Source organism: Balaenoptera borealis, assembly GCF_965194805.1.
Source record: "Balaenoptera borealis genome assembly, chromosome: 12".
Taxonomy (NCBI): domain Eukaryota; kingdom Metazoa; phylum Chordata; class Mammalia; order Artiodactyla; family Balaenopteridae; genus Balaenoptera; species Balaenoptera borealis.
The window spans coordinates 102,628,703-102,772,881 of NC_138869.1; the positions used below are offsets into that span (position 1 = coordinate 102,628,703).

Genomic DNA, 144,179 nt, shown 5'->3' on the forward strand with positions numbered 1-144,179 from the left:
GAATAGGGCTAATATCAAAGGCTAGACATCTCAAAGGAAATGGTGCCAACTATGAATTTACCATAAATTGATTTGGCTGATGATTTTATATTTTAATTTTTGTCTTCTAATGTTCAAACTTTCCCCTCAGTCCAGCTGTTATCAGTGATTAAATATGACTAAAAAATAAATGTAAAATATTGTTATCTATTTGTCACCACTTTTGTTAAACACTACCCTTCCTCACTTTTTGATGCTTAATGACTTTTAGGAAAATACAGCACTTACCACTTTGAACACAAGAGAAATATTAATACAGGAAAACAGTGCTAAATTGAAAACTACTTGACCATACCACAGGTTGAACAGGAGGTAGACTGAGAAAAAACTGTCCCTTTCTGATGCTGCCTTCATTTTCTCATGAATGATGCACCTGTAGGTTTCTGACAACGTACCTTCTAGGAAGACACCAAAACGTAGAGTCACCATTGTGTCTCGGTTGCCTCTGGTGGCTTTTGCCATATTTGTAACCAACATGTCTGAGCTTCTGTGCTGTAAATGCACAGGAAAGGCAAACATACGAACTTTTGCCGGCACCTTGCAACTGCCCTCCTGTGAGCAGAGTTGAAAGTCATGGTCAAGATGTATAGGGAAATTACACTAGATTTATTTACAGAAAGCATTTATGTTGAACTAGCAGTTTCCTAGTGTGTCAGCAATTTTCTATTGCATTTATTTGTTACTACAGTACTTGGCAAGAGTGCAATCCTATTAAACCTGTACAATACATTACCCAAAATTGTAATCATTTTCTATTTTATAAAATAAAAAGAACCGTGAAATTTATACAACTGTGGAATCCTAATAGATTTTCAAGACACAAATGTATAGTCTTGGGCAAGCTAGTTCCAAATGCACTCTTCAGTTCTTTTCTTATCTCACTTCCAATGTTTTCTCTTTAGTTGATATGAACAATAACCTACCTATGAGACCTGACTTCGTGAATCAAAACGAAAAAAAAGAAAGCCCTGAAAGCAAGCACTTTTTTCTTCTCCAGAACATTGGCTCAGCTTGTGTTTTCCATAAACCAACAGCCTGAAAGCTTATTATTTTAAAATAATAAGCTATTGGTATTTTCAGTGTTATGTTTTACGAAATATTCTTATCTTAAAATGAGATTAAGGTTTACATTAAATCATTCCTTGATATTAAATTGTGACTAGTCCCACCAGCCAACTGCTGACTGTTCTTGCCCTGCAACTCTGGCTCTGCTCCACTGAAGAAAGTCCACACCCAGCAGTGAGCCTGGTGTGCAATCAGTGTTGCCACCTCAAAACATACGTGGTGTACCCAGGGCAGCAGGCTCCTGTGTGCCAGCAGAGCTACAACACTCCATGCTATGTCCCAATAATTTGGCATAGCTTACAGAGGACAGGACTGCCGGTTGATTCCCTGTACAAGACAAAGGGCGAACCCTATGTAAACTGTTGGATTTAGTTACTAACCAAGTATCAGTACTGACTCACAAATTGTACCAATGTACGAGAAATGTACCAATGCAAGATACTCCTAATAGGGGAAACTGGAGGTGGGGTGAAGGGGTATATGAGGGCTCTCTGTACTTTCAGCTCATTCTTTTCCTGTAAACCTAAAACTGCTCAAAAAATAAATTTTATTATTTTAATTGCAAAACTAATAATTTCAGGGACAAGAAGCCGTAGACCCATTTTCTCCTCTTCCTCCCCACAAAGCACAACTATAAACCCTGGAAAGGGCACAAGTAACAGACAAAGGAGAATTCTGAAAGGTGAGCTGGTTTGGGACCCCAGAGGTGGAGGGACAACACAACAGTAGGGCATGTCTGTCCTCCCACCCAACAGAGAAAGGCCACCCAGATATGCCATTTTCCTTCTCCAAACCTAGCAACAGAAGGCATTCCAGCTAGACTCATTTCTCCTCTAGATAAAATGCAATTCCCTCTGACAATGTCAGAGAAACCCTATGTCACCACCAGCCAGGAGGACTGATTGGAAGCCCTGGCAGAAATAAGTGGTCAGGAGAGGTACTCCCTTCTCTGTCAAGCTTCAGACTCCTTTTCTCCACTAAGAGATGCCATACTAAGTGGAGCGGGCAGAGATGGCAGAAAAGACCCAGCTACAGCAGGCAGCCTCGTCCAGGAAGCCTCCTTGTCTCTGGGGGCTCAAGCTCTCCTCCTCTGTGGAGGGACACCAGAGCAGCCAGGAGGCACCTATAGGGTAACGCACATACCCCTTTCCTACAGAGAAATGCCCAGCTGCCCAGGGGAAAATCCTTCTCACACAACTTCAGCAGAGATCAGGAGGAGCCCCAACAGGCCCACATAAACCAAAAAGGTCAAACAGCACCACAGAAGCTTGGAAGGGTGAACTGCCACCGGAACCACAGCCTACGGAAGTAGGGCAAGATCCATGTAGAGAACCTAAACAGGGTGACTGCCTGCTGAGATAAAATATTTGAGTAGCGCCCAGAGTCTCCAAAACCATAAGAAAAAAACAAAAGAAAACAAAAACCGAGCTGTCCTACAGAGAAGCAAGAAAATTACAAGTTGAATGAGATAAGCCAATCAACTGATATCAAGCCTGATCAATCAGATGTTGGAACTGTCTGACAAGCACTTTAGAGCAGCTGGAATAAAAAATGCTTCAACAATCAGTTACAAATTGTCTCGAAATGAATGAAAAAATAGAATGACTCAGCAAAGAAATAGAAATTACAAAAAATTTGGAAACTATAGGACTAAAAAATACAAAAAAGTAGAAATAAAAGAAGACTTACTAGATGGTCTCAGCAGTAAAATGGACATGACGAGGATGGAATCAGTGAATTTGAGTACATATTAATGGAATTCACCCAATTTAAACAATAGAGATAAAACAGACTGGAAAAAAAACCAACAACAACAACAAAAAAACAAGAACAGAGCCTCAGGAACCCGTGGGACAACAATGAAAGATCCAACATTTGTATCAGCAGTCCCGGAAGAAGAGAAGAAAAAGGAGGGCTGAAAGAGTATTTGAAGAAATAATGACTGAAAACATTCCAAATTTGGCAAAAGTCACGACGTTCAGATCCAAGAAACTGAGCAAACTATAAACAGATTAAACTAAAAGAAATCTACACAAAGACACACTGTAATTTAAGTTTTGAAGACTAAAGATGAAGAAAAAATATCTTGAAAGCAGCCAGAGAAAAACGATTCATTACCTCTGGGTAATCTATCAAATTTCTCATCTGCAACCATAGAGGCCAGAAGGAAGGGGTACAGTATTTTTCAAGTGTTGAACAAAAATAACTGTCAACTATGAAACTATGGAGAAACTCTTGTTCAAGAATAAAGAGGAAATGAAACAAAAGCAAAAGAAATTTGTCTCTAACAAACTTACCCTTAAAAACTGGCTAAAGTAAGTTCTTCAAATAGAAAAGAAATGATAAGGGGAGGCTTTTGAAGCATTGGGAGGGAAGAAGGATTGAAGATGGAAACAAAAATGTTAACACTACCTGGTCTTTAAAACACTGATATATAGAAAAGGGGCGCATAAATGTAACCAAATAGAAGTGAGGTTTTCACACTTTACTCAGGGTAGTAAAATGCTGATACCAGTAGACTTTTATAAGTCATACCTGTGTACAGGTGGTCCCCGACTTATGGGTCAACTTAACGATTTTTTGACTTTACAATGGTGTGAAAGCAATACTCATTCAGCAGAAATAGTACTGTAAAATTTGTGCGCACACACACACACATTCACACACCACATACACACAACTCTTAGTAATAAGAAGTGAGTTCAGCAAGGTTGTAAGATACAGAATCCACACACAAAGATCAAGTGCATTTCTATAACTAACAATGAACACAGAGACCAAATTTTTTTTTAAATTGCAAGACCATTTAAAATTGCCCCAAAGGAAAAAAAAGTATGTAGGTATAACTCTAACAAAACATGTACAATACATACGTGATGAAAATTACAAAATGCTGATGAACTAAATCGAAGGAGACCAAAATAAATGGAGTCACTTATTGTGTTCATGGATTGGAAAACTCAACAGAGTGAAGATGCCAATTCTCCCCAAATTTATTTTTGCATCTGAGGCAATTCCAACCTAAATCCAAGAAGGCTTTTGGCAGAATAGGCAAGCCTATTCTAAAATTTATCTGGAAAGGCACAGGCCCTAAGAATAGCTAAAACAATATTGACACATAAGAATAAGAAACTGGATATCCATAGTGCAAAATAAATACACAAAAAAACCCTCGACTTAAACTTCACACATTATACAAAAATTATCTCTAAATGGATCATAGAGATTAATGTAAAGTGTAAAATTATAAGACTTTTGGAAAAATTGAAGAAAATATTAGGGAGCTACGTGTAGGCAGAGTTCTTAAATGTGACATCAAAAGTGTAATTCATAAAACAAAAATTAGTAAATTAGACCTCAGCAAAAATTTTAAAAATTGCTCTGTGAAGACCCATGTGAAAAGGATGAAAAAACAAGCTCTCAGCTGGGAGAAAATATTTGTAAAACACATATGCAACTAAAAGGTGGCAGAATATTTTACCCCCAAATATGCTACTTTAGCATAAGGATTATTTGGGGCTAAAAGTACTTATAAAAGAACAGATATAAGAAAGACATTCTAATCTCCCCCTTTCTTCCTAAAAACAGGATATAAAACTTCCACGTGAAAGATGCCCTCCCTGTACGAGAAAGAAAGTACTAATATTCTCATCAACAAGGACAAGAAGTTGAGACTAAGAGAATTCTACACAAACAGACCTTGTTAAAATAACTCTTATCATCCCTTAGCCTCCCTACATAATTCAATTAGTTTTCCACAATTGCCTGTCTTTGTTCAACCTAAAAAACTTGTAGGTTGCAACATTTCTTTGGGTCTTCATTTCCTTACAACGACTCCTGTGTCACATAAAACTTATGTAAATGTGTATGTCTTTCTTCGGTTTAATCTGTCTTACGTCATTTTAATTCTCAGGCCTGGCCAAAAAACCCTAAGAGGGTAAATGTAAAATTCTGCCTCCCCTACATAACAAAGGACTAGTATCTAGAATATATGAAGAACTCTCAAACTCAACAGTTTAAAAAAATCCAATTAGAAAATGTACAAAAGACATGAAGAGACATTTCACCAAAGAGGATATGCATATGGCAAATAATCACGTGAAAAGATGTTCAACGTAATTAGCCATTTGTGAAATACAAATCAAAACATAGTAATATACAACTATGATACCTATCAGAATGGCTAAAATAAAAAAAATACTGACAATATGAAATGCTGGTGAAGATGCAGAGAAACTGGTTCACTCACGCATTGTTGGTGGGAATGTAAAATGGGAAAGTTTGACATTTTCTTAAAAACTAAACATGTGATTACCACATGACTCAGCAATTGCATTCCTGAGCATGTATCCCTGAGAAATGAAAATTTATGTTCACAAAAAAACCTGTACACAAATGTTCATAGCCGCTTTATTTTTAGTAGTCAAATACTAGAAGCAACCCAAACGCTTTTCAAGAAATATATGGTTTTGTTTTACTCTTTCTGACTTACTTCACTCTGTATGACAGATTCTAGGTACGGAATTTAAAAAAGCAGTACTGAAGAACCTAGGGGCAGGGCAGGAATAAAGACGCAGATGTAGAGAATGGACTTGAGGGCACGGGGCGGGGGTGAGGGGGGAGGAAGGGGAAGCTGGGATGAAGTGTGAGAGTAGCACTGACATATATACACTACCAAATGTAAAATGGATGGCTAATGGGAAGCTGCTGCATAGCACAGGGAGATCAGCTCGGTGCTCTGTGATGACCTAGAGGGATGGGATAGGGAGGGTGGGAGGGAGGCTCTAGAGGGATGGGATAGGGAGGGTGGGAGGGAGGCTCTAGAGGGATGGGATAGGGAGGGTGGGAGGGAGGCTCTAGAGGGATGGGATAGGGAGGGTGGGAGGGAGACTCCAAAGGGAGGGGATATGGGGATATATGTATACATATAGCTGATTCACTTTGTTGTAGAGCAGAAACTAACACAACATTGTAAAGCAATTATACTCCAATAAAGATGTGGAAAAAAAAAAAAAAGAAATATATGGTTAAACAAACTATGTAACATACCTTCTATGGATTACTACTAGGAACTAACTATTGATAGATGTAAAAGTTTGGATGAATCTCCAGACAGTCATGCAAAGAGAAAAATGCCAGTCCTAAAAGCTTAATACTGAATGAGTTCATTTATTTAACTTTTTTTTAATAACAAAGTTTTAAGATGATGACATATTAGTGGTTATCAGGAGTTATGGACTGGGGTAAAGGGGATCATGTGCAGGATGTTGTAATAAAAAAAAAAAAAAAGAGAGATCTTTGTGGCATTGGAATCGCTCAGTATCTTGACCATTGTGTAAATACATGAACCTACAGGAACAACCCAGCTGCCCATTAGCAATAGAACAGTTACACTGAACTATGCATAGACAAGGGAATGTTCTATGGCAATTTGAATTGGATGAATTACTGAGAAAGCAACAGAATGGATGAATCCCACTAAAAATACCGAGCAAAAAATCCAGTCAGACATAATGCCTGATTCCATTTGCACAGAGCTCAAATATGGGCAAAAATACTATAGGTATTAGAAGTCAGGATAGTGATTACCTTTGGAATGGAAGGACTAGTACTGACTAAGATGCATTGAAGAAGGTGTTCTGGGAGCTAGAAATGTTCTATTTCTTGATCTAGGTGTTGGATTAAATGGGGGTGTCCATCTGGTGAAAATTCCCTGAGATGTACAACTATGATTTGTAGTTTTCCTATAGATGGTAATCATTTGATAACGTCTATGTATATTAAATCATCACCTTTGTACACTTTAAAAAATATTTTTTAAAAAAATTAAACAAAAAGAAAACTTCTGACTGTGCTGAGGAGGGGCCATAACAAGAGTCTCAACAATCATTCCATTTCTTAGCCGTCCCTCTCAGGGAGTGACATTATAATGCACAGTTCTTATCTTGAACCCCCTCCTCAAAAACCCTCACCATTCCTCATTAACTGAAGAATACCATTTAGACTCAACAAGATGGCATGTAAGGCTTTTTGTTATTGGATCCCACTCTTTTTTGACCCTCCACTCCCCTCACCCCACACTCTGCATTCACTCATTTTTCACTAAAATTTGTTGAGGGCTTCACTGGTGCAGGGCGCTGTGCTAGGTGATAGGAATACATTTTGCAGCAATATAAACATCTCTTCCTATCTTTCAGGGTTTACTGCCCAGTAGGGAGGACATAGTGTGAAATAGTTAATTATATTTAATAAGGCTTAGTGCTATGATAGAGGGAAAATAGGATCTTGTGGGGACATAAAAAAGAAACATCTAAACTTATCAAAAGAAGGCTGAAAAGACTTCTCATCGGAATTAAGGTTGTCTCTGATAAAAGCACTAACAGATGCTCACAGGGCACGATGCTATATGTGTGTGCGAGAGAGAAAACGAGAGAGGGACAGAGAGAGAGAGAGAGGGGGACAGAGATCTTAAGTAGTCACTGATGTATTTATTATGAGGGATTTGTCTTAGATGGTCACATTGAGTAGAACTAAAATAAATAGGCGGAAGCCATAGAAGTAAAGATTTAATATTTTTAAATAAATTTATTTATGAAGAATTAGAGCTTTCTGAAATCAGGCTATTGGTTGAATTGTTAATTACAGTAGCTTTTGAAACCAAATGACATAAAATGAAATATTATTCCTCTTACCTGGGGCATCTAAAACAATTAAACGTATAGAAGTAGGCAATAGAATGATGGTTACCAGGGGATGGAGGGAGAAGGACATGGGAGTTGTTCAATGGGTATAAAGTTGCAGTTGTACAAGGCAAGTAAGTTCTAGAGATCTGCTGTACAACATAGTGTCTGTAGTCAACAATAAAGTATTGTGTACTTAAAAATTTGTTTAGGAGAGATTTCATGTTTGTTTAGGAGAGATTTCATGTTAAATGGTCTTTATACACACACACACACACACACAAACCCAAAGGGATACACACACACACAAACCCAAAGGGACACAAGTAAACTTTTGGAGGTGATGAATAAGTTTATCACCTGCCTTGTGGTAATAGTAATATGAGTATATACACTCATGTACTCATCCTACTGCACACTACAATGATTATACGAAGTTTTCATATACCAATTATATCTCAATAAAGCTGGAAAAATAACATTATTCCTTTTATTTCAAAAACAAACAAACAAAAGAACATTTCATCTTAAGAAGGGGGAATTGGACTAGATCCCTTCTGGCACCATGATTGTACGATAATCATATACTCTGTTTACTACTTATTGGTCCTCAATGATTCATGAAGATGGCACTGCTTCTAAAGGCCACATTTGGGTTATGCTTTCTCAGTGGATAGCACCCACGAGAACACAGAGGAAGATTAAGACACTGCTTATATATCCTACGAAAATTACAAAGCAGTGGCTTATCTTTCACAAAAGTCCCTACCACATACTAAATCATAATTAAAAGTTAACTTACATATTTTTTTCCTCTAAATATCTACTTTTTCCCCCTTCACTTTGCAGCTGTCAGTATTTACTATCTGACAAACAACAACAAGACCATGCTTTCTTAAGGTGTTCTGAGTGGTTAGGGCTAGGAAATAAGGGAACATCATGAAGCCATTCTGTTTTGTTGTCTGTCTGATAGTCTAGCCAAGTTTCTAAACCAGGGCAGCTATGCTTTGATTGTGCCTGTAAATTGCTTTAATGGAACCTTCTATTAACTGGAGCAGATAATTTATTTGTACGTGAGTATTTAAATATTTGGATTCTTGCCAATGAATGAGTACATATGAAGCTGGGCCTTGCATTTTGAGTGATCATGAGACTCTTTAGATTTCTTATCTTTCATTGTAACTATCATCCAAGTCTGATAATTTTCTTCCTCTTTTCCTTTATGCAACCACCTCCTCTCAGCGCACACTTCTGAGCCTGAAACTTCTTTGGACCTGGCTGGGAGATGCACGGCATATGTGGTTATGGGACTGGACTTGTTACCCCACAGAAGATCCCACAGAACCCAAGGGTCAAGGGCAGCAATTAATCACCAGCTCACATGCTCAGTGCTGTTCCATAACCAAAATAAATTAGAAAGAGGAAAACAAAGAAAAAAAGGCATATATGTTGGGGGACCGAGTCTGGGGTCTCCATTCTGTCAAGGACTCTGACTGGGTCCTACTAGAGCACAAGCAAAACAAAATAAAATTGTTGGACCTGAAATGACCAAATTCAAGACAAAACTGGGTTTGGAGTATAGTCACAGTTGATTAATTACTTCTTCACTTCCCATGGCCAATATACCATTAGCTTTGGAGAAGGAACTCTGGAAGCACCAAAACCTTTGTTTAAACATTTTATTAAACCTATTTCCAGGTCTTTTCTTTTTATTAAGGAAATTTTCCAATTATCTGATAATGTATTTCCATATCTAGATTTAAAAAAGAAAAATCCTGTCTTTGGAATTTCTATCCAGCGGATTTGTGTTTCCTCTTAAAATTCTGAGTACTAAAATAAATAAATAAATAAATAAATAATAAGACAACAAAAAAAAACAATACATAACTTAAATTGTAAAATCCCATTACATCTTCATTAAACTGTGCTGTGTGGCCAAGTTTATATTATTGTCACACATGGAACATATATATCTATCAAAGCAAAATACAGTCTTCTTTTGATGTAAAAAGTGAAGCATGGTTAACTTTTTATGAGATAGTGACACAAAGCATTATTTTATCTTTATGATCTGCATCTAAAATGTTTAACTTAGCCTGGCTCATACATTAAAAAGAAAAAAAAATGGAAGGAAGGCAAGAGGGAGATAGGAAGGGAAAGAGGGAAGGAGGTGAGAGAGAGGACAGATGGAAGGAAAGGTAGGAGAAGGGAAGAGTAAAGATAGGAGTAAAAAGGAAAGAAAGGTTGGAACATCTATTTGAAGCATTATAGAAGAACCTGTAAATCAGTGTTAACGCTGACTATCTTTGGTGTTATGCTATTAAGGACACACAAGGCAATATCAAGATGTTAGGTCTGGACTCACAAAGATCTACTATAAACTTACCTTAATTGGAAACATTAGCAACAGGTGTTTTTCCCACTAAATATCTATCCTGCAGCATTAGAACTACCAGCCTAAATATTTAAATATTTTTCTCCTGTGGTTGACTGTTTACATGCCAAATAATAATTAGCACTAGCCAGATTGACCTTATTTGGGCATATTTGGTTATTTGGTTGTATTCTTTAATTAACTGTTATGCAAAGCAAGGTGCGTGAACATCTGTTTCCCCTCATATATATTTTTAAACACTTCGTCTGGAATGTTAAAGCTCATACGGAAGAAATAACATATTAGTATTGAAGGTATTTGCAAACATATATGCTATGAATCATGTGTTAACATGATAATTATTTCCACACACGCATAGCTACAACCCACAACAAGAGTTATTAAAATAATTTAAGGGAAACTTACCATAAAACTTAGAACTCATATTTTGAGCAAGCTTTTTTTTTTTGGCTAGCTGGTAAATATATCATAAGAAATCATTAAATTTGTAGTTTTCTTTGCATGTTTATTCATGCTAATAGCTTCTTTATATCTTAAGAATCTCTCTCTAAACTCTCCATATACAATTGTGACTTTAAAATGTTTATAATTAGGGCAAAAATGCAATAAGGTAAAATGCCACCAAGTTATTAACTAGCCAAAATTAAAAATATTTGCCCCAGATTCTGAAAGTTAAAAATTTCAGGTAATGAAAGACTATGAGGAAAAGGAAATCCTAGAGAGGGATCTCTTTTATCGAAATGCAGAAGGCCTGGAACTTATCCCTCCATCTCACATAACTTTTCCACTCACCTTCCCCTTATGTTACTAGAAAAACAAGGAAAGGCCTTTGGGTCACCAATAAGATCAGTTTTTAAAAAAGAAAATTAGAGCATGCTAACCAGTAACACATGAAGGTGCACAGCACAAGCATCCTCTGTGGGAATTTGAGCCAAGGACCCTCTGGGTCCAAAATATCAGTTTTACCAAAATACATATTGTCTTTCTAAAGATATAAGCAATAGGACTCCATTAAGATTTGTAATATCCAATAAACAAATCAGGAGCAGGTTTCTAGATACGAAATTATTTAATAATGCAAAGGAAACTGGACACAGCCATTTTAAAGTTACAATAAATACCATGTTTAAAGTTCTCATTGTTACTGAGAGTTTTGCATGAAGGTGTGTTTTGCTTTGTGTTTCAATTTCTCCTCTTCACTGTGACCAGGACAGAGTCATGAAAAAAGAAAGGCCGAGAGAAAACTCACTATTCTTTCCTTTGATAATAATGACAGTTAATCTGGTCACATTTTAACCTTAAGGGAGACATAAATTTGACCTAAATGGGGGAATCATATTCTTTTTTTTCAAATACATTTATTTATACCATTTTAAAAGTGAACAGTGCAGTCAAGTACCTAACATAACTGAGTTTTAGAACATTAGTTTTCCTCCCAAGTCCCAAACTAGTCTTGGGAAAGTCTCTGTATCAAAGTTTCCTCACATCAATGTTTTCTTCCTATCTTTTGTATTTATCAGAAAATACCCACTTATTTTTTCTTAATTCTTTGGGACAAAAAAGTCACATAAACCAAAAGAAAGAGAGAGATACCGTCAGGAAATCTAAAGAGTGCCCTGAGAAACATAGAGTACAAGAGGAATGTTATACTATAATATTTTTGACATCACAAGAAGTCTAGAAGTGATTAGCCAGTTGCTCAGAGATGCTTGAAAGGTTTCCAAAGTCTCAGGCCATTTTTAGCTTCCTCATCATCTGCACCTTGTGGCTACAGTCCTCATGCTCACAATATAGCTGCTCCACCTCCACACATCACAGCCGTGATGTGAAGAAAGGAAGAAGAAATGGTAATGGTGAAAAGGGGTGTGTGTGTGTGTGTGTGTGTGTGTGTGTGTGTGTGAGAGAGAGAGAGAGAGAGAGGGAGGGAAATTCTGTCTCTTTTTAAGAAAAAAATAATAGTTTTCCAGAAACTCTACCCAGCTGAACTCTACTCATTCCATTTACATCTTATTGCCTAGAGCTGAGTCACATGATTACCACAAGCTGCAAGCATAAAGTAAGTATTTCTAACAGAATAAAGTCAAGGTTCTGTAGATAATGGAGGAAGGAAGAGTGGACATGGAGAGGCAAACGTCAGTGTCTACCCCCAGGGATGAGACTGCATCCTATTGATTTCTGCATTTCCACCTAAGTCTTTGGGAAAGATAGGTAAGAGGAAGGAAAAGTTGGATGAATGAGGGAATGAATGAATCAATGAATTCGATGTCCTTGAGGACAGGGGATATTATTACTGTTTATAATCGTCCCATTACCTAGCAAAGTTCCTGGATCAACATAGGCTCTGAGCACTTATTTTAAGTACTGAACTTCAGGAAAGTGAGTGCTCTTCTAAACCCAGCACACACATGTCCGGTCTTGTAGCCATCTGCATTTAAAGTTCAAGGTCAAGGCTGATGCTTGAAGACAAAGAGACTAACAAGGAAGGAGAGTCTGAGTTTCTGAAAAAATGTTCGCATATTAAATACACATACGCACACAATTAAATGTAGGAAAATTTACTTGTAAATGTAGGAAAATTTACATAGTTTGGGGTGACACTGAAGGGATAGATTTTTGAAATTTTAAATCTCTACCTTTTTAAGCTAAATCTAGCAATAATATAAAAGATATTAATCTTAGTTTATTATTTATTTTAAACTCTAATTTCTTTCTAAGTCACAGTGTGTTTTCAGTAATATCTCTTACTAACTTCCTATCCCTTCCTTCTTTTTCTTTTACTGTATACTGGCTCAAAAAAAAATCTGAAACCTGTATTTTTTCATATTTCAATGATTATTTTTGTAAATGCCTTTAGATGAACAATAAGAAATCTTAGTATTATTTCTAAAAGCATAGAGTAAAACCCATAGCATATGAACAAATATTGATTCCTGATGTTATAAAATTCAGCATCTTGTTGTCTTCTGAAAATCTACTATGATCATAGGAATTATGTATCAATAAAATTATTACCTTACATTTTCCCCAGCCTCTATGGTGACTGCTTTGAAAAAGTATCACATAGCATAATACATACTCGTTAATATGAGGGATATTGACATGTGGCATAGTTACACTTTTTCATATTTTAAACTTAATACAATCTTAAAGTGAATTTAAATATCTTGAATATATATTTTATTTTAATCATCTACATTGCTGAATTCAAGTGATGATAACATAAACACATTAAGGTCTTAGGAAAGCTATACTTAGGAAATGATCTGTTTTGTTCCTCAAAAATTCATTTATTCTGACTTTTAGCAAGCTACAGAAACCTAGCATCAAATCAAAGACTCATCATCAGTGACCTAGAAACTGTGTCTAGTGAGTTCAGATGGTTGTTATATAATCATTGACTAGATCATTATGGAATGTTTTGTCTTTTTCTCCCTACTCCCAAAACATATTAACCTCATCCGTGATATCCAGGCATTAACATGCATGCTGATAGTATAACATTTAACATAAAGAAGAAACTTAAAGACCACTTTTTTCCTAGCTCTCCCATTCTTCAGATGAAAATCTGAACTTCAAAAGGTTAAAATTCAAAAGGTTCTTTATCAAAGGACATTTTAGTTGGTTGGGGAAGTTTGACCCAAAACTTCCAACATCCTGAGCTTCTCTCTATATTCTACCGCCCCATTAACCACAACAATGTCTCAGGTCTCAGAAGCTGGGAGTTAAGAGAACCACTGGAGTCATCTGTGTCAGACGTTCTCAACCAAAAGTAGGCAAACAGCAATTCTCAAAACCAAGTATGAGCCTCTTCATCCCCAAGGGTGGGGTTTGTGGTCTCCAGACCCCAGGGGCACGTGGCCTATACATGTCAGCTACACATGTCAGGCGGTTCCTTTGTTAACTGTATACACTGAACAAGTATCATAATTTTCCATGTGTGTCACAGCAGGAAAATCATTGGGAAGCATTAATCTATTTCAACATACCTCTCAAGACAGAATCCCCTTTATCTTACCTCCAAATGGTGACCATTCATTCCTCCTGGCTGTATATATTCAATAGGACAATGGCCTGAATGATGCAGGGTTAATTGCAGACGTGTTATCCAGGTCCCTGACTTTGGCCAGGATCCCTCCACATTTTCTCCGTGAGCTGCAGACTGTGGTGTACTAAGTGCAAATGCTTATGGGGGTCTCTTTAACAGACCCTATTTGAATTTATCTGAGAGACAACCCTAGACCCATCCCCAGCTCCTTTAGGTAAACCTCAGCGTGGAATTAAAAAAGCAGCATCACTCAGCACAGCGGAAAGTAACACTTTAAATAATTAGGGAAATCCACTTGTTGTCCATGTAGTCAGCATCTGCTAGTCAGAACTATTGTGCAGTGACCCCTGGCTAACGTGATCTGGAAAAAAGGGCACAAACATTACCAAAGACTGGAAAAATAACTCAAGGGGCAAGCTCCCCTGATGGTGGCTCATTTCGATTATAAAAGTCAGTATTAGCATTTAAAGTACAAATATGCTTAAGCTACTTTTATAAATTTTAAAATTAAGTCCTGTGCTCATGACTATGGGGAGAGGATACCCCATGTGTGCTCATGCACACATCAGCTAGCTTGTGATGCAAAATAAGGCACCACAGAAATCCCAGTGGTGTACGACAGTAAGCATTCCAGGTGATTGGCTAGACAACTCTACTGATCCTGGCTGTGCCCGTCGCAGGTCCAGGACATGGCTCGCCTGTAGCTCCCCTGGGAGAGCTGGGGGCACTGGGGCAACCTGGCCTGCCCTCAGGTCTCTCTAGCCAGGGCATGTGTTCATGGCAATGGCAGAGACTCAAAAGAGACCAAGCCCAGTTGTGCAAACACTTCTCAGTCCTTTGTGTGTATCGTGTTTGCCAAGAGTCTTGGGGCTAAAGCAATCTCGTGGCTGAGGGCAATGTTAGAATAGATTTTCATTTCAAACTGATATTTGGAAAGGTAGAGATTTAAGAAGGGCTGAAAAATTGAAGCCAATTTTTCAATTTACTGAAAAATGTAGCTTTAAATTACATTGTAAATCAAAATTTCACAGAAAAAAACTATTTCTAATGTTCCTTCTGTAAGAACACAATGAAATGACAAACCTCAAACACCAGGGTAATATACATTTGCTTTACTTGTGAAAACACTATACTTCCCTTTGGCCGTGAGAATCATATAATCACTTTTAGTACCCTGTGCCTTAGCTGCCAAGAAATGCAAAGTTTTAAAATAAATGTTTAATAAGCTCTTTTTTTTTTACAGATGTCTGTTTTTTGTATACTTCTTTCCTTATTTTAATGTGACTTAGAGCTTGTATTTTTAATCATATGATCTTATCTCTTATTTTACGTGTGTTAATTTAAGCCATTTAATAAAGTAGGCAGATTATATTTTGTAAATAAAGAATGCACTGCAGCATGATATTGTGACTTGTAAGGCCATGTCCTGAGTTTCTTACTGACATCTGACTCCTAGTGGAATAACTAGAATGGAGGGTCTCTATAGGAATTCAATTGATATAACAGAGCTATAATCAAATACCGTTGTACTTCCATAATTCACTTCCCTTTTGATCCAAATGTCAACCACCCAGACATGCTTTTCTGGAATCAAGAATTTACATTTGCATTTTTAATTTTCATCTGGTTGAGGGGAAATCAGTTATACTTCTCACAAAGGGTCTGCGAAACTCTTCTGTAATATTGAGCTACATTATAGGAGAAAATGTAGACATGCTAAGGCCAAGTGATTTACCCTGTCATTCAACTAATCAATAGCAGGGTAAGGAGGAGACCACAGTCACAGCACTCGTTTGGCAAGTGAGGCCTTATTAAACAGTGTGGACTTATGTATATCTGACACTCAGCCCAGAGTATCGAAATTGGACCACTGTATCACACAGGTGGGAATGTGTGTACAAGGTCTATTAAAAATGATATATTCCTAATGTACTGCAATTACTGAAACACCTGTGGCATAGAACACACTCTGTTCTTGAGGGAAAATGTGTAGCTCATTCAAATAGTTTGCTTCATATTTCATTGCCTTTACCTGCGGTTACATGATCTAGTGATTCCATGTTAGGGTAAGTTCCAAGAACCATTTCTTAATTAGAATGACTCTGGGGTGTGACTGTGTTGATTTGTGGGCTGTATTTTTCTTTCTTAGAATTTTTGCTCATGTCAGTAGCCTGTTATGAAAAAAATGTGTTTCAACTGCATATTTGACAGCTCTGGGAAAGCCATCTGCCTAAGTTATCAGTGGGTGGAAAATACTCCCACACTGAAATAGAATTCAACATCCACTTAGGATTTGGAAATTTCCCACTTAAGTCCTTGGGTTCCATAACATGCTGCAGCCACATGCTGCCCAACAGGTGGAAATCGGTTTGACAGAGGGATTGCAGTTCTCTTTCCATGACACACTCAGCCTCCGGGAAGCATATGCTTATATGTATATGTTTATACAGTTAGATAAGTTCAATCCCTGATTGTTTGTGAGGGATAAAAGGGTAAGTGGGAAAAATATAAATAAAAAGTGTGATGACATAACAAAGGTGAGAAGAAATAATTCTTACAAGTCAATCCTCTGGTCAAAGAAGGGAAGAAAAGCATTGTAGCTATATTTTTTCATAGGTTTAATGGTAGTTTTCAGATTTTCAGGATTCTGTTGTCTCGCTTAAATTTCCTATATAAATGGTATATTTATAATGCATCTAACTACATGCAATAATAAGAGATGAGAGCATATGGTTTGTGAACAAAGTTGGAACTTTTTTTTTTTTAGCAGGTGATAGAATCCCATTGATACTGGGTTTTTACTATATCCATCACAGTACCATGCAAAGAGATAGGAGCAGAGTTAGTGCATAAAAAACACTAAAAAGCATAAATTATTAGGCTGGAAGAATGTTTCAAGATAATATAGAATAGTAAATGCCCACCCCTAGCTCCCAACCCCACAACAGATAACAAACCTTTGAACATCAATAAACCTACCCCAGGCAAGAAATGATGTGCACTAAGCCCAGACTACCTAGAACAGATAAATTTTGAATATAGGTTTCCTGATTTCAGAGTCCACTTCTTTTCTACCATTTCATCTCATTCCATTTTTTTTTAATAAATGGTTTAGACAAATGTACTTCTATACTTAAATTGAGTATTATGTGTATTTGTTCCCTCTCTTCTTCCTCTCTTAAAAATATTCTGAAGATCCTAAAATATTTTAGAGCCAGAATTATGATTAAAGAATAATATAAAATCTGTGTTCCTAATAACCATGTATGAAATTCAATACTAAACATATAGAGATGAAATTTCCTTTGCCGCCCTTCCAGTTTGACCGGCAGTGGATATCTTTTTCCTTTTTGTGAATGTCGATCATTCTCATACTTCACTTTATACTTTTACTACATGTGTAAACTTCTTTAAAATTCCTAAATCTATGCAGCATTCTTTGTAAATTAAACTTCTTAAAATTATATCATACCATGTGTGACCTACTGACATTTTCTTTTTAGCTTTGAGACTTGTCTATACTTATATATTTAGCATTAGTTGGTTACTTTTACTGCTATATGTTATCCTATCATATAAACATAGTTCACTTCAGTATCTATTCCCCTGCCGATGGATAGTTGTGTTGTATATGTAATGACTTAATGAGATCTTTTGAGTTTCTAGGCTTTGTTTTTGTTTTGTTTTGCCATGTGTGCATACATATATATATACACATATATATAAATACTGCTTAGCTAGTTCACCAGCATCTGAAGCTATATATTCTTTTGCTATTACATTCAATTTAGAGCTGTGTAACATCAACACTAAGGTTCAACATCATAAGAAAACAGATGAGCAGTAGTTCTGTCCATGATCTAAGTGAAAGGTCATGGTAGGGGAGAGGAAGGTAGCAGTGAATAGAGGAAACTGTGGACCAACCTGCCTGAATTCAAATCCTGACTACCACTTACTACCTGCTTGACACTAGGCAATTTACCTCATCTCTGGATACCTCAGTTTACCTCATCTGAAAAATGGCCATAATAATAGTGGCGACCTCCTAAGGTTGTTATAATGATTTAATCAGTTAATGCTTATAAAGAGATTATAACAGTGCCTGCCACGTAACAAGAACTTGGTCAATAATAGGTATAATTATTAGCTGTTACAGAGAATAACATCAGAGCCAAATATTGCTGCAAGAGTTTTCTGGTGATGCCAGGATCCTAACAGAAAAATAAGCAAGATGAGAGAGTAAGGAAATGGTTCAGGCATATTTTTTACAACACACTGTAATCTGGCATCCTCTTACCATCATTAAACTTTAAATTTTTAAAAAGTAGGGCTCCTTATTTACTTTATATCACCAGTTCTTAACATATCAACTGGCACACCACTGGTAATATAGTGTGTGTGTGTGTGTGTGTGTGTGTGTGTGTGTGAGAGACAGAGAGAGAGAAAGAGGGAGAGAGTGAGAAGGAAAAGAGATTCAGACATAAGTAGCACAGCGGGTGAAGAATAATCACTGCTGAGCCCTGTAGATTACAGTGAGAACACATTCAGCTGTCTCTGCCAGCAGACTTACTGGCTAGAATCTGTTCCTTATGACCTCATTCTGTTTGGTGGCCTGCTTATTTCTTGTTTGATCAAAAAATGGCCTCTATTAATGGCCTATGTGCTATTGATTGTCTTTCAGCATAAAAACTATTGAAAGAGAATTATCCTGTTCCACATTAATTTACAGAGAATACCTTGGAGTACATTTAATGCAAGCAATTGCTTTAAAAGAATTCAAAAACATTATAAAATTAATTCTTTTTATATGTAGTATTAGTCATTATTTAAACACTCAAACTTTAAAAATTTGTGTGATGCTTTCTAAATCTAAGAAATGAAAATCTGAGTATTCTAACTAATCACATTTCAAGGTAGATTATGTGTATTAGATTCAACACTACCAATGTACATAAAAAAATAAATCAGTAGCTTTGCACAATTATATTATACACTGTAACTGCATTGAATATAAAAAAAATAACAAAATTGCTTTAGGAGTCAGAGTTGGATATTTAATGGGCAGTTCATGAATTTTGAAAGTTCTTTCGTACATTGAATGTTGCTCTCCAAAGGATAGAAATTAATACAATTAATAACTAGGGAAATTTGAATAATAGGGAAATTATATCCACACATTTTCTTGTTATATATTTTAAATGAAATAACACTTTCTCTAATTTTAATAAAACCTTCAACCACTAAGCTCAAAGAAGTACTCTATGCCATAACCGACTACTTCCACCCCCGCAAGCAAGAGTGTTACAGTTCTTCAGCCAAAGTTAACATTGCAAAAGAACTCCATTTCCTGTGATTTAATAATTTTCTTCATATAGCAAAAGAAAAAAATACAATAAAACAAAAACTTATAATCACAGGTGGTTTCCCAGTCTTCAATTTTCTTGGAATAAATAACATTTACTGGTTTTTAATGCTATGAGGGCACAACAGAATTTAGCACATTTATTATTATAAAGTCAACAAAATATACATTTGAAAAGCAAATTTAATGCACTCTTTTGCCTTTGCAGAAAAGCAATTATGACTGTTTATTCTTTATTCACAAAAAGGCTGCTTCAAGACTTCAAAGTGTTATTTTTTTAAGCTGTTGGAAATTGTTTTCCATTTTCACCTGTATTATGAAAGTTTTGAATAAATCTGTTTTCAGCATCTTTACTGAGTGTGTTTCATCTTGAACGTCGTCTGCCAAGTTCACATGGAAATGCTAAGGTACAAAAGAAACCTAGTAATTCTGCATACTTTCATTCAAACTATTCCAGATTGAAAGTGATGTATAAAACCTTTAAAAGTGTAGCACAATATTCCCAAAAAAGCAATGAATACTAATGCTCTCCTGATTAATTCTAGTTCCATTCAAACACCTTTTCAAAGCAAAAATAATATTAAAAATAAAAGTTTTAAATGTAAAGATAAAGATAGCTTTGTTACACAGTGTATTAGTTAGGAATGATTTTTAGCTGCTCTAATGAAAATCCCACAGTGGCTTAAACCAATAGAAAAGTATCCCTTTTCCATGTGACAGTCTAAATATAAGTAACCTGAGACTGACATGGTGGTTTCATTGTGTTTCAGACTCAGGCTCTTTCTATTCTTCAGTCTGCCACCCTCAATGCATGTTTCATTTCCTTGTCTAAGATGGCTGCTCCAGACTCCATCCCTGCGTCGCGTCATCCGAAGGTGAGAAAGGCAGGGCGTGCATGTGGTAACTGCATTCCATAGACTAGAGCTTCACCATATGGTTATTTCTTGGTGCTGCTGCTTCTCCGGCACATGTAGTCTTTATGCCGAGCGTCCAAGTGCCCAACAAAACACAGGGCTTCATTACTGAGGGATGAACGTGAAAGTGGACATTTGGGGACAATTAGCTATCTCTGCCATAACATATTTAAAAATTATGAACCCAGAATATCTATTTTATCTAGCCTATGGAAAAATAAATAAATTCGTAGTATTTTTATAGAAACAATTTCTACTGAACTTGAATGACAATTTTAGACTTAATGTCTGTATTCTCAGTATCTAAGCATTAGGCTTTTGACCTTCTCAAATATATATTCCATTCTCCAAGAACACTTTTCCACACTAACCTTGTTTTGAATACATTGTTTTTTCTTCTAGTTTTACTTTCTTTCTATATGAGTGGAACATTAAGTACCCAATAATATAACAGCATAGATGGTAAAATTAGATGTTAATAATATCATACTGCTCTAGTTACACCCTACAATTCACTCTTATTTAAACACCACACTTGGTACATGACACAAGACTAGATCCATGCATTAAGCAATGTATGCAGAATTTTTACTTCAGAGGGATATAGAAAACTCAGAGAAAACCAAAAATAATATAAAAAGGATGAAAAGGTTGGGAAATTGCCCCTTTAATGAAAGGTAAAAGAATTGGAAAGGTTTAGCAGTAAAGAGAGAAATGAAAAAGATGGTTTAATAACATTATTTACATCTATGAGGTGTCTTTTTTTTTTAATGAAAACCAAGTGACATTGGCTCTTGGTTTCAAGTAAGAAAAGAATAGAAAGGAGTAAAATAAACTGAAACATGCATAGACCAATGAATACCAAATTTTTCCTAGAGGTCATATAATTCAGTTAGGAGAACACAGACTTTAACACCAGAAAGACATGTAAAGGAATATGCAAACCCAAAAGACTTCAAAATCTTTCGGTTGGGTAAAATGGATACCCAGAGGAAGGTTTTATAGCAGATATACTGGTGCCTCATTGGACCTCTATGTTGGAAACAATTGCCAGGAAATCCTAGAGATGCTTTTGAAGTAGAAACACACTTCAAAGTTTAGAATCCTTTAGATTGTCTTATTAAAGGAAGAGAAATAGACTGAGAAAGGGAACTTTATTTTTTTATGAAAACTCTGATCAGTTTTTTTATGAGATGTCTTTATAACATGGTGATAAATCAAGATGAAAATATTTTCTGGGGCTGAAGCTTTGAACATTTCTTGGATATGGCTAGAACATGGCAGATAACTTACTGCAAAGAAGTGACTACATCCATACTTTTGTCCTTACCCTAACTCATTTGTTGTTCATTTCTCAGTTTACACATGTCTTAATATACTTCTGGCCTAACTATTAAGCAGAAATCACAAAGGCTACAGTTTTGCAGTCAGGCTTTGTTGGCTCCACTAACTTGCAGTGATACCTCAGGCTCCTTTAACCTTTCCATGTCTTAGTTTCCTCAGCTGTAAGTGGAGGTAAGAAAGCTAACCTACACAGACAGGTGTCAGATGGATCAAAGAAATCACTATTTTAAGGGCACATTTTAATGCTATGATTAATCTTTTGATTCCTATTGGTCATGGCAACCTGTGAAATATACCCACACTCTCCTTATACACCACTATTCAAAACACTAATTAGTTTACCAACACCTAAGATTTTGAAATGTTGAAAGATTGTGTGTAAATTAAGAGCCAAGCCCCCTCTGCAGTTCTGCAACTCTTCTATAAATTAATTTTGTGATTTACCATATTCTCATGTTTTCAGTAAAGATCAAGTGTATAAGATGATAAAAGTAGAATGCAAGACACTAATTTGTTCCTAATGATATACTTAATAAAATTCTTGAACTTGCAACTTACTGTGCATCCAAAAAAACCAACATGCATTCACACCCTCTCATAAATCAGTGGTTGAAACTGCAGGGGTGAGGATGTTAAAGGCTCATGTTTGGATGTAAGGGTTAACCTGCAGTGAGTATTTGGGGAACCAAACCCCAATAAAGATACTTAGTTTCAGCCCTTCAATGTGGTGAATTTCTAAAATGAGCAAATTTCTAACTTAATCCACACAACTATGTCCCTTCTCCCAGTCTTCTATCTTTTGTCTTCCACCCCAACACAATACATATTATTTTCAGTAAGAAGTTAGATGGTTCATCATTATATTAAGCAAGATGCCTAGCAGTTATTATATCCAAAGAAACATAAGCATGCTTAACATTTAATACTTACTCAATATATTTTCAAGGTGTTTTCAAGTCACTAATCTCACAAGTTTAAAGATTTCTGAGAGGCAGTAATGCTTTAAATGTTTATTTGTATGATGTTAGTAATAAAGTTGTTAAAGGCAGTTGTATTTCTACTTTCAGCCACGTACAGCCATTTCCTCTTTTTTAATCTTTTCATTTATCTTTGGTAGATAATTCAAGTACACGTTAGACTAAAATTTTCTTCAAGAAATTTATATCAAAATGTATTTTAAATGAGTACAATCTTGCTTGGAAAATGTAGAATTACCATGTCAACTTCAAGGTTAATAAACTTTAAGTACAATCTTAAGCTAAACTTTATTCCTCCAGGGTCACCTGAATATTACGTATGACAATCTTTCATGTAAATAAACTGAATAGAAATCTTGGAACTGAAGCATCATACAAAATTTTAAGTGACTGCATCAAAACTGAAAGAGCTATTTTGCCAAAAAAACAATTATTCTCCTCATTTATGCATTTCTTTGAAAATACTGATATTATAATTGATATTATTAAATACTAAATATTGAAGGTATTTTCTGTTTTTTGTAGTAATGTGTAGAAGTATTCCCAAGTGTATTCACATCAAATTTCTACTAAAACAAGTGCTTGTTAAAGCAGGAATTGTTGAAACCAAATGTATAGTCAAAACATATTTTGACCAAAATGTTCTCAAACAAAAATGAACATATTTAAATAACATACATGTTTATAGGAAAACATTATTATTTAGAACATACTTGTCAATGTAGAGGTAAGTCTAGTGCTCATATCTAACATGTGTTTTTCCATAAAGCATTTTAAGGACATGTCATCATCATCCAGTAAAAAAAAAACTAAGGGACATTGAAATGTCAGAGTCCTGAAGCAGAAATCCCCTTCACCATCTCCCTTTTTCCATGGCTTCCTGACTGGAGGAATCACAATTTGGTCAAAGAGTACTGCTGTCATTTTTAGAATCATAGTCTTAGAGCTGTAACCTACCTTAAGGAATGTCAGGTGTAAGTTTATCATTTTATGTAATTTTTTTTCAGGTTCATTGAGATATAATTGACATACAACTCTGTATATATTTATGGTGTACCGCACAATGACTTCATATACTTATATTGTGAAATGAATACCACAATAAGTTTAGCTAACATTCATCTCCTGATATAGTTACCAAAAAAACCCAAAAAACAAAAAACCATTTTTTTTTTCCTTGTGACGAGAACTTTTAGGATCTACCCTCTTAGCAACTTTTAACTATACCATACAGCAGTGTATACTGAGCTCATTGTTTTAGACGTAATGAAAGGAGATCGCAGGGAGATGAATTCAGAAGTAGATATGATCCAGCTACGTACACTTCTCACTCCAGTTTATTCTATTACCCCTTTATAGTTTGGTTATGCTCTCTTCATTTCCAAGATCAACTTTTTAAGTTTTCCTGGTCTAGGTTCAAAGTTCTGTTGTCAATGTCTAGAATATAGTGGAAGAATTTTTTTTCCTTAACTATTCCCATGAGTGATATATTTTCATGATGGTGACATCACTTACACCATATGATGCAGTACCAACCCTAAACTGCCGTAACAATGAAAATTCAAATAAATACATAGGAAATTCCAGTAAAACATCTCTCTTACTATACTTGTCATTATAACACAATAAAAGTTATAGAGTGATGTCAGGAAAGTTACAGGCACATCCTGACTTATACTTAGTGAACAACTTTATTCTAACATATAACTTCGTTTGCTTTTAATATAAAAAAATGTGTCTCAAACTGTACTATCTCATTTTTCACAAATGTGATATAATTCAGTGTGCTACTGATGCTAGGAGATTTCCCATAAATTGGTTGATTCATTAATCAATATATAATCCATTCACAGTAAAAGAGAAACTATACTAAACTGTACTTCACGAATGCTACTCTGAAATTTAAATACAAAATTAATTGTAGTTAGTTTAATGTTCATTGTTTGTTAGCATATATTTTAGTATCAATGCATAGGTCTCTGCTAACTGATGCATGGGGGTAGAGATCATTGTTTACTAGTGCAATACCAGCTCTGTCATTTCCTAGTCGTGTGTCATTGGATAAGTTTTTAACCTCTTTGAGACTGGATTTTAATAGCTGGCTTTTAGAAGCATCATAGATGATGTATGTAAAATGTAACATATGTAATTAATAAGCTTGCACCTGATGTTTCATAATGTTCCATAAATAGGCATTAAAAAAATCAACATCATTAGTTTTAGTAATAACATAACCACACGAACAATACCCATTATCTGATGGGATCATTAACAATTAGAAAATATATAGGTAAAATGTAAAAAACGTGTAGAACATAAAAAAAAACTTCTGCACTCATAAATTTACATAATTAAAAGATTATTCAGACAAGAGGCTGAAATATTTCACAGTTCTCTACAAGTCAACTAATGATTTGTTTAGTTGAAGATATCTGTTTCCTGTTGTGTAAACCATTAGACCCAACAACTGAAATGAAAAACTAGAGAAACTGGATTTGTCCTCCAAGATGACCCATTTGTACTTTACTATAATATATATTGTACTTAAAAATATATTGACTCTTCATAACAACAAGAGCATGGCCTTATTAGTCTAGAGTCCACTTTTTCTAATTTATGATCATTTTTAAAATACATATCTGAATTCATTTTAGATCACAATGGCATTTATAACTTATGATATATAAAACTCATAAACTGTTTTTTCCTTTATAAGCTTTTAGGGTCCTCAGTTACTTTCAAGCATTAGTGTTCTCTCATTCAGATATTCTTAAGAGATATAGGGTCGCTGTCTGCCTATGTTGGACTACTTCCATAGACACTTTAGCAAGCTCTGGGTCCTCTTTTCTGAAAACCAAACAAAGAAAATAAATTAAACTGGTTATACAGCCAGTTCAAGAAGAAAATCAGAGGTTCACTCATTTACCCATTCATCTATCTGTGTTTTGACTCGTTCGCTGAAGATCAATAATGCATCTATCAACCCTCAAGGAGCTGGCATGAGAAATTGTTCTTTTCCTGTTCTTTAGGAAACCATCAGGGTACACCTCCTACCACCACCCAGCCTGAGTAAAGGAGGTTGTAAGGAAGCAGGGTTTTTAAATCCATAATTAAAATAACATACTTTTTATATAGAACCCTATCATATACTTCATGTTAGCAAGCATTGCTAAAAAAAAATTTGTATGAAAAGCATTCTAAAATTGATGTTCAAATTTAGCATTATTTCATTGAGGATCTCTCTATTCAAAGTTATATTTTTAAAAAGATCCAAGTTTCCTGTCACAGACCATGAAAATTATCATAGTCCTGAATTTGTGAAGTTCAAGGATCCTGAGAGACCAATAGAAGCTGACAATCTATAAATGTGAGTCTCACAATTTTCTCCCTTTGTATTTAGATGTTTTGCCCAAGATATTTCCACTAAGCACAGGGACCTGGAGTTGTCTAAAGCTAAAGTAAGAGACAGAGCCTGGAAGTCTCAAGGACTCTCTTTCCTTTCCAGTTTCATCATTTGCTGTAAGGTCTTAGGCAAGTCATTTAACTTCTCAGAACTTCTACTGTCTCTTTTTAAAAAGTAGACAATAATTACATCATTGGTTATTGGGATAATTAATTGATAATGTATGGGAAAGGGCTGGTCACTATTAAACTGTCAGTAATTATTCCATAGGTCACTATCGAAAACTTACTGGAAAAATGTTGCACTTCCTTTCCAACTTCTTTCACACTGTGTTCCCCTCCCTATTAGAAAAACAAATATTACTGAACATTTTGTTACTTAAGATTTCCAGCCACAGAGTTGTCACCAAAACAATGTGAAGAAGGTATTTTAACAATTGCTTCTTCATCTTTAAATAATATGTGACTGATCTTTCTGGACATAAATGGTCATGGTGGGAGTGGGGCCTACCTTCCTGAAGTTCATTAGGAGCAGATGAAGCTGATGCAGCCAGCTGCCCCAGAGTAGTTGTCATTCATGGATCCATGTCATAACTGAGATGACATTAGGCGATCTCTAGAAGCTGACAGGTCATGAAGGCAAATTAACTCCATATTGTGAGTGGGTGTAAACCTCGACAGTCTTTGACAATAGCTGGAGGAAGAGCTCCAGATGGTTACCTCCTAAGGCTATGGAGAGCTCATCGTAACAGAACCAAGTTGGAAGGGGGCTGTTAGGCAGATCAAGGCAAGTGAGAAGAAGAGTAATCTAATCTGAACTTTCCACAATTTGACCCATATCAGATGTCCTAGGAGCACTGATTGACAGGAAGGGAAATAGGGCATCATGACAAATATTGACACATGAAGTCAGAACAATGTATCCTTAAGGCTTGAGTCAAAGTAATGGCCTGCTCTTCTCCAGAGCTTACTAGACATGGTTTTCTAATGATTAGCATAGATGATTAGGCCTGGCATATGTAAGAGAAATGGTGACACTCTAATGCACCAATCATGTTTAAGAACTTGTTATCCTGTTGTTTTCATAGAAAGACCATTGTGAAGGGTTCAGTCAGGAAGGGTGACAGAGATACTCAGGAACATAGAGAAGCAAACCAATCATTCCTCCCTGGGTGCTGCTCCAGGGCAGAGTTCTTGAACTTCCATTTGTCACATGTATATTCTTGAATTAGAGCCTGTAAACTCTGCAAAGACAGGGGTTTTGTATCCTTCATCTTGAAGCCCTACCTATCTTTCTCACGTTCAATTCTTCACCCAGGACCTGTCACATTAGTAGGAGCTCAACATATGTAGTGACTTAAATTTAAATTAAGCCGCAACAGTTCTTGTTTTGAGGGGTAATACAAAGGCATACTACTACTACTAACTACCGATAATAGGTCACCAATTGACCTGCTGCTCCTGACACAGTCAGGAATCTGCCAGCCACCTGATGAATATGGAAATTTCATTAAAGCTCGCAGCTCAAGGACCATGCTGCTCTGTTGTGATTTGTGCCAATAAAATGGATACCTCCTACTCTTTCTCCCTCTTGCTCTCTTCTGATTTCACATCTTACAAAACCTATGTCACATTAGCGACATTATTTGAAGTGAATCTAAGACCTAAGGTTTTAGCCTTTCAGCTTTTTCAGGATAGAAAAACACACTAGCCGTCATCAGAGTAGCTGTGGAGCAAACCAATCCACAGCATCTGACAGTGTCCTTATCTCCACCTGGAACAGGATTAATTTCTGTTTGTTTTTTATTATTTGCCTCCCACAGGTAGGCTGTAAGCTCCAAGACAGAAAAGATTGTTTTGGTTTTGTTCACTTTTGGATCTCTATACCTGGAAAAGAGTCTGGCACTTTTTGTCCACTCCTTAAATATTTATAAATGTAGAATGAATGGATCATTTAAATAACGGATATGCAGCCACACTTGAGAAGGATGAAGTTTAAGTTGTGTTTTTAGAACATAGCTCTGGGCCAGAAGGTTGGAGAACACTGATGAAATAAATAGAGGAAGACACCAAAAAAATGGAACAATATCCTATGTTCATGTACTGGAAGAATTAATATTGTTAAAATGTCCAAAACGTACTATTCAAAGCAATGTATAGATTTATTGCAATCCCTATCACAGTTCCAATGACATTTTTCACAGAAGTAGAAAAAACAATCCTAAAATTTGTATGAATCACAGAAGACCCCAAGTAGCCAAAGCAATTTTGAGAAAGAAGAACAAGGCTGGAGGAATCACATGTCCTGATTTTAAACAATATTACAAAGCTAGAGTAATCAAAACAGTATGGTATTGACATAAAAACAGACACATAGATCAATGGAACAGAATAGAGACCCCAGAAATAAACCCATGAATATATGGTCAATTAATTTATAATAAAGATGCCAAGAATATACATTGAGGAAAGGATAGTCTCTTCAATGAATGCAAGGGTATTTTTTAAAGAGTTAATGGAACAAATTGCAGTTTTTATTGTTTCACCTGGACTTAATGTTCATCATCTTAATCTCCTACCACCCCTTCTAGAATTTCTACACTTTCCACCAGTGTTTAGACTCATCTGGGTAACTTGATTGATATGGAAACCCACATCTTCATTCCTGAATAGTCTAAGATCATTGCATCTTGCCTTTGTTGGACTATGGTTGCTGCAACTGTTCACTTACCATTATTACCAGGAACAGAAACACCAAAAAACACCCCTGTGAATCCTGTGGGTTACAGTCAGCCTTTCCTGTCCTCAGAGTGTAGTAGCAACATGAGCTTGTTATGGTTATTAGAATGAATTATCCCAGCTTTCAAGCAATTCTTTTTCTTGTCCAAAGGTGGTGACCAGGTGGTAATCATAGCTACAAGTTCAGTGGAAAACTTACTGGGTTTCCTGGTGGAAGCATTTCCCCTTTGTGGAACCAGGAGGTAGAGGTCAAGAATGTGAAGACAGGATGTTCACATTCCATAAATAAATAAATCACTGGGAGTAGTGTTGGGAGATTGGAAGTAAATGCGTGGAAAAATACACAGCAAGTAAATACCAATAAGGCTGGAGTGACTATGTTAGTATAAGATGATGGACTTCAAGATAAAATGTATTACAAGAGATGAGGAGAAACATTTCAAAATGATTAAAGTATCAATTTATCAGGATTTTTTATAAGCATAAATAAGCATGTGCAAAATTTGACAGAATCAAAGAAATAAATGTATAATTCTACAATTACAGCTACAGATTTTAATTCCCCTCATAGCAACTGATAGAGCAAATAGGCAAAATATTAAAAATCAGAAGACATAGAACATAAGATATGAACACTATTAATTACCTTCATCCAATTGATGTTTACAGAATACTACAGACTACAACTGCAGAATACACACTATTTTCAAATACGTTTAGTATACTCTCAATACACTTAACATGACTGGGATCTTACAGAGTATGTTCTCTGACCCCAAAAGAATTGAATTAAAAATGTGTAACAGTAAGACATTTAGGAAGATCTCAACTATTTGGAAATTAAATAAATAATATATATCTGTCAAATCTATGGATCAAAGAAGAAATCACAAGGAAAATGAGAAAATATTTCAAACTGAATGAAAATGTAACATAATGAAATTTGGGGAATGCTGCTAAAACAGGGCTCTGTGTGTAATCTCCTCTAGAAATCCTCTGCTACGCTGCTTGATATTTCCTAAGTCATCGATGGGTAGGACACTAACAATTCTGGTACAAAATCTGGAGTTTATATTCTTGCCCATCTTGCGGGGAAAGTAGCTATTTTATCCAGTGCTGAAAATACTGGTTTTAAATTTCTTCTTTCTCTCCTAAGAATTATTGGCAATTTGAATACATAAGGAGCTCAAGATATAATTTCCATGTAATTTGAAGCTATTTAGAGGCAGCTTCTATGATCTATTTTTACTTACAACACTGCTGACACCAAACGTGTAGGACTTTTTTCACACTCACAACCAATTCTCTAACTCTACGGTCACCAGCTGGGAGTCTAATGATTCACTTCAATTCTGACACTAACTACCTGGGGTTAGCACAGAACCCATAGGTTCAGGGCTCAGTCCCACAAAGACTGTCCCCACCCCCATTTCAGATGCCAATCACAAGGCCTCCTGTACTTCTGATTGACAGGCTACAAATTGAGGGTGCCCAGGATCCTGTCCTCGGGTTCAATAATTTGCTAAGATGCAGGAAAGCACTTTACTTACTACTACTGGATTGTTGTAAAGGATACAACTCAGAAAATTCAAATGAAAGAGATGTGTGGGGTCAGTTATTTTCATGGCTGGGCACGTGGAGCTTCCACGCCCTCTCTGGGCACACTACTCTCCCAGCACCTCTGTGCGTTCACCAATTTGGAAACTCTCTGAACTTTGTCTTTAGGGGCTTTTATGTAAGTTCCATTACTAAGGGATGGTTGATTAAAATATCGGTTATAGGTGATTAACTCAGTCTCAGACCCTGGAGTTCTGGGATGGGGCTAAAGTTCTAAACCTCTAAGCACTTGGTTGATTCCTCTGGCAACCAGACCCCGTCCTGAAGCTATCTAGAGGTCCACGAAGAGTCACCCTTATCACCCAGGAAATTCCAAGGGTTTTAGAAGCTCTTGTGCCAGGAACCACAGAGTAAGATCATATACATATTTCTTATTACATCTTCAAATTATCACAACTTCCAATTAGGAAGCCAATCAAGTCACATTCAGCTGTAGGGTCCTTTCCAGTTAAATCAAAGAGGGTTATTTTATGAATCATCTCTTGGTCTCACTGATTGGCTTAAGCTGCTTGGAATGAAAATGTGTTAAATTGTTAGAAAAATTAATTTGTTACTATATTCTAAAGTACATAATTTCTTATTTCAATCAATTATCAAATTCCTACTATGTGTACAGAATTGTTATGTGCTCTACACAGTTTTATATAGCTCAACCAAGTTTGGCGTTATTTCTCTGAGGAAAAAGTCTTCACTTGAAAATTTATGTATTTCATTCAGAATGTAGTTGACAAGGAATGCAGATAGAATTTCACGTAAGAATCTCTCTTTTAATATGCAACATAAACTAGTGGCTTCTTATTTCTTATTCTTTTTATGGCTTGTTTGACCTGTCCTGAAAGACTAAGTACAGTCCACATTTAGAAATTTTCTTAGATAAAAAAAGTTTCCAATAGAGCAACTAATGAAATGCTCAATGGGATAAGGGCTGCATTATGGCTCCATCATTGTGCGGATAATGTGTGCCACTAGCGTAAGTACTGTATTAGTCAAATGCCTAGAAACCTGTTCACCTCCACTCCTGACTTGAAAATTACAGAATTATGCTCCCTCTAGGTTCATTTGTACACAATTAAACAAAATGCACATGATTTTCCAAGTGCAATAATTTGTGTTTCACTAATTTTTTGAGTAGCGAAGTTGACTTGAATAAAAGGCTGCTGAGATGTTATAGGTCTCCACTGAGTTTCATTTGTATATATTTTAGAGATAGGTTTGTTTAAATTCAGTCAGGCAGGCAAAAGGGCATACGATTAAATGGCCTGTTTTAAACCAAAGACAACATTCGCATGTGCGTAGAGCCATAAGTGGGAGAGAAGGCTGGAAACATTTGGATTTATACTTTTCGCCATTGTATTCTGAGTAAAGAATTCTTTTTCAAAGATGAGGAAAATTTCCCCTCACTTTAACGGAAATTACAATGTTTCCCATGTAAATAGAAATCCTCATTTTATGTCGATATCGTACGGTAAATTAACAACCATAGTATCATTCATGTGCACAATCCATTTACCTTTTCAGCAAATGGATCATTTGTTCATCTCAAAGGAATTTCTGAGAGCAGAAAAAGCAGAATATGTGTGTAGAAGAAAATAACAATTTGTACCAGAGTATCAGGAGTTCAGCTTATAACTTTACAAAAGCTTATTGATAAATACAACTTCACCCAACTTGTTATGCTTGCTATTAAGTACTAGATATTTTCTATTTCAGTGGGAATCCATTAACTGTCTGGTGTTCCGTGGATGGTGTTGTACACAATAGGGACATTTGCTAATTCCTTCATAGATAGAGACTGAATTTAAAATAGACTAAAGTAAAAATTCCTGTGTCTTTTGTTTGATGTTAGAGCAGAGTTGGGAGGAAAAGGGCATGTACATTACATAAGCATACATGCACAAGCAATATGATGCACTAGCCAGAATGTTTAGCTGTGGCTCTTCAGTGACAGACAGTGCCCTTTAAACACATAGTGGGAAACAGGCTTCTGCATCAATCCAGGGCATCTTAGGTAGTTCAGCAAGTGAGGGAATGAGAGGGAGCCAAAGAAAATAGAATCTAGAGGACAGCAGTCTTGGTTCCAATCATCTAGAGACACATTATATCTGTCATCGGTCGAACAAAGACTTCTGAAACATAAACCTGAGGAATTCTAGAGAAAATCAGCTTCTACCTAGAAAGAAGGTGAAGCCTGATGCTGTCTTTACACTCTCTCAATAAGTATCCTGTCATAGATATCCTTCTTCTCAGTCTTCTGAGGGTTTTTAATTACCTCCAATGTGTGACACACTCAGCATAGTTTGAAGTGTGTTCTCCTTGGGATCAACATGCCTGAAGACTGAAAGGAGACTTTCTGTTTTCAGCTGGCTTTGTAGGCTGCAGGCTTAGCTATAAACTAGATGATTAAACTTGGTTACAGTGTAACACTTTACACTGATGCACCAGGGGCTACTTTTGAGTAAGAGTGGGTTTGACTTGTAGTTGTCATTTCTTTAAAAATAGGTGGTGCAGCCACTATGGACAACAGTATGGAGGTTCCTTAAAAAAGTAAAACTAGAGTTACCATATGATCCAACAATCCCACTCCTGGGCATATATCCAGAGAAAACTCTAATTCGAAAAGATACATGAACCCAAATGTTCATAGCAGCACTATTTATATACAATAACCAAGACACGGAAGCAACCCAAGTGTCCATCAACAGATGAATGGATAAAGAAGATGTGGTATATATACACAATGGAATATTACTCAGCCATAAGAAAGAATGAAATAATGCCATTTGCAGCAACATGGATGGACCTAGAGATTATCATACTAAGTGAAGTAAGTCAGACAGAGAAAGACAAATATCATGATGTCGCTTATATGTAGAATCTAAAAAAATGATACAAATGAACTCATTTACAAAACAGAAATAGACTCACAGACATAGAAAACAAACTTATGGTTACCAAGGGGGAAGGGGGGAAGGGATAAATCAGGAGTTTGGGATTAACAGATACAAACTGTTATATATAAAATAGATAAACAAAAAGTAACTACTGTGCAGCACAGGGAAAATTCCTGGCCACATTACGCATGAGACAGGACTACATCCAGCTGCCCTCCAAGAGGGAAGGCTATGGTGGTCTCCCCAAGCAATGGAACATGCAACCTCTGAGACCTGCTGCCAGAGACGTTTTTCACACACGGGTACCCAGTCACCATCCAAGCAACTCACTTTCCTTTTCTGCAAGAGTATGAGCTGCCTGAAGGAGGGATAATGTGTAGCCTTTATCTTCTATCTTTGTGTGGGACCCTGCTCTTTCTTGCCCTCTGGCCTACAGGGGAAGACAGCTAACATCAAACTCCTTTGGGTCTTACCTGTATCTACTAAGGCTGTCTCTGTGTAAAGACCCTCCATTCAGGAAGAAACAAACTATCCACAAAATCTTCTTCCATTCCTGACAGTTAAATATCATTTCCAAATCAGATTAATTAAAATGGGATGTTAGTAACCTCTCTTAAAAACATCAGTTATTTGTTCAATGAGAGGCATCAAATTTGTTGAGTGACACCCCACAGAATCACCAGAACAGGTGAGCAACGCCTAGGGTACCACTTCTAGAGCAGCCTTCCTAGGCAAGGCCTTCTCCTCCCTTCTCATCTCACTCAAATTTGTTCTGTCAGAAAGGGGCATCTTATCATAGCTCACTCCTTCATTTAGTCGTATTTGACAAGACTGTTATACAAAATGAGAGATTATTTTCATGGTACCATTTATTCCTAAAACATATTCAAACATGTATCTTGCTTAGTGAGATAAAGCTTAACATACTAGGAGTCAAGGGGTTTTTGTTGTTAGGCAAAATGATGGTCACGGTCAAGTTATCTCTATTTTATTTTCTCAAAAATTGCATTATAAAGTAAGACTTATTCTTTCTGAATTTACTTCTCCTTTTTTCCCCCAGGTGAGCCATTAAAACCAGTATAACATACTCCTTTTAAGAAATGGACATCTAAATAAGTGGGATAAAGGCCATTTAAGAGAGTCCAGCCATCTGTGTCTGAGTGGGTCTCTTGCTCTTGTTTCTATTTCTTGCAGAGCCCATTACAGAGTCTGGTACAGCTATTACTAAATCAAAGGCTTAATTTTACTTCTATTTTCAAATTTGTGTTAAACTATTATCCTAGTGACATGCTTCCAACCTGGGTTTTACAAACCCCAGAAGGTTTCCATTTGCCTCAAAGGATACCATAATCTCAAAGATTTCTCTTGACAGTGATTTTTTTAAATTTACTTTTAGTACTAAAGACTATGATTTTACATGATCCCTTGAAAATGAGAAAATATTGGTGAAATTTCTTAAATGGTCTTTGTTTGGCTCTTCCGGAGAATTAATGCAATTTTAAAAATCAATACATTTTTTCACAGGCCATATTTTCCAGCAGATTATGATGTGTGAAGTAAGAATGCTTATAAACTGCTGCTAATGGTAATTCTGCAAAATGTGTACAAAATCTTCCATAGTCACTAATTATCAATCAGTTCATATGAGGTTAAATATGACTTTGAAAGTCAGTCCCATTATTTACTAGTTATATTTTGTGGTATTTCATTCACTTAATATAAAAAGCTATTGTTTGAAACATTGAATACCAGTTGATATATCAATGTATAAAGACATATTTGCCAGTAGGAACCTGAGTAGCACAACTAGACCAGTAGCTACCATCTGACATAAATCATTCTATAAATATATGCTACATAAGTAAAAGAAGAAATGAATAAATGCATTAATCTAACACATTTTCCAGATTATGACCTTATTTAACACTGAATTAGCAACCTCAGAATTAAATATTTGGAATAAGTGACTGTTTATACTCTGGGTTATATATTTTAACAGATAATGGTGTGTGTGTACGTGTGAGTGTGAGTGTGAGTGTGTGTGTGGTGGCTTAATACCAATAAAGTGTTCTCTGACTTCTGAAACAGATTTCTCCTGTGCATAACAATTAGGAATAGTACTAATATAAGTCTGAGAGTGATTAGCACAAGACAGTCCTACTCTGGACCCCAAAATTATAGCAAAGTGATGAACTTTATGTCCTCTCCTCTCACAGAAAGACAAGGTCTGTGTATTGTAGTTATATGCAGATACTTAAAAAGAGTATAAACTGAGTAAAGTCCAAGGACATTTAATTTCCTGTCTTTTGAAATGCAAAGTTAATTTCATCTGGACTTTGAAATTGATGTATACCAGAACTCACTGCTCAGTTCTGCAGCATTACAATATTGTTTTTTCTTTTTAATACTATTCCCCCACTATGCCTAGAAAACAAATATTGCCCAATTATTAACCAGCTACCCAATCGTCCTAAGGAGTCTTTCCTATTTTGAAAGCAGCAATGCAATGCTGAAAAAAAGTGATGAACTGTGATTTCTTGTCCAAGTCAACGGATCGTACAGTCTTTAGAATCAAGCTTTCCAATGTGCAGGTTGACATTTCCTGAGACATTAAGTCAAGTCATACTGTACACAGCTTGATTACTAGATGTAATCAACACCAAGCCTGCTATTCTGGACTAGAATTTTCCAGCCAGAGTAAGCCCTGTTATTGCCTACCTTTGTTTTTCCTCCTTTTCAACTGATTCACAGGGTAAGGAAACAAATGTAAGCAAGAGAGGGAAAAGTAGGCTAACCAGGAACTTGCCATAGATCTGGCCTCATTTTTGTCCTACCTTCTCCATATCACAAACGCACCCCCGGGAGCAGGCAACAACAGTATGCAACTCTAACTGCAAAAGTAATAAACAGAACCTACATGGATGTTTCTCTCAAAGTTAACTCTTAGTGTCAGACTGGCAGTTGCAGATGTCTAATCTCTCATCGAATCAATAGTAACCAATTTTAGATATAAGAAAGGGTGAGGGAGTGCAGGGAAACAGCTAGGGAAGAATGCCATTTTCAGATTTTTATGGCATTCTCAGCAGACCTTACTGATATGTGCTGGCAGGCTGAACGAAACAGCCAAAAGAATAGGATTTTTTGGTCCATTTTAGGCTCTAGTTTGATCCACTTAAATGTTTTCATCAGAATCAAATAGGTATTGGCTTGCTCATTTGCATTCAAAACAAAGCAGGGAGAATTGAAACACACACACACACACACACACACACACACACACACACACACTCCCAACGTTGTGGTAAAATTAGGGTAAGTGATTCGCATGGTGAGGTCCAGAACAGCAGCGGCAGCATCTAGGAACTGGCTAGAAATACCAACTCTCCTACCCTACACCAGACCTCATGAACCAGAAACACCGGGAATAGGACCGGTTGTGGTGTTTAAACACACCCTCCAGGTGTTCCTGACACATTCTGAAGTTTCAGAACCACTGGATTAAGATACATCCCCCAGTTTACGAATAAAGAGGTTCTTTTTGGGGCCAAATTTTCCTAAATTTGAACCAAGTAATTCCAAGTAATCAAAAAGAAGCAAATGTAATCAAACTCTTGTTACGAGTTTTTATTTATTTTCTTCTTGAAACAACTGATTTTAGTACATCATTTAGACAAAAATGAATTCAAATTACTTATGAAATGAAATTAGTAAGAATAAATTATTTTTATAACTAAAGGGTAAATAACTTGGGAATCTTGAAGGTGGGTCTAGCTCAGGCTATCTCCACCTTGGCTACAATGATAACACAGCCAGTTCATTCCTTGCTGTGGGCAGCTGTCCTGTGCGTTGCGGGATGTTAACATCATCTCTGGCCTTTATCCACTGATGCTGGAAATAGCACCCTCTCCCCCAGGCTGTGAAAACTTGAACTTGCAAATGTCCCTTGGAGAGGCAAATTGCCCCCAGGTTGGAACTACTGATCTAGTTGATTATTTAGAAAAACAATTTATTTGTTCACTGACTTCAAAAACACAACATGTATTAGGCACCTACAATAAGCAAAGCATTATGCATTGCATTAAAGACACATATTCCACATTGGTATAGAAATGTTGATACATCAAAGTGCATTCTGACACTCAGACAAAATGATTTGGTAATGAGGCACTGTGGTGTATTGGAGAGAGCAGCGATTAGAACTTAGGTGACACGGCTTGTCGTCTTATCTTTGTTACTAATTTGTTGTACGGTCTTAGGAAATCACTGAATCTTTTCAGGTTATTTTCTAATATGTAAACTGAGGCTGGTGGGTTACATGATCTCTATGATGACCTTGACTTTTTCTGGTGCTATCAATAATGTATACCAGTCACACCCAAGTGTAATTGGTCCTTAGCTAAGAGTTTTTAAGAGCCATGCTAAGCATATATACTATCTCCTTAACCCTCCCCAACTCCATGTGAAAGCTGTTATCTCCATTTTCCAAACAGAGATACTGAGACCTAGTCCCACTGTACACCTCCCCACAGCCACGAGGCACCCCGACTACGGCCAGGGCCCTTCCCCCTGTATCGCATCTGTCTTCAGTTGTACCAAAGCTAATGGCTGGGAAGACATGGAATGACTGCCATGAAAATATATTAGAGGAGAACGAAAGTCGGCACCAGATATCCTGAAATGACACGTGGTTTCACTTCCTATAGAATTAATCAAAATGAAGACAGAATAACACACGTATGGAGATAAGGCAGGTTGCTACTTTTCACTCCACAAAAGGTTTATGGAGCACTTTTGACATGTTAAGCATTATGCAAGTGCACCAGGATATGGAAGTTTCTAGATCTTGACTGCTCTCAAGTTTAGCAGTCTGCACAGCACACACCCCCTGGAAGAACACCCTGGTTGGTTTTCCTTTAAGCATCAATGATAACAGTACAGGCAGGGGGCTGCTGGACAGGCCCTCTCTCTTTTGCCCTCTTGGGGAAGCAGATGGAGAATGAAATTGCAGTAAGTGAAGACAACCATAAAAATATTTGCATGGCTTATCCTCTTTTGAATGAAAAGCAGAAGGAATAAAAATTCTTAGGTTTCCTAATAGACCTTTATTTATCCCTATTCTCATTGCCCCCAGAGGCAGAACTTACCATGGGTACCATCCATATATCTGCTTATCACTTAAGCAGTGGCCCAAGGATCCTGCTGGATTTGCTAAAGGGATCCTCAGCTTGCAATTTTAACCCATTCGGTACAGGTCGTGAGAACCTGAGAACAAGTTCTTACCCAGCTACTTCTCCGAAATGTTACTATGGGGACCAGTTTATCCCAATTCATGAAATCAAAACTGACCATTTTATTCAAATTTTTCATATCAAAGTTGACCCTAGGAAGACATGGGGTGGGGGAAAAGTAGGATCATATCAATGGTCATCTACTTTTAACATTAGGATCACCCACAAGTTGCTAATGTGAAACATAACTGTCGAATTGGTATTAGTAGAGGATTAAAAAAATTGAGGTGAAATCACTTACCCAATTTATTCCAGAAAATTAAGTGAATCGCAGCCAATATGCCACTGACCTATATGTCAGAAATCGCATTCTTTTTGTTCTCTCATAAAAGCCATGGCTTATTTAGCATGTCTCAGACTTTGTCTGACAATGACTTACTCAAAATTCAGCCGAGCTTTAAGGGTCCCATTTCTGCTTTTATTCCGTCCACAAGAAGGATCCTGAAAACAACAAACAAAAAGCATCCAGGTGAGTTTCACTGATTTTATTCTATTTTTCCAAACTTGAGAAAAAAGCTTTGTCAGTCAATCTGTACGCAAATTGCAGGACCGTTGTGAAGCTTGGCTGCTGGCAGGGTGCCAGAGTATACTTTCAGCATTATTAGTATTCTTCATGGCTGTTTGTTGTCTGCTGGGGCAATTATCTTGCTTTAATTTAGGTCACTAATGATGTTATGAGATAGTTTGATGGTGGTGTAATTTCTTTTGATGTTGTTTTTGTTTCTATTGCTTATATCAACTCATTCTGATTCCATAAAAACTGAATTCTATACCCACCGAGGGAGGGAGGCGAGGAGAGGGTGGAGGGGGGCACGGGAGAGGGAGGGGGATGGTGAGTGAAGCGAGTGGCAGGGCTGGGCATTAGGATCTGGCACGGTGCTTCCATGATGAGGGTTTTCTACTGTGCTGGTCTGCTTCTCTCCCAGCATGAGAGCTGAAGGCTAGGAGATCACACCACACTGCTCTCTGTCTCATCAGGTTTGAAATTATTTCCGACAGGCTACCAAAACAATTGGTCCCTCACATCTGCAGCTTTTACACTAGTTGAAGTCTAATTTATAAGATAGATCATTCGCTTCAGTGATTCCATCTCGGATCCTCCTAAGCCTCTCATGTGGAGACCTCATTTGGGGAACACAGAGCTTTTTTCCAAACCCACCTCCTCCTGTCTCCTTCCCCCTTCCCTACCTGGCCCCCTTGCATGGGCAACTTGGAGGCTCTAATGATTATTGTTCAATATAAATTCTTTCCTTGGCACTCAGCTTTATTTATTTATTTTTAATTGTATGTAAAGCCACAGCACTTACTTGAATTGCATACGTACTGGTTTTAAATGTGATTTAACACAAACTAGCTCTAAAATGTACTATTCTGACTCATTCCATCCTTCTGAATACTGAAGAAGGGATGCCTTTGTGTTCACCTACAGAGATATTGTCCAGTCTGCTGTACAACCTGGGTCTCCTGACTCTTTGCCTGCCAGGAGAGCTACAGTGGATATAGAAACGCAATTCAGAATTCCTAGCAAATTTTCTGGTAGAGGAGAACCATGCATTCAAAAATATCTATAGGATAAATGAAGTTAATTTGAACTTTGAAATGTTATTATTTAGATAATATTATTTAGATTATATTATGTAGAAAATGTTATCCTTTAGAAATATTATTATGTAGAAGTAACACTCCAGAAATATTAGTAAATCAATCTAATAGCATAAAAAGAAAAAGCTGAGGAGTCGTGTCAGCGAAATGGCAGCACAGGAACTTGTACTGCTTGCCCCTCCAGAAACACCATCAATTTGAGCAACTATCTACACATCAAAATACTTTCACAAGAGTCAAGAATTCAGGTGAGGGATTATAGCATCTGGGTGAAGCACAGAAATAAGAAAGGGTGCGCCGAGGAGGGTAGGAAAGATAGATTCAAACCACACCCATTTTCCCAGACAACCCAGCCTGGAGGGAGACGTCCTCCTCACAGGAGAAGGAGAGTAAAACGAGCACGGGACTCCACCAGGGACCCCAAAGCCTGCCAGCCCCAGCCCCAGGCCATCTCCCAGAGCCTTCTGTGGCTCCTTACAGGCTCCCCTGAACCCAGGATTCCCACCCTCCTCACCTTGGCACCTGCCAGCTCCAGTGGCCCTAAACGCATGTTCTTGGCATCAAGTTCCCAGTGGGCTTCCATGAACCCATACCCGGCTCACGGCAGCCTGTCTCCTCCAGTGACCCAGGCGCCTCCCAGGTGGCTACCACAGCAGGGCTTCTGTGATGTCAGGCCCCCAACAGTTTCCCCTGAATCAAGAAACCTGTTTAACACACCATTGTGAAGCAATTATACTTCAATAAAGATGTTTAAAAAAAAGAAACCTGTTCACCCCCCTAGGTGACTCCCTCCCCTAGGTCCTCCCTGCAGCGCCTCATCCTGGTGCCCGCTTTACTGCAGCAGTCCAGGCAGTGTCCGTGGCACCACGGGCCCAGTGGGCTCCCATGAATCAAGAAGCTGGCTCACCCCATGCCTGCTGACACCAGGACCCACGTGGCTGTGAAGACACCCGGCTGCCTGAGGTGCCGCAGACGTAGAATGGACTTGAGGACACGGGGAGAGGGAAGGGTAAGCTGGGACGAAGTGAGAGAGTGGCATGGACATATATACACTACCAAATGTAAAATAGATAGCTAGTGGGAAGCAGCCGCATAGCACAGGGAGATCAGCTCGGTGCTTTGTGACCACCTAGAGGGGTGGGATAGGGAGGGTGGGAGGGAGACACATGAGTGAGGAGATGTGGGGATGTATGTATATGTATAGCCGATTCACTTTGTTATAAAGCAGAAACTAACACACTATTGTAAAGCAATTATACTCCAATAAAGATGTTAAAAAAAAAAAAGCCATATGCAGTGCAGTTCAGAGAGAATTCCAGTGAACACACATTTTACAGCTTTTCTCTAACCAGAAGAGTATACTGCCTGCCACACAGGACTGCTTTAAGCTTCTATTCCAAATACTGGCCAGGAAAGCTAATTTCTCCACATTTGACTCAGATGCCATCGACCCCAGTGGCCACTGTTCTTAGGACCATAACAGACCCCAAGAGCCTTCTTTTCACTTCCCCAGATCTATTTGTCCACCTACTGGGCCAGGTACACATTTAGGTATCTGAAGATGTGGGAGGGGATTTATCTATGTTACTGGTCTGTGGCTCACCTCTGAGGTTATAAAAGAGGACTGTTCCTTCTGAGGATCCTGACAGAGCTCTAGCTATTGAGTATTTATTGAATCACTACCTCTTAAAGGTGATGGGAGTAAAGGTCTCAGTGCTCTTTATTGGTGAAGTAAATATTTTTTAAACTAGAAGTACTATCTTTTTATTTCAAGTTTCTTCCTAGCATACCCTTTTTCAATGAAGTTTTAGTTTTACTCCAATATGTTTTTTTTTTTTTTTAATTCATTTATTTATTTATGGCTGTGTTGGGTCTTCGTTTCTGTGCGAGGGCTTTCTCTAGTTGTGGCAAGCGGGGGCCACTCTTCATCGCGGTGCGCGGGCCTCTCACTATCGCAGCCTCTCTTGTTGCAGAGCACAGGCTCCAGACACGCAGGCTCAGTAATTGTGGCTCACGGGCCCAGTTGCTCCGCGGCACGTGGGATCCTCCCAGACCAGGGCTCGAACCCGTGTCCCCTGCATTGGCAGGCAGACCCTCAACCACTGCACCACCAGGGAAGCCCCCAAAATGCTTTTTTAAACTTAAAAATAATTAAACAAGAATAAAGGGATTAGGGTTATTGCCCAAAATATGAATACATGAACACCACACGTGGTAAATATGTTTTAAAACCAGTAAGTAAACATGAAAACGAGAGCATGAATCCATGGAAAGAAGCAACTTATGTGTCAGACACTCTGCTAGGCACTGAATTTAAATCCTCTCATGAAATTTATATTCTATATGTGTGGCCAGGTCAGGAAAATCAAAGTTTCTCGAGGAAAATGTAAAATAAATTGTAAGGGCCACAAAATACTTTTTTAAAAAATTAATTAATTTATTAATTTTTGGCTGCGTTGGGTCTTCGTTGCTGCATGCGGGCTTTCTCTAGTTGCAGCGAGCGGGGGCTACTCTTCGTTGCGGTGTGCGGGCTTCTCATTGCGGTGGCTTCTCTTGTTGCGGAGCACAGGCTCTAGGCGTGCGGGCTTCAGTAGTTTCAGCACGCGGGCTCAGTAGTGGCAGCACACGGGCTCAGTAACTGTGGCTCGCGGGCTCTAGAGTGCAGGCTCAGTAGTTGCGGCGCACGGGTTTAGTTGCTCTGCGTCATGTGGGATCCTCCTGGACCAGGGCTCGAACCTGTGTCTCCTGCATTGGCAGGCGGATTCTTAACCACTGCGCCACCAGGGAAGTCCCCACAAAATAGTTTTGAAAACTGCCTATCATACTTAGCTGAGTCATTGAATAGACCAGTATAATATATGGCATACTGACTATGTGATAAACATTAATGGGCTGGGGTAACCTTAAGTTATTTGATTTAGGGAAACAGCACAGCAAAGTCACTCAGGGCAATTTGCCTGTGACTCAATGGAGAAAGAATTCTAACAATTTATTTTCACCTGGAAAAACTTGGCTCATTTATTTTACTTTTTCCACCTTCCACACCAGTATAGGGATAGAAGAGTACACACAACGTACACGAACCACATGCAGAATTTTATAATCCCTTTATTTAAAAGTCAGTTTTAAGCCTCGTGGATTTTTGATACTATTTTAGATAGTATCAAAAATGTGGATCAAAGAGAAATCACAAATTCTGTTTCCCTGGGAACTTATGAAGAATGGAACAAACAAAAAGATGACTACATCTTAATCTCATGTGATTTGAGAGGGAGGCAAGATGATATATTAAAACAAGACTAACCTCAGATTAAAGAAAGCTTGATCTTAGTGAGGGCCTTTCGTGACTAACAGTTTATGATTTTCATCAGGTCATTTCACCTCTCTGAGCACTGATTTTTCTAGCTTCCAAAATGAATGAACTTGAGTAAATAGAATCTAAAGTCACTTTCAACTCTCAACTCTTATGGTTCTTTTACACTCAGTTGCAAAGCGAGATTGGGTTGGTAATACTCCTTGCCTGGTTGACTCCGTTTGAGACTGGAAACCTAACAACTTTTAGTCTTAGTGTCAATTCCCTAAACCTTCATATCTTTTGGAAACTTTTCCTGTTTGCTTCATAAAATACACCAATGCTACTAACATCTTCACATCAACAGGCAAACCAAGCTAGAAAAAAAGAAACAGGAGGTAGACATAGAAGTACTCTAAATTAGCTTGGTTTTATGGAGTCTTGTTTAAAGGAGAACTTCCAAATTCCAGCTGTGTACTGTTTAAATGTCTCCTTACATGAAACTGACAGAGGGAGAATAGGATCCAGTTAATAACAGTTTCCTTTCCTTGCATCTGATAAGTTAACATCTGTGCCTTCTGATAAGGCACACTAATTTTTTTAGCGGCATTTGCACTATTCAGTAGTTCCCTTTTAGTACAACTAGCTGCCTCCAAAAATGCCCCAGGGCTACAGTGAATTGTCAGACAAATGGGAGGGAGGCACCACCTGAGAAAAAAGCCTCCCCAGGTATACACTCGGATTTCCACATTAACAACATACATTGAAACGTGAACGTAAACTTTGTTAGTCACACTGGGTATTTTAATACTCCCAAATAATGATTCACTTAATATAATAAGAATACGATGATACTGATAATGATGACAAGGTTAATTACTAATTTGTAGTTATCTGCTGATTCATTTAAAGGTACACTTAGTATTTAAGAAAACACTGTAGTGTTTTTTTTGTTTGTTTTGCTTTGCTTTGCTTTTATCCCCTTGTGATTATGTGTCCCTGTTTTGGACAGGAGAAAATTTTTTCTTACCCTCATTCCCAAATGTCAGGCCCTCAGGTTATATTTTTGTTTGCAGAATTCTCACCCCTCGTCTGATTTTTCTGCCAACTTCCCTCTGCTCTATCATGTCTGACAATGTCCTCTGGAGCCTCCATCTGTCAGCAAGCACCTCTATCCTTCTGTTTCTTCACATAAACTTCCTTCTCCTCTGTCTTAAAGGATTTCAGGAAACACCAGTTCCCTTACCGTCAGTCCTTTTACTGAGAGGCCACTGGTTCTCACAAGCACAGCCCCTAATTACCATGAGGCCAAAAGGCGATGTGTCCTGTGCAACAACCTCTTCCCTTATGACCCATTCATTTCACAATAACTCAGTCAATCTTTTCCCATCTATTCATCTTTTAAAAGCACAAACCTATTTAACTCTAATGGGACTACTAAGAGATTTGGCCCAGAACTTTGTGTTTGAGGTATCTCCCTCCTTACATATCCTATAGGTTCTGAAAATAATAGTCCTAATCATTTGCTATTTGCCCAAGAGGAGATACATTACTTTTAATCACAAAAAAATTTTTATAACAGGAACACTACAGGAGTTTGAATGATGGGTTCCAGGAGTGATAAGGGTGTTCAGAAGTCAACGACCAAGGCATTGCAATACATCTCCTTTTCTTGTCATTGTTGGGCAAACAGTGATGCCTGGTATTTTTCTCCCAGAACATCAACAATACTAAAGGATTAAGAAGTTGTTTTTTGGGCCTTCCCCGGCAGTCCAGTGGTTAAGACGCCACGCTCCCACTGCAGGGGGTGCGGGTTCAATCCCTGGTCGGGGAGCTAGGATCCCGCATGCCGTGTGGCACGGCCAAAAAAAAAAAAAAAGAGAAGCTGTTTTTTAATTAATGGTGATATGACTTAAGTATCTATAGAGTCCAGACCACTGTGACTCTATCGTGATGGGTAGAGAATCTATTTTATATTCTTCGCAGCTCTAGAAGTCTATCACTCAAATTATCACTTAGTTATTAGTCAGACAAAACATGTGAAATATATGTCCTAACATTTGGTAGCAAGCAGAGAGAGGAGAGGGCATATAGTCAATTGTGGGATGGGCTTCACACTGAATGCTGTAACTAGCAAGTATGAGAAGTAGGACCATTAGAGAAGCATTATGGAAGTAATGTCCCATATCTAGAATGTTCCACATCCATATTTCTTTAAATGTGGACTAGACTGTGGACTTCTAGTGTGAGGAGATGTCAGCAATTCCCCTCCTCCTGAAACAACTCTGAAATTGGACAAAATTGTCAAAAATGATCACAGCTCTGGAAAATGACCAAAAGTAAACAGCAAATAGGGAAGCATTTACTCATGAAAAACCCCAGAGCTCCAGGTAACAGTGTAGTCTGTTCTAACCTGGGAATTTTTCCCTGGGAATGTTCCATTTTCCCCTTCCTCCAGTTCAGTTGAGGTAATAGTGCTATTAAGACAGGGCTGGCTGTAAAAATGAGCAGTTTTTTTGCTAGAGAAGGCTAATCTGATTTGGCACAGGGCAAAAATCCTACACCAGGGGCATTGTTAATAAGAGCAGCAAACTCAATAGGAAGCAAAAAGGGAAAACAAGAAGGTTGAGTCCTGCTTTGGGTGAGCAGCAGATTGGTGGACTAGCCATTTAACCAGGAGATCTTGGATATAAGAGCCACAGAGGGACTAAGTAAGCTCTCTGCACATGCCTGGCTGACTAGGAGGCTATGTGTCATTTAAATGCATGACCCAAACCACATGCAAACCTGTCAGGAGAAGGTGGAAGCCTTCTTGGCATGAAGTTTGTGCACAAAATTTGGCCAAATGTGGCTCACCACTAAACTATGCAGACGTTGGTGTGATACTTACGATGTGAGGCTATAAAATAAAAATAATAATATTAAAAAAATAACTGAACAGAGACCCAGTGGTCACACACTTTAAGGAAAGAACAATCACACAGATATAGTCCAGGCAAGTTTTTAAAAAACAAAACAAAACAGAAACAATAACCCACAGGGGAAAATAACCTGAATCCAGAGTTGCTACAATAAATTATCTAAAATTTAATGTTTTCAGTCAGAAATTGTAGGGTATGCAAACAACAGGAAAGTGTAAGTAATACACATGGGGATCAAAAGTAATAGAAACTGTCTATGAGTGAGTAAAAATGTTGCTTTTAGCAGACAAAGTTGTCAAAATAGCTATAGTATATATGCATGTTCAAAGAACTAAAGGAAAATATGACAATGACAAATCAACAGAGATCATAATAAAAATGAAAAGTATAGAAAAACCAAGTAGAAATTCTGAAGTTGAAAAATACAAAAACGAAAATGAAAATTTTACTACATGAGCTCAACAGCAGATAACAGATAGCAGAAGCAAGAATCAGTGAGCCTAAAGAAAGAAATCATCCAAACTGAAAATCAGAGAGGAAAACCGTTGAATAAAAATGAACAGAGAATCAGAGACTTACAGGACAACTGCAAGTCTACTAACATACAGGTACAATGGGAGTCCCAGAAAGAAACGGCAGAGAGAAAGGGGCAGGAAAATATTTAAGGAATACATGCTTATAATTCCCACAATTGGATGAAAGAAATTACTATACAGGTTCAAGAAGCTCAATAAACCAAAAGGATAAATACAAAGAGACCCACGCCTACCACATCATCGTTAAGCTGTTGAAAGACAAAGAGAAAATTCTAAAAACATCAAAGAAAACTGACTTGCATGCACAAGAACAACAATAAAATTAAAAGTTGACATTTTATCAAAAATACTGGAGGCCTAGAAGTAGTGGAATGGCAAAATTAAAGTCCTGAAAGCAAAACAAAACAAAACAAAACAAACTTGTCAATCAGAAATTCCATGTTCAACATTCTGTTCTTCAAAAATGAAGGAAGAATAATGGCATTCCTAGGTAAATCATGGCTGAGAGAATTGATTGCTAGCAGAACAGTTTTAGATGAAATACTAAAGAAAGTCCTACAGACTGAAAGAATTATACCAACTGTTAACTCAAATCAAGAAGAAGAAATAAAGAGCACTGGAAATGGAAGCTATGGGATAAATATAGAAGAGTATATGACTATCTTTTCCACTTAAAAATTTCTTTCAAAGTTATAAGCAATAATTATAGCACTATATTCATGGCTTTATAACATATCCACATATAATATATATGACAATCAGAGCTGTAAGAAATGGATAGGAAAAGGAGCTGTATTGGAACAAAGTTGCTGTATTTCTAGTGCTGGAAATAAGTCAGTATTAACCTAATGTAGATTGTGAGAAGTTAAGATGTATATTGTAATCCCTAGAGCAAACACTATAAAAGTAACTTAAAAAATCAACAGGAAACTAAAATTTTACACAAAAATACAAATTTTACACTAAAATAAACAAAAGCAGTAAAAGAGGAAGAAAAATTAGACGTACAGAAAATAAATGGGAAATCGGAAGACAACTCCATCCTCATCAATAATCACATTAAATGTGAATGAACAAAAGCACTCTAATCAAAAAGCACAGATTGTAAGACTGGATTAAAAAAATGAAGATCCAAATGTCTACAAGAGAAACACATTAGAATCAGAGACACAAATAGGTCAAACGTAAAGGACAGAAAAATAGTAGCTATGAGAGAGTTGGAATATCTATGTTAATACCAGAAAAAAATAGGCTCTAAGAGAAGAAAAAAATATTACTAAAGGTAGGGACATTTTATAGTGATAAATATGTCAGGAAGATATAATAATTATGAAAGTTACACACCCAAGAGAAGAGCATCCAAAATAAATGAAGAAAAAACTGACAGAAATGAAAGGTGAAATAGACAATTCAATCATCAGAATCAGAGTTCAATGTCTTACTCTCACTATTTGATAGAACCAGACAGAAAATAGTACACTTGAACAACACTGTCACCACCATGATCTAACTGATATTTAGAGAACAGTCTATCCAGGAACATCAAAAAACAATTTTTTTAAAACACATATAGACTAACCTCTAAGCTAGACCAAATGCTAGGTTATAAAACAACCCTCAGTCAACTTAAAATGGACTGAAATTATTCAAAGTTATGTTCTCCAACCACAGTGAAATAAAATTAGAAATGGGCAACAGAAAAAAATTTGGAAAATCCCTAAATATTTGCAAATTAGACAATATACTTCTAAATAATTCATACCTCAAAGAAGAAATGACAAGGGAAACTAGAAAGCATTTTGAACTGAATGAAAATTTAAACTCAATATATCACAATTTTTATTACACGCTAAAACATGGATGAACCTCAAAAACATTTCCCCAAGTTAATGCAAAAGAGCACGTATTGTGTTGTTCCACATATACGATATGTCCAGAAAACTCAAACTTATAATGACAGAAGGCAGATAAGAGGTGCCTGGGGCTGGGAGTGGGGTGCAAGATTGACTGTGAAAGGGTGCAAGGAAATTTTTGAGGTGATAAAAATGTTCTAAAACTACATGTGGTAATGGTTGCACAACTCTCTAAATTCTCTAGGAATCATTCAATTGTATACTTATAATGGTTCCATATTTTGGCTTCTGAATTGTACCTGAATAAAGCTTTTGAATAAACAAAACACACACATTTATCGAAAAAAAATTAAATTTGGTCAAAATCTGGCAAGTCTTTTATAATAATTTGGTCTATTTTTGTTTATTTCTTGGAAATAACCCCCGTTAAGTGTTTAAATTGAAAACAAAGCCTTAGACTAAAATATTGTTACAAAGCCCCGTTCTTCCTAGAGAAAAACAAAGGATAGCTATGGCATTCCAAGTGTTCACAATGGGTGACTAGCTGCTGTGTGCTTCTGTGTACATGGATAGGTAGAAGCTCTCTTATCCAGTCAATTTGGAAGGAATCGTTGACTAGCAGCTTGAAAAAGTTCTTTTAAAGTGGGCACAAAATTAAATCACATGTCCTTTAAATATTTTTGTTTTAATTTAAAACATAAACATAAAAATAATTATGCAATAATTATTCTGCAATCATTTCAATGTTAGGTCAATTATTTGTGTTTGGGTCCATTTACTCGAGTTTCCTGTTATTTTCTGGGATAAGCCACATAATGCAATTTTTTCAAGTTCACACTTTGGTTTTGTTAAGGTAAACCATGAACTCGTACGTTAATTTCAAAATCAAATGCTAGATTCTTACTAAATTTCCTCATGTATGACAGCGAAAAACTTAAGGACTAATTTTCTATACTGTTCAAAGAAACGGTAAAATGTGCTTTCGAAGAAACATTTTAGCATATGGTTTATCTCTTTTTGTACTCATGAGTCTTCTAATTACGTGATAATTAAAGTACAAAATTATAATAATAAAAGCCACTGACATAAACAGGTATAGATACAAAAATGTGAGGTAAGCCGAGAACTGAGCTGGTTGAAGCAGCAGTGCATGGGCTTCAGTTAATCTGGTCAATAAATTGAACGGATACTGTTCTGCAGCAAGAATCTGAAAAAGGTGTTGCCACCTATTTGGCTTCCATATCACTACCCCATATTCTCTGTGGAGCTCCTTTTTCTTGTATCACTTACTTATTGCCACCCAACAACCCAAAACACCACATTGGAATCAATATGAATAGGAAATATTTGTGGTCTACAATTTCACTGGAACCCTCAGTGTGGTTCTACAATCCTGAGCCAGGATCCTGATGGTCCTCATTCAGTCCCCGTGGGACCTTTCAGCAATGGTCCCACACAGTTTCTTCTCTCCTCACGTCTCAAACTGTTTGTGTCCCCACAGCTCCATCATTCAGAAGATAAACTTGTTTTCTTTTTCACAAAAATAAAAGTCTTCATTTCTCCTCTCTGAAATACATGTACCAAGAAAATATAAAATGTGCCAAATTTTATAGTGGCTCAGAATGGATCAAATGTTCTTTGACAAGTGTTTAACCACATAAGGAAAATAAACTTTTTCAAGAGCTAGTGGGTAGTGTTGGCTTTGACTTTCTACTTTTGAATAAATTACTTGTAGGAAATATAAGTCATACAACACTGACTAAAACCAGTTATAAGTGACATTTTATTAGAATGTTTCACTCAAGCTATTAAATAAGACAATTACATAACAAGATCTTATTTCTTTAGTAACTGTTTTCTTGTTGGATGGGATTAAGATTTGCTAATCTTGTAGAGCAGTAGTTCTCAGCCTTTTAGAATTTATAGTATACTTCAAGTACTGGAATATTAGTTAGCAGAGCCAAAGTAATGTAAAGTTTCAAAACAACACATGATAAGCAAAAACTACAGCACAATCATACTCTGGTACGAGTGTTTTAAAAAGGTCTATAGTTAATTATTCGCTCTTTCAGAACCACATTGGTTTTGTGTAGAAGAATTTCTGCCTTGAACCTGCTTTGTTATACTCACAAAGAATATGTCAACAATTTCCAGTAAACACCAAGCTATTACCTTGCTACCTGCCTTCCGTTAGACTAAAACTAAGTCTCTTAACTCTTGCTTACAACAGACAACAGATTGAATTCTGCTGTTCTTCATTTCACAGGATCCATTCCATTTGGTGTTCTGTTTGAAAAATATTATTCTAATACAATACATACTTAGCTTAAGTATCCCCTCCCCCCAAATCATTTCACATTTTGAATACATTTGTCAAGGGCTCAGAACATACATGTGGATTATAATAGCCTGGCTGCGAATGACTTTTGCAGAGAAGTTAGAATGAGTCATCCAGACTGTAAAAATCGAGATTACAGATGATTTGGTTTAGAGGCAATTCCATGGGATCCTACTGAAGATTTTTAGAATACAAATTAATTTATAATATTTAAGGGCATCAAAGAGAAGGACATTTTAGAACATGGGAAAAATCAAGTCCAGGAGAAGATTCTATTTACTTCTCATACTAAAATGTTTTGATTTTAAAAAAACAGATAAAATGAAGAGCAAGATACTCTTAGAGATCAGAGTCCCATAAGATAAAGTTTCCTTTAGTGATGAGGTTGTATAGAGCATTTCAGTGTCCATTAGCGTCAAAAGGATTAAAACAGGAATAGAATACAAGGGGTTCAGAAGCACATCGAGAAGTAGTGCCCTTTTATCTGGCAGAGTAGAGTCATAAAATGTTAAAAAGCCATGTTTCTCTACTTTCTGCATTACATGAATTCCTCAAGATAGGAATAATGATCATCTCAGAAACCTATATAACAGAAAGACTGTAGCATTAATTTGCCAATCAATGAACCATTTCCGTTGATCCTCCAAGCAAGTGGGAAGAACTAGACATCATTATTAAACAAAGAGCAACATTCTAAATGCCAAGCATACATCATAATTTTAAATAATAATACCTTACATTTGTGTAGCACTTCATAGTTTACAAAGCAGTTTTAGGTACATTATTTCATTTATCAATCTCTAAAAGAGGAAGAAAAAATTAAGGCAAAGAAAAGGATTAACATTAGTGTTGCACTGGCTAAATGAGGGTGAGTTTCTAGAATAACAGAAGTCCTCAACAAATCGTTATCAGAAACTGATGAATTGCTTATCTCAACTTCATTATCCTTATCATGAGCACTTACGAGAGAAATGAAAAATTGATGAGTACCGCCATAATCAAAGAGAATAAATGTTTCTCTGTTAAAGTGAACGCATAATCTTTCCAGGAATAAAATAACAATATTCATTCATTATTAAATTCTGATAATACTGACACCAAATCTTATTTCAACCATTGAAGGGAATTAGCGATATAGAAGAATACTATTTGGATTTGGTGTTAAACTGTATGTACATATGTAAGATATTTTCACCACTAAGATCGAGTGCCTTGTCTCTACCAATTGGGGAATATTTTTGGAATCTATTTATGATAGAGTGAGGGCTCATTTTTTATAGATAGACTGATTACCTTCTAAAACCAGACTGAACAAATATCAAAGGCCTTACTTACAGGAGAAATAACAATGTCATCTTAAAACAAATGGGATTTTCTTGAGTGATCAGTTTTCATGAAAAGATTGTCATGTTTTCTTTTTTGTCCCCTACACCCTCTTAGCCCAGCTTTACACAAATATAATGTAAGAAGGATAATTTACCCCATTATGTAATTGCCTACTTTCTCCAACTGATTCTATCATTTCCATTAAACTGATGGAAATTAAAATAGAAAAAGGTGATATTATGCCATTAGCTACTTTAAAATGTCCATCAGTAATGTACTTAAAATACAACACTTTTGTACCATGTCCCACAATCCAACTTTCAAAGAAATGCCAAATGTAAGTAAGCAAAAGAAAAAAAAAAAAAAGTGTTTCTTCTATTGAGAGATAACCACTGAAAAATGCAGGTTCTTCACTCCTGATTTTTGTGATCATGTATGTGTGCATCTTTGCTTGTGTCTGTGTGTGTGTGTCTGTATGAATCTCTGTGTATAACTGTGCATGTGTGTGCATAGTCTGTAGCTGGGCAAGTATGTAACTCAGCTAAAACATGAAGGTTTCCATTTCATACACTAGGGGACAGTTAGCTATCTCTACAGCACTAATGCTAAATTAGAGTATACTCATTCCAGACATTGCAAATCATTATATCATTAAGTGTTTATCGACAGAGAAAAATATCCATATCATAAATGAAAATATAAAAATAATCATGATGCACATATAATATTGTAACCTCCTGAAAAATCATGATGCAAAAAGGTTTAAGAGATTGAAATTATGGTTTAATGACATGTATTTAATAGAGATCATATTAAAATTATCCCAATAAACATAAATGTAATAAGCTGTGAGTACATTTCTTGTGCCTGAAAATGTATTAAGCCTTTAAAATATATTAAGTATGATCCTACATCCAACTTTATTACACAGACTGTATTATGCAAAAGTAGAAATGTCTCCTTTTCCACCTTGCACTTAAATGTCATCTTGGGAAAGAGAAGAAGAAATCATTTAAGAGGGCTGAAACTTACTCTTGTCAATCAGTCTTGTGTGGGCTCTGGCTTAAAGAGTTTTATAGGTATTACTAAGGCAATTCAAATCTCAAACTCTTTATTAGTTCTGTTTCCCTCTTGAAATAGTCCTCCTCCCATGTTAGCATTTGGGGTTAATGGCAAGTAGCCTCCCAGTGGTGTTGGAAGGAATCCCTAGGTCTTTCACTAGGCTGGTGTTGCTGAGGTGTCTTGCTTGCCTGGGGGCACTGTGATGGCATTCACTGTTGAACATCTTGGGCCTCACTGAATTAATGATGTTTACTGCTTCATTCAGAGGCCAAGCACCACCTAAAACAAAACATTAATGCTCGGCTTTGAGCTTAGAACTAAAAATATAAAATCTTCAATGAGATTTTAGTCTTTGAAGTCTAAAATGCTTCAAAGAGAAAACAATGTTGTAATTTCCCTAGATCTTCTTTTTTAAATCAGGAGAAAAGCTTGATGTTATGAGTATATAGTTTTACTCTAAGCCACGGTATTTAGAGGAAGAGAGACATGAAATAAGGAAAGTTGCTTCCACATAAGAAGGGCAAAATTACTGCTGGTGCTAGGAGAACCTTGGAGAAGGATTTGGAGGGGAAAAGTCCAGGGGAAGAGCCCTAATCAAATGGGGCCCTAACCTCAGATGGAGCTTCACCCCAAGAGTAGGGAGGCAAGATGATGTATATAGAGAAATATACCCTATTTCTAGTTTCCTGCAATCCTCTCAGGGAAGTCCTACACTCTGTATCAAATAACAGCTATAAGGCATCAGAGAGGAGAGAGTACAATAGCAAACTAGACCTCAGATCACTCTTATATGTGTGAGTGTTGTGAGTGGTGGTGAGGTAGATTCAAGAGTTCAGTATGATTCGGTTATGAGAAGTGAATGCACTGAGACATGCAGAGTATCTGAAGATGCCCGAGATTGGGAGGAGAAGATTCCGTGAATGAGACATCATGGGAGGAACCATGACCTTCATATCAGGTGCCACTATGAAATACCATAATTCCAAGCGGGCCAGGCACATCTCATGAACACAGAATGAGGCAGCCATGACCCAGTGGGACAAGGGCTATCAACTACCCAGAAAACAGTTCAAATACTAGAGCATCTCCCTGAAATGCTATGAATATGCCCAATTCTTGAGGATACCTAGGGAAAGAGCCAGGCAAAGGAAGAGTGAGAGTTGCTGATAGAAAGTTGGTCCTTGAAATTGACTGAATTCTCCAAACTGGAAGAAATAAAGTTTCATTCACTTGGCAAGTCACTTAGGTAGAAGTTGAAAAGAAATGAACCTTTAAAGAGCACAGTGGTCAATTTCTTGAAGGACTTTAGCCTTTCAAGGGATTTTGGACTATAAAATTCTACAGTTTCTGGAATTGTCCACTTGTCTTTTGAAGTGAATATTTTGCAGCATTTATGATTTCTACCTTAATTTGCAAAAACTAACTTGTTGTTAACAAGTAAGATTTCACTTCCAAAGACTGTACTTTTCATAGAAACCAAACTTGTAAGCAATTCCTTTACCTCTAGCTGGAGATATTCTATCATATTAATTCAGAAACATAATCTTTGAGGTCATTTTGAAACTGGAAGAAGACATTTATCTTAGTTCAGAGTGTTTCCCTTTTCTAATCAATCTCATTAATATCAGAAAAGTTTCATATCTTTAATTTGAAAAAGGTACAGGAGAAAAGAAAATATTTGAATTAAATATAAATTTTAGATATTAGATTTTCAAAAGAAAGAACTTTCGATCATCACCATTGTCTTTTCTCTGTTTTTTGAGTTATGTCAAACAAAGCATAGAAATGAACTTATCCTTCCCCTTGAGGAAATTACACAGTAAAACAGTATGCACAATATTATGGCACAGGCATCCACACAATGTAATATCACTGGCCATTTAAATGTTCTTGTTATTGCTAAGTAAAAATGTGGTTTTAATATAGTGTGTACTTATGATCCCATTTTGGAAACATATATGTACATCTGTTTAGAAAAATGATTATAAAACTATGTTTCAGAATACCAATACTTGTCTTTTTTCTCTGCTTATCTGAACTTTTTACATTTTCTTTAAAATGTGTCACACATAGTAGTAGAGTTTTTTAACTTTATAAATGGAACAAAAAGAGAGTTTACTGTTTGTGTTGTTAAAAAAGTTAGCGAATCTCTGTCCTGAAAAAAAAGGACAATCCATCACATAGAAGTAAACATATACTTGATGTTATAGAGCAAATAAGAAATTGGAAGTTGGAGAAGTGATCCTTGACTGATTCTTTGATCTCAAGCAAGTCCATGTTTCTTTTCTTTTCTCTAGATATCTTTTCTTAAACCTGGTAGTCACAAATTGGCAACAGACACTTGATTCTATGCCACTTCTGTTTTCATTCAGGCAGCTGCTCGAATGGCTAAAATTTTGAGAGGTCAACTCAAAAAGATGATGAGACCAAAAGGAACACAGCAGGCAGACCTTGCCCCAAGTCATCAAGTGCAATGAAATACAGTACAAAAATCTAACATAAATAAACTGATACGGAAAGGGGGCACTCTTGAAATTCAGAGGAAAGCTTTCAGCTCAGGATAATGTTCCTCTTCCAGCTCCTCCTCAATGGAGGGAGGGCAGGACCCACCAGTACTACACACAGCACTGCGAATACAAGAGGGCAAGACATTTTCAGAAGGAAAAACTTGACAGCTTCAGTGGCTTATAATTTTTTTTCCTTTCTCTTTTTCAAAAATTTCCCCTAAAGATTAGGAGTGTCAGACATTGACATCCGTCTCAGAGAACTGACCCGTAAAGTAATTAGAAGAGGAATTCCCCCCATGCCCCACCCTCTTGTCTCAGAGCTGGGTCAGATGAAAGGCACCTCTGTTTACTTCCTGATCTGTCTAATTTCTGTAACAAGGACCATCCCAAACTCATCTCCCAGCAGCTGCTATAACTGAAACTCAAGAGATTGCCCCAGGCACCATGGCACCTCCTTAGAGCTGCTCGACCCTAATGGATTAGCTCTCCTTAGCACAGGTGGCAATTTAACAGGAGACCAAACTTTTACACTAGTAAGAGACCACTGAAAATTACTTCAAAGACCATAGGTCTAAAGCAGAGCTAAGAAAACACAGGATTTTCTAAAATGCGTATCAACTACCCATCCTCACACCCCCACTTTCCAAGGGAAAATGATTATGGGAGTAGCAGGGATGACAGGGAGCAAAGATAGATATGATTTCAAAAATGGTAAAAAAGGAACATATTTCATTAGGAGTTCTAAAACTGCATGTTTTAACCATTCAATACAAATTTAACGACCCATATTTGCATAAGGACTGAGTTATATTTCAAACAAAATATGACTAAATTTTTCCCTGATAGACTGCTTACAATGTTACAAAAAGCAATATCAATTTATTCTTTTTTACTATACATTTCCCATTCATTTTAAGATACTAAACACCTTAAAAAAGTAACAAGCCATGTCATCCTTTACACAATAGCCCAGCATTTTAATTAAGCTGCTTGCATAAAAATGTTGGTAAACAGGGCATAACACGTATACCATAATATTTCCTAACTTCCAGTGAAAGCTCACAAAAATATTTAGAAAGCAGATGAGTTAGATAGTTAGACAAAAGTCAGATTAGTCAAAAGACAGATTGGAGGCTGAGAAAAATGATGCTGAAATGCTGACAAAAGACTCTAAATTATGGATAATGCACATAAAAGCACTTTGACACATGTAAGAAAAAATGTAGCCATTATTAGGTTAGTAATTAGAAGGGAAACAACAGCCCACACACTGGCATTCATGTATATATACATGATATATGTATATACATGATGAACTCTCAAAATTTTTCCTTAGTTTTTTAAACATCAGGTTTTGCAAATTCTAATACAGAAATTAAAGTGATTTTGGGATTGATTTCTTTTTGCATTTAAAAAATAAGATCCCAGTTGTTGAAATCAATGGAAAAGAAGTAAAGCTTATAACATGCCTACTTGGAATGTTGTGAAAAATGTCAGATTTGTCTTACCTTTTTAGATTTTAATCTCTTACTAGCTGACCACTACCTATGTGCACTACTGGAAAGAATCCTTTTCAAAGTGAAGCAGATGTGGGGAAAAAAATGGAAATGAGAGCATGTTGCATAGGAATGAAGTCTCAAAATGCTTCAGAGCTCATACTGACTCAGATTTTAACTTCTTTATCTTCCTTAGGGTAGAAAATTGAAATAAAAATATATGGTATCTATTAAGACATTCTGGTACCACAACTGTACATTTTTTAACTAAAAATACAATTTCTACTCTTATTTCTCAGATAAAACTGTGCATTTTCTGTATCTGCCAGAACTTTCTCTAATATTAATTTTTTAAGTAAGTTAAACTTGTGATTTCCTTCCTATGCAAGCAAAAGCATCCTAAGGGGTTTGATAATGATCTGAGTAGCTTCTTAGGTCCGCAAATTGACCTTTTAGAGCAGATTCCCTTTTTCTTTATTGCACCTCACTTGCCCTTCAGGAAACAGTGCTGAGTTCCACTTATAGACAAAGCATTTTTCCAGGCATGTATGGATCCCAGAATCCTGCCTACTATTTTGATCACCCAGAGCTCATTTTATGAGGTTCCATGGAGATGTTTATGAATTAAGTAGCAGGAGAGAAGTATGCTGGAAAAAATACTGATTTAAATATCTGAAAGCTGGGTGGTGTGACATGAACCAGCTTTGTGAACCTGGACCAATCATTTCATTTCTGTGTACCTGATTTCTCACTGTTAAAATGAGCAGATAGGGGTGGATTTGATTTCTAAAGTCAATTTCAAGATTAACATTGCATCATAAGATAAATTGTATTTGAAGTTTTAGCACCCCTGTCATATTTTATAATACTGTTATAATTTTGCATCATTTTCTCTTAAAGTTATCTTCATAAGTGAGCTGAGTAGTCATGCAATGGAATAATACAGCCACTTTTGTTTTTCTATTTTTAAAGGTAACAGAATAGACTCTAAGTTTGTGACTCACTGCAAGCCACAAAACAACTTAGTGACAGACTAGAGAAAGGAAACCAGGACCCCTAACTTCCTAATCAGTGTTCTGAATTATAGATGTATTTGTTTAAGAGACGTATTTTGCCAGGAAGTGCCAATTAAGAATAGGATTTGACCTTTGCTACCATTGCTGGCACATAAAAACAAAATTGAAAAAAAAAGAGGTTGGATTATGCTCAACCATATGCTTACTTCTGGAAGTAAACAGGGTCCCAGAATATGAGTAAATAACCTGTCTCTCTCTCTCTCTCTTTCTCTCAGAAATAGCACCCATTCTCCACTACCCAAAATGACCCTTATATAATCTAAGAATAATTAATAGCATCTTTATTGTTTTATTTTATTCCTTACAACTTTATCTTAGATTATTTATTATAAGCTTTTCTATCACTGTATCTGCCAAGCATGGCTGAGAGCTTTTCAGTAAATATATGCATGAATTTCCCAGTCACACAGGTGCTCACACTGAAGTTTCTATGCCAAGAAAGACCTGTTTTTAAATCCCCACTTTGACATTTAGCCTTGTGACCTTCAGCAGATTTTACTCAAATTCCTTGAACCTGAAGTTCATCGTTCCTACCACACAGGGTTATCATAAAGATGAAAGGAGATAATGCAGGTGAAGCCTTTTAGCACAGGACTGTTGGTTCTTCTTGTTGTTGTTAATGTTAACATTTTTATCATTATTTATGTCTATTTCTTCTTTTCTCCCCAAAGATAGAGACATATCTTAATATCTATATGCCATCCCAAAAGGAATTCAATTCGTTTTGAATTCGTTAATGCATAACCATTCTCTGCTTATACCAATAACTTTGTTAGATGCTTTTTTTTTTCAGGTCAGCTCCTGCCCCTGCATCCTGGTCATTTATCCTAGTTTAATGGGAGACCAGTGAATGGCCCCACTGGGCACATACCAGGGAGATGAGAGAAGCTGCAGAGAAAAAAAGGCTGGGAAAGAGCTGGCTGATGTGAGAAGTAAGAAAAGAAAGAGAGGAGCCCTAAGAAATGCCAATATTTAAAAACTGAATCACTGGGAAGAGGGTGATGTCATCCACAAAAATAGAAATCACAGAAAGAGGAATGAGATTAGGTGGGATATTAAAGAGCTCATGTGCAATCTTTTAGCAAGGAAACAGCATCACAGGCTGAGATGGCAACACACAGGCGAAAGCGCAGGACTGCAACCTGGGAGACAGGTCGGCCTGGGGTTGTCATCTGTTCAAGGTTTTAGTTGAAACCAGAAGCTTAAGTTAGGTTGTTAATGAAGAGAGAATAACTGGAGAAGAGATGGTTGAAGACAAATTTTGGGGAAAATATCCATATTTATGGGTTGGAAGGAGAAGGAAATATTAATTTTTCAACACAGCTACTAAGCACTATATCCAAGGTTTATACAGGTTAACTTTATAGTAGTAAAAAAAAATTGTGTGTGTGTGTGATAAAAATATTATACCTTAAATGCATTACTTATGCACATTTTAAAGTAGCTAATGGGAAAATATCACCTTTTCCCATTTAATTTTCTGTTTAATTTAAATACAGTTTCCCATACCTCCATGGCCCAGGATGGGCTACATTGAAAGTCAACACCAAATTATACCTCCTTCTAACTTCAAACTTTGCTGCACACTAGGATGACTTAGGGAACTCTTAAAACTCTTGATGTCTAGGTGGCACCCTGTGGCAATTAGATCAGAATATCCGGTGTGGAAGCCAGGCATTAGTGGTTTACTAGACCCTCAGGTGATTCCAATCTGCAATAAAGTTTGGGAACCTGTTCAAAGGAAAGTGTGAATGAAGGGATCTCTGTGTGTGAGATGGGAGTGTCAGCATGTGTGCTTTGCAAGGGAGAGCCGACCACGATTTCAACTGGTGAAATATGAGCTTTCCAGTTTCGCTTGGACCAGATCCTGGACCATCAAAACTACGTGGAACCATTAAAATCTTAAGCTCACATATTTTTTTATATGAAGAAAGAATTGCAGAAAGACTTCATCTGTGATTAGGGAATTAAACTGATATCTGAGTTTAAGAAGTAACTCTTCTGGCTTGGAAGATGAGTCTCTGCTACTTGACTCTGGGAAAAGTATTTGGATTATTTATCTGGGCCTTTATGATGAAGTCTGAAGAACTTTGCAGAGTTTGCAATGTCTAGAATTGACTGTAAATGATTCACAGTAAACAAAACAAAACACAGAAAATTATATATTCTCAGTAGCGTATCGAGTTTAGGAGAAATAAATTTTTATTTCAAATGCCATTAGAATTAGCATGTATTAATGGAGAAAAAATATCACTCACTAGAGTGGTTTTGGTTATTTTACTTTTTTAAAAGGTGGAACAGAAGTATACTAGTTCTTTATATATATGTAGTTTTACAAACTTCTTTTTTAACAATACTATACCATGAGCATTTTATTTCCCTTTCTTTCTTTTTTTTGGGGGGGAGAGGGACATTTTAAATGACTAAGCAAATGTCTGACATATAGATGGACCAGTATTTATCTTAAAAAATCCAGTTATGTTAGATAACTTTTGTTTCCAAAATAAACAATATTATAATAAATATTTTCACACAGAGTCCTTTGTATTTTTCATTATTTTTAGGATAGATTCCTAGAAGTAGAACTATGACAGATACAGTAGGGAAGATAAAGGACAAACTCTGAAGGTTCATGATACTTATTGACAAAATATTTTCCTGAAAAGTTGTACAAATAAAAACTTTCACTAGTATTTCATGAGTATATGTCTCATTCTACCCATTCTAACATAGACTATTATTGCTTTAAATATTTAATATAACTTTACTCCTTCAATCCACATATCATCAATTATTAGTAATAATAATATTAATCATGAATAAAACTGATTTATAACTTCCTGTTTTGCAACAAATTTAGAAAAAGTGATAGTCCTCTATTTCATTACTTCTTTGAATTTCAGAAACCAGAAGACAAATTTACTGATTTAAAACAATGCAAATGAAAGTCTTTAATTTTCCCTGTGAAACTGAATAATGATGGCAATTTTCAAAGGCAAAGGAAAAAGACGTAATATTTTTGAACATGTACTGTATATTCTTAAAGTTATTTTGGGATTTTGTTGTTATTTTAGCTGATGAAATTGAATCTCAGAAAGTAAAGTTTTCAGGAATTTTCATTTACTAAGTGGCATCAATGTTATTTAACATCAGTTTTTACTTCAAATTCTATGCTCTTTTGATTAATTTTAAATAAATAATGGTTTATTCTTATTTCCATGGTAAAAAAAATAATGTGGGATTTAGTGAGGGCATTGCTTTCTCAAAGGGCAACCTTCTTAGATACTGTGTTGAAAATTAAGAATATTGTAATGAATAAATGTAGTGAATTAAAAAAAGAGATGTTTGCCTAATACAAATATTACAAAAAAGCGACGAAGAAAAAACATATTTTAAATTTTGTTGAGCCACAAATGAGTTTAAATTAATTGAGACAATGAACTTAAACACTGTTTCTGTCTCAATCCAAGAAACCAAGTGTTTTTTTTTCTAGGTTCATTTCTTATTAAAATATGATTCTACATCACAGAACCCCTACATATCACACAAAACTTGAATGTTTCATGTTCATAAGCCACAATAAAAGCGAGTGAAATTGTTATATTTAAGTGTATAGAAGTTCTTTAAGTTTCAAAGTAGCAGAAATGATAACGCTGAAATTCAATAATGAGTCAAGTATTCCTATAAAGAAGAAAAACATTTTTATTCAAATATAATTTCTCTAAAATATTTCTTTGTGACCATTTATTTGTAAGGATAATAAAAATTATACTTTGTTTAACATGTAATGCTGCATCTCTTGATACTGGGAATATATTGAATATATATATGTGTGTATAAATGTATTTAGATTATAGATTGAGATATATTTTCTCCATGCATATAAACATCATATTTCTCTATGAATAAAAATGGAAAAATAGTCAAATATACACTTAGAAATGTAAATAAAAGGTTTATATTCTCTATTACATATATACTTATTTGCAGATTATCTCTATACTATATAAGCAATCACATATTATTCATAACTATGTATTCTTTGCAAGTGTATGAAAGTAAGTTCCTTTCCCCTTTAAAAATAATGTTATACATTTTATTTGGAATAAAATTAGCTCTGAATTTCTAAAAAAAAGAATATTAAATAAATGCAACAAGGACCCAGCATGTAATCATGAAATCCAGTCTGTAGATGTAAATTTCTCAAAATAATGAAGTATAAATGCAGGAACAAATTTTAAAAAGGGGACAATATCCTTTATGCTGAAGAACATACAGATGACTAACTTTCTTTTTCTATTTCTATATTTTCGTCATTTGGCGGGAAGGGGGAACAACCTTCAAAAACCAAAGGTAAAGCAGTTGTACAAGAGTAAATAAATGTTTACTTAAACACTTAAAAATAAATGTTTCCCCTTTAAAAATGTGTTCACATTTACTTTGAAAATAAAATTAGCTCTGATTTTTTAAAACGATTACACATAAATGTGAAAATAAGTGGACAAGGACCCAAGATGTGTGCATTATTTATAAAAATCTCTATTAATCATACCTGCCACACAACTTATTTTAATCAATAATTTATTGAAGGTCAGGACCCTTCCTTTGTCTGGTGCTGCAGACAGCGGGGCAAACTCTTTCTGGTTATAATGAAGGTGATTTTCTCATGGTGGGGTTGTGGTTATTGATTCTGAAGTGCTCCTGCCCTGAAGATCTGTAAACTAGCCAAATTTGACATTCTGGCTTAGGAAATCACTAAAGTGTAAGCCTATTATTAGATAAGGTTCTTTGTATTTTTCAAAACCAAATTAAGTTACAAAATATCTGTTTTAGGACTCAGAAACACACCTCATACTTATGTGGTAAGCTAGAAAGGCCAAATGAGATCAAAGGAAAAATTTACATTTTCCTTTTTGCCAAAATATCGCTATTAACATTCCCCAAATTATTACATTTTACTAGGTTTCTTGGCTGGTTTTAGCCCTCAAGCTCACAAAAGTATTAAAACTGAGACTAAGGAATCCAAAAGAAGCACTAAAATTCAAGCATTTGTACATTAAGAAAAAGAATGCTATCTATTTAATTAACATGTCACCTCCTGGAAGGCCAGGTGTTCCTTAGAAGTTACCTGTGTAAGTATTGATCCATCTAAACTTCATACAGCTTGACAAGATAATGTGGTAACAGAAGCTTTGTCTGAGGGGAAAAAATATGTCTAAAGACTTGTTTACTACTTCATCTCTTAAGAAAGGATCTCAGTGTGTCTTTGTTCCTAAGTAGGATAGTGCCTTTAGTACAAGTTTATGCTTGTAGATAATTTTACTGTGATTGTTTGTTGTTCATTATTTAGATGTGTACTTTAGAAATGTTATCAGAGTTTTCCAGGCTACATTCCGACCCCCCCCCCCCCGCTATGTGGGTAACATATTGGCTATATTTAGATATGGTAAGGTTGATTTCAGAAAATAAGAAAATGCTGTATAAAATAGCAAAAGACTGTCTACTTGCCCTTCATATTTATTTGTTTAATTACATACTTTTATATATACAGATATGCACACACACATGCATGTTTATGAACTACAAATATATAGCTATGCATATATTTGTATACTAAAATGTTTTTATGCAGATTCATACATTTATGAGAATCATTACTGTAATTGGGATAAATTTTTTTTCATATTATTGAACAGTTCCTCAAGAAAAAGAAAATATAAATATGACTGACTCACTACTTTAAAAATGCTTAGGAGTAATAATAATTGTGTAATCCATAAAATAAATTTAAGATGAGTGTAATAAAAATATAAATGGGTCCTAGTACCAAGCTTTTATTGTTTAACCAAATGTAAAGATGCGACCAGTAGGTGCCATTTCAGAAATGAGGCTAACCAAGCCCTAACTACAACAGACAGTGCTCACCACTTACAAGGAACTTCTGTTAGATAACCACTTGCACTGCAACTGTTATATGACTTATTACTCACTTTCAAGAGTCAGGTCAAAATGCTTTAAAATATTAAAAAATAAGTAATTTTAAGTCTGAGAAACTAAATGTGAAAATGTACTATCATAATCTGCCATGACTCACTGAATTGACTGGCAAGCAAAATGCAAAGGGAAATTAAGAGATCGAGCCAGGCCTGTGTAAGACACAGAAATACACACAAATTTTGGTGATTAGGAGGATTTAATATAGGGTGAAGTAGGAGCAATTGTCCAGGGTCTACCATATCATAAAGAAAATATTCCACTATGAATCCATATGTTCAAATTTTATGATTTCTTAAATTAGGTTCTTTTTCAGTTGTCTATGTGACAGATGACTCTTAAGCTTAGTGGCTTAAAATACTGACTATTTAAATATCTTTCATCATTCTCCGGTTGTCTGAGCTTAGCTCAGTGGATTTTTTGTTCTTGTGATGTCACCTGACTGGACTCCTGCACCTGGTTGGTAGTTGGTGCTGGCTGGCTGTTGTGAACTCACATGAAACTTTTGAGAATGCCCCATTTCTCTTCCACTTGACTCCTCCATGTGGTTTGGGCCTCTCACAGAGAGCAACTAGGTTCCAAGAAGGAGCATTCAAAGAAGACACATTCCAATGTATGAAGCTTATCAAACCTCTGTTTGCATTATGCCTACTGACATCCCATCAGCCAAAGCTTGACACCAGGCCAAGCTCAACATAGATATAGCAGAGGACTATACAGGGCATGAATTAAGAAGGCATGGGTTCATTGGGGGCCTCAAAAATAACTGTCTTCCATAGTTTACCTTGTATTTATATGTTTTAATAGGGGAGAAGTGGATTCAGGGTAGCAGGATTTGGAGGGCGAAGGCCAGCAAGAATAGGGCTCAAGCTGGAGAACAGTTTCAGACTGATTGCATGGGAAGCTCTGAAGCTAAATTTCATACAGAGTTAGTCCAACCTTCTGGGGAGAGGGCCATGGGACTCTTAGAACCAAGCCAGACAACTTTCAGCAGAGATCCGCTCTACCTCTTAAGAAGGGGATACAGTGGTACAGTTCAGGGCAATTCTCTGGGAAATGGGATCACTGCTAATTATTATCAGCTAACCGTCACAGTGGCTGGAGCTAGAACTACACCGTGGATATTGACCTGCAAAACTTGGCTTCCTTGTTCCTAGGGATATTGATCTCAGCAATCTTGATTCCATAAATACTTCTCCTTGTAAAATTGTCATCCATTCTACATCTTGACTTTCAGGACCTAAGAGCTACATCCCTAACCACAGTAAAGCATTCTCATGAACTTGAGTCTTATTATCAGAAAGACCTAATATTTTTTCTCCCTACTCAGATATATGAGTATTTTTATATTTATTAGAATAATTATTACATTTTCTCTCTACTCTTATAAATCTATATAAAGGAAGACAAAAATAATCTATGACATTCTTATTTTTCTTTATTTTTGGAAAATATATCCTAATTGAAGAAATCACTTAGCTAATATGTTATCTACTATGTATTTAGTACATACTATGTAACAATCACCGTACTAGCATTCTACATGTATGAAATTATTGGGTCTTCACATCATTGTGGGTTGTAAGGACGAGGCTATGAGAGGCTCATGAGAGGCTATGAGAGGTGATTCTACTGGCAAGTGATACATCTAGTATGTGAATTGTGGATGGGAAAATAGGAGATATATCCATTATGGTATGTTGCCTCTCTAGGGAATAAGGGCTAGATATCTATTAGACCATTTATTAGTCAGGGTCCAATCAGGAGAGATATATCACACAGTAATTTAGGGACTTTCCTGGTGGCGCAGTGGTTAAGAATCGGCCTGCCAATGCAGGGGACACGGGTTCGAGCCCCGGTCCAGGAAGATCCCACATACTGCAGAGCAACTAAGCCCGTGTGCCACAACTACTGTGCCCGCGTGCCACAATTACTGAAGCCCATGTGCCTAGAGCCCGTGCTCCGCAACAAGAGAAGCCACAACAATGAGAAGCCTGTGCACCGCAATGAAGAGTAGCCCCTGCTCGCCGCAACTAGAGAAAGCCCGCGTGCAGCAATGAACACCCAACACAGCCAAATATAAATAAAATAAATAAATGTATTTAAAAAAATATATATCACTCAGTAATTTAAAAAGAGGAAGTTTAATATTAAGAACTATTGAACTATGATAGAAGGGTTAGTACAAAGATGTAAAGAGAACTCTGAAGGGTTCCCTAGGGATGTGAAAGTACTCAAGAAAGGACAAAGTTTGAAGTGAAGCCCTTTCCCAAGGCAGAGGTTCAGATCTCATTGGAGAAGGTGTGATTTCTGTCCACCGTATGGCAGAGAAATTGACTGGTTTTTCCCAGGCCAGGGCCAGTTCATGGTCACTGTCTAAGCAAGGAGAAAACTTCCAGGGTGTAAGCAAGCTAAGTCTCATGGGCAGGGATGGAAAGGGAGTCGGGGTGCTATTGTGAGTGTAAGACCAGGAGTATGTGATATCTACTCTGGGAGAGACACAGAAAACAAACCTCTGGAAAGCAGGTGAGTGAGCCTGGCTGATACAGCTCTCAAGGTTGGTGGGCAGTTTCTCACTGGGAGTCACTGTACTGATGCAGGCAGGAGTCTGGAGTATGTGGAATCTGCATTGGGAAGGCCCAAGGCAAGGTCATCTCAAGCTCCGGCCCAGGTTGTGAAGTCACTGAGGGAGTCCCTTCTGGGTTCAGAGCTGGGGCAGTGCACAACCTGATGTCTCCACTCACATGCCCTACTGACTAAACATGTAGCAGGAACAGGAAAGAGCAAAATAAAGCCCACTGGAACCAGGGAGAAAAAGCCCTCTCCCTCCTACCGTGTCCCTACTGCGCCCTCTTCTGACCAAGCTTTACATAGCGGTCACTGTGTGGGAGAAATACTTGAGTCCAGTAGTTATCATGGGGCTGGTACTGAAGGGTGAATTTGCAGATGGGATGCAGTAAAGCCATCACTGGCACAAACCATAAAACAACTGTTTTTATAGAGTTGATTTACACAGCTTAAAAATCACTGGAGAACAGTTACACTAATATTTAAAATTATCTTTTGAGAATAAGTTAAACATCTAAGGAATGACATAGGCTCTCTAATAACACCTAACAAATTTTACAACCTAAATTGCCAGGAATGGTGTACCCCAAATCTAACAAGCCCTGAATGCTCCCAACTTCCTTCCAAAGCACAAATTTCTCCATGGAATTATTACTATTATTATTTTTGGCTGCACTGAGCGACTTGCAGGGTCTTAATTACCTGACCAGGGATTGAACCCAGGCCCTCGGCAGTGAAAGCGCAGAGTCCTAACCACTGGACCACTAGGGAATTTCCCTCCATGGAATTATTGAACAAACCACTTTCTTAGTCCCATTCAGGAATTCTTTCAGAGCGAAAGGCTTCAGTCATCTCACAGTAACAATACTTTTAAAGTAATCAATACTTGTGACAACTCTTTGAAATCCCTAGGATGAGTTCTTTCAACTATGGACATATTTCATGGAAGATACATAAATTCACCAGGAAGGAAATTAAAAAGTCAGAAAAGTTTATGATTTTCTATTATAATTGCCTTTTAGAACTGAATGTGATTTTGGTCCATACCACCCAAGTTCTATTCTAGTTTTAGGTTTATAAGATCTCGAACAGAATCTAGAAACTGTAAATGGTTGCTCTTGGTTAACTTTTATTATTAGCAACTAATCAGAAACTCATTTAATGTATCTTAAAGTTTCTGAAATTGGTTCTCATTTTGTTTTTGAATTATTTTTTGGAAGAGTAGAAGAGTAACTACTCTTAAAAGTCATTTTCTTTAATGTATTTCAAAGAAAATAAATTAGGACTAGACAAAAATTGGATTATAATTTATGTTCCCATAAATTTTGCTAGGTTTTAAGTACTTATTTGCCATAAAATTTTTAGCCAGTTTTATGTCCTTAACATGGAACAATGCGTTACAGAATTCCCCATTTCAAATGATTATACTGTTTTAATTACACTCCCTTTCCTAATCGCAAAGGAAATGTTAAGTGGAGAATCTTTTTTTTAGATTTATATATTTTCCTCTAGTTAAGATCAGATATATTATGTGGGGGAATAAGAGAGATTTAATAACTAACTGGCTTTCCCTGTATCTGTCACTAAACCAGTTCTTTTTCTTGGTTATGTTTAGGTAAGTTTAAAAATTAAGTACTTAAAGTTTATATATTTTATTACAAAGATCTGTTTTCAATAGCAGCTTCCTTAGTTTTATAAAAAATGGAACCTAGATATATACTAGGCACATTATGTACTTAGCATATGACCTATGAGCTCAGCAAAACAACCTATATGAATTGCTATAACAGAATATAACAGGAATATTAAAAAATCAAATTTAGGAATTTTATTCACCTGTAGTGGAATTTCCAAGGCCTGTTCTCTCCCCTCTCCTCCCTCTTTCTCTCTCTCTCTCTCTCACACACACACACACACACATGCACACACAACACAGAACCTATTATAAAAGATTTCATTATTATAAACTTAACTATGTCGTATTATGATACAATTCATCTTTATGAAACATAATCACATAAATTCCATATAACATAGTTAGTAAAAAAGTGGATACAAGTGCTTTCATCACTTTGTTTAAAAACAGTCCAGGATGCCTTATATTTCCCTTTAATTCCTTTGCACATTAAAGAGTAATTTTCACTTCTAAGCAGCATAACATAGAAAAGATCTTGTGACAAACCCATGTGAAAAGGCCTCTATTAGAGTTAAGATCAGAGATTTAAAATAGATATCTCAGTTTTATGAGATAAATTATAAATTTAGATTCATCAAACTTATCAAAATTACAGATTTTGAGGTTTAAATCTCAGTACTGCAATTTCTAGTCCTGTGGTCTTCATCTAGTTTTTATGAGCTTCTTTATGTCAGTTTTCTCGTCTAAAGTTTGGGGGAAAATAATACCTACCTTGAGGGTTGTGAGTATGAGAAAGGTAGAGTATATACAGAATAGTGTACATATATAGATAGATAGATAGATAGATATAGACAGATAGATGACAGATAAAGTGGTGAACCACGCACAATGCAAGATGTTTATTGAAAGGTTAGTATCATTGCAACTTTCATCTTTTTCTTTTCATCACTATAATATAAAATGTTGCCTAAAATAGTCCGAGTGCTCAATAAATACCACAAAGTACCTCCCAGTAAAAAAAAAAAAATGCACAATATATTTTGATATACATTTTTAAGTGAACAAATAAATTAATGACTGTTCTTAACATCTTTCCATTTTTGATGCTATACTATAAAATCTAGAAAGGCAAACTACTGATATATTTAAGCACAGAAATGAAGACTTATTTTCTCTTAGTCAATGAATTAAAGGTGTGTGCACCAGTTTCTCAGCAGTTGATAGAATAATTAAATCAAAGAAAAATCAATAAAGACAAAGATGATCTGAACTAGAGGAACAGCTTTGACTTTCCATTCACTGAGATAGATCATATACTGGACCGTAAAACAAGCCTGGATGTTATCAAAACAACTGAAATCACAGAAAGTATGTTTTCTGACATCAATGAAATTAAACTAAAACCAATAACAAAAAGATATCTAGCAAATCTCAAATATTTAGAAATTAAACAGTACAATTCTCAATAATTCACAAAGACAAAATCACAAATTAGAACCATTTTTAATTAAATGGCATGGAAAATACAACATATCAAACTTTATAGGATGCAGTTAAACACGTTTAGAAGAAAATTCATAGCTTGACACTCTTTTAACAGAAAAGAAGAAAAGCTAAAACTCCATGGCATAAGGGTCATCTTAAGTAGCTAGAAAAAGAAGAGCAAAGTAAATCCTAAGTAATGTATGTAAGAGCAGAATTCAATAAATTTAAAAGAGAACAAGGATAAAACTAACAAAGACAAAAGTGGTGCTTTAAAAAAATCAACAAAAGTGACAAATTCCTAGCAGATTGTTCAAGAAATAAAAAGAAGAGGGAATGAATTACCAACACCAGGTATGAAAGAGGGATTTTGCACTACAGATCCTTACAGATATTGTAAGTAATTATAATTTATATGTAATTATAAAATAATTGTAAATAATTATAATGTAACAATTATAACTTTTAAATATTAAATAATTATAAAGTAATTTTATGAACGTAATGAAATCTACACACACACACACACACACACACACACACACACACGTATGCATGTACAGCACAGAGGGCCTGATACTTTCACTGGCGAAGTCTATCGAACATTAAAAGAGTACCGATCTTAAACTATCTCAAACAACTGAAAAATATCGATTATTTCTCAACTGCTTTTGTGAAAAAGAAATTAATTACCAAAACTTGAAAAAGACATTACAAGGAAAGAAAATTATAGGCCAATAACCCTCAGGAATTTAGCCCTGAATGAAATATTAGCAAATAGAATCCATTTATGATGATACATCATGACCAAGTAGAATTTACTTCAGAAACACTGGATTGACTGAACATTCAAAATTAATCAGTATAATTCACATTATCAGAATAAAGAATCATATGATTATTTCAATAAATATATTAAAAATTTGACAAAAGTCAATTCCCAATCATGTTAAAAACTCTCTGTAAAGTAGGAATAAGAGGGAGTTTCCTAAATTTGATAAAAAGCATATGTAAAAAACCTCCAGGTAACCTTTCACTCAGTAGTGAATTATTGCACAAATTTCCTGTAAGCTTGGGAATGAGGAAAAAAATGAACACTTTCACCGTTTTTATTCAACATTTAACTAAGTATGCTAACCACTGTAATAACTAAATAAATAAGCTGAAGACATAAAGATGACAGAGGAAGAAATAGAAACTCTACTTGCAGACGGCATGATTGTTTATGCAGAAAATTCTAAGGAATTTATAGAATAGCTTTAAAAACTAATTAATAAATTTAGTATATTCACAGGGTATAAGGTTAATAAGTAAAAATACATTATACTGATACATACTAGCAGCAAATATTTAGAAAATAAAAATTTTAAAAATATATTTATAATAGGTCAAATTCATATAATACTTCGGAATAATGATAACAAAGCATATGAAAGTTCTCTCAATGGGAGCTATAAAATATTGCAAAGAAAAAATGTAAGAAACAAATGGAGAGAAGTATGATGTTCATGGACTAGAAATATTATTAACATGCCAATTTTATTGTAGTTGATCTATAAATTCAATGAAATCCTCATCATAACTTTTTTTGTTACCTTCAGAAGAGTTTTTTGGTAGAAACTGATGAATTAATTTTAAAATAGATATGGAAATGCAAAAGACCTGGAATAGCCAGAGAATCTAGAAAATGAAGAATAAAATTAGAAGAACTACACTATCTGACTTTTAAGATTTATTATAAAGCTGCTTGAGAGATGGTCAACTGTGGATATATCTTGTTCTTCTACACCATTTAGAATTCTGAACCATCAATCACTACATATTATTCCAGAGGTATGTAAAAATGAGTGCCAGATAGTCACACTTAGGAGAATCTACTGAATATGAAGAGAAAAAAATTAAATAGCACACACATAAGGCGTTCATAGAAGAAATTAAATAGGATGTAGGGTTCAGAAGGGGTTGGTCAAGGTTTTTTCAAAATTATTCTACAAAATACTGCATCTCTAAGATATAGTTTTTAAAAAATGCTCTGTGCTCAATTAAATTAGAAAAATTTTGCATGGATTATCTGTCTCCTAATAGTCACCCCAGGCAGAGTTGCAACAAAGAAAAACTGACTAAACCCATGGAGAAAACCTGAAGTAAATAAACCTGCTTATTTTATCGAGATTCAGTTGTTTATCAAGCTCTTTGTTGTTATTATTTAGTTAATCATGGAATCCTTTTTCTTGGGAACAATATTAATGTGTTAAATGCAGCACACTCTGGGAAGGGCTGGATTATTCTAGTAAAAGAACTCTGCGGAACTGCAAGTTTGTGGGAATGGATGATTATGCAGGAAGGAGGCAAAAGGAAAAAAAAACTTATCATCTTTGGCAAGTTTCTTTCACCTGACTTAACAAGAGTTTCTGTTTTCACATATATTTGCCCAGATGAGTATTTTAACAATAAGCCTGTGAATAGCTCAGTAGCATGGGTAATGCAGCATACTTCTTAAAATTACCCAGAAGCTGGGAACCCATCTCACCTTTCCCAACAAATCACAAGTGAATAAGAAGAAACCGAGGTTTCTGAAGATGATACAAATTCAAACTTGTGAATTCTTAACCACCAGTGCAAGCCTGGGGTTAACTGGAATCTAGGCTTAAGAGGACTTTGAAAAATCATGTTAAGTATTATATTTTTAAAAATAATAGTATTTGAATATCAATTATAGAAGTAAACCCTTATAAAAATATTCCTGACCAGAAGTGATTTGAGGAGATAGATGTTGGAGTACCTATATTGGTGAGTCATAACCATTGGGAAAGTGGGAGTATGTGTCCTACTGGATACATACTTAGAAAAGAAGAAAAAGGTAAGAATTCTATGTATTTAAAAGAGAGCAGGCAGGGCTTAAAGTATTGAGAAACATTTCTATCAAACCAGAATTGTTCTGGGAATTGCACAAATTTCTCCGATATTGATGAGATAAACCTCCATCAGGCAACTTACATATTCCTATTGCTTTTCCATTTCCAGGTCCCCATGGGTCCCCTGGACATTTAGAATTAGACTCACCAGAATTATTATTCCCAACGTGGGCTGTGATCACAGCAGCACCCTATTAGACACAGGAACTTCAGGGACAACAGAGGTCATCATTACGTAGCTCCGAAGCAAAGAGCCTTTGTTCCACTGGTTGGGGGTTTAACATTCTCTGGCTGTGCTTAATTACTGGATGGCCTTTATGCATTAGAAGAAAGGTCATTTTGGTCAAACATTTAAATAAACCATCTCTCCTACACTCACAGAGCACCTATGACTCAGAGTTTTATAAGAATCAACTGGTGGTAAAATAGAGGACAGTCAGCACCTGTGAGATCCTGAGCAATCTTGCTTTCTAGAGTTCAATTTTGCCGCGTGTATTGTGAGAGAATTGGAGTAACTGGACTCCGGGATCCCTCCCAAACTCTAAAGCAAGCAAGCAAACAAACAAATGAGCAAAAAACACTATAATTTTATTGAAGTCAGGGATCTAGGTGGGAGAAGGAATACATTCCTCCACTGAGCAAGTGGACCTCTCCAGGAGGTACCCTGCCCCTTCTTACTGGGACAGCTCTAGCTTCATTGTAACAGTCTAAATACTGAAACACAAATCTCACTCAACCTAGCATTTTAAATGTTCTAATTCATTATGGCCACTTAAGGAACACTGTATATTCTCTTTTCTTCATTTGAATACTAAAAATAGTAACATAAAGAGCAACTGTTTTGTAAGGAGCTGAATTTATTGAGGGAAGAGGAAAAAAAGATGAAAAGGAGAAGTCTTTTATTTCTCTCAAATAATCTATGTGTGGCACATAAATAGATGTCACATAGCTACTAGAAGTATTTTTTCTAAAATGTGGGGAAAACTGTCTGACTTTCTAAAAGGTAGGTAAAACTCCTTGCAAAAAGCTAGTCTTCATTACACAGAAGAAAAATATTTGATCAAAGTTTGCATCCTGAGGTACAGTACAAACTATATAGGTCATAACTTAATTTCATGCTGACTGTCCCAGATAAAGGCTGTAAGAGGGAAGGTTAGCTCATATGTTTTGCTTTCAGATTCTCTCAGTTAAGTCTAGATCCCCCTTTTTCCATCTGATGACATCCCAGCATGCACTCTGCCAATGACATCACATAAACCAACAGGAGACTAAGGCACCCCAGCATGAGACAAATAAACAGCATTCTGTCAAACTTCCAAAGGTGATGTACTATAATACACTGAAAAAGCAAGCAAACTTGAAAGACAATTGGAAAGTTAAGTTGATCATCAGTGGTGTGGGGCAGGCACAAACTATTTTGTGAAATGAGCGCTTTGAATTAGGATAAATATGAAAGCTTAAGGCTGATTAATAGCTACTGTATTCAAAGACTTCTGAGATATATTTCTTAGAACTGTGGACCAGAGTAGAATTGCAAGCAGGTTAATTAACAATAATGTTTTTGTTCCCATTGCACGGAACCAAACAGAATAAGCAAGTTCTACATGAATAAATATTATTTCCCACGGAAATTGGGTTGCAAGATCTTAGTCATAGATGCTTTTATTGGCCTGTGCCCAGATGTCTGCCATCACAAAGTCAGAAGAAGAAAACCACTATGTGGTAACAAACAAGGAAATCGACCTATAATGGAAGTTAGAGGGTTTTCCTTCCCTAAATGCTGCTCCAGTCTTAGAAAGTTCTTAACGTTATTTTGGAGTGGCGGGGTTCTGACACGGGTTTTTGTTTTTGTTTTTGTTTTCAGATAACTAAGCCAAGGTACTGTTTTTGGAAACTTTATTTTCTCCATGTCATTTCTCATCATTAACCCTACTGAAGGATGTGGTGCCTGAAGAAATACAGATTATCCAGCTTTCAGATGACAAGGTTAGAAATGGGATACAGTTGGCACCCTGGAAGAATTTCTTTCTTATTTTTTTCCTTTCCATCGCTCATTTCCTTTCAGACCCTGCTATGGTCACAGTAGAGGATTTCCCATAAGCAGGACCAGAGTATGACGTAAAGGACTGTCAGTATTGCTCTTTCTCTTTCAAGCATGGTCACCATTAATGTAAATACAGTAAAAAGAATGGAAAAAAAACTGTTACAGATTCAAAACAATGCATCCCTTCTGAATCCATGTCTGAGTGCTCTGAATATGGATATACTCAGATTGTCTTTTCACTCATTTGTTCTTTCCTTCTGTTATTCATTCATTGCTTCACATTTGGTGACTCAATAATCATTTATCTCTTGCTTTTTTTTTTTTTTTAAGATAAACACAATGCTATGGCCTAAGGAGAAATACAGATTTTCTCTTGTCATCAAAGATTGTGCTGCTTTTCCTGAATGGTGCTTCCAAAACACATGGAATTGGTTAGCTTTATAATGAATGTGTTGAAATATAATGGAACAATACTCTGAATGTTGGAAAATCGGGCTCTCAAATGATTTTCTATGCGTTTCATAAGTAATTTTAAGCCTATGGTCAAGTACTACTTGACCTATGCTAATGCCTTGATTTCCCCAACAGCAAAATGAAATCAGTGATACACAGCATTTGCTTACTTTGTGGGAATATTTGGGATCTTATGAGAAAGTTGATTTTTGCTATTTTGAAAAATTATAAAGTATCCTGACAAATTGTTTTATCACATTTATCGGATGAGAAAATATAAAAGCAAAAAAATTTCAAGTAAATCCTTTATACTTAAGACATTTTAATTGGAACAGTAAGTGCATGTGTAAGAATGACTATGTATCTATTATATAAAGTTGTTTTATATGAAGGAGCTGTACTCCATAGCACTGAACCAGGTATTAAATATTACAGCCTGCAATGGTTAAAAAAAAACTAAATTAAAACACTACCATATTTTGTTGTTGTTATTTACTTTTCCCTTTTTAACTTCTTTATTGGAGGATAATTGCTTTACAATGGTGTGTCAGTTTCTGCTTTATAACAAAGTGAATCAGCTATACATATACATATATCCCCCTATCTCCTACCTCTTGTGTCTCCCTCCCATCCTCCCTATCCCACCCCTCTAGGTGGTCACAAAGCACCAAGCTGATCTCCCTGTGCTATGTGGCTGCTTCCCACTAGCTATTTATTTTACATTTGGTAGTGTATATATGTCCATGCCACTCTCTCACTTCATCCCAGCTTACCCTTCCCCGTCCCCGTATCCTCAAGTCCATTCTCTACATCTGCATCTTTATTCCTGTCCTGCTCCTAGGTTTTTCAGAACCATTTTTTTTTTTTTTTTTAGATTCCATATGTATGTGTTAGCATACGGTATTTGTTTTTCTCCTTCTGACTTACTTCACTCTGTATGACAGACTCTAGGTCCATCCACCTCACTACAAATCACTCAATTTCATACTTTTTTATGGCTGAGTAATATTCCACTGTATGTATGTGCCACATCTTCTTTATCCATTCATATGGACATAAAGACACTTAGGTTGCTTCCATGTACTGGCTATTGTAAATAGAGCTGCAATAAACATTGTGGTACATGACTCTTTTTGAATTATGGTTTTCTCAGGGTATATGCCCAGTAGGGGGATTGCTGGGTCATATGGCAGTTCTATTTTTAGTTTTTTAAGGAATCTCCATACTGTTCTCCATAGTGGCTGTATCAATTTACATTCCCACCAACAGTGCAAGAGGGTTCCCTTTTCTCCACACCCTCTCCAGCATTTATTGTTTCTAGATTTTTTTGATGATGGCCATTCTGACTGGTATGAGGTGATACCTCATTGAAGTTTTGATTTGCATTTCTCTAATATGAGTGATGTTGAGCAGCCTTTCATGTGTTTCTTGGCAATCTGTAGATCTTCTTTGGAGAAATGTCTATTTAGGTCTTCTGCCCATTTTTGGATTCAGTTGTTTTTTGATATTGAGCTGCATGACCTGCTTGTAAATTTTGGAGATTAATCCTTTGTCAGTTGCTTCATTTGCAAATATTTTCTCCCATTCTGAGAGTTGTCTTTTTGTCTTGTTTTTTGCTGTGCAAAAGCTTTTAAGTTTCATTAGGTCCCAATTGTTTATTTTTGTTTTTATTTCCATTTCTCTAGGAGATGGGGCAAAAAGGATCTTGCAGAGATTTATGTCATAGAGTGTTCTGCCTGTGTTTTCCTCTAAGAGTTTTATAGTGTCTGGCCTTACATTTAGGTCTTTAATCCATTTTGAGTTTATTTTTGTGTATGGTGTCAGGGAGTGTTCTAATTTCATTTTTTTACATGTAGCTGTCCAGTTTTCCCAGCACCATTTACTGAAGAGGCTGTCTTTTCTCCACTGTATATTCTTGCCTCCTTTACCAAAAATAAGGTGATCATAGGTGCGTGGGTTTATCTCTGGGTTTTCTATCCTGTTCCATTGATCTAAACTTCTGTTTTTGTGCCAGTACCATACAGTCTTGATTACTGTAGCTTTGTAGTATAGTCTGAAGTCTGGGAGCCTAATTCCTCCAGCTCCGTTTTTCTTTCTCAAGATTGCTTTGGCTATTCAGGGTCTTTTGTGTTTCCATACAAATTGTGAAATTTTTTGTTCTGGTTCTGTGAAAAATGCCATTGGTAGTTTCATAGGGATTGCACTGAATCTGTAGATTGCTTTGGGTTGTATAGTCATTTTCACAATGTTGATTCTTCCAATCCAAGGACATGGTATATCTCTCCATCTGTTGGTATCATCTTTAATTTCTTTCATCGTGTCTTATAGTTTTCTGCATACAGGTCTTTTGTCTCCTTAGGTAGGTTTATTCCTAGGTATTTTATTCTTTTTGTTGCAGTGGTAAATGGGAGTGTTTCCTTAATTTCTCTTTCAGATTTTTCATCTTTAGTGTATAGGAATGCAAGAGATTTCTGTGCATTAGTTTTGTATCCTGCTACTCTACCAAATTCATTGATTAGCTCTAGTAGTCTTCTGGTAGCATCTTTAGGATTCTCTATGTATAGTATCAAGTCGTCTGCAAACTGTGACAGCTTTACTTCTTTTCCAGTTTGGATTCCTTTTATTTCTTTTTCTTCTCTGATTGCTGTGGCTAAAACTTCCAAAACTATGTTGAATAATAGTGGTGAGAGTGGACAACCTTGTCTTGTTCCTGATCTTAGAGGAAATGGTTTCAGTTTTTCACCATTGAGAATGATGTTGGCTGTGGGTTTGTCAAATATGGCCTTTATTATGTTGAGGTAAGTTCCCTCTATGCCTACTTTCTGGAGGTTTTTTAAATCATAAATGGGTGTCGAATTTTGTCAAAAGCTTTTTCTGCATCTATTGAGATGATCATATGGTTTTTCTCCTTCAATTTGTTAATATGGTTTATCACATTGATTGGTTTGTGTATATTGAAGAATCCTTGCATTCCTGGGATAAACCCCACTTGATCATGGTGTAAGATCCTTTTAATGTGCTGTTGGATTCTGTTTGCTAGTATTTTGTTGAGGATTTTTGCATCTATGTTCATCAGTGATATTGGCCTGTAGTTTTCTTTCTTTGTGACATCTTTGTCTGGCTTTGGAACACTACCAAATTTTAAATTATTAAATAATAAACAAAGTATAGCAATTTAAAGGTAGACATTCTTTTCACGTTTATATGGATTTCTGTTTCTTCTTAGGTCAATAACCTGGAAAAAACAATAGTAATCTAGAATATTTATGTCCTGTCACCTTGAAATTGATGTTTGAAAATATATTAGCCTTTTTTAGTGTAAGGGAAAATAACATGATTATTTAACTTCCCAAATATCATAATGCAGAATTGAATGTGATTTAAAGATTCTGAATGAGTCTCTTGAAATCCACATACATTAAGTGATCAGAGTGGTAATTTGATGAGATTGTAGGCCATTTACATTACCATGAAAGTCCTGGATTATTTCTTTTATGATTATTTAAATGCCTGGTGCCTACATACATAGCCAAGCTCTTCTCTGTATACTACTATTTTGAAATAAGAAACCATATGCTAAGGCAAAATTTTGAACGAAGAATAAAACAAATTGCTTAGTATAGTTGTCACTAGTTTCCTCTTATATAAATAGAATATCTAAATCATAATATTTTAAGCTAAAACAGCAGTTTTGAAAGTTCAAATTCTCTTGATCTATAAAAGTAATTTATGACTGCACAGTAGGCAAAACAAAGGTTACCAATCCATGGCCCAAATTATTAAGTAGAAAAGACCAAGGTGGGCATAATTATTTTTACTTTTCTGACAGATTCAATTTTTCACATGCTAATGCTTAACTACATGATGGGAAGGGTTAGGAGAAGGAGATTGTCACTGAAATCGAGATGCACTCGTAGAAAATGCTTGGTGGGATGCAGAAATGTGTTTTTATCTTTTACATACAGCTCTCTATATAGAAAATCTAATATGTAGTGTAGATATGGGGAAAAAAATAACCCTTTCTGCTTGTTTTTACTTATAATGATTTTTGGTCATGTGGCTGAAGCTTGAACATCTGTTTAAAAAAACAACAAAGTCATTCCCAAAAAGTAGTTTTCAACTATGAACAGCTTATAGTTTGCAGGTTACTTCTGCCCTATGGCCTTTAGTTCCAGAATCCATAAAAGGAAGAGACTGCATTATATAATATTTAAGGTATTACCAGATCTAAAATTTTATATTTTATTAGAATGAAGTCTTCATGGATTGATGAAAGATACACATGTCATAAAAGAAGTATAGTAAAATATTAAGTAGATGGTGTGTGTACAGCATTTGCTATATTTTTAAAAATTTTCATGATAAAATGCTGAAAAATATAACTTAATATTCTGTAATTGTATACTGATATATAAAAATGAATACATGCCATCACATAATTTAGTATTTACATTGATAACTGAAGTATAATTGAATTTTTTCAGCTCCATTTTATAAATGTAACTGAGAAGGGAAAGGACTTATCTAAGGTCACATAACTAGTTAGTGGGAGAATTTTTTTAACAGCCCCTGTTGGTGGAATTAAAGTTCAAATTAAGCATTAACATATATCCCCTTCATGAGGCAGGCATAGCTACGTTGAGCACTTATTAAATGTGCACAGCAGCACACTATGGACACCACAGAGTTTCATGGGACTTTATAGTTTCACATACATTGCCTCATTCAATTAATTAAAAAAAAAAAACAAAACCGTAAGATAGGTCATCAGGAAGTATTACCTGCATTATAGCAATGAGGCCTCTCAAGCCAGAGCAATATCATGACTAGCTCAGGATAACAGAATCAGTAAAGATAAAAACAGATATGGGTCCAGAATCCTGACTGTCTATGTCCTACTGGAAACATGAAGACTATGAAAGAAGATATGGACTTTACTTAGAAACAACTAAAAGTCAAATTGGTGAGATGTGATATGTTTTATGAAGCAACCAGAAAATAAATAAAAACCATTAGCAAATGTTACTGGTTGTGTAAAACCAGACCCATAGGAACTTATTTACTAAAGACATTCAAATTAAGAGAAAAGGGTGCTTAGAAGACTGTTACTCTCAAAGGACAGAACCTAGAATTTCAGACGTTGGTATCAATTCTGAAAATTTTGAAAATAAAGTTCTAGGCTTTATTGGTATTTCTCCAATTCTCCAGCAAATTTGATAATATAGTAATGATCACTTTAGTTTTCTAAAAAGTGAATCTTGAGATAGTTCACTTATAAACTTGACTAATCTCTTTATTTATATTTAAGATAATACAATAAATGTTCATATTGGTCCATCCTGAAAAGGTTTGCTGTACATCACCACGACCTCAATCTGGTCAACCTATTCTTGAAAGGAAGGACTCCATGACTGTATCTTTATCAGCATATTATGACTATTTAGGAATCTGCAGTGACTTTGAACAATGCAAAGCTGTAACAACAGAATACAGAAAAAAAAATGAAGAAAACTTTTTCAAACACAGCTACAAAATGTTGTTTTTGGAAATGTTGGATTAAGAAAATTAAATTAGGTGGTTTGAATATACTCTCTTGTGTTGATATAACCTCAAATTGTCCAAACGAAATTTAAATAAACTATATATATTTTCCATTGTGCATGTTCACGGAGAAGAGGAAAAATAAAAATAATAAATTGAGTTTGGCAGAATAAATTATAAGGTTGATTTTAATTGGTTTATTAACTAAGATGTTATTATTATATTATTATTGAATATTTTTTTAAAAAATAAAGGTGAGGGCTTCCCTGGTGGCGCAGTGGTTGAGAATCTGCCTGCCAATGCAGGGACACGGGTTCGAGCCCTGGTCTGGGAAGATCCCACATGCCACGGAGCAACTGGGCACGTGAGCCACAACTACTGAGCCTGCGCGTCTGGAGCCTGTGCTCCGCAACAAGAGAGGCCGCGATGGTGAGAGGCCCGCGCACCGCGATGAAGAGTGGACCCCGCTTGCCACAACTGGAGAAAGCCCTTGCACAGAAACGAAGACCCAACACAGCCATAAATAAAAATAAATTAAAAATAAATTAAAAAAATAAAAAATAAAAAAAAAAGGTGATTTACATTTTCTTTGGTGCCTGCATGCAGATTTCATTCTGACAGTCAGCTATCTATCTACCTATTTGCCATTGGTCAAAACAGCAGAATGTGTGATTATATCTCTACAAATATGGTACAAAATCTGTATAATAAGGCAGTCACAAATGCATAAAATAAGAATTCTAATGTAATTATAGATCATTATCACATAATCTTTAATATGAACATATAATTTAGAATATGACACAATAAAAACTCCTTCAAAATTGAAGGACACATTCAGGTTCTAAAGATAATGACATTCCACATTTAAGGGGCAGCGACCCTGCATAAAATTGTTAAGACATTTTCCTTTTCTCCTATTCTCTTCTCTAATCCATGGCAGAAGGTAGAATGTTGGCACCTTAAAAATCTTAGGTAAAGGCATTAGTTTCCTCATTCCCAATCACTTTAATTGAATGTGTAGTGTGTATACAGAACTGTAATTCTGTCCAGAGGTTGCTTGTCAAGCCATGTTTTTATTGTAATTACCTGATTTGTTCAGCTTTAGTCGTATTTACTTTTGAAGGTCATCTGTCCTGCTCAGACATGGTTAGTTGAAGTAGGGAAAAATACGTAACACCCACAGACAGAAAGCCTAAAAGAAAGAAAAAGGGGAACGAGTGCAGTCTTCCCATATGGACAAAAAAACAAGATAAAACTGTCACCTAAAAATTACTGTAACCTAACAGATCACATTATTTTCTTTCACGTCATCACATTTAATATTCACTTTTACCATTTGATACTAACTTGTAACTTTGGGAGGAGAAGGCTTATAGTTCTACTTTGAAGATTTAATTACCTTTATTCTCATTGGATGCCAACGATGACTAATTATTCACAACACTTAGGAGGAAAAGCTGAAAAAACAGACAGCATCTCTCATTTTCCTGGTTTCCCCTTAGAAAACGTAGGTCAATTTTCCATCACATTTCTATGTGTTGTGAAAACCCTCCCAAATTCATACATCTGGATATTGGTTAAACTTTGGTGGGAAAGAGAAATTTTAACATTATGACTCCAACTCATGCCACAGATCTTCAGATTATTATAATCATGTGACAGCAATTACAAATACCTATGAGGTGATGGATGTTAAAACTAAAGTTATTGTGGTAATCATTTTGTAACATATATATGTCAAGTCATTATGCTATGCACCTTAAACTTATACAGTGCTATGTGTCAATTATGTCTCAATATAACTGAAAATAAAAAAACCACACCAAACAAACAAAAATTTCAAATACTTTAGTTTCTGATGTGTTGACATAAAATTAATACAGAGCAAACTACTTGATCACATCTTGAAATTTTTCCCAGCAGGGAACCACTTAGCTAGTGGCTTCATGTTGGTATCAATCTCAAAATAATATTAATAGTATGAAGGAGAAGAAAAAGAATAGTAAGATAAAGGGAATTAGTATTACAAAGCAAATTTTAACCAGTATATAAGAACCTGTAGCAGGATCTGATGTGAAGCATCTAAGGCAACTGGACACTTTTTGTACAAGGAAACAAGCAGATACCCCCCAGAATTGTAACCAAAAGGAAAAACAAGGAATTTCAAGACAAAACTAGCACCATGATACTCGTTTTCTATTCCTGCATAACAAATAATCCCCCAACTCAGTAAGTGAAACACCGACAATCATTTTGTTATATATTTTATACATAGTTTGGGGAGTTGATTAGGCTCAGTGAGGGGTTTCTGGTTCTTGCACCCATTTGCAGTCTGACAATGACTGGGCCTAGAGCTATTTCAAGAGAAGCTATCTCACTCACCAGTCTGGGACCTCAACTGGGGCTGTCAGGGAGAACAGCTACAGATGGCATCTGTGTATGACCTGGGCTTCCGAGCGTGGTTTCTGGGTTCTAAGAGCAAGCATCTAAGAGAACCAGACAGAAGCTGTATTGTCCTTTATGACCTAGTCTCAGAAATCACATAGCATCAGAGAGGGTCACTTCTACTACAGTCACATTCTTATCCTTACAGGGGAAGAAATAAGGCCCCGACTTCTCTGTGGGAGGAGTGTCAACGTCACGCTGTAAGAAGAGCACGGAGGGGGTGTGTGTGAGGGGGGGAGATCAGCTGCAGCCATCTTGGATAACACAAACCCCGTCATTCTCTGAAGGCTGATCAGGATTGCAGCTTAAAGTAACTGTCTGTCAGATAATCCAAATGAGCACTGACTGAAGGCTACAGGTGGCATGTTAATAGCTGAGTAAATGACTATAATATTCAACAAGTTCTTGGGAAAATACATAAATAGATAAATAAGTAAATATATATATAATATACATGTATACATATAAATTCTATTTTTAGCCCATCTAAGGACTTTGCAGTTCTATTTTTTCCTCCTAATTCTAACAGATTTTGGCTTGCTCATTTTGATGCTACATTATCGGATACATATAAGTTCATGATATTTCTATCTGCTTGGTATTTTCTTCCTTCATCCCAATTCATTCATTTCACCTTAAAGTCCTTTAGTGTGATATTAATAACTGCTACGGTAGCTTACCTTTTAGTAGAATTTGCCTGTTATGACTACTTCTATTTCTTTAATTTCAAATATTTTATGTAGTTCTGCTTTAGGTGTGTCTCTTTCAAGAGCATAGAGCTGGATTTGTTGTTTTAAGTACTTTTTAACAGCTCAGCAAATATTCATTCTTTTAAATACTGAGTTTGGCTTCTTTTGATTTATTGTGATTACGGTGTATTTGAACTTACAATTACTATTTTTTTCTTTTTTGGTAAGTTTTTTACTGATTCCTTTTTCCTCCCCTGGTTCAGAACCTAGAGATTACGTTTCTATTGTTTAATTGTTAGTGTTAAATGTTTGACATACACTTATATGTAAAAATTTTTACACAAAATCTAAAATTATTTTGCCCGTCCATTCTCTTTATTATGCTTGAATTTTCATTTAGCTCATTCCCATTTACTAGTATTAATCAAAATTTTAATCAGTTTTGTCTTTTTAACTCCAATATTTATATTAAAATGTTAATAGTTCTCAATTTATTAAAATGTTGTCAATTTCTGATTTCACTGTTTTTGTCTAGAGTTCCATACTTATTCCTAATTGTTACTAAAGAACATCTGTAGCAATTCTTCCACTGGTAAAATCTCTTAGTCTTACTATATCTGAAATATCTCTATTTTATACTCAAAGTATATAGTTTGAGTATATATTTCTAGATAGATATTTATATTTCCCTTAGCAATCTAAGATATTATTCCATTACCTTGTGGCACCCATTTTTGCTTCTCAAGTGTCTTCCAAATGACCCATTATTACCTTTGAATATAATCTTTCTTTCTTCTCTAATAATTTTAAATATTTTTCCTCAACGTTATATTAACACCAAATGTGTGGAGATGGATTTATTTTTATTCAAACTATTTGATACTCAAAATGCTCTTACCATTTGAGGATTCATATCCTTCATCAATTCTGGAAAAATTCCACTAATTTCTCCGTAAACATTGATAGTCTGATGTTTTCCCATACTCTCTTCTTCTAATATCATATTTGATAACATAAAAGTTAAGATCACAGGCTCGGATTATGATAACTATGTTCAGTTCTTCCATTTTTTGCCTGTATATCTTCTACAAGAATAATGTTTCTAGGTTATTGGCATGTCCCATCAAAAACTCTTTTGAATAGACATATCCTATGGAATAGAACCCAACTCCTGATTTAGCATCCATGACCCTGAATAGAATATGGCCCAACTAAAACTCTTAAAACTAACTTTCCACTAACGTAATATTCAGGATTTCAGCTCAAATCAAGTTGACCTACTCACTGCCTTCTGAATTTACCATAGGATATTCCATTGCCACAAAGTTTTAAAAGTTGTTTCCCCCTCACAGAAATATTCTACTTATAGGAATCTTACCATTCTCTGCTGCCTTTTCCATGAAGAAAATCCAAGTAGAAGTAATTTTTGCCTACTCTGAATTCTTTTAAGTCTTGTGTGTTGTTAAAGAATGAAGATAATGTGTAGTGTTGAAGTTCACAAATTGTAGGTCAAGATTGCTTAAATTTGATCACCAGCTCTTCCATTTATGAGATGTATTACCTTTAAAAAGTTATCTAACTTCTGTGTGTCTCCCTTTCCAAACCTGTAACGTGGGATTAAGAAAAGTTTCTACTTCATAGGGTTACTGTGAGAGTTAACAAGTTAATACAAGTAAAAGTCTCTTAGAACAGTTTTTAACATGTAGTATATACTATTTAGCATTGGTATATTTTCTGATATTTGTCACTGCACTGCAAATTCTTTTCTGCCACATTTAGGGTTGAATATTTCTCCTCACTTCTGAGGATTATTTCTAAGCAGAGGGAACTCAACTGGTTGTAAATCCTGGCCTCTTTGCTTTCTTTTACTCACATTGTGGAAGGGAATGTGGACTGACTCCAAGCTTTTCCTCTTTGGACTCAGGTTGCCAGAGAGAACAAAATTTTTGTTTTGCTTTCCTTGAGCAGTTCCTGCCCCTACAGAGGGGTGGGAATAGATGGGGAGGCCAGCCCTGGTCAGTTAGCATAACTGGGTGGAGACAGCCATCAGACAAATGGACACACATCTGGTCCATTTGGCTTTCACACTTTATGTTTACCAAGTTAACTTTTATCAGTAATAAAATTATTTTTCATGTGCCATGATTTGTTTTACTTCTCAAAGCATTCAGAACTCAGGAAGTGATGGGAGTCTCCCCTTCCGAGACTCTACCACCTTAGTACCTTAATGACAGTAGATAACTAAATAAATATTTGCTAGAGCCAATGATAACTGGCTCTACACTAGATGAGAAACATTGGATATACTTATATAAAGTTAATATAAAATTGTTCCTGAAAAGATAAATAATACCTTACAGAGCCTATTATTAGAAAATCAAACCTTAAACGGAGAAATCTCCATGAGGTATTGGGCAGCAATTCATAAGACTTCAAAGACAGCTGGATGGCAACATTATCTATTTTTAAAAGCATCTATCCTCTAATAAGATACGATTACTTAATTTGTGCTTTTCACACCATCTAAATCACATCTCTCCAACCCTGGCATTTTTCTCTGAGAGGGAATAACAATGGGATATGAGATGAGATGCCAACTTGGACCAACATTGGTTGAACAGACTGAAATAGGTGCTGAAGTAAAGACACGGTGAGCTAGCACAGAGTAAACTGAAATATGCACCTGAGTCATTGGCAAACTACCTTTAATCATGAGCTACTGTCCAGCCAAGCCTACAACTCATCCCATTCACTTTCCTATGGCAGCATAAAGAGTACCAACATACTTCAGACATTTATGTTTATGTTTCACTGAGCCAAATCTTCATGGGCAAGACTGACAAAACTCTAAGAGTCTTGGGCTAGTGTCTTCTTTTCCTTTTTTCTAAATATTTCAGATATAATAAATTTAATATAGTCAGTATATTAATTTATTCTTCAACAAATACAGAAGAAAATCATTTGTATACCATATAATGAAATGGGATACTTTTGACTTCTGATATGGCTCTAAGTAACTGAATCAATTAAGGCTCATTCAAAAATACAGAAACCGCTTTATGTCTTGAAAGCAGAGAAAATTGATTGTTGGGATTTACAACGATGATGGGAGAGCTGAAGAGCCCAAGAGGAGATAGTGAGGCAGTGCAGAGATCGACAACAGCAGCAAGAAGCTACTACTCTTAGGTCTGGAAGGCATGGAGGTTGGGTCTTGCCAGAACCCAGATGTCAAAGCCTCACATTTAGGAGCTACCGTTACAGTGGGGGCTATCCAGAATCAACTGGGACCATGGCGGAGTGGTGGTCTGGTGAGCTGGAGCTCCAGAGGAGACACTGGTGCTATCACAGGGATATCATACATTGGAAGCAAGAAAGGGAGAGACACCTTGGCTTCTGTCCTCTCCCTGCTCGCCAGTCTCCCACTAGCACCTATTAGCTAAAAACAGTTGACCCTTGAACAACACAGGTTTGAACGGCTTGGGCCCAATTATTTTTCAATAGTAAATACTGCAATACTACAGGATCCAACATTGGTCGAATCTGTGGATGTGGAACTGTGTATATGGAGGGTGGACTGTAAGTTATACACAGATTTTCGACTGTGGGGAGGGTGGGACCCCTAATCCCAGCATTATTCAAGGGCCAACTGTATATGAGAAGCAAAATATCAAGGGATCTTGGAAATATTTTTCCCAAAGGCAAAGACCAGAGCAAGAGAAAGAGATGATGCATCTGAGATCAAATAGAAAAACGCTCCACACTAGTACTCTTTCAGTATCATTGTGATGTAGATGAAATTTATGATGCTATGAACTTGAGTTCCAGCTATGCTGAAGTTCATGAAGTTTTCCAAACTAAGCTGTATCTTGCCACCCTGCCTTGGCTCAAGTTGCTTCCTCACCTGCAATGCTCCTTTCCTCACCATCCACTTGAGGGATAGCTACTCATCTTTTGAGATGTGCCACTCTGAGGCCTTTCCTGACCACCCATTCTTACTCCTGGTAGTTTTAAATTGCACACCCCTTTCTGCCACTACTGTGCTTTCTCTATAGGTCTACCATAGCACTTCATTATTATAGTTAACATGTCTATTCTCTCCTACTACATGGTACGCTCAAGAGAGCAAGGCTTTTATTTTCTTTGTTTCAACGTCCACAGCACCTATCACAGTGCCTGGCCTGTAATTTTGTGCATAATTAGTTAATGAGTGAGTAAATGATTAGATGGATGGTGGGTGGGGTTCCAGTAGATCTGAATAAATATTGAATGGCGACCTGCCTTGACAGTTGAATGTTTCCACCATGATTCCAACTCCTCACCCCCTGATACTGATTTTAACGAAAATAATTAAATAATCGCAAAGAGGACAGAAATCCTTTCCTTCCTCCACAGATTCTTTATTGAACTCTTACTTGACTATAAAAAACTATTTTAGGAGCTAATGAAGGCTTAAAGAATGTACAGTCTAGCTGAATCTTTTGATTGATCTCAAACCAATCTATTTTTTTGCATGGGTCAGCATTAGTACGTATTAAAACAATCTGTATCCAGATTAATATATTTAGCTATATAATTGAGTATGCATTATTTTTTTTCTTAAAACTACTATTCAATAAGCAGATCACAAGTTGGTAGAAAATTTATATATGTGCACTTTACTCTGACCTAAAACTGAACCCATAAACTGCACTGTTTATTTTCACTGAGTCAACTGAGCTACTTCATACTAATATAGCGTAGTTAATTCAGTATTTTGAAATTCTTTTTTTTTTACTTCCCCAATGCAATAATTTTGGATTTCACAAATGAAACCCTAATGTTTGGTAATGAGTGGAACATTCTTTTTTTAAGACAACAAGAGTCTAATTAGATGGGTAAGAGGTCCTACAAGAATTATTGAGTTTGGGACAGTAGTTTTATGTTTGTTTGCTGGTTGAAGGATGGAAGAAATGAGTAAAGTACCAATCTAGAAGGGAAATTTCTATGCAAAATTTTCATTGCTGAGAATTTGCTAGTGAGCTGGGTATTATTTTGGAAAGAAAGTCCAAAGCAATATTTTTAATATTTTCTGCCAGTACAAAAAATTCTAAATTTTTAAGATAATGGAATTTTTTAAAAGTTAAGTAAAATCAAATAAATATGAATTAAAGATTTGACAGTTTACAAGAACTTCAACTTCTATACTGTATTCTAGTATTCAGGGTAAATTTTAACTGACACATAGCTTCTGCTTTAACATGATGATATTTCCCAGTGGTATTTTTATTTCTAAATTCCCATTTTCTCTATTAAATACTCAAGCCAACGCTATCTGCATCAAATATTGCACTGCCCCTGGAGATTTGTTTGCAGGGCTTTCTACTTTTCTCAACTCTCTATTCCAAATAGATCTTACGAATTTCACCCTTAAGTCAAAAGATTTGGCAGAGGAAGACATTTCGGGGTAAAATTTAAATAGTAATAACAAATATTTTGAAATATTCAACAGTTGAAACTTTAGTCTTTTTTTCCCTAAATGTATAAAACAAGCAAACATACTTAAAACAACGACAGTAAAAAGCCATTGTACTAAACAGAGACAGTCAACAGCTGGTAGAAAATTGAATTGAACTTTGTCCAGAGACAATAGAAAAAGGAAATTAAAGGCTTCAAATTGCTTATAGCAGGCCAGAGTAAATCCAACTGCTTTTTGAGGTCATTAAAACATCTTGAACGATTTTCCAAAGATTTTTGGTTCAAGAGAGCCAAAAAGATTTTGCCAAGCACTACTTTCCTCTTATTGTATTTCATAATAAATTTAATCCATATGTTTCTGATTCATTTATACTTCAGTCATCAAACAGTTCTTGCGCAAGAGCTATTTGATTTCTAAGAAATCATTTGAGCCTTTTATAGAAGTCTGCTTGTTTTCTTTGAAGTAAGTTTTGCAAAACTGAAAATACTTGATGTTCTGAACTGAGCTTTTAAGGTTTTATACAATCATAGAATCTTAGATATTAAATGCAATCTATCCCAACATCCATCCCAAAGTATAATACTTCTTACCAATCTTTGGCAGATAAAATTTTGGTTGCTTCTTTACCATTTTCAGTGATAGGGAACTCATTATTTCAGAAGAAAGCTTATTCCATCAAGACTCATCCTTTCCTCTCTCCTGTCACAATAGCTTGGCACTTACACTATAAGGCTAAGTGTGGTTATGTGTGTGTGTATAATGACTTAGTCCTTTTTCTCAAATGCCTCCTTGTAACCTTAATGCTACCTTCTCTTTATTTTGATAATTTGGGAATTTACCTGACGTAGAGAAACTATCTTGAAACACTAGTTTGTCTTGGAAAAGCTTCATTTTCTTTTGTTTAAATATGTAAAAGACCTATAGATTTTGCATAATGTTTCCATTTAATCCATATTACACCCCAATAAGAAAATACCACTGTCCCAATTTTTGAAGGGGGAACCTGAACTTCAGAGAATTGATTAATTTTAATGAGGTCACATGACTGTTTAGTAGCTCTTGTATTCAAACCCAAGACTTGTTGATTCCAAAGGCATGGATCTTTCTTCTGCACAGAACTGAATTTCCATTAAAATTTCCTCATAAGGTCTTTCGAGAATGAGGTATAGCAAAACAGACTGAGCTTTACACACCTCATATTTAACTGCTTCAGAACTGTCTACGTAATAGGTTGTGTCCCATGAAAGCACTATTTTTGTCCGTCAAAAACGTTCAATGTCTACAATTTTTATGACCCAGTTTAACATACAGATATTCTTGACACCATGTTTGCCTTAAGTTTTGTAGTAGAAAATTTCAGGTGGTGCATCCGTAAGCTCAGCAGGCTGACGAAAATGCCTGTATTAAGTGTTTTCTTTAAAAAAGTTGAAGAAATAACAGACCTTTGTTCAACTGTAAATACTTAATTAAAAATTTAAAATCCCAAGGGACTGGCTCCAGGAACCACTCTCACAGCCCCCTCTCCACAATATCAAAATCTGGGCAGGCCCAACTCCCTTACATAAAATGACTTCGTACCTTCACCCTGCGGCACGCCAGAGGAATCCCAGTACCTTCAGCCTGCGGGACGCCAGAAGCGGAATCCCGCGGGAAGCGAAATCCCGCGGAATCCCGCGGGACCGCGGGAAGCGGAGTCCCGCGGAATCCCGCGGGACCGCGGGAAGCGGAGTCCCGCGGGAAGCGGAGTCCCGCGGGAAGCGGAGTCCCGCGGGAAGCGGAGTCCCGCGGGAAGCGGAGTCCCGCGGGAAGCGGAGTCCCGCGGGAAGCGGAAGCGAAGAATGGAGGAGGGCTGGCTGCGCCTCAAAGGGTAAGTACTTAACAGATAATCAAACTCAAGTGCAAATTATTAGGTGATAACAAGCTTTGTAATCCTTTCTCCTCTGAATTCAGTTTATTTGTTGTGGACCAAGTATGTGCTAAGCCCAGCGCCCCAGTCTGTGAGATACGAAGATAAATAAGTCGCTGTGCCTCTTCCATCAGAGTTTTCAGTTTTTTTGATAGAGATTATTCTCTTTCACAAGCCTTCACACCCTGACTTCCTGGCTCTATTTTTTCCTTTCTTTTTTGAAAAAGTAAAAAGTTTAAAAACTTTCTTTAAATTCTCTTAATTCTTGGGTGACCCAGTGGTTTTCTAGTTGAAAATGTGACTTCTCCCAGCTCCTTTAAAAAAGTCTCTATAATTTTCTCATTTCCTGTTTTCATGAGGGCAGTAAAATCTGTCTGGCAGAAAGCATTCTCCTTACAAGTAAGCTCTGAATGCCAATTTCATAGTTAAGTATATATTAAGGCTCAAATTATCTGATTAATTTGCAGAACTTTATGTTGTTTTTAGACAACTAATATCATTTTTCATTCTTATAATGAGGTTTTCAAACAAAATATCTAAATATTAGACTGTTTTAAAATAAGCACACTATTATACTACTAGCTGAAATTATTAAAATACTGATGTTTAAAAGTAATTTAATCATGATATTCACTCAGCATTCAGTGCTTACTTTATTAGGAACAGAAGAAAGGTGCAATATAAATTTTGAGTCAATCAAAGAGCCATTTTTAGGGAGAAGAATTGGATAATATGAACGATAATAAGCAACAACAGAATGTATATATAACAAATATACTTGTAGGGGTAGATTTGATTATAGAAATGATGATTTTGATGAAAAACAGGAATGGTTAGAGTTGAAGGAAGAATAGGCTATAGCTTGGCAGAATGCAGAAATAAACATTTTGGTACAATAAATAAAAATTATAGTGTGGGAGTAGATATATTTTCTAGGCAGGGAATATGGATTGAGGTATTGCAAGAGACTGAAATCAAACATGTCCACAGGAATTACAGAATCAAAAACTGTAGTGTAGAAGGTGCTTTAGAGATTACCTCACCCAGACATTATGAATTTACAGAGAATTAAATAAAAGCTCCAGCTTTTCCCAGGTACTTTCCCTTATAGCTGGGACTGGATTCCATGAACCAGAAGTCCAAATTCAACGGTTTTTTTCTTTGTGTGATTTATGTTGGCTTGTTCAGTGTATGCTGGAGGGAACAGAAGCTGAGGGCAAACAGAGGCATTGACAATTTACACTACAACTGTATTGATTAGTGAATTACAAGTATATGATACATTGAATAGATATATGAAATTCTTAAAGTAGAAATCTGCCCATGAATGTAAAAGTAATACATTATCCATTCATAAAAAATGTTTCTATTTAAAAGGAAAATCCAAAGTGAAATTTCACAACTAAACTCACAGTGTAATAAATTTTGAGTTTAACTGGAAATCAAAATGTTTGATTGTGGATCAGACAAGTTTAGTATCCAGGCAAGAAAAAACCTGAAGCTGGGTGGAATAAGTAAAAAGTTTGGCAACGGTTTTGTTATGGATCTTGAGTATTAAATATAGATTGTGTGTATGAGTGTGTATAATATAATCTTAAATCAAAGGCAGTCTTATTTGTGAAACTGTAATTACTATTCTTTTAATTTATGATAGCAGCGTGCCAAAGCTCATTAAAAAAACATATAGAAGGATCATCTTTTGGAAGCTTTGGAAAAGATGCCATAAGAACTTATCACTACTGGTTTTAGACTTGGGGTAGGGAGTTAAAAGTTGGGCAAGTTCTCACAGGATCTTAGAGCTGGTATGGTTTTTTATCCTTCCATGGATAAAGGAAGATAAAGTTAAGAAATATTGCCTACACAAGAAAGTCAGTTAGAGAATCAGTTTTATGTATGAATTGTTAAGATCGCATAGAGTAACCTCTTCCTTTGTATCTTTCTTTTCTTAAAATTTATATATTATCATTTTTAAATATTTACTTTTTTTTAAATTTTTATTTATTATTTATTTATTATGTTTATTTTTGGCTGTGTTGGGTCTTCGTCTCTGTGTGAGGGCTTTCTCCAGTTGCGGCGAGTGGGGGCCACTCTTCATCGCGGTGCGCGGGCCTCCCACCATCGCGGCCCCTCTTGTTGCGGAGCACAGGCTCCAGACGCGCAGGCTCAGTAGTTGTGGCTCACGGGCCCAGCCGCCCCGCGGCATGTGGGATCCTCCCAGACCAGGGCCCGAACCCGTGTCCCCTGCATTGGCAGGCAGACTCTCAACCACTGCGCCACCAGGGAAGCCCCTAAATATTTACTTTTTAATATTAAATATGTTGCAAGTTTCTACATAGTCATGACATAAGACTTTTTTGAGGCAATTTATAAATTGTGAAGGAAATTAAAGCATAAAGATTATGGAGATTTATATATCTTTTATTAACATACACTATCGTATTAGTTTTATTTATAGTTCTTTATAGTTGTTATTTATAAACCCTCAAATACAAACTCAGAAATTTAGAATCCAATGAAAAGGGGAAATAAAAAGAGGAATAGGAGGAAAAATTAAAGAAAAAGAAGTTACTTCCCTTTAAAATGATTATATTTTATTGTTAGCAATTATATCATTAGGAACATAGAGACGAAATGGGAGCAAAATCCAACTTCTGGAAATTAATTGAAACCTTATGCTTTATATAAGGGTAATTAAAGCCCAAACTCTTATGATAAGTCATTGGGTAGATCTAGGCTAGAATCCAGTTTCCAAAACCCAGATTCTAGGGCTCCTTTCTTGTCACAAGTCTTTCTACTGACATGCTAATAGTGAGTTTTAATAGCAACAACAATAATAATTTGATTTGCTTTTACAAATACAATGTGGATAGTTGCAACTAGAGTGTAATTAATGCTTTCAGATGACCATAAAGATCAGAGGGTCATTTTAAGCAGGCATATTTGTATACATCCTGATTATTAAAAGTAGTAGAGATTTTGCCAAGATTTGCATTCTTACTGAGAGTCTTTACATATATTATTGCCTCATATCCTTTCAGCAACCCTGTAAAATATTCAAGTAATAGTGAATATCAGGAAGATGAAGCTTTTCTCCTAAGGTTACAGTGTTGGTAAATAGCAAAGTTAGAACTTGAACCCAAGCCCCCTGGAACCCACTGCCCAGATCTTTTAGAAAGCCACAAAATTGCAGGGGAAGTGACCAGAGAAATAGAGCATAAGAACTCTTAATATTGTTTATTATAAATGTCTGTATATTTCTATCACTATAATGCTGAGAATAAAGAAAAACCGTCTTCCCAGTTTTAATAGGCAAACACAAGTCTGGAGTCATATATTTTTAACTGAAACGCATAATTATTGAAGTATAAAGGTATTGACACTGAAGTCACTCAAATCTGGATATAAATGCCTGATTTGTACTGTGTGAGTAGTCACAGATCCTTCCCTGTACAGGAGGAATATTAGAGTGATGAGTTGTACGAGCAGGAGGCTCGAACCTGAGAGTGGCTTGTCCAGGTGAGACAGCTGCTGCACAGGCGCTTAGGCTGAGCCTGGGTCTCCTACCTCTGGGTTCAGAGTGACTTCCACTGCAAACGCTTCCCAACGTGAAAAATAAAATACTAATATTATCTATTTGTTTTCCTTTTAAGGCGTATTACCTTTAATTGTATTACACATTTACATGGAACTAGTCTATTTATGTAGTTCTTCCCATTATTATATTACAACCTTCTTTTAAAATATTGTTCCAGACTCAGGAAACCCAGGAAGTCACGTGAAAAGTACCTTATGCAAAAAGAGCAAGAGTACTTGAGTTCTGGCTAAACAGTGTTTACCCAATTAAATATGGATGATAATGGGTGCTACACTAAGTATCTTTTTTAAATTACAAAATATTTTTTTTCCTTGAGTACATAAATCCTATATCATGCAGCTGTATCTTCCAGTTTTAGTGAGATATAATTGATATCGAGTACTGTGTAAGTTTAAGGTGTGCAGCATAATGATTTAACTTACATATATTGAGAAATGATTACCACAGTGAGTTAGCCAACATCCATCGCTTCATATAGATACAAAATAAAAGAAAAACATCTCATACAGCAGTGCTAACTATAGTCGTCATATACTAAGTATCATAACACATATATTATCTCTTGATTCTTAAAATACAAGTCTCATTTTCATTATGTCTTCAGCCATTAATTCATCTGATGTGATATTTTCTTATATGTCGTTATCTAAGGGAGGATTATGTCTCAGGAGGTCCTCTTACCGTCCTGTTCATGAATCATGGTGATAGACTGTACCACCTTGATTCTCAACAACTTGACAGAATATGCAATATCATTTTCTAAAGCTTCCTTTATTCTACTTTAAATATTCCCTTTATTCTTTCTCTTTATGTCTCTTTTATATTTTTAATACTTGCATTTTCTCTTTTAATCCTTTAGTCAGCATTTGCTATGCTCAATCCCATGATTCCCTATACAGCTTTCTCCATTTTGTCTTATTAAAATACTGTGATTCTGTTCTGAGATGTGGAAAGATTATAAGTTGAGGTGACATAGATGATATTACTGCTATATGTTTTCTTAATAGATGTTAGGAATATATCCCCTTCAACCCAAGGCGTGGAAAATTAACTGTAGGACTTATTTTGGGATTCATCCACAAGAAGGAAAATCCACTCGTTCCCATTATAAGAGTTGGTTTTGTGAAGTACTCTTATGCAACTGACATCATGTGGGAAGAAAGAGAGGATTAAGAACATCATAATAGGCACAAAAATAGGGCCAATTTTCACATTACACAGCTAAATTGGAAAGGAAGGAAATAAAGACATCAGTGGATGAAATTAATGTAATTGGAGAATACTGTAGTCAAAGTAGTTTGTTTGTTCTAATCTTGTACACGATATAAAAATGCTGTTGCAAATGGACCCCAGCTGCAAGTAATCACAGTCAGAGGCTAAATGGATTCAACAGTGATGATCTGGTGGAGAGGCAAATGCCCGTGCAGTTTTTCTTGCAGGAAAATATTGTAGAAAATCAACAGTCCCAAGATTAATACATTGAAAAATGTGCTACAACTCTGAAAATTAACTCATATACCCAAGTTAAGGAATTGAAATAATGAAAAAAATATTTCCAGCTCCACACAATTATTTTATTTTTAAATTATTCTTTATAGAAATGGCTTGGATGTCAACTTTACATCTATGGTAAACTCATCATTGTATAAGCCATTTATGTATGAAAGGCCTTTTAAGTGTGTTTATACCAAAATGGAGTGGAGAACTGGTCCCTTGGTGTCTTACATGTCATATATGGACTTATATGTTATGTTTTAAAACACTGCTTGTTTTCTGACAAATTTTAAAGACCAACACACAACACACACACACACACACACACACACACACACACACACACACACAGATTTGAAGAGGAGAGAGAGTCTTACAGGTATGTCCCTACAGCTTCGGAGTACAGAATGTTATATTTGTTTAAGAATTGATTAGCTTTAGTTGTAATGCTAATGTGAGGAAATGATTAAATCCATTCTCATTCTATTAAAACCTTGTCTCTCCAGGAAAGGTCTTTACACAAGAGTGGAAGGTACACCCCTGCCTATAACTGGATACTCACGAATTCCTTCTCAAATGCTCTTTCCTCTGACGAAATGAGGAGGAGTACTTGAAGTCCAGGATAAGCAACACTCAGCTTCCTGGGTCATCAATTTTATTCCAATATTTGAGGAGGAATTTCAGTAATTTCAATAGTAAATCAAAACATTTTACTATTGAAGTGAATACAGGGTACCAACTTAGCATGGATTTAAAATTTAACATAAAATGTATATTATCTTTTTAGGGTTATTTACCTTCACAGTACTTGGTGGTAGAAGTTTATTCTCACTTGCATCCAAACAACCTCTGTACAAATTGTTCTCCATCACATCACTCTCTTTATTTTCTTCATAGAACTTCTCACAATTTGAAATTGTCTTGATATTTGGGTTACTTGTTTATTATCAGTCCCATCCTGGAATGCAAAATTTGTGGAAGCTGAGTTGTCATCAGTCTTGGTCACGTCTGTTTGACACGTGCCTGTCTCAGAGCACTAGTCAAGTGTTCAGTATATATTTGTTGAATAAATTAGTGGATTCTTAAGTTTGAGAATTATTGACCTAATAGATTCCAGGCACATTCACATGTGTGAATGAGTCCTAAATGATATGCTAGGACTCATAAACTGTTCTGAAATGATTTCCATTTTTAAGAAAATGGCTTAAGAATCTGGTAGGTCAAATAATTTATTCTAAAACACAGAGATAACCATTATTTCCTCAACCTATCCCCCTCTCTGTTCTCTTGAGAATTAAGTTTTACAAAGATGCGTTGACTATGAGCTTTAATGTCAGTCTGACACTATCAAACTGGACCCGCCTCTTTCTAAATATGACCATAAGTGAGTGAGTTCATCTCTGTACCCCAGCCTCTCCGAAATAGACATCATAATTCCTAAGTCTTTGAGTCCTGAGAATTGATGCAATAATGTATGCAGTGAACTTATTACAGTGCCCAGCACATAAAAAGTTGCCCCAAATAGTAGCTCTTCTTATTACTTGCTTGAGTGAATTTTCAAGCAAGGATGGGATGAAAGCTGGACTAAAAAATGAAGCTAGAGACAAGCATGATCCATGTGTGGGGAATATGATTGGTTCTGTGAAAAGTGCTGAACAGTAATATGCAAAGTCTGTGCTAAACATTTTGTTTAACTGTTCAGGTATTAAAATATTAAAAACATTAATGTGCTTCATTTAAAATTAAAGCAACATTATAAGAGTAATATACTTTACACGATAAATACTATCTCATCATAGAAAAGTTCTTTACATCATAAGATTTTTATATTAAAAAAATCTATCATTTTCAATTTAGTTTAAAGATACACTCCTAGAACATTTATTTCCTAACTGAAATGATAAAGAGAAGGCATAAATTATACACAATTAGCAGTTTCATCATTTAAAATGTGAATAGAGATAAAGTAGAATTAAAATTCTATTAGATGAAAAAAAACTGATTTGTAGAAATGTACCCTACAGATAATTTGAGACTTAAAATAATTTTGTGTGTGTGAATAAAACAGTGTAACCTTAACTTAAAGGCGTCTGCAACATTAATCTCATCAGAACTCAACTTCTAGTATGAGATAATTCTCAAATTCCTAAAACAGCCTTCAGTGCTTTCTAACTTGGGTTGCATATTTTAAATGAATTATGATCACATGTCATAAATGAATCTAAATTCATTTTAATTAATATAACAAGAAGCAATCTTCTATCTAAGCATGGTCAAAGATCTAAAGTCTCATGTTTTGAACCAGGAGCTGTCCATGACCTGGAGTGATGGAGGACCTGGGTCATATTGCCACTTTCATATTTGGACCAAACTTGTCAAAAAGCTTTGACAAAAAAGCATGAGAGAGTATGTTCTGTTACTAAGTCCAAGATCTTTATTTCCATACCTGTGCCCTCCAAAGCATAGTTAATTTGGAGTGGGTTTGCTTTACAATATGATGCAGATTGTGGGGTTTTAGTTTTTAGATACAAATCTTGAATCTTTATTTTTCAGATTCTGTTTTATATACTAGCTCAGTCAGCCCTAGCAATTTGAAAGCATGTAACAGGGAAAAATAAAGTCAGTGCTTTAAAACTGGGAAACCACGTTAGCTCCTTCAGTGTGAAGTTTGTAAAATAAACTACAATTTGAATAGGGAAATGACTTCAGTTTTGGTGTTTGTCACTCAAATCTGTTTGGACTTATAAGTTACTTTTTAAATTATTATTTCTTTTTGCTTGCAATAAACTGCCTAGAGAGAGGTTAACCTATTGAAGGGTGTAAAAGAATGAGTGGCGACAATAATAAAAACAGAAGGAAAATGGGATAAACAGAGTTGACTGTCTCTGGTTTCTCCACTAGAGAGGATGCATTGAACAGTGAGTCTCTGGCGGAAAAGGGAAAAACGTGAATTCTTAAAACTTTCATAGCCCCGTATTTTGTGTCTAGTTTCTTTATCATTAAATTCTAGAAACCATTCCCTAATACTTAGTACTTTATCTCCACTTCAAAATAAATATCAGGATCAAGAAGAATAAGAACCAAGATTATGCTACCTCTTCACTTGTCACTGAGCAAATCCTTTTCTTAATCTTCTTCTGTGAAATGGGGTTATAATATCTCGCTTGTAAGGATGTTTTATACATAAACTGATGATTGTAAAACATTTTATAAATGCTAATTGTCCTGTATTACTGTTAAAGGTTTTGTAGTTGTACCTGCATCTGGCCAAGGAGAGGTCTCATCATGGTTTTGAACAGCAAAATTCATTCATGCCCCTCTGGGAACTATGTTGGAGTTTGAGCTTGATTGGTAGAGTGTAATGTGGCTATGCTCACCCGGTTTTGAAAGGGATTGCACCACTACTCACATGAGCTGTGATTATAGCACTACTAAAACACGTTTATATTCCACTTGTGACCATAAAGCCTAATTCGTAGAATGAATACAGTATTTTGACTACAAAAAGGAGACCTGATGAATTTCCAAATGGGATGTAATGAAGTCTTGGGGTTTTTTTAATCCTGAATTGTCACCAATTAATAAGCCTAAATGATCGAATCACTCAACTCATGAAGAACAAATAAAATATTTTTGTGCCCCAGAGTGATGTGATCACTGTTATTGGGCATATAGGAATTGTTAGTGTTTGTATAGAGTCTTAAAATTCTTGGTTGAAAGCAAAACATTGTGTCCCATACATAAAGTAATGTGTGAAATCTTTAAAATGAGACATTGTGGTATATGTGAAAAAGAATTTTAAAAGACACCTTCAAAAGAATTTCTGTGTATTCTACAGGGAATAACAGAAAAGCATTTACCTTAAATAGAAAGAAAAAAGTTGGAACTTTCTTAAAGATTCTTAATAGAAAGAAAAAGTATAACCAGCAATTAGTACGTTACAATCTGTCAGTGAGTTTGCCTCAACCTGTCTAGGCAGAAGCAAACTTGTATTTCAAGAAGATAGTTAAAAATAATAGGAAAATGCAATCTGTGGGCGTTATTGTATACACCTGTATATAAAGTTGTATGGTATGATGGTTGGATACGAGTCTGAATAATCAAGGTGTGTTCCAAAACTCCTTTGTTTAATGTCTATGGCTTTGAAACTTGCCTTGCCATCCATGTTTTTACTTGTTCTCACTTGCCTTGGTACAATGGACAAGTGAGAGAAGTTTTGTACCATCTGAAGTGACAGGTCACATAGTTAATCTAAAATCACTTCAGTATGATTTATTGATATCACTCAGTGCTATTGGTCCAAAATTAATTGCTCTAAATTCGCTTCTGGTAGATTAATGTATTTCTATATTGCTAACAACTTAAAATGTACTTATATGAAGCACCTACACGTTTTCCATGGGCAAAATAAATTTTTGTTCCTTCAGCAACTACATAGCATAAAATACTTTTTTTTCGTATTTCCCTGAGATAATATATATTTTTGTATTCTATGTTTCATCAATAATTTCCTTGCATTTAGAAATTTCCATGATCTTCAAACCACATAATGTATTTTTCATGCAAATTAGGAGTCTCCAAAAGTTCTGATTGAGGAGAAACATAACCATTGGATTGAGCAAAACTTGAATAAGTTGGGAGTTGAAATGTTAAATATAAACATAACTTTAATATATACGTGATATAAATTGTATATGTGATATAAATTGAATATTTCCTTGGCTAACCTGTCTAACTTTCTTGAACCTGTGGTTTCAAAACCTAGACTGTTCCCTCTCTAAATTCAGAAACCTCGCACAGTTAAGACCCTAAAATCTAGTGTAGACATAGTCTACTGGATATCAATGACCACAAATTGTTTTATTTTTAGAAATTCGGATTGTATATATATATATAATCTATTTTATTTATTTATTACTTATGCAATAAATATTATGGAGTATAAGATTGCTCCAGGGTAAAATTATCTCTTCCGACTCTGAAAGACAAAAATGAAATGAATCCCAACTTTTAAGTTCCTTTTTTTTTTTTTGGCCGCGCCGCATGGCTTGCAGGATCTTAGTTCCCCAACCAGGGATTGAACCTGGGCCCTCGGCAGTGAAAGCGCAGAGTCCTAAAAACTGGACCTCCAGGGAATTCCCCAAGTTACATATTTTTATGTATTACTTATAATTATCAATATATAATGTGTCTTAGATATATGGTTTACATATAAGAGACTTTGCCAGGCTATTGAGATATTTATTTTCTTAAAAATCTACATCGTGTTGTGTGTCAGTCACTGTTTTTTAAGGCTTTGTAGGTCCACATCCACAGTCCCTTATCTGAAATCCTTGGTGCTGGATGTGTTTTGGAATTCTGATTTATTTTTTATATTTTATAAGGGTAATATAGAACCTATACTGTATATTATAAAACACCTTCATAAAGATCTGGGGCACTATCCTGTTATTAGGCATATTAATATACCTAAAGGAGAAGTTTGAATAAAGACTAATAAATATTTTTGCATCAAGTCAAGTAATTTTGCTGCCAAATTAATTCATAATCAGGTAAGACCTGGCTGCCAAATTCATAAATTCATGAAGAGGGAGGGGAGAGGAGAGAGAATACGTATAATGTATATATATGGACATATATATGCATATGTAATGAATTAGGGGTATAGCCATATGTGAACTTATTGGGTTGTTCTTTTCTTTCAATTTAAGAGAATGTAAATCAATATTTTAATTCTCCATATTGATGCAAAACACACTAAAGACACATCAGGTACCTAGCAGGGTGACAATATATTTTCATAAGCTATCAAGAAGTAACTTGATAAGAGGAAAAAGATTAACTATAAATAGTCCCTGTAATTTTTTCGCCTAGCAATTTTATCACAGAAATGTTTTGAGAAACTAGGTGGTTAGTAGGGGTTCATAAAAACAGGCTTTTACTGAAAGAAAATCCATGTCCCCTTTTAATTCTACTGATTTGTTCTGTTATTATAGAATATAAACATTTTTTTCATTTGTTAAGCTAATATTTTGGAGGTAGATGGTCAAATCAGATGGAGCTAGCATAAATTAGCAATAACTGGAATTTTTTCTTTCTTTCCTTTTCCTTAATTTTCTCTTCTTTAATTTTCCCTCCCCTCCCCTCCCTTCCCTTCTCTTCTCTTTGTTTCTTTCTTGATTTATCTCCCAGTTTGGCTAATTCATTAAATGGTGAATAACTTAAAAAGCATCAGTAGTTACAAGAGTCTCAAGTATTCTCCATATATTCAATACTAAGATTACACTATCAAGCTGTCAGTGACTAGGTGGCTGATTGCTAATCCCACCCTTACTTTCTCTACAAGGCTTCTTGGGTCCATCCTGTGATTTGGATAACCCTTCTACACAATGACAGCATCACTGCGTTATGTTGAGAAGGTAGTAATTGCAAATTCTGGCAGGCTTAGAATTTTACAGCTGAGATAAAAACCAGAAACATTCTAGTCCAAATGTGAACTTTTCTGGTCCAGCTTTGTGGTTCTGAGAGCTTAAACATGTCTGAAGGTGTAATGAGAATACATTTTGCAGATTTCAAGTTCTGAAGTGTGAAAGTTTGAAAGTCTCTCCTTTGCTATCTATGACACTCTGGACGTGTCTAAAACTCTCTAAACCTCAGTGACTTTTTAAGATGGGGATGATAATACATACCTCAAAGGGTGGCTGTGGTGATTAAATGAGATCATGGAGGGGAAAAAAGTGACACACAGTGGACTGAGTAAATTCAGGATCGTTACTATAATTTTAATAGAAAGGGCCACATTCCTATGAGGTGACAGAATTGTGGTGATAATTCAAGCTTCTTGGCTTTCAGTCCATTATTGTTTTTACTATTCCACATTATCTTAACATTTATCTGGAGATAAGAAATCACATAGTAATGTACAGTTTTGTTTTGTTTTTTATTTTATTTATTTATTTATTTATTTATGGCTGTGTTGGGTCTTAGTTCCTGTGCGAGGGCTTTCTCCAGTTGTGGCAAACGGGGGCCACTCTTCATCGCGGTGCGCGGGCCTCTCACTATCGCGGCCTCTCTTGTTGCGGAGCACAGGCTCCAGACGCGCAGGCTCAGTAGTTGTGGCTCACGGGCCTAGTTGCTCCGCGGCATGTGGGATCTTCCCAGACCAGGGCTCGAACCCGTGTCCCTTGTATTGGCAGGCAGATTCTCAACCACTAGCGCCACCAGGGAAGCCCAGTAATGTACAGTTTTAACTGCGATATGAGAGATGCGATTTTCCTGAGCTCATGCGAACCTCCAAAACTATATGCATATAAAAAAAAGCCTTTTAAGGAAAAACAAACAAAAAAGTAATGCAGCTTTCAAAAAATTTCTGGACAGCGTACGAAGTAGCATATAAAAATATAGGGAAAAATATAATGTATTTCAGTCCTGCAGACTTGAAAATACTTTGTGAATAATGTTTGCACCAAGAAGAAATTTTGTAGATTAGAAACTGAATTTCCTTGACGTTTTAAAGCAATATTTCCTTAAGAGGAAAGCAGGCTTAGTTTTGCAGTGACACAGAAAATTCCTATCATTTTCACTTTGTTCCAAAATTATATTAATGGAGTTTTTGTCATGGGAATAAATTAAAATGGGGCATACGGCATGTGGAACGTGATGGTATTTCTGCACCATGCAGTTTACAAGAAAACATTCTCATTTAGATTATATCACTGATCACGTGGCCCACACAGGAGATCACCTGGAGCCTGTGTGGAAGCTTGAAATGCACACAGGTTCATTCAGTAAGAACCATGTGATTTTTAAAAGATTTCATTTAGAATTTCTCAGAAGTTTATGAAAGGATCACTTATATTTAGATTAGAATGGGCAATTCCTTGCAGCTATGCAAATTGCACATTGTATTTAAGTCCTAGAGTTTTCTGACAGAAATGTCAGTTGAATGACAGTGACACACACACAAAAAAGAATGAGATGCCTTAGTAAAGAAAACCCCAAACCAGGACTTTATAAATATCAAAATATCTAAGCTTTAGGATCTTCTGCCTAACCCTGTTGCTCTTAGATGTGTGACTTTCTCATGGAAAAGAGAAAATATACCATTATACTAAGCCTCCATGTAATTTAATAAGGGCAGTAAGAACCGATCTAAGAACAAATCACAGATCTGAACAAATCAAATTCAGATAAAATTATACGCAGGCTATATTGAAATATAAGAATTGGCATCAGACTATTTATTTATGTTTAGTGAGCTTATAAATGTTAAAAGAGTAGAACATAAATGTTTGAAATGTTTTGAGGATTTGGAGGGTTGCTTTAATTTTTATTGTAGACATTTTCCCATAGTAATTCAAATCGTGATGTGAATTTACATATAATCAGACAAAAGCATATGCAAAAATCCAAAACTTGTCTACTTAATGCAGCAGTAAATTATAATCTTCCAAAATTTGTCCTCTTCTTAAAACATATAAAAAATAAGGATAGTGAATAAACCAAAGTAACTATTATTTTGTCTAGTATTTGATTATAACCTAACATTAAATTGACTTAAAAGAAAATTTTAATGAAAAAATTTCTGAAACTACACATTTATCATATCTTAATAAAATTCTAAGTATATGCATGGAGTGATGGGGTGTAAAAGAAGGGAGATATGGGGTGTAGTTGGGGGAAGATCCCACGATGAAGGAAAGTTTTTAATTAGCATCACTGTATTCAACAAGTTTCAAACTGATCGTTCCTCTGGTTCTGTGAAATGTATGCCTTTAGCTATAATGCTCCAGAGGAAACAGAACCGCCCACTGTGTGTAGCAGTCAATATCATTCTCTTCCATTTTTCTTCTTTTCCCTCCACATTTAAAAATATAAAAATAACAGTTTTACAATTTCTTCTGAAAAAAAGTATTTATGGCCCAACAATCATAGAAAGAGACCATCAAAATACAGAAAAGTCAGGGAAAGAGGAGGCCGAAGAGAGAAAGCAAGAATACAACACATTCTCAGAATAAATCTGATAGGAAATTGCACAAGTAAGGCAGTCGGCCAACTGCCATATGCCCTGACAAAGATACCAACAGCAGCAGTGAGCCCAGGGAGCTGTTCTATCATTAGCCCCTCACCCAGCAGCGGTGGAAACTCATTTAGCCCCATGCTGGACTTTCATTAGGCCAGACTCGCATCAGATGGTCCTGTGTTTTGGCTCCGGAGCAGTGTGGCCCTGTGTTGGGGGAGGTGGCCACATCTCAAGTCAGCAGGGAGCCCGGATTGGAGCTTTCCTTTCTGACAGATGCCAGGGCCGCAGTGGAGGCGTCTGGCAAAAGGGGCCTGATGCAAGGCTATCCTTTATGTTGGCATTTTGTGACATGAAACTTTTGGAAAAGAAAAAAAAAAAATTAAACCCTTTAACTTTGTTTTTAAACCTTAACTTCTACTGAAAATAAGATGGAGAGGAAAAAATCTATGAAGCTGAAAGCAAAAAGGAAATGCCAGAGGAATCTTCACTTGGAACCATAGCAAAGAGCTGAGTTGACACTGGCAATTTTTTTTTAACCTCAGGACTGTAATAAAAAGTCAACCAAGCAAGGGATGTCAATATATTCTAATAATAGAGATGTGAAATTTATAGGGCCTTTTTTCTTCTTCAGGAAGTTATGTTAAAAATATACAGAAATAATCGAATGAGTATTAAAGTCAAACAGACATACACACATGAGAATATGTTTCTTAGAAAAAGAATCTGAAACTTCCATAACAGCAATGATGCATGCTGTGGTTTTAAGGGAGAAGGAATTTTCAAAATTTAATTTGATTTATTTCTTTTAAATCAGTAATAATTCTGTCAAAAAAAATAAAGAAACAAGACAGCTGACGCTGATTTTTTCTTATTGGCCTTTTCAAAGAGGAAAAGTCATGTTCAATATTTGAATTGCTGATTATTTAAAAATCATATTATGTCACTATGCTTTATTATGTTATTATGTTTTATTCTCTAAAAGTTTAAAAAAATACAGTAGAACCCAAAATGAATCCTTTTATTAATTTTTTTTATGTTTCTATGAATTACAGAATGACAGATGATCCAGGAGAAACAAAAATTTTATTTTCATTCTTTTATTCCATTCACTGAATTCGTTTATTTCATATCAATTATAAATGCCATTACTTAATATATTAATTTAGTTTTCTTATCAATATTATATATTAAATAATAGTTGTGCAAGTTATTTTATATTTACTTGTTTTTCTGTCCGATATCCTGAAATGTATATTTCAATTAAATTTATATGAAAGCAACAGATTGAAAGGCAAAGAGTTTTAAAAAAAAGCAAGGAATATTTTCCTAATATCACTATATTTTCATGGAAATTCTATTTAATGTATATTTAGATTTCAAGAAAAGATTAGCAAATTACACAACAATCTAAAATATCTGTAATGATATTCTGGACTCTGAATGTTGTGTAACAAATCAGAGGAAAAAATTGAATAGTTGTCAGTTTCTCATCTTTTTTGAGATGAGTGGATAATTATTGCTAAAGTATTCTGTTCTCTTTCCTCATCTTCTCTTGGAATGAAGTTTGCAGATATCTTTAGGTCAATGGGCCATAGGGAGCTTTCTTGGTGCACTGAAGTCCCTTTAGTACATTTCTCTCCAGGTGTCTCTATTCCTGTTAAGGACACGTGGCTTATCATCCACTTAATCATCCTGGTGTATGTCAATTTATGGATACATTAAGGAGCATTACTGCAGATGGTTTCTTTAACTGAATAAAAAAAAAACTGTTGGCATTTTCATCTTTCTTTACTTATTTAATTAGAACTATTTGAAAAAGGAAATCCCTATTTTTTAAATTAAGAATGAATGCTGCAAAAATACTGCAAAATTGTTTTTTAAAGGAAAATAATGACACACTTACATGAAAATACAATATAAACGAATAACCTAATCTAGAAGTAAATAAACATGAAGCTGAAATTACTGAAATACCATGGATGTTTTAAGATCACTTTTCTCTGGTTTATAATTTTAGAAGTAGAGCTAGTATAGGTATGTATGAATATGTGTGTGTATGTGTGTGTGTGCGCATGTTAGTGTTAATTACCAAGGATATACCCTAACAGTCCTTCTGCCTAGATGTTTCAGCTGCCTAGTTATTACCATAGACAACAATCTAGGCGCAATATTAGCAAACTGGGCCAAACCTCTTCGCTGCACCACAGGTACTGGAAAGTTGAGTACACATGTAAGCTCTAGAGCAGGTGGGCTGTGTTGAAGCGCCATCTACTGAAATGTCGTGTTCCCCAGTCCTGCATGCCCAAAGTTGGCATTTACTATAGCATTGGCAAAACTGGTTCAGGGGAAAAAAATGACAGTACAAATGAAATCCTATTTTTGGCAAGCAGGACTCTATAAGTGTGTCAGCCTCAAACTTTACTGATTATACCAGTTTGTCTATGCTAATGCGTTTGTGATCTCCCTTTTCTAAAGATGAATAAAAACCAGAAAGGAGAATATCAGTTTGCATGCTCATAAACTGGGTCGTTCCTAGGTATATGAAAAGAAGGGAGGGGAAGGGAGGAGGATGGGACGGTTTTCAGTGCATTTTACACATTTGCCAGATTTTGTTCAGAGTGAAATAGATCTGAGTAGAAATCAAACAACCTCTCACACACATAGCTATAACAGATTATATCATCCTAATGAAGATGATTAAATTTACACTTAAATAGACTTAAATGCATGCATGCCCTTATCTCTTCCAACCAACTCTCTACCCCCAGATTTAAAGCAACCGGAAAAAATAGTGCTCAGTAGGAACTGGATATTCTATCTCACTTTATAAGTGAGAATAAGAATGTTGTTCAGCCACATTGCAAATAGGACAACTAATCCGTGACTGATCAGTAACTGATCTTCAGATTGGTGGAGATATTTTTAAAAGAATAACAGAATATCATGTTGCATCTTGTGGATATTCATGACATAAAACTTTTCTTTCTTCAACTACACCTTAAAAATACAATGAAGCATTTCTTCTACAAACTAGGCTTGACCTTGATAGGGAAAGCCATTCAGCTTAAGAGCACATGGGTTTCTTTTTGTATAATTTAGGGAAGGTATTGTTTTGTTTTGTCTTCTGACCTGGATTTTTAAAGTTATGTGAGTAGCAAATCCATTCTTCGTAGAGGTTTAGACTATTTAAATACTATACCACAGGCTAACTCTGACAGTGCTAATTTTCTGAATAAAGATAATTTATTTATTTAATGTATATTTTAAAGTAATTGAAGCAGAAACTCCCAGCTATCGTATATTCTTAAAGGTCTCTATGGTAAATATATATTTGCATGATATATGTAGGAGCTGTGCAGAAGTCTATGTAAGTAGGAAAGTCATTTATATACTGAACTACTGTAGAAACACACTTACCTGGCTTCCCTTTAAGACTGCAGTCTTTTATTATATTATGTTGACTTTTAGACTCATTAATTTCCAAGGTTATACCCTTTGTATTACTTATTCTTTCTTCCATAAATGACCACTGCCTTTGCGTTATATAGTCTAATTGCCAAAGTCGAAATTAAATAATATTAAGGGATTGATTTAGAGCCACAAAAGAGTAAATTAAATTTTAGAAAATTGCTTAATCTTCCTCCTCAAATATAGTTGTAACATCATGCATTGTGTTTTCAATGTAAAAAGGAACTTGTAATTTAAAGATTTAAAATAGGTATTCATATGTAACATTTTAGGGATTGTTCTAATTTATTTTTAGGCCAATGTCCTTAATCAGAATTGAAAGTTGCGCCCTTAGGAATAATAACCGTAGCAAGAACTGGGGCTCACTTTTGTGGCCTCCACTAACTCACTTAATTTGAAAAAATGGAAACCCTTTTCCCTATTATCCATGGAATGAGGCTCATAATAACTACTGTTTTTCCCAGTAAAGCTAAGAAAATAATGTCCTTACATCGTCAAGATTTTTAACCAGTCATTTCAAAACCAAAATTTCAGTCCTTTGCTAAAAATGAAAATTTAATTTTAAGCTTAATTAATCCAAAGTTACATCTGAAGATATGTACCAGCATCTGTACAAACATGCTTCTATCAGAAGGACAGCCTCAAAAACAATCCTTTGACCAATTTTGTGGAAATGAATGACTGAGCACTAGTGCCAGATTTAGAATTCCACATTATCCAAAAGCAAATGTAAGAATATGATTTATTAAAAGAAAGTTTGTATTGTACAATGGAATTCTATTTTAAAGCTTTTCAAATATCTACCAAAATAGAAAAGGAAAATAAGGGCATTCAACACCTACAGCTCTGAAAAGCAAATCATCTCACTTAATAGGTAGGAAAGAATAATCCCACATGAGAAGAAAGTTTCTCTTTTTTAATGGAAGCATATGGTGTTTGAATCTGCCCTTACAAAAGAACATGGTGATGAAAATATGCACGTTTCGGGTCATAACTACTAACACCTAAAATAACAAAGCACAGAAGCACAAATAGGATCATGAGCATATTGATAAAATGGATTAGCCTTTGCTTTCTTCTGTGTCTCAAACACCATATCATCTATTCAGTAGTCCAGCCCTCAGGCAGAATCCTGAGTAAACAAGTGAGGATCTTACCCCATGCTCCAGGGTGACCACACTCACTTGTGCTCAGTGGAGAGCACCCTGCCCCATTGCCCTGCGTGGAGTTTTGAGCGTCCAAGGTAGCTCGTGCTTTTGGGCCATACACCATGCACATGCAATTCTGAAATAAAGTAATTGCTTAAGCCCATCTGTCTAGTTGATAAGCAGGGGTACATTTAGGTGGTTCTTTTCATTATGAGACTATTATTTGAAATAATTGTGCTTTCTTTCCAGGTTGGCTTAATTTGTGTACTTTGCTAAAAGATCAGAATGTAATCAGTATCTTTAAGGAATGGTTCTAATTTAACGTATTCTGGATTTCATTTAAAGAAATCTGGAAGGACTTTCAAAGCAATGTGGCTTTTTCAGAGCAGATGAAAAGTGTGTCTTAAATGGTATCTGGCAGCTAACATCCCCCTAACAACACGATCACTGACTTGTTTGTAAACTAAGATTCCCATTAACTGGACAGAAGTGCCCGGTTTTCTCTCAAGAGGGTCCTGTGCTAAGTTCAGTGAAGCAATTGCTAGGGTGGAAGTCCATATCGTATACTGAGGCGCAGAGGCTAAGCATTTAAGCAGAGGACTCAGGGAAGACACAGGGGGCACAGATCAAGCCTAATTATGTATGTGTTTTCAATATCCAATATAAATCAGGGCTCCTGGGCATTGTTAAAAGAAACTACTGTTGGGAGGCCTGTTACCATTGGCTGATAGTATAGTCCTAATCAGAAAATATAAATCTCTCTGTTGAGCATCTCTATGTGCCAGAATTTTGTTAGGCACTTGCATATATTATTAAATGATGAGGAAACTGATGCTCAGAGAAATTACGTGTGCTTAAAAATAAACAGCTAGAAAGTAACAGAGCTCTGATTTAAATCCAGATCTTTCTGATTCAAAATTCTATGTTCCATCGATAACTGTATTACATGGTCTTTAAGAATGGTGCATAGCCTGGATTAGCTTATACCCTGCTGGTTGAAGATTCTTGATGTAAATAATTTGATTATTGTATTTTTAAATCATGAAAATTTGCACCTTAGAATAAAATCATAAATATTTCTTTTTCAAGAGCAAATAGCTTATTTTCTATATATCTAATTTTTCTATGTTCTTTAAAGATAAGATTTGACTAAAAAATATTACTGCTTATCCTGAATACTGGCAAGAAATTATTTTTTATAAGATAACAAAATATATAGCTAATTAAAAATGAAACTTTTCTGTACTTAAAAACTAAGCAAGAGAGTTCTATAATCATTTAAAGAGTATTACTCAAAATACTGTACATATAAAAAGAAAAGCACTCTAAAAAGTTGGTAATTAACTGAAATGAAAATCAACGTGACATTCATTTGCAGTTATTCATATTACTTTTCTGACTACAAAGCAGCATCTAAATGTTTGTCCAAAGTTCCCAATTTTAGTTTTAAATGTGGTTATTTAGCTTGTAAAGCACAATGCTGGCCTAATTTTCAAGCTCTAGACCTTATTAGTGAACAAATTTCTATATTTAGAGCTTCATATTAGTACTTGATTCCTCACATACCTAATTTTTAGTGCCAAGCCCCTGATTTAGGTTCTTAAATCATATTTCTAGCAGCCAACTATTTCTTGTTGTAATTGGATTAAGTTGTCAATGGTAGATCATAAATTAGATATGCCAAAAATGTTTATGTAAAAGTTTAAGACCATAAGTTAGCAGAATTTCATTTAACTTATTACTGTAATCCTACAAAAACCCAGAAGTCGTCATTAGTAATTGGTTAGGTTTATAAATTAGGTTACAAAATTAGCAGATCAAAAATGATACCAACGATTCTTTTTCTTCAATTAAGAAACCTTGTATTTATAAGAATCTTACTAGATTTGCAGTAACCACCCAAGTTATCTGGTATCTAGATATTTTACTTACATGACGGCAGAACAGAAGGTAAGCTTAGGAAATGGGAAGCTCATCTTATCACTTTATAAATGAGGTCAAATGACTTACTCAAGATCATACAGAAAACCTGATTTCTGGTCTCATAGGCTTGATGCTACTACCTTTGTTGCATTCAATTTAAAGATGGATTAAAAATATCATTTGTGGTGGAGTTCTCTAACAGAACTATGGTTCAGGAATCACTTACCTATTTACATTAAAACTCCTCTTTTCAAATCTGGATGTAAATCCATTTGAGAAACACATACCTTCTATATGTGTACAGATTCACCGCCAGGGCCAGTGGTTTTGAGGGTGGATATTCACAGCAGACATGTGAACCAAATGAAGTTTGTGCCCACCGCCCTGTCTCCCACTTTGTGTCAGTTATCTGGTTTACCTGATAGAATCAGGGCATTGAAGGTAGTTTAATGCTCAGATTATAACACATGCCCAACAGGGAGGCACTCTTTGGACAATTAGATCCCTAAAGGGTTTTCCTGAGCAGGAGAAGGAGCAATGAGAACATGGGAAGAGATGCAGTGGATGCATCTGAATCAAGATAGTGCCTGAAACCGAGATGACTGATGTCTCTAAGATCAACCAGGGTCACAACAGAAGAGCTTCCTTTAGCTGTCTCCTTCTGCCCTTCCGTTCCCACAAATAAATAGAAATGTAATTCTTCCCTGCTCCAAGTCAGCTGCTTTCCTTTGGTGCTGGCTTCAGTGCCTGTCCTGAAACAGCTTGCTCCTGGCTTTCTCCCTGCTCTTCCTCTCTCAGACTCTGAAAAGGACAGAAAAGAACTATCTAGTTACTTGTCACTCAAAAAGCAGCTGAATTTCTAAATAAAACAAGTGGGAGGGGGGACTCCTTCACCTAGAACATGTGCATTCTCCAGCATTAGAGGATTCATGGGGAAACAAAGGGAAAGGCTTCTGCAGGGATTTATCCCTAACACCTTATCAGAGAGAAAACTGATACGACTGTATTAAATGCAACAACTTCCTCAGTTAGAGTTAATTTTTACTGTAAGTACGAGAGATTGAAAGTTCTTGAATGATATGGAACACCTGTGTAAAGCCTTTTCTAGTTTTCCCAAGGAGTCTGTTTCTCCTGCCATTTTCCTTTGAAAATATAGGATGTTCCCATCTATCAAGCATTGACTAGATTGTCTTGTAATTGGTTACTTACAAGCCTGCCCCCAGGAGCCCATTCAACTAACAGCTCCTTGAGAGCAGACCATGTTTCTATCTCTCCCCATTGTTACAGGCCCCGGCTACCTGGAATACTCATCCTCTCCTGGTGCAACCCCCATAGGAAATGCACATTCTTGATTCTCCTCTGTTGTGTGTGTGTGTTTGTGTGTGTGTGTGTGTTCTTTTGTTCCCCAACTCGCTCGCCCCAAATAGGATTGACCACATTCCAACCTGCTCAGTGTGATATTACAGTACTTTCATAAACTTTTTAATATGGAATCTGGTACGTATAATATGGGACCTGGCATGTATTAGATAGCATTATAATATAGAATTAAGAACACAATATCCTGAAATAGGATATTACTAGATTTTTTTGGTAACTCCTGACTTAATTATCTTGCAGTATCTCATGTAGAATGCAATAGGTGTTGAATAAAACAGAACAAAATACAAATCAAGTTGGGCACTTTCTTTTATTAATGCTTTTATTCTCCCAAGAACTCAAGATAAAAATGAACATTATGGGGAATTCCCTGAAGGTCCAGTGGTTTGGACTTCCTGTTTCCACTGCAGGGGGCATGTGTTCGATCTCTGGTTGGGAAGCTACCCGAAAGCCTCACGTCACGGCCAAATTAAAAAAATAAATAAATAACATTCTAAATTCCATAGAAAGCAAAAAGGAAAATAAATGAAAAATATTTTTTAAAGTAGAAATCCTGCTTTTATCTATTTTTATCATTGTTCTTTACTAAAATTTTTTTTAAATGTTAGAGAATTATCAGTTACTAGAGGCTCTTTGCTGTTATAATAGCCCATATTCAGAAGGTAAAAAATAGAATTTAAAAAACAGATATTCTCTGACCAATCACTTTAATGAAAATATTTGGGATTAATTTGAAATAGAGAGTAGCAACTTTTTTATCACTTGGTATGCAAATAAGATCTAAATGCTTTAGACAATGAAATTACAGGCCACCCTATTTTCAGAGAATACACATTCTGTAAGGTTGCCTAAAGCATATTTAACAGATATTCACATTGTGCTTAATATATGCTAGGAATCATTCAGAGCATTTTATCCACGTGCTCCAGCTGTGGAACTGAGGCACATAGAAATTGTAATGTCTAAGATTGCATAGTAAGGGCTAGAGCTGGGATTACAACCCAGGCCTGCAGAGTTAAACTATCACATCAGGTAATGACTTAGTAATGACTAAATAAGGACTCCACATGTCCATTGGCTTAACTGGGAAATTAGAAGTATGTCCTAGTAAAGGAAATTTTTCAGTCTGAGTTTAAAGCTTTGATTGGGGAAATGATTAAGATGCATTCTGCATGGCAAATAACGTTCTTGAGGAGTGCTGATCCAGAGCAGCAATTTGCTTTCTCATAAAATACTGCCTTTGTTTTTAGTTAGAATGTAGTTTGAAATCTGCTGGGCACCTCAACTTAGCAAGGCCATAGGTTACTTAGTCAAAATGTCCAACCAAAGCTCATCGGCATTTCCCCATCATTCCCTGACTGAGGGACCATCACCACCCAGGCACTCAGGCATGAACTTCAGAAACCTGCCTCTTTTTCTCACCCCACTTCTTCCCTGGCCCATGTGCAGCAGTCACCCATCCCTGTGCCTTTGGCTGCCTGACCATCCTTCAACTCCATTCTCCTTTCCAGCGCCATTGGTGCAACCTTATTCCAGCTCCCAAGTCCACTCCTGGGCAACTCTTGTGGTCTCCCCATGGTCTCTGGGCTTCTTTCTTCACCCATACTTAGTTCATCCTCCATACAGCTACAGCTGTATGTGAACTTTCTAGAAGGCAGATTTAATCTTTCCATCTCTCTGCTGCCCCCATTGATTACCTACCCACCTAGGATAAGGCATAAATTCCCTAGGCTGGAATAAAAGGCTGCAGATGACTGTCTAGCCTTGTATTATCAAATATGGTAGCCAATAGCCACATGTGCATTTAGGCACTTGAAATATGGTTAATCCATTGAAATGTGCTCTAACTGTAAAGCAAATGCCAGATTTCAAAGACTTAGTGTGGACAAAGAATGTAAAACATCTCTAGTATTTTTATACTGATTATCTTGAAATTTCAACATTTTGGACATTTGGTTAAATAAAATATATTATTAAAATTATTTTCACTTTGTTTTTCTTTTACTTTTTAAAATGTGGCCACTAAAAAAATTCAAATTACATATGTGGCTTGCATCAAAAGTTCCATCAGACTGTGTTGACTAGTTGTGTTGAACTCTGGACAGCTTCTAGAATATAATCTGCCTAGAAGGCCTTCCTTCTCCACTTCCACAGCTCACTGTCTCATTCATCTTGAAACACTTAGTTTCCCTACATAGCTTTTATAACATTAGAACCTTTGTGTCTGGCCACTTACTATCTTCCATATTCCCACAATCTACTCCTCAAGCAAGTTACTGTCATTATCATAGCTAATATCTTTAGCATTGTGGTGTGCTAGGTACGTAGTGTTCTAAGTGCTTTCTACATATTCATTTTATCCCTATAAGAACTCTGTAAGGAGGCCTCTGCTCGTATTTAATCCCCACAGCAATCCTCGGTGGTGGGTGCTATTCTTTATCCCCATTGTACAGGTGAGGCCTGGAGATGTAACTCCTGGGCACCCCCCAGCTCCAGAAGGTGCTCCAAGCAACACCACACCACCAGCTCTCTAATTTTTAGTTCTCACTGACTCTACTCCAGTATTCCCTGCCTCATGTTTTTGTTCATGTTGAACTTTTCCTTTGCAGAATTCTCACATTAATTATCCAGTACCAGTTTTTTGCTAGCTGATAACAATGCCCATGGGAGCAGTGGTCAGAACTATCTTGTTTACTGAACTATATTCAGTGCCTAACAGATACCTGGCATGTAGTAACCATTGATAAATAATTTCAAATAAAGAAAAAGTAATTACAGACCTATTTTTTCCTTCTTCTGGGCTATATGGGAATTGTAAGACATAAGCAAAACATATAAAGAATAATAATGTTGATAATAATAATAATAGCTGCCTTATGTGAATGCCTGTAGTGAGAGATGGCGTATATATTAATCTCTGATCCTTACAACCCTCAGAGCTGAGTAGTATTGTCCTTATTGACAGAGCTGAACACTCAAATTATGTGTCTTGCTGAAGGAGACATAGGTGGTTAATGCCAGGGGAAGGGTTCGAATCCCGATTTGTCTGGTGCTGTTCCCACTATACTGTGAGGCTGTAGGAAACTCCCTGAAACCAAGAGGCTCATAAGACTAGTTGGAAAAAAACACTGAGTACCTCTTCATCGTAAAAAGTACCAGAGTGATGCTTTTCATGAATAAAAGCCAGCTCTAAAGGGGCACTGGCCAGCCTTCAGTTCCCTTCTTCCTCCTCTAAGATACTAAGAAATGGAAAGCTGCGGATGCTAAACAAAAAACGCTCATTCTCCTGTTTTGTGTACAATTGGCTGCCCTTCAGTCAGGTTTTTCGTGAAAGCTGCTCTCTGGCTTTCTGTGCATTTCTCCCCACCTCACCTGCCTGGAGCCCACCTTCCTAGACTCTACTCCTGCTTGTAGCCACACAGGATCTTCCTACCTTTCAGAGAGACCATGCTCATTCATGCTTTGTAATTTAACACTCCTCAGAGACTGTTCCTTCTTTTACCCAAGTCTCTCCCAGGATTCAGGACTAATCCCCTGCACCCCGAGTTCCTGATGGTTGCCTCCTCTGATTCCTGGGACACAAGCATTCTCAAGCACTGGTTCTTACTCTTGGCCTGTGTACATGGAAACACTTAAATAACAGGAGGTTGCAATAGTGTTGATGGCAGAGGGAGCATCTTAGTGATTCTTTGTGCCAACAAGGTACCCAGCCTGGTGCTAAGGATGCTTTCACTGGATTATTCCTTCATTCAACAAACATTTATTGTGCAATAAACAAGGCATTCAACTAAGAGTCTTAGAGAAAACAAATATAATACTTTATGGTTCTTGATGTCAAGGAAAAATGTACATGTACACAAAAAACTATAAAACTGAGAAGAACGGGATAAACTATACATAGGAAATGAACATAGAAAATGCTGTAGTCTTCTCGTGGAAAATGGATGAGAGCTGTCAAGGACATTTTAATAGAGGAGTTGGCAACTGGAACTGGACCTTGAAACCAGGATGGCAGGCCAGTAGTGACTGGGAGAGTTTCTTTAGAGTCCTATTTGGTTACATCATATATGTGTGTTTTTTAAAAGTATATGTTTTTATATATTTAAGTATTATCTAAACTAAGCATAAAATTGGGCTCTTTGTCCATTGTAAAATTTGGTATGTATCTTACAAGTTTCTGAGTACTGGTTAATTTAGCAAATACTTAAGGTGCTATTTAGGTGCTTAGCAATTTAGGAAATCCCAATATAAACAAAATAGAGTTTAAGAAGGCAGAGTCAAGATGGCGGTGTGGGAAGACGTGGAGTTAGCGTCTCCCCACAATGAGGGCTCCTGCCAGCTGCTGGTGGGGGACTCTGACGCCCAAGGAGACGGGAGGAACCCCAGAGTGAGCTGGTAGGATGTAGGGGGACTGAAGGGGGAGGAGAAGTGATGGCCAGACAGGATCAGTGCCCCTGAGGCCAGAGAGATCAGGAGAGGCAGGTGGGAGGGGCCCTCCCAGACCCCAGACTGGAGGAGCAGGAGAGGAGAGGAGGGTGTTTGCCCCACCCACTCGAGCCCAGGAAGCCTGCTGGGCTCCCAAGTGAGGTCCCCTGCCCTCTGAGACCAGGGGTGGGGGGCACACCTGGGCCCCTTCTGTTCCTTGAGCCTAAGCCCCACCCCCCACGGACCCAGGGCCTTTTCCAGCCCTGTGGGTCCTGAGCATTGGCCCCACCCACTGCCCAAACCTCACCCTTGCTTAGGCCCCGCCCTCCACAACCAAGGCCTTCCCCCCCCCCCCCTTTTTTTCTTTGTTTTCCATCCTACTCTTTTTTACTGTTGTGGTACTGATGTACCTTCTGGTTATTGATTCGTCTATATTTTTATTTTTATATTCTTTCTAACATATCTGTTAGCTTCTTAGTCTAATTTTACTTTTTCACTTTGTTATTGTTCTTTTTTCTTTTTTTTTTTACCACCCCACGCAGCTTGTGGGATCTTCGTTTGCGAGCCCGGGGTCAGGCAGAAGCTCCTGTGGTGGGAGCTCCAAGTCCAAACCACTTGACTAACAGAGAACCTCAGACCCCAGGGAATATTCATTGGAGTGAGGTCTCACAGAGGTCCTCATCTCAGCACCAAGACCCAGCTCCACCCAATAGCCTACAAACTCCAGTGTTGAAAGCCTCAGGCCAAACAACCATTAAAACAGGGACACAATCCCACTCATTAAAAAAAGAAAAATGAGATGGCAAAAAAATACGTCACAGATGAAAGGGCAAGAGAAAAACCTACAAAACCAAATAAATGAAGAGGAAACAGGCAAGCTACCCAAAAAAGAATTCAGAGTAATGGTAGTAAAGATGATCCAGAATCTCAGAAATAGAATGGAAGCATGGATTGAGAAAATACAAGAAATGTTTAACAAAGATCTAGAAGAACTAAACAACAACAAGCAGAGATGAACAGCACAATAACAGAAATTAAAAATACACTAGAAGGAATCTATAACCGAATAACTGAGGCAGAAGAACGATTAAATGAGCTGGAAGTCAAAATGGTGGAAATAACTGCTGAGGAGCAGAATAAAGAAAAAAGAATGAAACGAAGACAATCTCAGAGACCTCTGGGACAACACTGAATGCACCAACATTCAAATTATAGGGGTCCCAGAAGAAGAAGAGAAAAAGAAATGGTCTGAGAAAATATTTGAAGAGATTGTAGTTGAAAACTTCCCTAACATGGGAAAGGAAATAGTCACCCAAGTACAGGAAGCACAGAGAGTGCGATACAGGATAAACCCTAGGAAAAACACACCAAGACACACATTAAACAAACTAACAAAAATTAAACTCAATGAAAAAATATTAAAAGCAGCAAGGGAAAAACAAAAAATAACATACAAAGGAATCCCCATAAGGTTATCAGCTGATTTTTCAGTAGAAACTCTGCAGGCCAAAAGGGAGTGACAGGATATACTTAAAGTGATGAAAGAGAAAAACCTACAACCAAGATTACTGTACCCAGCAAGGATCTCATTCAGATTTGATGGAGAAGTCAAAAGCTTTTCAGACAAGCAAAAGCTAAGAGAATTCAGCACCACCAAACCAGCTTTCCAACAAATGTTAAAGAAACTTCTCTAAGCAGGAAACACAAGAGAAGAAAAAGACCCACAAAAACAAACCCAAAACAATTAAGAAAATGATAATAGGAACATACATATTGATAATAACCTTGAATGTAAATGGATTAAATGCCCCAACCAAAAGACACAGACTGGCTGAATGGATACAAAAACAAGACCCATATATATGCTGTCTACAGGAGACCCACTTCAGACCTAGGGACACATACAGACTGAAAGTGAAGGGATGGAAAAAGATATTCCATGCAAATGAAAATCAAAAGAAAGTTGGACTAGCAAGACTCGTATCAGATAAAATAGACTTAATAAAGATTGTTACAAGAGATAAGGAGGGACAGTACATAATGATCTCCTTTCTCCATGAAAGGAGAAATCGATGGTAACATGATAATAGTAGGGGACTTTAACACCCCACTTACACCAATGGACAGATCATCCAAACAGAAAATAAATAAGGAAACACAAGCTTTAAATGACACACTAGACCAGATAGACCTAGTTGATATGTGTATGTTTTTAACATCTTTATTGGAGTATAATTGCTTTATAATGATGTGTTAGTTTCTGCTTTATAACAAAGTGAATCAGCTATACATATATCCCCATATCTCCTCCCTCTTGTGTCTCCCTCCCACCCACCCTATCCCACCCCTCTAGGTGGACACAAAGCACCGACCTGATCTCCCTGTGCTATGTGGCTGCTTCCCACTAGCTATCTGTTTTATATTTGGTAGTGTATATATGTCCATGCCACTCTCTCACTTTGTCCCAGCTTACCCTTCCCCCTCCCCATGTCCTCAAATTCGTTCTGTATGTCTGTGTCTTTATTCCTGTCCTGCCCCTAAGTTCTTCAGAACCACTTTTTTTGATGAACATAGATGCAGAAATCCTCAACAAAATACTAGCAAACAGAATCCAACAGCACATTAAAAGGATCATATATGATGATCAAGTGGGATTTATCCCAGGGATGCAAGGATTCTTCAATATATGCAAATCAATCAATGTGATATACCACATTAACAAATTAAGGAATAAAAACCATATGATCATCTCAATAGATGCAGAAAAAGCTTTTGACAAAATTCAACACCCATTTATGATAAAAACTCTCCAGAAAGTGAGCATAGAGGGAACCTACCTCAACATAATAAAGGCCGTATATGACAAACCCACAGCAAGCATCATACTCAATGGTGAAAAACTGAAACATTTCCATTAGGATCAGGAACAAGACCAGGATGTGCACTCTCGCCACTCTTATTCAACATAGTTTTGGAAATCCTAGCCACAGCAATCAGAGAAGAAAAAGAAAAGGAATACAAATTGGAAAGGAAGTAAAACTATCACTGTTTGCGAATGACATGATACATAGAAAATCCTAAAGATGCCACCAGAAAACTACTAGAACTAATCAATGAACTTGGTAAGATTGCAGGATACAAAATTAATGCATAGAAATCTGCATTCCTATACACCAACAACAAAAAATCAGAAAGAAATTAAGGAAACACTCCCATTTACCATTGCAACAAAACGAATAAAATATCTAGGAATAAACCTGCCTAAGGAGGTGAAAGACTTGTACTCAGAAAACTAAAAAACACTGATGAAAGAAATCAAAGGTGACATAAATAGATGGAGAAATATACCATGTTCTTGGATTGGAAGAATCAATATTGTGAAAATGACTATACTACCCAGAGCAATCTACGGATTCAGTGCAATCCCTATCAAACTACCAATGGCATTCTTCACAGAATTAGAACAAAAAATCTTAGTTTGTATAGAAACACAAAAGACCCCGAATAGCCAAAGCAATCTTGAGAAAGAAAAATGGAGCTGGAGGAATCAGGCTCCCCGACTTCAAACTATACCACAAAGCTACAGTAATCAAGACAGTATGGTACTGGCACAAAAACAGAAGTATAGATCAATGGTACCGGATAGAATGGCCAGAGATAAACCCACGCACATATGGGCACCTAATTTATGACAAGGAGGCAAGAACAAACAATGGAGAAAAGACAGTCTCTTCAATAAGTGGTGCTGGGAAAACTGGACAGCTACATGTGAAAGAATGAAGTTAGAACACTACATAACACCATACACAAAAATAAACTCCAAATGGATTAAAGACTTAAATGTAAGACCAGACACTATAAAACTTCTAGAGGTAAACATAGGAGAAACACTCTTTGACATAAACCACAGCAAGATCTTTTTTGACCCACCTAGAGTAACGGAAATAAAAACAAAAATAAACAAGTGGGACTTAATTAAACTTAAAAGCTTTTGCACAGCAAAGGAAACCATAAACAAGACAAAAAGACAACCCTCAGAATGGGAGAAAATATTTGCAAATGAAACAACAGACAAAGGATTAATCTCCAAAATATACGAACAGCTCATGGAGCTCAATATCAAAAAAACAAACAATCCAGTTAAAAAATGGGCAGAAGACCTAAATAGACATTTCACCAAGGAAGACACACAGATGGCCAAGAGACACATGAAAAGATGCTCAACATTACTAATTATTAGAGAAATGCAAATCAGAACTACAATGAGGTATCACCTCATGCCAGTCAGAATGGCCATTATCAAAAAAGCTAGAAACAATAAATGCTGGAAAGGGTGTGGAGAAAAGGGAACCCTCCTACAGTGTTGGTGGGAATGTAAATTGATACAACCACTATGGAGAACAGTATGGAGGTTCCTTAAAAAACTGAAAATAGAACTACCATATGACCCAGAAATCCCACTACTGGGCATATACCCTGAGAAAACCATAATTTAAAAAGAGACATGCACCACAATGTTCATTGCAGCACTATTTACAATAGCCAGGACATGGAAGCAACCTAAATGTCCATCGACAGATGCATGGATAAAGAAGATGTGGCACATATATCCAATGGAATATTACTCATCCATAAAAAGAAATGAAATTGAGTTATTTGTAGTGAGGTGGATGGACTTAGAGTCTGTCCTACAGAGTGAAGTAAGTCAGAAAGAGAAAAACAAATACCGTATGCTAACGCCTATGTATGGAATCTGAAAAAAAAGAAAAATGGTACTGATGAACCTAGTTACAGGGCAGGAATAAAGAGGTAGACATAGAGAATGGACTTGATGACGTGGGGTGGGAGGGCGAAGCTTGGGCAAAGTGAGAGTAGCATCGACATATATACACTACCGAATGTAAAAAAGTTGGCTGGTGGGAAGCAGCCGCATAGCACAGGGAGATCTGCTTGGTGCTTTGCGATGACCTAGAGGGGTGGGATAGGGAGGATGGGAGAGAGGCTCAAGAGGGAGGGGATATGGGGACATGTTTATGCATATGTCTGATTCGCTTTGTTGTGCAAAAGAAACAGTATTGTGAAGCAGTTATACTCCAATAAAGATCTATTAAAAAAAAAAAAGAGTTTAAACTCTTAAGGACTGTACAACCTGATTAGGCACTAGTAATAGTAACAGCTAACTATATTGAGCAGTTACTATATGACAGGTATTGACTGAAGCTTGTTTTTAAACATTAATTCATATATGCCCTCAAAACAACCAGTATTGTTCCCAGTTTACAGATGAGAAAACTGAGGCACAATCAAAATTACATGGATATCTTTAATACAAACAATATGATCAGCATTTACAATAGAGTTGGTACTGTATAGCAAGGGGGTCTAAGCTAAAATCTGAGGACTCTAACTTAAACCATGCTGATTGATTGGTTTCTTATGGCTGCTGAATGACTAAGAAGAAAATATTTCCTTCTTCTTGTCCAGTAATAACATCTTCATTTGTTGAGCCAATCACATTTTATTTAAAAGTTCCCATTTTGTTAAAAACATCAAATCTACCTTTTAAAATGACATTTAGGGCAATAAATTTCTGCACTGATAAAATTCTAAATAATATTCAAAATTTCCTGAAGTTATTTAAGTGCTGTCTTTATGTAATATACTTGTAAAATCCTTCTCAAGTATGCTTTTTGGAGTATCTAAAATAGTCATTTGATTCGTGCCAGTAGTTCAGACATTCAGTGGTAAATAAAATCAAATGCAATTACGTGCATGAGCATAATTTTATTGACAGAGAGGTTTAGGCTCAGCCAGAGAGCTGAGGACAGCATTTTGGCTCTGCAGTTGGTCAGATGCTCTTTTTATGATATTCTGCAGGCTTTGGAGGAGGCTGTGGTAGAAAGACTATAAGATGTGAATTTAACCCCTGTATTCAAACCTATCCAAAAAACCAGCAGAGAGATAAGCTATTTGATAAGGATAGAAACAGTAGGGGAAAATGCAGCTTAATGTCTGCAGGGTGCTCTCTAGGCGATGTTAAAGAAAATCATGGAAGTTTAGGGATTGTGGATCTAAAGTTGATTTATTAAAGAGTCAGAAGACTTTTTTGCACGATATACTAGCTGTAAATGCATTAAAAAAAAACCTGCAGGACGTCTCTGGAAATGTTTCTGTATTGATTTCATCAATGCTTGAGTCAGATATGGATGTTTTCCTTTTATGCAAAATGCTGATGTGTACCGATTTGTGACTGGGTTCGTGCCTTAAGGAATTCTCTGTAGGGCATGAAAGTAACCGTATTGTAACAGTTTGAAATTGGAAGAACCTCACTTTCCATTTATTTTCACTTACTCAGCAATAAACACTAAAGGCCAATGACAAAACTTCTCCTCCCTCATCTCATCTCCAAAGACAGGAAACACTTGCATTAATTCTTTGACACATTGTGTACATTTCCTGGGCCTTTTCTTTTTATTGTGACTGCATTAATTCTTCTCTCTCCTAAATTCTTTCTAAAAATAACTACTCTCTAGAAACCATTGTTTAGTTACTATGAAACATTATCTTCCAGGGAAGACAATTACTAGGTGATGGTTCTAACACATTTCCAGTGATACTGGTTTGAAATGTCCCATATGCAGTGCTCAGCAGAGGGTTATATAAAGCAGCAAGTTAAAATGTACCTATGGATGAAATTTATAATGCGTTCGCAGATCGTCCTTCTTTTGAAGAAAGCTTTTGCATTTTTCATTTATTTGTGCATGTTTAATTTCCAGAATCTATGTGGTCAACGTTTGTGTACATCTTTATGAAGATGTCCTTGCGGCACCTGAGAACATATAGCAGGTAAGGCAGTGCTGTTCCAATCATGTCTCCAGATCTGTGAAGCACAGTGGACCTTGTCCTAGTCTTTGAAAGTCAATAGGTCAAGCTTTTGAGAAAGGGGATTTTGATGGCTGGTTGGTGCCCAGATGCTATTTGTGACCATTTAGCTTGTCCACTGTACAGTAGAATGTGGCAGAGCCCCACTTTATTGGATGCTGGTGAGTGAGTTGAGTTTACCTGGGCTCATGGACGTTTTGTGTAGTTAATATCTGAGATATTAGAGCACAAAAATAAGAAACAAGAAGAGAAAACAATACAGTGAGTGAACAACCTATAGGTTTTTAAACAATAAAAATGTGTGTGTGTATATATATATATATATATATATATATATATATATATATATATATAAAACTGTTAAATATTGTAAGAGAATAGCTTCATCTACTATCATAGTAAAAGAACATGGTGGCAAATAAAGTACAACTGCAGGAAATTACCTATGACCCTCTGAGTTTCACTGATCTCTTCACGTAACTGTGAAGAAGCAGAGCTTGTGCTTCTGGCTCCAAGCTCAGAGCTCCCTGCAGTGACAGCTTACGGGTGTGTGGATTCTATTTGCACAAGGACACTGAGACAAGGAAGTGAACACAGGGCAAAATGGAGGTGGCACTCTGCTTCCCAGGTTAAGTGTCCTGGCTGGGGTGCCCTTTTCTGATTTACACTGAAACCTGGCCAATTGAAAATAGAAACAGATTCATTTCCTGATCATACGAAAAATCCTTCATAATGGGTCTTCATTAAGAATGTTTTGTTTTTCCAGTACAGGGAAGGCTTTTGATCTACTGAACTATCTGGCATAGCCTTCTTGTTTTGTTAAACTTTGAGAAGGTTGAACAGTCCTAGGGACAGCACATTGTGTAAATTACCATAAAATGTGATAAAGAGGTGAGGAGTGTGGTAGGCAGAATTCTTAAATAGCTCCCAAGATTTCCTCCCCCTGCCCTTGAATATGGGCAGAACCTATGAATATGACAGGATAGTTGCTCCCATGATTGCATTGTGTTACATAAGACTCCTCCTTAGCTGACTAGAGAGAGATTCTCTTGCCAGCTTTCATGAAGTGAACTGTCAAGTTATGAGGGGGCCACATGGCTAGGACCTGAGACTGGCCCTCAGCTGACAGCCAGCAGGAAAACAGGGACCTCATTCCTGCCTCAAAGAACTGAATTCTGCCCACAACCAGTAAGCTTGCCGGAGACCCTCGAGCTCCAGATGAGACCACAGCCCCAGCCGACACCTTGATTTCAGCCTGGTGAGACCCTATGCAGAGGTCTCCCTACCTAACCTCTACCTGGAATCCTGACCCATGGAAACTATGAGATAATAAATTTGTCTTGTTTTAAGTTTCTAAGTTTGTGATAACTTATTACGCAGCAATAGCAAACTACTAATGTAGGGAAAGAGCGCATCAGATATATTAATGGCTGGCCTAGATGGGATCGGAATAAGTCATGTAAGTATTCACTGTTATGGTCCTATGTTTAAACAACATGTGTATATTAAGTGAGGGAGTGATCCATAACCCACTATTCTAAACACAAAAGCAATATTATGTCAACCTATACATTTTTACTTATTAATCATAAAACAACGTAAAATTATACCTTCTCTGACTGGTACATACACATATTTGCTGTCTTAACTATTATAAATTATGGGAAATAATGTTTTTGTTCTTTTCATAATATAGAAAGTTTAATTTAAAAATTCAGTTTTGTTAGTTTTTACTTTCAACGTAATGGAAATCATTGCTGGGCTATAATATTAGATTTTGTTGACATTTGCATGGTCCTGTGTGTTCGGTGTGTGTTAGCTCCATTTTACAGATGAATAAATTAAACCATAGATTAGATGAAGTAATTACTCAGAACTCGTAATTGGCCACGTTAGACTATGAACTCAGCTTTTCTGACTCCTGAATTCAAGATTATTTTGATCATAGCTCACCTACAGATGTATAACAGAAGAACACAAAAACATAAGTGCAATAGAAAAAGCTGAAGATGTTTCCACAATAGCTAAGATAACAATGAAAGAATCCTTTGGTTAGGAGCGATGATGTTTGTGAACGGGGTAACTAATCTGGTTTCCTCTGTGGCATTAGAGCTTCAGGTGCTTGGGTTTAACCTTCGTAGCTAATTCCCCTGGTTCCAACCCCTGTTAGTTCTCCAGAATATATGTTCTTGACCTTTTTGATGCTACTTTGATTTGATTTGCAGAGGCCTTGCTTCTTCAGGGTTTTTAGTCTTACGCTCATCTTTAAATAGGTGTTTTCGATTGTCTCTGATGTTTCTGAGGCTGTCATTACATGTGTCTTTATCTTTTTGTTTTTCTTTGCTTTTGAAACCCGTACTTTGTGCCTTGGATCCTCCTGGAGGGTGCCAAGCTCATCTTGGGGTTTGCAATAGGCCTGTTTTGTCCAGGTCCAATTGTTCACATTGAGAGGTGATATTTTGAACAATATAAACCAATGAGCTATGTTCAGTATTTGTTTGTTACATATAAAGTATATAAAAGAAATGACTTCATATGTCAAATCACTTGCTCATGAAATTTTTTCTTCCAGTTTTATTGAGATATAATTGATGTACAGCATTGTATAAGTTTAAGGTTATAGCATAATGATCTACTATATCATTGTGACATCATGAAATGATTATCACAATAAGTTTAGTGAATATCCATCCTCTCATAGAGACACAAAATGAAAGAAATAGAAAAAAAAAATTTACTTGTGATGAGAACTCAGGATTTACTCTCTTAACTTTTATATATAGCATTCAGCAGTGTTCATCATATTTTGCTAATGAATTTTATTAACCCTTAATTACTGAAATAATTTTTATGAATTATATATCTAATTATGATTCCATTTATTAAAAACAATTGAAGTAGACTTTGTAATCAGGTAAGAGATATTATTTATTACACAGGTGTTTAACAATTATATTTTCCATATTATGGAGAAAAATATAGGTCAGAAGAAAAGAGCAACAGTTCTGTATTTTTCCATAACAGAAGTGGATAACAATACAATGGATAGACATAGTGTATGCTCAAATATTTAATTTAATAATTACTTCAGATAATTCTGGAATAATGGGTTATTCATTTGAAGCATCTATTTGAAAAAAATAAAATGAAGGTTAAAAAATTGGAAACCTTTAAAAAGTTTGATTGCTAGTCACTTAAATTCAGTTTAAATGTAATGATCTAACCAAACGTAATCTAAAATAAAATATAATTAATTAGATTGTAACATATCAAGAAAATACATTTCAAAATAATATGCATACAATGATAACTTATTTAAAAATTCTGATGAAAAAAGACTTTCAATACTGTTTTTCTTTTAGTTTTAAGAAATAGATTATTTTTCTACTTTTCTATATGTCCAAGTTATTTCACAAGGAAAATATGTTATTCCAGTAACCGATAATTAAAAAATAATATTCTAACATTTAGAAGTTGTTATAGGTAAATATAAAGGAAGGGATTTTGAAAGTCACTAGGTGTGTTCTCCATAAATAGTTCCTGTATTCCAGATTAGTGAGTTTCTGGCTTCTTTATTTTTCTGCCTTTGCCTTCAACCATACTCCTTTGTAATCTATCTTTATTTTTTTAGTTGAAGTATAGTTAATTTACAGTATTACATTAGTTTCGGGTGTACAACATAGCTATTCAATATTCTTATAGATTTTGCTCTATCTTTATTTTCAATGATATCATAGCTATTCAATATTCTTATAGATTTTGCTCTATCTTTATTTTCAATGATATTTTGTTATCTTTTTCAAGTTCTGGATTTGCCTCTTGACTATTTTACAAGCTTTTATCTCTTCTCTGGTTTTTATATTGAAATATGAATGTCCTCTTTATTAGTAAATCCACGTTTCTTAGTCTTTATCATAACAACTAAGCACCATTCTCTACTGTTAACTACCTTCTTGAAACACTCTCCCCCTTAGCTCTCATGGCAACATATTCTCCTGGTTTTCTCTGATCACTTTCCAGTCCCCTTTGTCAGTTATTTCTCATGTTTTCTTTTTATTTGTTAAACTTATGTTTTCCTCCAGACCCTGGCCTAAGCTCTTTACTTCTTGTCCTGTAATATCCTCCTAACCATTCACAAGACTTTAATACCTAAATGTTGCCAAAACCCCAATTTTTATCCCCAACACATGACTTCTGTCATTAGCTCCAGACCCACATAGATGGATGCCTCAAGGCCAGGGTGTCAAAAACAGAACTCATCTTTTCTTCCAGTCCTGGTCCGCTTTTCATGTTCTCTACACAGAAAGTAGAACTATCGTCTACCCTGTTGACTGCTTTGGACAGAAACTTGGGAATCCTGTGTAACGCTTTCCCCTCCCTCTTCTCCCATGCTCAATTAATTACAAAAAGATATTAATTCTAGCCTTTAAATAATTCTAGAATCTGTCCACTTGTAATTCTCTTCATCATCTCCTTTATGGTTCAGCCCAACATCAACTGTTTCCTTGTCTAGTACAAAATTGGTCTCCCCACACCTACCCTTGATCTCCTCAATCTATAATTTACACTACGGCGATAGTTATTTTTGTAAACACACACTGTATGGAAGAGAATTTCTATTGTCCCGAAACAATTCTCACTAAAACCTACAAGGTTCTTTATCCAGCCCCTGCATACTTTTTCAGTCTCATAAATGATTCTCCTCTTCTATTCATATAATTCAGTCACATCAGACCTTTCGCCTCAGGGTCTTTGCATCATACCTCTTCTTATTTTCCTCCCATTTTGTTTCCTAGTTTAATTCCTGTTCTTATTTTAGTTCTCAGTTTATATGTCACTTATTCTAGGAACTGTTCATTGATCCATACTTACCCTCAGACTAGGTGAGCTTGCTTTTGCTTTCTTTTAAACTTCAATGACACATGTTAGATGCTCAGTTTCTGTCATCTCCATTTGACTAGAGATTTAAGGAGAGCAAGATCTGTGTTACTTTTCCCCCAGAACCTACAACAACAGTGTAGATATTACAACAGTGCAGTCACATTGCAGACAATAAATATGTGTCAGTTAAATCACTGATGGGGCTGCTTTGCTCTGATGGGGCTGTATTGGTTCCTGTATATCAGTTCTCTCCATGTGCCCAACTACTTGTAAGCTTGAGACTTGTCCAGTTATGAAAGAATGTAGAGAACAGACAAAAATAACGTACCATTCTTCTTTGCCCGACATGCCCTGGACCATGCCTTTTTTACAAGCTGGTGAGCCTTAGTCATATTGTGTGAGGAATAGAGTAGTTATTCTTGCCACCCCAAGGAGATTTTGCTTTCCCTGTATTCAAGAGGAGAATAGGCATAAGTCTATGTAATTGCTGGCTCTGGTCCTAATCACAAGCTTGAAGAACCAAAAAACCCGTGACATATTTCTTGTCTTCTGTCTGAGAATTTTCGCATTGACATCAGTCAGTGGTCAGCTGAAGAACTGCAGACTGTGTGTAGTGGGACTGGGAATGAAGGAGGAATGTTCACGCTTCATCCAAAGCAGATTTCTCCATTGTTTGACAGTTGTTAAGCAATAAGAAAAAACGCAGTCAATTTGGATTTTTTTTTTACTTGTGACCCAAAGTCTTTGGCAATTGACCATGCTAGTCAAGAATGGTAGATGAAACTTTGTCACAGTTTCTTCTTTAAGGTTTTAGGTCTAGTGAGCACGCACAAAAGACACAAAGGTAAAGTAAGATTAAGACATGTTGTTAATATTTAGATATATCTCTATTTATATGCTAATGTAAACCAACAAGACAGAATACTGAGCTGATTACTAAACAAAGTTCCAGAAGATTAATGTTAAACGTTTAACATAATACAAAATGTTTATAGTTATAATTTTTCAGGATTTCTTATTTCTATATTTTCCCAGTTGTGGCCTCAAACATGATGGCATCTTGAAGATATCGTTCACACCCAGAGAGGGTCAAGATCATCTGGGTTCTGCCATACGCCTGTTCTGTCAAATTGTTTATACAACTTTCTTCTGAGAGGCAGAAACTCTGATTGATTTATAGGGTTACTCCTAAGCAAGGGGAAAAAAATATGTGTGTGTGTATATATATATATATACCATATAAAGAAATTAAGGGGAAAAGACTATGGAGAACTGTGATGTCGCAGAGATTTTTGCAAACTATTCAGTTAGCCTGCCATGGTTTCATGGATGCTGGCACAAGTCATGAGACTCCTGGATCAGAAACAAAGGACTTTATGATTTGTGGCACAGCAAGCTACTGGGGTATCATGTTTGTGCCGATTTCCCTTGCCTCCCAAATCCTACAGGGGTAACATTGAAGGGCCCTGGTGGACCTTGCATGCGTGGTGCGTTTGTGGCACAGCTGAGGAACCCCAAACTCAAGAAATCTGAATGTTTTATAAGGGGCTGCAAGTATATCTGCCCTGCCTGCCAGATGGTGGCACTCTCTCTAATTTACAAGGCTGGGGAAGATAGCCCCTATGCTCACAAGGCATATAGAAAAGTGAGAGAGTAATAGATAATTGTTAAATAAATTAAGGAGAAAAGGCTTAAAGTGGACTTTTTCTCTTTTCCTTCCGTCTTGGCTTCACCCTAGAAAGCAGAAGGAACACTTCAAATAAAACCAGATGCTTGTGTTATTACAATTAACATAAATGATCAGGTATTTAGTTATGTTTTTTGTTTTCCTTGTCTTCCTTCATCATGGCCCAGAGTAATATTTGCTTAGCGTACAGTGAGGACTCATAACTGCTTATTATCTGTGTGAATGCTCGGGGGGTGTCAAATAAGCACTGCCATGTCTCACCTCCAGAGAAGATGCAGCAACTGTACCGATGAAAAGCTCACCAGCCACTGGCTCATCCCTACTCTGACTTCAACCATACATCTTCAGTACTGAATAATATGTAGCTGTAGTTCAGAGATGTCATCTAGTATAAGGAATTATTGTTATTTTATATCTGTGTTACACTGATGAAAGTAAACAGTGCTATGCAGAACCACTTTATTTATGGATAGGAAGAAAAACAATTCTATCAGAAATTTTCATGTTTGTTGTGTGTGTCGGGATGAAACCTGTGAAAAGCACTTCCTTTACCTATGGGAATCTAAAATCTCATAAACATGTGGCCTTCTCCCGCAGAGTGTAAAGACTGGTAAATAAAGAACTCTGATAGAAAATGTGCTCATCCCTGTGAGGTCAGTGAGTCCTTTGAAGGCACCATGGTTCTATTCAGTGCCCTGGAAGAGTTCATTAACCTGATGCAAGCAGACCATTTACTCCTACCTAAAGGATCATGCTAATTAAATTGCTCTGTTTACCCACCTATGTCCCAATTTTCTATGAATACATGAATGTCTTGAGTTTCATTTCCTGTATTTTTGTTGAAGGCAGAGATGATTACAGATTAACACTCTCTAACTTGTACTTCTGCTTCATTGAACTTTTTTCAAAACCAATTTTTAAAAAATTTGTCAAGATAGTTTTATACTTAGTAAGAGCAACCCAGATGGAGGAATTTTAATGTTTTATGTTTATAAATGGCTATAAGAGTTATCTATGGACAAGTTTTATTATTATTTCATTTCCTTCTTGCTGAAATTTAAAACAGTCATTCCTCCTACCTGAGGCTAATTTCTTCATCTGTGCTGTTGAGTTCATCCTCAGGAATCTTAAGTTATAAGCCAGCCATCTCTCTTATGCATTCAAACTCCCTCTTCTCTCTCTCTTAACTGGAACTTTCCTGTTGGCTTTTAAATGTGCTCACATCTCCTTCATAAAACATCAACAGTAACAAATAATCTCTAGGCATCTCATCTCCTTCCATTAACTTCTCTATTTTCTCCACTTCGTAGCCAAACTTCTTGAAGAAATTTTGTCATTGTCTCTACTTCCTCATTTTATTACAGTATGGATTTATCTATTTTATGAACCATTGAAATAATTTTCATTAAAGTTAATACTGATCTCGTGTTCACAGAATGTAAGAGAGATTTCCAGTCATTTTTGTACAAGTCCCCCCAGCTGCATTCAAAGTTTTGACTATTTAAAAAATTTTTTTCTTCCCTTACTGTCACCAAGTTTTACTTCCTACTTTTCTGCTTCTCATTTATATCTTCTTTTCAGGATCAACCTCATCTACTTTGAACATTAAATGCTGATCCTAGGGATTCTCTTATTCTTACTGTATATTTTCTTTTTTATTGATTTCAAGCATATCTGTGGTTTGAATTGCAACATATTTATAGATGACTTACAAATATACAGCTCCAGCCCAGATATCCTCTGATTCCTGGACCCATATATATACAACTGACATTTTCTTTTGGAGACTCAAAGTCATCTAAAACTAAAATTATCCAATTAGAGCTCTTTTATAGCCCCTTGACCCCCCCTTATGCTCCTCCAAAAAATGCCATCTATTATATTATCCAAGCCAGAAATCTTGAGTCATCCTTGATACCTTCCTTTCCTAAATTCATCATTTTGTTTACTCCCCTATACTTTACAAAGTGCTTTGAGTACAATATATCGATTTATTATCACAATCACCCAGTAAGACAGGTAATACCACTGTGAATTTAGATTTGGAAACTGAAGTGGAAAAAGGTCAACTGACCTGGCCAATATCACCATCTTGGAGTGGAATATAGAGCAGGAACATGAACATTTTACTCAAAATCCATTTTTTTTTTTGGAGGGTAATTGGAGAGGATTTTTTTAGAAGAAAGGAAGTTTGAGCATTCCTAAATGTTAAAAGGAAAAAAGCTAAATTGCTAGTTGAATGAGGAAAGGAAGATATTAAGAATTCAGTAAGATCTTATTAATGGGTACATATTGATATTTTTTGTGACAACGTTAGGATTAAAAGAACAAATAAAAATAAGCTTTGTTTTTATCATAATTATTAGTATTCTATTCTAATTTTACTGTTCTCAAGGCATTTTCTTGGAATTGTTAATTAATTTTAACAAGAACCATATATTAATGGTCTGAAAAGGACAAACACACACACACAAAAAAAAAGCCATGTAAAACTTTCCTGACAATATGTCTGTTGTTATTAAGGAGCTGCTGAAAGTCTAATAGCTATGATAAGAACATATTATTTCTAGAAAACAGATAGTGTCTTAATTAATGAACTATGCAAAAATTTAAAATTCCAAGTCAGGTTGAATAACTGAATGTTTTCCACACTTATGGTAAGCGCATGTCTCTAGTGTGTATGAACTTTTTTATATATGTAAGTTAATTTTTAAAAGCTTTCATCAGAGTCAGGTAAGGTTATTAATTGCCATGTTAGTTTGGAGAAACATCTGATTCTTAAATTTTGAAAATAATTCGGAAATCTTAATTTCTCAGGAGCAAACAATGTGCTTATTTTCATACCTAGCCAATGGAAGATATTTTTAATAAATTGAACAAAATATGGAAGCAATGTCCCAACTCAGGAAATTAATTGGCACATTCAGTCAAGAAAGGAGAAAAGAGGAGAAAGATGAATACAGAGATGTGTACTTTCAGATCCTCTACTTTATATAAAACTCATTTCATGACATTAAAACCGATGACGACACAAGAAGTTTCCTTTACTAGTGTTATCATAATGATCATATATTAGAAATAATTTTTAAAAGTAGATTGGGTGAGACTAAAGGAAAAAGAGATACTAATATTTAAATAGTGGGAAATGATATTCTTTTTGCTCTTAATGTATTATTATGACCTCCTTATCATTTACTTGAATTAATGTGCTTTATCCCATCCACGTTTCTCACATGGTGATATTATCTATGAGTTTTACTGATTAGAAAAAATGTAATTCTCTTTGAATGAGGGTATGCAAATCCATTAACTCAAAGCTAGAGAAATCTCTGAAAAGGCCCTCTGTTAGGTGATAGAGGGAAAGGAACGTCTCCTAACTTGAACATTCTCTTAGAGAAAGGTGAGTCTCAAACTTCTATGCATGCGATACCCATCTCCCATCCTTCCTCTCCTCATTGTACATGGCTGAGGGTATGCTAAAAAGAATCCATTCTAGAAAGCAGAACTATGTTGAAAAAGTGGCACTAGATGAAATGAAAATGAAGGATCTGTATTAAAATGGCACTTTGCAGAAGCAAAGAATAATCAGGACATACTGGAAGTCTTACAAACTAGAAACTCAAAATTAGTCCTGTCATCATTGTAAGTTCTTTGTAACTGTGGCTTCCTTGGCTACAAGCTGTCCTCTTTCTAGTCGTTAGTGATGCCTCTATGGAATTTATTTCCCTTTGGAGACAGGATAATGCAATGGTTGAGAGCCCATGCTTTATAGAGAGAACAGGATCAGTATTCTAACACTAACACCAGGCAGGTATCTTCAGGCAGTTTGCTTTAAACAAATGCCTTAGGCAGTTGGTTTATCGTTTTTGATCCCCAGAGGCATATGCCCATAGGATGATTGAGTGTATTAAATGTGATAAAACAGAAAATTCTCAAACTTTAGTTGCTAGTTAGTCCTCTTAAGTTTTCAAAAGTGGTAGCTCTCATTAATAAGAAGAAGAAGAAGAGGAGGGGGAGGAGCAGGAGAAGGAGGAGGGGGATGGGGAGGAGGAGGGGGAAGCAAGAATGCAGAAAGCAAGCAAAATAGTGTCACAGTTGCAGCTGTGCCTTACTGATATGTCTTTTAGGGTTCATTCTTACAATCACAGAATTCTACTTTAGGCTCATAGCCAAAGTGGGTGCGAGGTGAAACCATAAATTCTCTTTGCTACTCTCTCCATCTGTCAGTGCACAGGTCTTCCTCATACCTAATTGCTCCTCCTTAATCAGGTGACTTTTACCCTCCTGCAGTGTTCCTGGCTGTCCAGAGGCCATCGTTACCACTCCTCTTCTAAGAGGCCAGCAGTTCCCAGTTGTTCCCTCATCTCTGCATGTCGTTTTCCTAAGAGCTCTGTACTCAGCAGCCTGTCCCTTAGAAGACAATCTGACAAAATGGTGGTGTTTCAGTGTTAATGTCTAGTAGAAATTTGAATATGTTCCTTGCCGAAAGGTATCTGCTTTTTAAACGGCTGTATCAATCAGGGTTCAACCAGAGAAACAGAACCAGTGGGAGATTTATATTAACAGATGTGTTGTAAGGAATTGACTTAACATTTGACCAACAGTTGTGGGGCTGGCAAAGCAAGTCTGGAGTCTGTAGGGCAGGTGGGCAGGAAGGACAGGCTGGGACTCTTGGGCATAAGCTGAAGATGCTGCCCAGAGTTTCTTCTTCTTCTGGGAAGCCTCAGTATTGCTCTAAAGGCCTTTCAACGGCTCTAAAGGCCAATCAAGCCCACCCAGATTATCTGGAATGATACCTCTTACTTGAAATCAATTAATTGTGAACTTTAATGACCTCTACAAAGTAACTTCACAGCAACACCTAGATTAGTGTTTGAATAGCTAGGGATATAGCCTAGCCAACTTGGCGCATAAAACTGACCATCACTGTTCACACTTGTCAACATGGCATACATACACATCCCCTTATGTCATAGTTAATCTCCAGATAAGGGAACAACAAAGTCATCCTTCTGTCTGACATGATTCAACTATTCTGTGTAAAATTGGAAACACGCTAACTCTTTCCTCAGGAAAGAGGGAATCTTAGGTGATGTTCATTCTTCCCTTTTGATTTCCGGTAACTTAAACACTGTAATATGAAGTTAACTATTATTAATACTTCTTATGTTACATAATAAGGAAAGAGAGAAGAAAATACAAATATTTTGTTAATACATATACAGACATTTTCGTGATTAAAAAAAGGAATACCTCGTTTTGAAACTTGTCATGTGGCCATAATTGTTATTTATAAACGCTTTCTTCTACCACCCGTTCCATATTCACTTTGCCCTCTGAAACAACCTCAGCTGATTGTGGTTCTTTACCTCACAGAGTGACCCAAATCATCAGGCTGAATTAGGTTGTTTATTCATTGACTTTAAATCACAGGATGCCCTAAGGGATCTCTTACATTCCAGAAATACTCTTACTCACCATAGGACAGTAGCAGCCCAGTTTTCTCTTGGTAATCAGGATCAATAACTCTAGCCAGTACAGTAATTGCTTTTTTTTGCCTATTGAATCAGAGGTACAAGGAGCTCAAAGTGGCTGGGTGGCAGTATTAACTTCCAGTTCAAAGAATTCATCCTTGTGTCTTCTGATGGAAGCATCTATTCCTTTGGAACAAAGACCAGCGTTGCCCAAGATCATAGGGATGGGAAACAAAACTTTTGCTAGTAGATTCCTAGCAATAATGGTGAGTGGTACCACTCTCATATCCACCTTTTGATTCCTAGACCTATGAATCCTGGCTGTGGGAGAAGCAGTACCATATGCTGAATGCTGATGTAGAGCATATACACCACCCTGGAGAGTATTGTGCCAGTCCTTCAAGTATTGCCACCTATCAGGTGCTGTAAGTGCCTTTCATCAGGACGATAGGGAACATCAGAAGATCAGTGAATCCCATGAGCATGGGCTAACTGCCACACCTCATTTGCTGCCAAGTGAGTTCCTCAATTAGAAGCAATGCTGTGTGGAACACAGTGACCTTGGATAAGGCATCCTGTAAATCCACCCATGGTAGTTACAGCAGAAGCTTTGTGTAATCCATCGTCTGTGCCAGTAACAACAGACTGTTGCTCCCTCCATAGTGGAAGTGGTTCAGTGGAACCAAGCTGCCGTCAGTTAGCTGACTGATCCCCCAGGTGACGGTGCAGGACTGGGGCCACAGTGCTAGTCTCTGGTGCTGGCAGATAGGGCACTCAGCAGGGGCTGTAGCCAGTTCTGCCTTAGTCAGGCTGTTTGTCCTTCCAGGTAAATGGCCAGGTGGACTGCCTGAATTTCTGCCCACTGGGGGTATTTTCCTTTACCACTGTCCTTTAAGAGTGTCCCAGGAAGGGGCTTTAGAACTATCCATGTTTGTGCAGTGCTCCCACATCATGCCGGAACCATCGGTAACCAGGGTGGGTTTTCTCTTCCTCCACCAGTTGGTTGTAGGGAACTCTCGTGAAGCCATAAGTTCAGACTGGGAGACAGAAGGTAGTCTGACAGGAATGGGAGCCATGGGCTTTTGGGCCACTTTCTCATGCAGCTCACCTGTGCCTTCAGGCCAGTGGTTGAATGTTAAAGAAGGACCCCCGAAATGTGAAAATTTTTAGAGTGTTGCACCAGAAATTGCTGGTAAAACAAGAATTGCTGGGAAGAAGCTCAGCATCAAATTTTAAGAAATGGCATTGGAGGATTGTTTATGAATTAAAATAACCCTGCTTTTCATAGTTATCTATTTCACCTTCTTCCTGGGTATCCCTTTTCTTTGCGATCAAAGGCTGACCTTTGATATCAAGGTCAGCCTACTATGCTGGCCAAGACCATATACCAGTCCCACCTCCTGGGACAAACAGAGGATTTTTCTGCTAAATAGCAGCATAGGAGATGTTTTCAGTTTAGAGTTAAAAATATCTATTTAACCCCCAATTTTTCTGTGTTCTAAACATGTGCCAAACCACTGTTGTGGTTTAGAAATTGGCTCCCCACTTTATTAATATCAATCAGAATGTGAAAAGGAAGTGTGAATATAATTAGAAACTTTCTTTCAGTTTTTGCTTGCAAAAAATGTATGCCTTGAATAATTAGTAACTTTTTTTCTCCCTTCATGCATTTAATGCTTAATGTTTCCCAAGTTAGCTCAGGGATATTTGCCTTTTCCATTCCTGCAGAGCAGAGAAGCTAGAAGACACCATGCAATTAGAAGTCTGAGCTTGCCTAAAACCCTAGGTTTATACTTTCCTCAAGATTACATGTCTTAACTTTTCTTTTATCTGAGGATTAATAAATCAATAATATTTGCTTTGTTTTTTTATTAGTGATAGTATTGCATATAGATTGAGTTTTTACCTTAAAGTGTATTATATGTTTCATGTATTATTATAGAAAAATGCTCATAACAGAATTTCAGCCTTTCTTTATAAACTTTTTCTGAAAATTAAACCATATGTTTGATTTAACCTAAAATTATTGGAATTAAGTTGTCGAAGATTCACCATGCAAATCTTATAAATAGCATGGAACTGAGGCCTCTAGCTCAATAAGTATAAAAGCCATAACTAGAATACTCAGCTACTTAGTTGAAGAATATATTTATATTCAGTGTCCTAGATTAATTGAATTTTATTTCATTCAGGTTCATTTAAATCTCTAGTCAGGAAGATATAATTATAAATTGTTTCATGCAAAAACAAATTGGTTTTTATAAATAAATTTTAATTTATCATTTATAATAAAGCCATAGGTTTTATTTTCAGAATTTAAATATTACATATAAAACAGACTTAGGTTGCTTATTTATAATTTTTTACAGCTATGTCATTAAATTAAATGATTATTTTAGCTCATTTCTTAAAGATTATGGTACAGGATATCTAGTGAAATATTTTAACTATGGAGATTTATATTATTCCCAATAGATACTTAGAAAATTTTATTAAAATATAATTTTATATCATAAGTTTACCAGTTTTAAGCATACAATCCAATGGTTTTTAGTTAACTTTGTGCAACCCATGATCTTGTTTTAGAACATTTTCATCACCTAAAAAGAAACTTAGTAGACATTTTCAATCTCTGCTACCACCCCTCTCTTCAGACAACCACTTATCAGATTTCTATCTCCACAGGTTTGCCTTTTCTGGACATTTCATATACATGTAATTATGAAATATGCACTCCGTTGCATCCACTTCTAGGATAACGTTTTTGAGGTTCAGCCACATTGTAAAATATACCAATAGCTTATTCTTTTCTACTACTGAATGGTATTCCATCATGTAGATATAGCACATATTATTTATCCATTCACTGTTGAAATACATTTTGATTGTTTCAGGTTTTTCACTATTATGAATATTGCTGCTTTAAACATTAATTTGTGTACAAGTCTTTATATGGTCATATGTTTTACTTTAGGAAGTGTAAATAACTGGAAGTGGGATTTCTTGGCTTTATGACAAGTTTATGTTTTCAAAAGCTTTTGAAAAATCACTGAAGAGGCAGCCCAGGAATGTATGAGGATCCTACTTTCTCCACATTCTCACCAACACTTGATGATGTCTGGCTTTGGGATTATAGTCATTCTAGCGGCAGTGATATCTCATTGTGGTTTAATTTGTATTTCCCCTTGTGACTAATAATGCTGAACATTTTTCATATGCTTGTTAGCCATTTGTATATAGCCTTTGGTAAAATGTCTATTTAAATCTTCTGTACATTTTAAAATTGAGTTGTCTACTATTGAGTCACAAGAGTTATTTATATATTCTGAGTACAAGTCCTTTTTCAGTTATATAATTTGTAAATATTTTCTCCAAAACTCTTGTCTTTCACTTTTTAAAGGGTGACTTTTGAATGCAATGGTTTGCTTTTTCATTAAGTCCAACTTACCAGATTTTTCTTGTATTGTGCTTTTAATGATATAATTAAGATATTTGGTCTAGCTCAAGTTCACAAAGATTTAACCCTATATATTCATCTAAGGTTTTTATAGTTTTAGCTCTTACATCTAGATCTGCAATCCCTTTTGAGATAGTTTTTATGTATGGTGTTATATAATGGCATAATATTTTTTTGTAAGTAGATATACAGTTATCCCAGCACTAGTTTTTGAAAAGCTTATCTTTTTCCCTATTGAATTGCTTTGGTACTTTTGTTGAAAATTAATTTACCATAAATGTAATAGTTTATTTAAGGACTCAATTTTGTAATTCCATATATCTACATGTCTACCTTAATGCCAATACCATATTATTTTAAATCATTTACTGAGTTACAATTAACATGTAAAAAACTGTATATATTTAATGTATACAACTCAGTGTGTTTGAGAAGTATACACCCATGAAACCATCACCACTGTCAAAGTCATAAATATATCCATCACATCCCAAACTTTCCTCCTGCCCTCTTTATCATTTTTATTAGTATAGTGTGTAGTAAGAACATTTAAAGTAAGGTCTACCCTCTTAACACTCTTTAAGTATACAATACAGTGCTGTTAGCTATAGGTACTATGCTGTGGAGTAGATCTCCAGAACTTATTTATCTTATATCTTACATAGTTGAAACTTTGTACCCTTTGACCATTACCTCCCCATTTTCCCCTCCCATCAGCCCCTAGCAACCACCATTCTCTGATTCTATGAGATTGACTATTTTTTATTATTATAGTCTGTGTTGTGTGTTTTATAATGGGAAAGTATACATCCTCCAATTTTATGTTTTTTTTCAAAGTTGTTTTTTGCTATTCTGAGTCCTTTGCATTTCCATATAATTATTAGGATCAGTTTGTCAATTTCTGCAAAAAGCCTAGTAAGATGTTAAGGATTTCAGAGAACCTCTAGATCAAGTTCAGGAGAATTATCATCTTGACAATATTGAGTCTTCATGAACATAAAATGTCATTTAATATTTTACAGTTATATATGATATTAGCTGTAGGGTTTATTTGCAGATGCCCTTTATCAAATTGAGGAGATTCCCTTCTATTCCTTATCTTTTATGGTCTTGTTTATTATGAATGGATGTTGGATTTTTGTGTGTGTGTCTGTTGAGAGTTTCATGGTGATTTTTGTCATTTATTTTATTATAGAGTATATAATGTTAATTTTTATATTAAACTAAACTTTACATTTCTGATATGAATCACACTTTGTCAAGGATTATAATCCCTTCTATGTGTTGCTAATATTTTGTTGAGAAATGTTGTGTCTATATTCATGAGAGATATTGGTTCATAATTTGTGATGTGTTTGTTTGGCTTTAGTGTCAGAGTAATACCTCACAGAATGAATTGGGAAGTCTTCCCTTTTCCACTGTTTTTCTGAAAAAGTTTGTGATGACCTGTCATTAAATGTTTGATAGAACTTACCAATGAAACCATCTGAGCTTGACTTTTTCTTTGTAGGCAGACATTTTCATTACTAATTCAATTTTTTATTTATAATATGTCTATTCAGATTTCTTGTTTTTTCTTGAGTCATTTTTAGTAGGTTGTGTCTTTCTAATAATTTGTCCCTGTCTTCTAACTTGACTAATTTATTGGTATAATGTTGCTTTTAGTGATCCCTTATAATTCATTTAATTTCTTTAAGATCTTTAGGAGTGTTTGTTCTTTTATTCCTGATTTTGGTAATTTGTGTTATCTTTTTTTTCCTTGATGATTCTAACTAAAGTGTTGTCGTTTTTATTGATCTCATTGATGAATCAACTCTTGGTTTCATTAATTTTTTTTACATTGTTTTTCTGCTTCTGTCTCATTGGTATATGCTCTAGTCTTTGTTATTTCCTTCCTTCTGAATGCTTTGGGTTTAGTTTGCTTTTTTTTTTTTTTTTAATTAAAGTGGAAGTTTAGTTTTCTAATATAGTTGTTTAAAGCTATAAATTTCCCTCTAAGTACCGCTTTAGCTTCATCCCATAAACAGTTACATATTTTGGGTTTTTTCTGTTGTTCAGTTAAAACTATTGCCTAATTTTCATTTTAATCTTTGTTGACCAATGGGTCATTTAGAAGTGTATTGCTTAATTTCCAAATATTTGTGGGTTTCCCAAATTACATTCTCTTGTTGATTTCTAATTTAATTTTATTGTAGTTGGAGAATATACCTTGAATGATTTCAATCCTATTAAACTTACTGATACTTCTTTCATAACCTAGCATATGGTAGCTAATCCTCATGACCCGTACCAATGTAACAATGGAGCTGGATCAGTGGAAGTGGAGCATCCCCAGTGAAACTCCAATCTACTCATATTTGGGGAATGTCTAGTAAAGGCATTATCTGTTTACTACTTAAGTGAAAGATGAAATCTCTGTAGTTGAAGATCTTTGGTTAATGTAAAAAAAAATTTATGCAAAACTGTAATTCAGTAAGTATTACTACAAAGAAAAGTTCTGGCTAAAAATAGTTTATGTTGACAAAAAATATCCATAGGAAAATATTTTGATGCAATTATAAAACATGTATCTTTCAAATACCTTCTTTGATTCCTACACAGGAAGAAAATATGTATATATTCGCTTTTAGGAGAAGAGCTTAAAGTGAATGGTCTAATCCAAACAGGATGCAATGAGTCTCCACCTGCATCAGGCTCTATGCCAGATATTGGATCCCAGTACGAGGGAGCTCAAGGAACATTAAAGAATGTCTACCTGAATAATACTAGAACATCAAATATCACACACACACAGTTTTATTTAAAAAAAATCAGACTGATACATTTTGTCTAATTTTCTTCTACATACAGCAGGAATATAAGATAGTAAAAAGTAAAGACAAAAACCCTGTCAGAAAGTAGCTGAGATGGGTTGTTTTACTAGTTTATCTGATAAAACAAAAGGAAAATGAGCAAACAAACAAAGAACACTGGCACCCTCCTCCCCACTTACCATCACCAAAATGTGAGCAAATAAAAAGAATTCTTCTATTTTAGAAAGAATCTAAACCCAGGGGTTTTCTGTTCCCAGTAGAAAGGCAATAATCACACCTCTCCCTCTACTGTCTCCTTTTCTTCTTTTCTCCCTCCCTCCTTCGCTTCTTTGCTTCTTTCCTCCTTTCCTTCCTTTTTTCTTTCTTTATTTCCTGCCTCTTCCTCCTGCTGTTTGCATCCTCCCCTTCCAACTCCCTCTGCCTTCAGCTTTGCCTTCTCCTTCCTCCTCTTCCTCCTTCTTCTTTTTCTTCCTTCTTTTTCTTCTCTCTCCTGACCCCTCTTGCATTTCTTATTCTCTCATGAAAGTAGAATGCTACTATCTTGAAATGAAGTGTCTCAGATGTTAAGTAAAGATGGTGGCTCAAAAATAATATCTGAATTAAAAGATTCAGGACAAAATATTCATAAACTT

The 144,179-nt window shown here is 36.0% G+C and overlaps 1 long non-coding RNA gene across 1 annotated transcript; it reads right to left on the bottom strand.

The window, feature by feature from the left end:
- Window positions 1-12,059: 12,059 nt before the first annotated feature.
- LOC309608224 lies at window positions 12,060-91,770 on the bottom strand. The gene is made up of 5 exons (XR_014232745.1): window positions 91,571-91,770; window positions 82,490-82,595; window positions 39,138-39,199; window positions 26,514-26,565; window positions 12,060-25,668 (listed from the first exon to the last, which is right to left on the bottom strand). It is a non-coding gene; the product is annotated as an uncharacterized lncRNA (long non-coding RNA).
- Between the last annotated feature and the right edge of the window lie 52,409 nt (window positions 91,771-144,179).